This window comes from Nycticebus coucang, chromosome 2 (genome assembly GCF_027406575.1).
Source record: "Nycticebus coucang isolate mNycCou1 chromosome 2, mNycCou1.pri, whole genome shotgun sequence".
NCBI lineage: Eukaryota > Metazoa > Chordata > Mammalia > Primates > Lorisidae > Nycticebus > Nycticebus coucang.
Window position 1 is genome coordinate 165,766,892 of NC_069781.1, and position 140,656 is coordinate 165,907,547.

The 140,656-nt window shown below is 49.9% G+C and overlaps 4 protein-coding genes across 7 annotated transcripts; 2 read left to right on the forward strand and 2 right to left on the reverse strand.

Moving 5' to 3' along the window:
• The first annotated feature begins 6,355 nt into the window (after nucleotides 1–6,355).
• Nucleotides 6,356–11,370, forward strand: HSD11B2 (hydroxysteroid 11-beta dehydrogenase 2). Its single transcript, XM_053604074.1, has 5 exons — nucleotides 6,356–6,721; nucleotides 9,431–9,643; nucleotides 9,760–9,945; nucleotides 10,097–10,234; nucleotides 10,425–11,370. The coding sequence occupies exons 1-5, from the start codon at nucleotides 6,457–6,459 to the stop codon at nucleotides 10,826–10,828; spliced, it is 1,206 nt and encodes a 401-aa protein (XP_053460049.1). The 5' UTR covers nucleotides 6,356–6,456; the 3' UTR covers nucleotides 10,829–11,370.
• A 514-nt stretch (nucleotides 11,371–11,884) lies between these two features.
• ATP6V0D1 (ATPase H+ transporting V0 subunit d1) lies at nucleotides 11,885–58,520 on the reverse strand. The gene is made up of 8 exons (XM_053604087.1): nucleotides 58,259–58,520; nucleotides 28,289–28,460; nucleotides 18,603–18,781; nucleotides 17,237–17,316; nucleotides 13,090–13,167; nucleotides 12,786–12,962; nucleotides 12,596–12,673; nucleotides 11,885–12,483 (listed from the first exon to the last, which is right to left on the reverse strand). Exons 1-8 carry the CDS (start codon nucleotides 58,386–58,388, stop codon nucleotides 12,322–12,324), a joined length of 1,056 nt encoding a protein of 351 aa, XP_053460062.1. The 5' UTR covers nucleotides 58,389–58,520; the 3' UTR covers nucleotides 11,885–12,321.
• A 661-nt stretch (nucleotides 58,521–59,181) lies between these two features.
• Nucleotides 59,182–60,194, reverse strand: AGRP (agouti related neuropeptide). Its single transcript, XM_053604204.1, has 4 exons — nucleotides 60,147–60,194; nucleotides 59,896–60,028; nucleotides 59,636–59,721; nucleotides 59,182–59,417 (listed from the first exon to the last, which is right to left on the reverse strand). The coding sequence occupies exons 2-4, from the start codon at nucleotides 60,023–60,025 to the stop codon at nucleotides 59,235–59,237; spliced, it is 399 nt and encodes a 132-aa protein (XP_053460179.1). The 5' UTR covers nucleotides 60,026–60,028; nucleotides 60,147–60,194; the 3' UTR covers nucleotides 59,182–59,234.
• A 54,754-nt stretch (nucleotides 60,195–114,948) lies between these two features.
• RIPOR1 (RHO family interacting cell polarization regulator 1) lies at nucleotides 114,949–132,638 on the forward strand. Of its 4 annotated transcripts, none has more exons than XM_053604009.1 (22): nucleotides 114,949–115,081; nucleotides 124,680–124,806; nucleotides 124,919–125,071; nucleotides 125,241–125,319; nucleotides 126,000–126,023; nucleotides 126,119–126,172; nucleotides 126,306–126,458; nucleotides 126,555–126,618; nucleotides 126,709–126,752; nucleotides 126,831–126,956; nucleotides 127,349–127,497; nucleotides 127,573–127,702; nucleotides 127,780–128,940; nucleotides 129,034–129,149; nucleotides 130,008–130,140; nucleotides 130,565–130,700; nucleotides 130,819–130,980; nucleotides 131,248–131,406; nucleotides 131,538–131,734; nucleotides 131,823–131,906; nucleotides 132,015–132,105; nucleotides 132,219–132,638. In XM_053604009.1, the coding sequence occupies exons 2-22, from the start codon at nucleotides 124,703–124,705 to the stop codon at nucleotides 132,314–132,316; spliced, it is 3,417 nt and encodes a 1,138-aa protein (XP_053459984.1). In that variant the 5' UTR covers nucleotides 114,949–115,081; nucleotides 124,680–124,702; the 3' UTR covers nucleotides 132,317–132,638. The 4 variants fall into 4 exon arrangements, with proteins under 4 accessions (XP_053459984.1, XP_053460001.1, XP_053459978.1 ...); XM_053604003.1 differs by lacking the exon at nucleotides 114,949–115,081 and adding an exon at nucleotides 121,765–123,834; XM_053604017.1 differs by lacking the exons at nucleotides 114,949–115,081; nucleotides 124,680–124,806; nucleotides 124,919–125,071; nucleotides 125,241–125,319 and having other exon boundaries at nucleotides 125,999–126,023; nucleotides 126,123–126,172.
• The last annotated feature ends 8,018 nt before the right edge of the window (nucleotides 132,639–140,656 follow it).

Consider the following 140,656-nt stretch of genomic DNA (forward strand, 5'->3'; position numbering starts at 1 on the left):
ATGGTACATACATGCAGAGTTGTTCTTGCTTTATTTCAAAAACGTGCAGGGCTGAGACACCTAAATTTTTCCTCGAATACTTTAAAGCAAACTATGTAACGGAACCTCCCAGACCTGCTCTCAGCGGAATTTCCTTTGAGTGTTTATACCTCAATACCTTATGTAACCTGACACAATTATCTGAAAAAGCTGGGAATCCAAAAGAAAGATGTTCTGTGCCAGGAATGAAGGTCGGATCTGGGAAAGAAGTGCTCTCGCCTCCCTGGGGACTGGGGCATATTTCACTATGACAATGCCTAATTCACGTTCCAAAGAAAAAATACAAAGCCCCTGGCATGATGACCAGTGGGTGCACTTGCCTCATCTCTCTGAACAAGGAATCGCTAATCTAGGGGCATTACAAAGACCTGGACCTGGCTGGTGATTAAAAGTATTTCAATAACCACCTCCAGTGTCTGGTCCTCCCAGGACGGGAGCAAGAGTGGTTTGGGCCCCCTTAGGGGTATAACCCGTCCACTGACTGCAAAAATTGACCCACCTGGAGAGCTGGCATCTCATGCCAGAGGTTAACACCACAAATGGTGTACGGGTGGAGGGCTGGAATTCATCATTCTGTCAAGTGTTGGTCCAGGTGATTCTGACTCAAGCCCAGCCCCAGGCTCCCCCAACCTGACCCCAACCTACCCTCAACACAGGAAGGTAGGGAGAGAGGACACTACTGGAAGTGCAGATATGAAAATTGGCTTCACCAGGAGACAACCCGCATTCTGGAAAACTCTCAGTCCAAGAAGCTCTTTTTCTTCTTTTATTTTCACTTCTGCAAATATAAACCTTGCTGGCTGTTTGCATACCAGTGGCAAGGGACCTCCAGGGAGAAGCGGCACCACTCATAGGTGGTTAACTTTTCAAGGAATTTGCTGGAGAAAATTGTAGGCGAGTCTGTGAACAAACCCCACTCCATCTGGTTTCAGTTTATTTTTTAAAAAAGCCCAACATACACAAGCCTCTCCACGAGCAATCAGAAAATAGCCGCAGCTTCCCCAGCGGGGTATTAGCCACCAGGGGTGGGGCTGAATTATGTATATGCAAATAAATTAAACCAGTCAGCCAACAGCAACTAATTTTTGTAGCTTTTGCAGTTGTTCTGCCAAGAAAAGGCCCGAATTGGGGTGATGGAAGCTAGTTTTGGAATTAGTCTTTAACAATCAAATTGCCTTAATTCTGCCATTGGGAGATTATGTTTCTAATCCAGAAGCAAATAAAATGAAGTTGCCCATGGAATAATGCCAACCCCGTAAGCTCAAGGCCAGAGGACAATGTGGCCTGATGATTAGGAGCATAGGGTTTAGATGGCTGTGTGACCTAGAGCATGGCATGTAACCTCTCCGAGCCTGTTTCCTTATTTATAGGAAGGGGATAATGATAGTACCTGCTGCCTAGTGATGATGTGATAATGGTAAATAAAATGAAATACAAGTAAGCTGAGCACAAGGACTGGCACACGGCAAAGACACAGTGAATGTGGAAGAGGATTATCAATAGCTCAGAGCCAGGGCAGTTCCTGTGGCTCAAAGGAGTAGGGCACTGGCCTCATATGCCAGAGGTGGCGGGTTCGAACCCAGCCCCTGCCAAAAACTGCAAAAAAATAAAAATAAAAATATATTATTTAAAAAAATAAATAACTCAGAGCCACACTGAGGGTCCAAGACTCTAACGGGGTTTCATATGGTGTTGGCTGAGCTCTCTCTCCCCTCAGTAGGGGCTTGTTTTCCCCCCTAGGACTGGTCCAGAAACCCCTGCAGAGCATATTCTTTCAGTGTTTCCCAATCCTGAGAACCGTAATCCCCAAACATCTGTCTTCCTGGAGATGGTAAAAGAAGTTCAGAGGAGGATGTCCCACACAGTTTGAAACCACAAGTGATGCTCCTGGCTTCCTGCATCTTACTGTCCCCTCTTCCTGGCCACTGAAGGGAAGATGTCCTTTAGTTCAGTAACTGAAGGGCCTTATTTCAAGAGGCCCAGCCTAGATGGGACACCTCTGAAAAATGGGGGATTTTGGTTCATGCTAGGGCATGCAGAGGTGAGCTGCAAATCTCCAGGGCTCCCATGCTACATGAGTGATGTACTTGGACCATGAGCATCCAGCTGCCTCTGGACTCAGCCCTTGCACATCCACCAGCACCTCCCACTCAGTTTGTTTAAACAGACCTCTGCTCTGTCCCTCATCTGGATGCAGTAACAAGACTCCCAGCCTCCCCTCATCCCCAAATCTAATTCCTTGCCAACTGGGACAGGAGTCTCATTTGCTCAGACCATCCCAAGCTTTCCTTTGCCTTCAGAATAAAGTGTAAAAGGCCACATGCAACAAACATGGCTCTGCCTTAACACAGAGTTTGGGTTCACGTACACCTCTGAGTTTGAATCTTGGGGCTGGTCCAAGTGTACTTGAATTTGAGACCTTAAGCAATTTTCTCAGCCTCTGGAAGCCTCAGTTCCCTTGAGTAGAAAATAGTGATAATTTCATCTTCCATGAAAGACTATCATGAAGCACCAACACCAAACCCAGGGCTTGAGACAGAGCAGAAATTCGGGGGCCAGTGTGTGGAATGAAGATTGAGGATATGGTGGGGACCAGGTGGCTGCCAGCCAGGGAAGGTTAGGAGACCAGCTTTGGACATGCTGAATGTGAGGGACCTCTGTGTGTCCAAGGGAGGTGTCCAGGGGCAGCTGGACATGAGGCCTGGAGTCATCAGGGAGGCCTTGGCTAGAAAGCCAGTGGGGGACTGGCCAGTATGTGAACAGGAAGATGAGCTCATGGGGGAGGAGGGTCCGCATGTGAGGCCTTCTCAGTGAGGTTCACTCACAAGCAGAGAAGTTCTAGAAGGAGGCTGGGCAGGGGAGGCAGTGAGGTAGGAAAGCCAGCAGCAGTAGCTTCACAGGCACCAAAGGGAGAAAGGGCCTAGGGCAGGAAAGAGAGGCCAGCACAGGGCAGAAGTTGCAAGGCAGCCAAGTTAGCTGAAGGCAGAGATGGGCCAAGGGGATTTAGGTTCTAGGAGGTCATTTACTGGTTACATTTGTTGAGGTCAGGAAAGGAGCCTGAGTAGGGGAGGGGAGAATGGTGATGGTGATTACAGAAATGTGGCTGTGACTAGAGGAACACCAAAAGAACAATGGTTTAAGCAAAGATATAGGATTGAGGCTACCAATGCCTGAGGCCAGAGCCCATGCACTCGCTGCTGGGAAGGGACAAGCAGTTAGCTGTTAACATTTGCTGAGCCCAGCACAAGTCCTGGCCTGCAGTAGGGACCCAATACAAGTTTGCTTTCTTTGATGGAGAATAATGGAGGTCAAGGGCCTCGGTGGAGGAACTGACCATTGGCAGCAAGAGGGACCCTCTGTCATTTTGCTGGAGGAAGAGGGGTAGGGTGCAAGGTGGGAAGCAGAGCTCAAGGCAGGGCCTCCTTGGGACTCTGCAGCTGCTAAGCTGGACCACGGAAGGAGGAAGAGGTAGTGAGTGTGTGCTTCGTTCCAAGACCCCAGTAGTCAGAAGACAGAGTGTGAGGGCTCTCAATCTTGGCACACCCACCCTGGACTTCTCTCTCCCTCATCCACAGATCCAGCGGTGACCTGCCTAGTCTTTATCCCCTTCAGAGCCGCATCCTCCCCAAAATGCCAGCAGATGGTGCCAGTGAGCTGATGGACTGCCCAGAGGAGCCTGGAGCCAGCCTGCCCGCCTCCCACCTACCCCTGGTCCTCCAGAGCCTGGGGCATGCTAAGGTTTGGCTAACCAAGTTTCTGACCAAGAGGTCTGAGGAGTGGGACAAAGGACTAAAGGAGACTGTGGGCTGAGGGCTTAGGGGCGGGGTGGCTCAGGGGCTCTGCTCCTTCTGGTTGCCCTTCATTCTTCTGCCCTGCCAGGCCCCACCTTATCTGCTGGGGCTCCCACCCTCTACCCGGCTTCCCTCCTCTTCCCTGGAGGCCTCTGCTAACCCAGACTCCTGGTTCTTGCAGAGGCTGGTTCTCTGCCCCTAGGCAGGCACAACCTGGCACCAGGCCTCAGACAGGGCTGGGCCAGCCCCTCCCAGCCATGACTGCCCAAACCACCTTCTATTTCTAAAACGTCTCCACCTAATGAGGGCTAAAGGGTCGGCAGCATAGATCCTGGGGAAGAGGATGCATGGCCTGCTGGCCTAGGAAGTGGGATGAGTAGGAGAATGGGTAGTTTCTATAAAATTATGGTGGACTGTCCAGTCCCACCCAGACCCAAATCCCACAAGACTGATGACTCTGCCCAAGGTGGCACAGTGTCCCAGAAGCTAAGTTGCAAACACCCCCTTCCCTGGTGCTCTGAAGACAGTGGCGATTGCCTACACCCCCTCTTGGCAAGTCTCTCTCTCCATTGTGGGCTTCCTGACCAGTCAGGATCCTTCCTGCTTCTTTCACAGGACGTGGGAACCCCGCTTCCCAGTCTTCACCTTGCCTTCCTGCCCCCATCACCCTACCCTTCAACTCTTACTCTCCTTTTACTTCGAAGGCTCCCCAGGACCCCCACTCTCTCTTCTACCTCCTCCCCAGCCCCAAGGGAAAGCCTGAAATGAGCCAGTGTTCACTGGCTAGAGCTGGGGGTGTGGTGTCCATCCATTCTAGGCTCTTGAGTCCAAGTCAGGAAGCCAAGCCAAGGGCACTGTGCCTACCCTTAAGCTTGGGTCATACATTGGGGGTGACAGGAATCTATGAATTTGGAAAAGAATTGTTTCCCTGAGTTTCTAGAGGCAGGATGACCCAGACTTCATGAAAGAGAGAACTACCAGAAACACACACAGATGTACTCACATGCACACACAGGGTCATGGCATAGGGAACACAGCTAAATGGTGTAGCCAAACCATGAAGCCCCATGCACATGAGTGCATACAAACACAGGCACACAAGGTCATGTACTCAAGGTCAGGCATGCACATCCTCCTCAGGCAAGTCCTGCTTTCCAGGGCGGAGACCAGCCTGTCATCTGTACTTACAGGAGGGGGGTGTAGGTGGAGGCACAGGAGTGGCTCTAGGCAGGAGATGGGCCCTCCACCCAGTCTTTCTCCTTAAGTAGGTTCGGCTCCCAGCTCTGCTCCCTGAGATTTCCCTGGTCCACCAAGGTGCCAAACCTGGGTGGCAGAGAAGGCTTTGAAGGAGGCATTGCCATGTAGCTCTGGCAGAGAATGGGCACCTAAGAAAGAGAATGGGTAGTTTCTATAGGGCTGGGAGGTGTGACAAAGAGCCAGGGCCTGCCATGACATAGAAAGGGCAGAGGTGAGGTGCTGGGGCAAGAAGTGAACACTTCCCCACCCCACCCCCCGCCATGGCTGTACCTACTCCCCTCAGCACAGAGTCTGGCAGTCAGGTACTGGCAGCAATTCCCAATGCCTGGCAGAGCCATGGCATGGATGCTAGACACAGGGTGCCAGACACGGGGGTGGGCAGGGTGCGGAGCTACTGGGCCACACACACATGTGGACCTTCACAGGCAGAAAAATGCATCCACACTCAAACTACTTATTTTATCCCCTGAGGATTCAGGGGAGCAAGGCCTTTGAGGCTGCCTTCCCTGATTTCTAGGTGTCCCCATTGACCTGGCTCTTGGGGTGAGAGGTTGGCCAGAGGTAATGGGAGATCTGGCCGACTCCCTGCTCCGACCCCACACACATACATTTGTATGGCAGGAGGTGGGGTTGTATACATCATTCCCAGGGCTAAGGGAGCAGAGACTCTCAAGAACCCAGGAGGTCACCAGGCAGCCTCCTGCCTCTGCCCCAGGCGGATTTCTTGGCCAAGAGCTGCTCAGAGGTGAGCGCGCCTTAGGGTGTGTATGCCAGGGCCCTGCGGCCGCGCACCGCGTGGGAGTGCGGCGCTCGTGCGGGCGGCGGCGGCAGCGGCGACAGAGCGAGGGCGGGCTGCTTTCCTGCGGTGTTCCGGTAGTGTAGGGCGCCCGGATGCAGGTTGTATGTGTCCTCAGGTGTCCCGAGCAAGTGTGAGCTACATGTGCTCACTTAAGAGCTGCAGCCCTGGGCGCATGGGCGGGGGCGCAAGGGTGAGCGGAGGCAGGGCACTGGGGCTGGATCGACCGGCCCTTTCCCCAGCGCGATTGGCTTCTCCTAGCGCAGCAACTTTGGGACTTTGTTCCGGCTTCTTCCCGAGCGGATCTGGCTCAGGACGAGGGGCGGGCGAGAGGGGCCACCTGCCCAGCTGGGGGTGCCCAGAGAGAAATGGAGTCAGACCACGCCCCCACCACGCCCTCGCCCCCGCCCCCCAGGCGTTCTTTATAAGCTCTGCCCCAGGGCGAGCAGAGAAAGGGAATATCCTTCCCGTCCCAGGCTGGTGTTCCCCTGCACCCCGCATCCCGGCCCCGAGTCTCTTTCCACTCCCCAGCCCGGCCCCCGCCCCGCCCCGCCCCAGACCGGCCCAGCCGCCATGGAGCGCTGGCCTTGGCCGTCGGGCGGCGCCTGGCTGCTCGTGGCTGCCCGCGCGCTGCTGCAGCTGCTTCGGGCAGACCTGCGTCTGGGCCGCCCGCTGCTGGCGGCGCTGGCGTTGCTGGCCGCGCTCGACTGGCTGTGCCAGCGCCTGCTGCCCCCTCCGGCTGCACTCGCCGTGCTGGCTGCCGCCGGTTGGATCGCGTTGTCCCGCCTGGCGCGCCCGTCGCGCCTGCCGGTGGCCACTCGCGCGGTGCTCATCACCGGTGAGTGCGCAGGGCGCGGAGCGCGGGGGCTCCAGGCTCGCGGGCGGTATTGGACACTCAGAGGACTCCCCATGGGCACTGCCAAGGCGGGTTCCCCAGCCTAGGAATGGGAGATTTTCCCTCCCCCGGGTGCAGGGAGCGAGCCAAGTAAGGAGCGCCGGGCACCTTCCCAAGTCCGGGTTAACAACCTGCCGCTGCTAGGAGTGTTGGAGGGAAAGTAAAGCAGGGATTGGGCAGGTGTGCAAAGGAAAGGTAGCTGAGAAAGGGGGAGCCTCCTGGAGTTGGGAGTTAATGCAATGTTCCTCCCCAAGAAAGCAGTCTTGGGGCGGGGGCAGTGCTCTAAAGGACTTCATAGGGCTTGAGAAGGGAGGATAGTCACCCCTTGAACTCTATTTGACATCTCCACGTGGGACATCCCATCTCTTATTCCTTGGGCCAGAGGAAAAAACTTAGATGGGGAGCTGCTGCCTGTTGGCTGCGATTCTCTGAGTCCAGAAAAGCTTGAGGTTACCATACAGAGCAGCTGGACATTCAGCTGCTTCCCAGGTCCAGCCACCCACCACCAGACTGCTGAGATAGCAGTACAGAGTCTGCACCCGGCATCCCATCCCCCATCTCTCCTGGTCCTCAGTGCCCAGGAAGGAGATCTTGGAGAGCTGGCCTCAGGTGCCTTGGATGCCTGGCTGAGCTCCTTTGTCTAACACAGGGAATAAATCTGTCACCAGAGTGAGGGAAGGGAGACTGGAGGCCCAGCTGGAAGCGGGGAGAGGGAGAAAAGCTAGGGTGCATTGATTCTATTGCATGGGGGGAGGGTCAGCCTAGTCTCTTCCCCAACCACCCTGGCTTTAGACAGGTACTCTGGGCTCTGTCCTTACATTGGGCCTGGGCTGGAGACAGCCATAAAGCTGGCTTCTCAGAGACCTTGGTCCAGTGGGGGGCCCTGCATGATCAGATTGGCCCCTGGGAGAACTCAGCAGAGAAAATCTTTGATCTGGGCCTCAGAAGATAAGTGGAGATAGATGGAGTATGAAAGGTATCTTGGATCAGAGAAAGATTATGGGACAAAGGCTTAAAGCAGAAATATGCATGGCCTGGGTAGGGTACACTCAGTGTGCTGTGGGGGGTGTGGTAGGATATGAGGTTGAGTGTTTGGGAAGGGCTTTGAATGTCAGGTAAGAAGCCAGACCAATAAGGCAGGGCAGGGTAGGGTGGGGGTGGCACAAGGGGTTCGGGCTGCGAGGCTAGGTGCCTGTGTGCATGCCTGTGTACATCTGCGCACTGACCGATGACAGGAATTGAGCCTCTGAAAGAACATCCATGCAGGTTAGAGGTATATACAGGTATCTGAGTGTGTGCAGGTGAGGAAGAGGGCATGCAAACTGTGGGTGACTGTGTTGGGATCACAGAGCTGAGGTTCTGGGAGGCCTTAGATTCCCTTGGGAGGGCCTGTCTGGTCTGGAAAGCAGGAGGGGCAAATGCACACACAGGAGCTCACTCTTCTCCAGCCAGGCTAGCCAGGACAGGACCCCTTGGCCTGGCTGGCAGCCCCCAGCACACAAAACCCAGCTCGAACCCCCTTGCCCCATAGCTTTGTTCTCTGCCTTGATAGAGGGGCAGGGCTGGGGTGGGAAGGTGGTGCTGAGCCCTTTAGGAGTGGGGAAGCAAAGCCACTTCGAGCTTCTGTTGGGCAGGACCACCAGGGATGTGGGGGTGAGGGCAAGCTTCTGAGAGCCTCCTTCCTCACTGGCTCTCCCTCCAAGTGGAAACAATCTAGGAAACAGGGTCTCCTAGTACCACAGACTCCCACACTGGCTTTTCCTCCTGGTGGTTCTTCTCTCTGCACACCAAAGACAGGAAATTAAGCCTCCAAGAGTGATAACCAACCTCAGATCGCACTTGGAGAGTGTGGGAAGGGATTCAAATGCAGGTCTTCTCCACTCATCATGGTCCCTCTCCTGGTGGCAAGTGGATTGGGGCTCAGAAAACACCCTACTGTTGCCTCTGATTGGAATGCCAAAGGTGAAGGATCAGGGGGGAGGTGGAGAGGGCTTCCAGCTTGCCTACACCCTGGAACAAGAGTAGTGGGTGTTGAGCATGGGAAAGGAGGGACTCATGCTGTATAGACTACACAGTGCTGTACCAGAAAGCTTGGGCTTCATCCTGAGGACGGGATGCCTTGGAAAGATTTTCAGCCACAGAGTGATATTGTCATTTTTTGGAAAGATCCTTCTGGCTGCTTAAGTAGAGAATGGATTCAAGGGGGTAAGAAGGGACAGGACTGGAAAGTGGGCTGCTTCAGTGTCCACCAGAAAGGGAGAGAGACTGTGCACTAATAGCTGTGAGCTCTCGATATCAGTGCTTGGAGTTCACATAATGCTGGTCTGGGATAGTCCTGACCTTATTCTGTGCTGGCTGGGTGATTTTCGCAAGCAACTTAGCATTACCAGACCTCAGTTTCCTCTTCTGTAAAGTGGGGGGTCATAGGCCATATTTGATGGGATAGCTATGGGGAATCAGGAAGATGACACAGAGTTGCTGCTCAGGTTCAGGTAGAGGGGCAAAGCTAGCCAGAGATGGACCTAGAGAAGATGGAGTTAGGGCTGTTGACTGTTGGTAGAGTGTGCATCCAGGGGACTAGATCCCATCCAGATCCTAGTAATTCTAGGGTTTTCTCAGGGTAGAGTTTACTGACTTCCCTGGCCTGGCCAGGTTGTGACTCTGGTTTTGGCAAGGAGACAGCCAAGAAACTGGACTCCATGGGCTTCACGGTGCTGGCCACTGTGTTGGAGTTGAATGGCCCCGGTGCCCTAGAGCTGCGCGCCTGCTGTTCCCCTCGCCTAAAGTTGCTGCAGATGGACCTGACCAAGCCAGCAGACATTAGCCGTGTGCTGGAGCTCACCAAGGCCCACACCACCAGTACGGGTCAGTGTCAAGTCTCCATCAAGCAAGGGTATGGCCAGGCAGATGGAAGGGGTGAGGGACTGGAGTTTTGCTGCTGGGCTGACCTGAGGCTTCCTTTTCCTGCTGTGTGACCCCAGGTCTATGGGGCCTGGTCAACAATGCAGGTCACAATGAAGTGGTGGCCGATGTGGAGCTGTCGCCAGTGGCCACATTCCGCAACTGTATGGAGGTGAACTTCTTTGGTGCACTGGAGCTGACCAAGGGCCTCCTACCCCTGCTGCGCTGCTCGAGGGGTCGCATTGTGACTATAGGCAGCCCAGCAGGTATGTACCCTCCCCCACTTGGAAAAGGAGCTGCTATGCAGCAAAGGAGGGTTAGGGAAGCCCCTGTTCCTGTGGCAGAGGAGGGTGGTGGAGGATTGCTCGGGGAGCCCCTTGCCAAAGCTGAGCTACACTGCCCCTAATGTATCCCCAGGAGATATGCCTTATCCGTGCTTGGCAGCCTATGGGACCTCTAAGGCAGCCATAGCGCTGCTCATGGACACATTCAGCTGTGAACTCCTTCCCTGGGGGGTCAAGGTCAGCGTCATCCAGCCTGGCTGCTTCAAGACAGGTGAGAGTCTGGGCTAGGGGTAGGGCATTCATGGAGCTTGGGGCTAAGAAATGAGGGGTTAGCATAGTCTTACGAGGGCAGGGGCAGGGCTAAGGAATGGGCATGGCTTTGGCTAGGTGTGTGGCTTTGACTGGAGGCATACATAGTTCTCTCAGTTGACCCCGGTCTGACCTTGCCACCCCTTCTCCAGAGTCTGTGACAAACGTGGGCCACTGGGAGCAGCGCAAGCAATTGCTGCTGGCCAGCCTGCCCCAAGAGTTGCTGCAGGCCTATGGCAAGGACTACGTTGAGCACTTGCACAGGCAGTTCCTGAACTCACTACGCATGGCAGTGCCTGACCTCAGCCCGGTTGTAGATGCCATCACAGATGCGCTGCTGGCGGCTCAGCCGCGCCTCCGATATTACCCAGGCCGCGGCACCGGGCTCATGTACTTCATCCACTACTACCTGCCTGAGAGCCTGCGGCGCCGCTTCCTGCAGACCTTCTTCATCAGCCACTGTCTGCCTAGGGCACTGCAGCCTGGCCAACCTGGCCCTATCTCTGCCCAGGACCCAAACCCAAGCTCGGGCTCTTCCCCAACATTGGCTCAGTGAGCCGTGTGCACATATGGCCCAGCCACTTGAGCATAGGAGGCTCCAGGAGTCCCTGGTCCTCCACTGGGCATTGACTCCCATGTCTGCCCTAGAGCTTGGCCTAAAGAACCCCAGCACCCCATTGCCGATGCCTAGTCCAGGCCCAGTGAGGATGAGGTTTCCCTGTGAGCCTTGGGACCTGTCCACTGCTTCGTGAGCCCACACAGACCCTCCTGGGCACAGTGCTCTACCCTACAGCTTGGAGAACTCAGCTGGAAGGGCAGTTTAGTGCAAGACTTCACTGTAGCCTGTGACAAGACCCTGCAGATAGCACATCTGCAAACTAAGGAGTGATTACATGGGTTGGGGACCCCCTTAGGATTGTTTTTTGGCACTAGTGCATCAGTGCTGCAATTGAAGAGTGAATCCCAACTGTCTCTTGGCTGGCTCAAGAATTCAGGCCCCAACTACCCACTCCCAAGCCCCTCAAGCCACAGGGAAGCTATATACCCTCCATTTCCCAATTGCCATTTTTTAAATAAAGACAAACTTTATTTCTCCTAGGGTGGTACAGATGCTGTACTTGGAGAGGGTAACTGCTAGGTTGGCTGAGTGATAGGGTGTGGCTGTATGGACAGAGGTTGGGAACTCCGGGTTCAGCATGGAGGTTGGGGCACTGGGCACTGACCTAACTGGGCCCCTCCAGTAGCCTTTGTGATTCATACCCCCCCCTACTGACATTAGACAAAGCATTTATCCCAGGATGAGTTTCTCATGGAGAAAAGGGGGTAATGACCCTGATCTCCAGGAGTTGTAAGGCTCAATGAAACATCTAGGGAGATAGAGAGACCTCCAAGGCCAGGACCCAACTCCCCAGGCCTGTGTCTGTGTCTGAGCCTCCAGCAGAAGGGGCTATCTTACAGTGACACCCCCAACTCCCCTACCCCTGCCAAAGGAATCTGAGCTGCTGACGGCAAGGAGAAGGCTTCAACAGGGGTGGCTCGGTAAGGGCAGGGTTATAGGGGGAAGTCAGGAGTCTGAGAGGGGTGTTAGGGCCCAAAGGAGGCAGCGGATAGCCAGGCTTAGAGAGGGAAGTTTTATTGTCTCAGAGGGGCAGAGCTACTTCTGTCTAGCCCAAGGACACACACACTCTATCCTTCCCATGGGCCTAGCTCTGAGAGTGACCCACAGAGACATGAGGAGGCTCATACTGGCCCCAGGGATTCTCAGGTTAGGTAGGGATGTAAAAGTGACCACATGCTTCTCAGACATGTCAGCAGCTGTAAACATAGGGCTGAGAGGGGCCTCCTTGCTCTGGAGAAGATCTTGGTCCATCCTTGGTGGGGGGAACAGGTGCCCAGCTCCTTTTCAGGCCTAAGAGCAGTCTCAGGGTCAGGGAAGCTGGGCAGTCACTAGGACAGTGTGCTACCCCTCAGGGCAAGCAGGTGAGCCATGGGCTTCTTCACAGACCACACAGACACACACAGTACACTTGGGAGCCTCAGGACAGAATGCTAGAAGATAGGGATGTAGTTGTCAATCTTGGCGCGGTGGCGCTGGGCAATACACTCAGCAATCCACACGATGTTGCGACACTCCTGTTCCTTGAGCTTCACAAAGGCATAGAAGACACCAAAGTGGAACTGGTTCAGGAAGGCCAATTTGTTCAGCTTCACCTGCAGGGGACAGACACAGATGTGATGTACTAGTGGCCAGGGCCACAGGGTTGGGCCTAAACTACCAACTCCTCCGTTTGATGAACAGGCCCTGCAAGAACCACGTACTAACCTCGTGCTCAAAGAATCGGTCCTCCAGGGTCTTGTCTCCAGGGTTGCTGCCTGCACCCTCAAAGAGCAGCTTGTACTCCTAGCCAGGGAAATGGTGGGATGCATGAGCAAGCAGGTGCTATAGGGTGCTGGGTGGGGGGTTGCGTGACGCCAACTTGCTCACCCACCATCCTGCCAGCTAGGGCACTCACCGGGTAGTAATCAGCCACGTTCTTGACCTGCTCATAGTCATCCGCCCGAGCCAGCTGAGCCAGGCCCTCAGGGTAGAGCCGCCCGCAGTGAGGAAAGAGCTTGGCACGGTCCTCCTTGGAAAGTTCTGTGCCGAAAGAGTTGATGGTGATGATGAAGGCGCGGCGGTCTGCTTCAAACTGTGAGGCCGGTACACAGGCAAGGAAAGAAGGAGGATGAGGGAGGCAGTAGCCAGTCAGTTGGCAGGGCTTCCCCCAGGCCAGGGCTAACAAGCACCAGCAGGCAGGGCGGTGGGCAGGCACTCACCTCCAGGATGGGGCACATGGCGTCGGCTGTGGTCCCACCCAGTAGGGAGCAGAATTTGTAGAAGGACTCCAGGTAGGCCTATGCAGAGCATGGAGTCTGTTCAGTACAGGCAGGGAAACTTAGGAGGGCTTGCTAGGCCTCCCCCTCACAGGGGACCTCCTTCCCTTCCCAGCCCCTTTCCTGGTGGGGACAAATAGCACACCCATGGGTGGTCCAGGGCAGCCCTAATGGCAGAGCCCCTGAAACACCACAAATTCCCACTGTTTCTCAGCCACGCAGCAGTTGCCTGCTCCCTTCTACCCAGGAGTGACAGAGTAAGGTCCAGCTGACTGTCTGCTTTAGGGTGTAGTGTCCCACTCATCCCACAAAGGACAGGCTCAGAGGGAACTTCTGTCTTTCCCCTGCTGTCCTACCTTCTTTTCTCCCAAATCTTCCCCAAACTCTCCTTCCTCAACCTTAGAAAGCCAGGTATCCATGTGCTAAGAGTTCACAGAGATGGCCTGGAGAGGGTGCCCCCAGCCCTTTCTAGCCTACCTTACAGAACACCACTTCCTCCCATCTCCCATGCAGGCCCTAGGCATCACACAGCAGGAGCCAAATTGTCAGGCCAGTTCCTGCTGAGGGATGGTTATTGCCTACACAGACGTCAGTGTCACAGTACAGTGGTGGGGCACATGGGCTGGCGGTGGGAACAAGCACTTCCTGCCCAGGAAAATTGGATCTGCTGGGCATGAGGAAAGGACAGGTCAGCCTAGACCCCAGGTCCCCCACAACACTCACAAAACCAGCCTTCCTTCCCCACACCCTCACCTCTCCATGCCAAGGAAGGTGAATGGTCTTTTTTTTTTTTTTTTTTTTTCGAGACAGAGCCTCAAGCTGTCTGTGGCATCACAGCTCACAGCAACCTCAAACCCCGTGGCATCACAGCTCACAGCAACCTCAAACTCCTAGGCTTAAGTGATTCTTTTACCTCAACCTCCCAAGTAGCTGGGAGCACAGGCACCTGCAACAATGCCCGGCTATTTTTTTGGTTGCTGTTGTCATTGTTGTTTGGCAGGCCTGGGCTGGATTCGAACCCACCAGCTCTGGTGTATGTAGCTGGCACCTTAGCTGCTTGAGCCAGAGGCGCCAAGCCAAAGGTGAATGGTCTTATATGACCTGAGGGTAGCCTTTCACTTAGACCCCGCAGATCCCATCTGGTGGCACACAGAGACTGGCTCCACAAGCTAGAGACTATTCTTCTGAGTTGGGGGCAAGGGCTGGGAGTAATAGCTTTCCATGCTGAGGTCACCTCCAATGTGTGAAGATCTTTTCATCACCCACCAGCTCACTTGGACTCTTAGGCTCTGCTGTTCTAATAGAGGTGAGTTCCAGGAGTCCAAGCCCAGCTTGCTCAGTGTTCCAGCAACAATGAGCAAGCTGGGCTCAGGGTGAGGCCTAAGGGTGACCACTGGGATCACAGGAAACAAAAATCTAAGACAGGTCAGGGAGTAAGAAGCCTGGGACGGGGGGTGGACCCCAGCACAGAAGATTCCAGGAATCAGAAGGCCTGGGTGGCAGAGACAGACTGGTGGTACCTTTTAGACCCTCTAGGAGTCTGTCCATAGCCACCTGTTCTATGTGGCCAGATGACCTGGCTGTGCCAAAATCCGGAGGCTGGCCCTGGTGGGCCTACAGTTTCTATCTGTGGAGGAAGCCATTAGCCAGGTCTTGGGCTCCATGCCCTGCTGCCCAGCCATTTGCTTAGTCAAGTGTAGCCATTTTTGGGGCAGCTGACCCCAGGGTCAGGGAGGCTTCTGGGACAGGCCCAGACTCTTCTCTGGAGGCTAGGGGCAGTGAAAGAAAAGTGAGGTCTCTAGCAAGACCTCAAAAGCCCAGGTATCAAGGTCACCTCCCCACCCCCATCCTGTCCCCTGCAGTCTGCCAGGCCATGGCTGCTGCACCAGCTGCCTATAGTTCCGACCTACAGGGCAGCTGAGGGTCCACCTAATCTCCTATCTGTGGCCACCGGGCTGGGACATTGCCTGACAGGTGGGCGGTCCTGGCACAGGGCCCATAGCATTTGGCCTGGTGTTTATGAGCTGGTGCCCAGGCAGCCCTCACCAGTGACTCCAGCTAGAACCAGTCAGGCCCGGTGAGGGTGTGGGTGAGGCTGGGGGGACAGCCCCACCCCTCATCCAGTCTCAGGGCAGGGAACCCGGCAATGGGCCAGCTAGGCAGGCAGGAATACTAGGAGTCGCATATACACACCACACACACACAAACACACACTCCCTCTCTCTCTTCTGACTGACTGGCTGGCCTGCTTCCCATTAGTGGGGTAGCTGAGAACACTTGCTTTAGCAAACAGGCTGAGCCAGGTGTGATCCTTGATGCTCCTTGTGACTACTAACCAGCCTTAGGCAACACACCTACTTATCTGAGCCCTCAGTTTCCTTGTTTTCAAATGGAGATGATGCCTACCCTAGCTGCTAGGGTGATTCTGAGGATTAAAGAAGTTGACAAATCTCCTACCTGTGGTCTTATCCCCCCTAATCTGCCCTCCACATTACGGCCAGAAGGAGCTTTCTGCACATACTCTGCAGGAAACCTCTGTTGACTGACCCTGCCCACAGGTTAAAGTTCAAACTTCCAGCCACCATTCAAGGCCCTGGGCAACTTGATCCTCTGCTGGCCTCTTCTTCCAGACCGCTCTCCTACTGTCCATCTAGAACCATCAATTTCACAGCAAACTGCCTGCCACTTGGCCCATACTCTATGATTTCCTTGTGCCTCTGCTGGTCCCCTGCCTACACCATTGCAATTTCAGGCAGGCCCCTCATCTACCACCAGACCCTCACTGTGCCCTGGCCTAGGCCCCTGCAGAAAGAACAGAGGACCTGGGCGCAGCCTGCAACCAAGTGTCAGCCTCCTAGCTCTAAGCAGAGCTGGTGAGGACTTTTATTAAGGGTTAGGTTGGCAAGTCCCTTGGCCACTGTCATCCTCAGCCCCCACTTTGGGCCTGATACTCCATGTTCCTGATGACAGCCCAACGGGGTCCTGACACCACAGCCCAGTACCCCCACTGCAGCCAGAGCTCAGTCTGTCCCAAATGTCACTATCTGGTCCCTGGCTCTTGATCTCTTTGGGCCAGGGCAGTGTTGACCCAGAAATCCCCAGCCCACTCTCTATTCTCAGGGGTTACACCCCGTGAGAAGCAGAAGGTGGGGGCTTGGTGCCTATAGCTCAGTGGCTAGGACACCAGCCACATACACTGGGAGTGGCGGGTTCGAACCCACATCTGCCAAACAATGTAGTCCCAACTACTTGGGAGGCTGAGGCAAGAGAATCGCTTAAGGGACAATTAATGACAATTAAGGTTATGGGGGGGGAGGAAAAGCAGAAAGAGGGATGGAGGAAGGGGGGTGGGTCCTTGGTGTGTATCACACTTTCTGGGGGCAAGACATGATTGCAAGAGGGACTTTACCTAACAATTGCAATCAGTGTAACCTGGCTTATTGTACCCTCAATGAATCCCCAACAATAAAAAAAAAAAAAAAGAGAATCGCTTAAGCCCAAGAGTTTGAGGTTGCTGTGAGTTGTGATGCCACAGCACTCTATCAAGGGTGACAAAGTGAGACTCTGTCTCAAAAAAAAATTAAAAAAGCAAAAAGCAGAAGGTGGGTAGGAGAACATGGTGGGAAATGGCACTGGTTCTAAGTGTGGGGACTTGAAAAGGATATGAGGACCTTGCGATGCCTGGCTGAGTCCCTCCCACCACAACTGAACACACTGTTGCCTTTGCCCAAGTGCCTGTCCTTATTGGCAACAGCCCAGATAAGGTGGGCCCCAGGCTATGGCCTGGGTGGTGGCACATGACCCTTCTGGATGGTGGGGGAGCAGCAGACCAGGAGTCAGCTCGGACAAGCGGTGGAGCACCAGCCACTCCTGCTGATCTTATCTAAGCCTGCTGCAGGCACTGTGGGATGCAGAACCTGTTCCATGCAGCCTCACACACATCACAGGACCAGAGAGGGAACAGATAAGCCCTTGAGACAGGAGCCTGGTGTAGCTGCATCCTGACCCACACCTCACACAGATCACCGTCCCACCTTACCCAACAGCCCAGCCGCTGGCAGACAACCCCCAAGCTTGCATAGGGCAATACCTTGTAGAGTGTGTTGCGGATAATCTCAATGTTCATCTCATCAAGGTCCTGCTCCGAAATGCAATCCTGGAAAAAAGCCGCTGGGGAGGAAAGACACGGGTGTGAGGGGTGGGCGAATGACCTCGGCGAGAGCTCTGCTGATGTTCAACTGCCTTACAGGGCACAGAGGACCCCTGCCAGAAGGCCCATTGGGCTATGTTCTGGGGGTCCCCAACCCAGTCTGGGCTGTTGCCTTGGAAGTGGCAGAAGCAATACTCTGGACAACGAACACTGACCTGAGCTTCTCCTGCCTCCTTGCTCCTAAAATTGATTTATAAAGGAGGCAGCTAGCCATAACATGATCTAATTGTTGCTGGGGCAGACCCAACCTCAGATCATGCCAAAGACAGGCTTGCATAAGAGGCCATTACATCCTCCCTTCTCAAGGGGCAGCTGTGGATTCAGGGCCTGACGCCTACTCCTCTGCATTCCCCAGGAAGGCCTGGCGCCCACACTTGGAAAACCAACCTCCTTCTCCTTAGGACAAGTATGAGTTTAACAACTCGGTGGGCATGGACCAGTGACCCAGGGGGCTGGAGGCCAGAGCAGGACAGAGCATGCCCATCCTCCCCCAGGAGAGCCTGAAGACTCATTGGTCTGTCTCATTTTTAAAGATCAGAAACTGAAAAAGCCACCAATAGTCCAAAACTAGCTCCAAGTTGTTGGGAAAGTCTATGGCAGACAAGGTCAGCAAGTAGGGCTCAGTCCTCTCAGCTCAGAACCTAATGTAGCTTTGCACCCTGTGGTTCAACCATGGTGGCTTTCTGGAGGTGGTGCTCCAGGGCCCAAGACTCCTGCCATAAGGACATTAGCTAGTTATGGCCTTACTGCCTTCTCCACCTCCTAGGCAGAGCCCTGCAGGAAGCTCCTGATTCCTCTCTCTCCTTGACCTCTGATATGGCCCCTGCTTGGCGGAGGCAAGTGAAGCTGTTTGCTTCCCTCCTCTGCCTCATAGGCAAGCTAAGCTCTGCTTAGGCTCTAGCTTGGGGCCACAGTCTGTCCGAGCTTCCAGGACTCCAAGGGACTTGGGCCTCTTTCTCTCTCCACTACATGAGCTCAGCCCTCCTTTGCATTCTGAGAAATCAGATTGTCTCAAAGTTAGATGGTCCGAGTCAGGCTGCGGGGTAGCCTGCCTGGCCAGCAAAAACAACAGGAAAAGAGCAAAATAAGGGAGAGAGAATGGCAGGAGGAAGTAGAGAAGACAAAGGTAAGGAGCAGTAGGCAGGTCTTACTTTCTGATTCAGCGTCACCCCCACTTCCAGGGGCCCACAAACCCCTGCACTGATGCTGATACCAATTTCCATCTCCCATGACCACAGCAGCTCACCCAAGGGCGTGTCCACCAAAATGGCATTGTAGAGCTCGGCAGGTGTCTGAGCAATGTTCACGGCCTCCATCTGCTCAAAGCTGCCTAGTGGGTGGCATTTGGGCACGAGTTCAGCGATGGAGCGCTGGTGTAGTGTGCCCGTGATGAGCAGGATCACATTGTCGATCATGTAGCTGTAACTACAAGAAGCAGACAACAGCAGGGTAGCCCATCAGGGCAAGGGGCTTTGGAGTCCTGGCACAGCACCCTGCTTTTGCCCTTTCACCCCTGCACAGGCCACTGGCCCCTTCACTATGTGCAGTGACTCATGGGTGCCACAGATAAGCACCAATGTCTCGTCTCTCTGCCCAAGTTGCTTACAACCCCCACCTGCAAGATCACAGGATAGACACGGCCCCTCCCTTGGGAGATTCATGCCCTATGAGAGATCAAGACACAGGTAACCACTTAGTAGCGTGAATGGTGTCCTAATAGGACACAGGGGCCAGGTATGGTGGCTCACGTCTGTAATCCTACCATTCTGGGAGGCTGAGACGCGAGGATCACTTGAGCTCAGGAGTTTGAGATGAGCCTCAGCAAGAGCAAGACCCTAAAACAGAAAAACTAGCTAGGCGTTGCAGCAGGCGCCTGCAGTCCCAGCTACTTGGGAGGCTGAGGCAGGAGGATCACTTGAGCCCAAGAGTTTGAGGTTGCTGTGAGCTATGACACCATAGCACTCTACCCAGGGTGACAGAGTGAGACTTTTTGACTCTTTTGGGTCTCACTCTGTCGCCCTGGGTAGAGTGCTGTGGCATCATCATAGCTCACAGCAACCTCAAACTCCTGGGCTCCAGTGATCCTCTTGCCTCAGCCTCCCAAGTAGCTGGGACTCCAAGTGCCTGCCACAATGCTCAGCTAATTTTTCTTTTTAGAGATGAGGTCTCACTCTGACTCAAGCTGGTCTCAAACTTGTAAACTCGATCCACCTGCCTCGGCCTCACAAGTGCTGGGATTACAGGTATGAGCCACCTCACCCAGCATGAGACTCTGTTTTAAAAAAGGAAAATAGGACACAGGAATGGTGGGCACAGGAGGTGGGATATGCAGCCCAGTAGGGGGTAAGGATGGCCAGGAGCCCAGAGATAAAAGGGCTATGAGATGAAAGTATGTTCTGGGAAGAGGGAATAGAGTGTGAAAAGACCTGGAGGCATTGAGTGACGGTTGCATTCGAGGAACTGTGCCGTCAGGATTGGCAGAGGGAGAAAAAGGTGCAGCAATGGGCAGGGCAGGGCTGCCAGCAGGCTGGGGCCTGGAGGCTAAGGGCCTTGACTTCATTTTGAGCATTAGAATTCCATGAGCAGGAGGTAAGAGAGTAAGTGATCCCCTAGGGTCACTCTGGCTCCTGGATGGGGACAAAAGGAGAGGGGAGAAGGGAAAGGCTGAGGAGTGGGGTGGAGAGAAGATCCAGCGGGAGGCCTACTCTGGAATGAAGGCCCAGGTCAGGCAGACCCACAGCCCCGCTCTGAAGAGAGAACCACCCTTCTCCTTCAGGGCCTGAGGCCAGGGCCAGGCATCGACCCAGGACAGCCTGGATGAGACCCGAACACCTGATAGGAGGCTGGGCTCAGGTCGACCCTGGGGTGAGGCTCCTCAAGGATCTGTCCTGCAGAAGGCCAGCTGGTATGTGGGCAACAGAGGGGGCTATGAAGCAGGGGGAAGGGTGGGACTGTCTAGTTCAGACTTAGCAAGAAACAAGGCTCTGCCTCCAAACAGCAAGATATTGCCACAAAGGGGCTTCTGTATAGTAACCTATGCACAGTTGGAGTGAAGAAGGCTAAGACTCCAGGCACAGTCAGGCTGCAGTGGCCACAACTGTCCTTCAGTCTGTCACCGGTCATGAACTCAGGGTACAGGGAGCTGAATGAGACCCAGAGGAATGTCCTACAAGGCCAGGGTGGAGCACCCATGGAAGGATAAGAGCTGGGGTGGAGGCTGCTGTTCTGAGTTGGGCACTGAGCGCAGATCCTGTCGTAGCTTCTGGGTGGGCCAGAGAAAGAGCCCTGCCCTGTGACAGGACCTTGAGCACCCAGTGCTGAAACTGTCCAGAGAAGACCTAGTAGGAGATAGCCCCTAATACCAAGGGAAGAAAAGGAGGGAGGTAGCAGTTCAGAGCCCCAGCCTCATCTCAGAGGGCTAGCCCTCCAGGAAAGCAGCAGAAGGCTCTGCTCCTGTCCTGGCATGACCCCCCACTCTCTGCTTGTTACATACTCCCCCAGCTCCCACTCAGCTTGGTGCCCTGCTACGGCCTCTGCTCTCCTTGGCCCAGGGCCAGTCAGCTACCCTCTTCCTACCCCCCAGTCTGGCTAGGTCAGCCACAGGATGTGTATTGAGAAGAAATAGATCCCCCTTTGCAAACTGAGGGCCTCAGGCAGGGCCCATTTGCAGTTGTAAGCCAAGAGGCCCAATGGACAGCCTCCTGTCCCCAACCCTACAGTCGTGGCAGAGTGGAGGGACCTCAGAGAGAACCTGCCAGAACTTGGAGCCTTGTCTTCAGCCCCAGCATACATCTTTTACACACCAGACAGCACATGCCCCCTGCCCCTGATGCCTTTACTTTTTTTTTGGAGACAGAGTCTCAAGCTGTCGCCGTGGGTAGAGTGCCATGGCATCATAGCTCACAGCAACCTCCAACTCTTGGGCTCAAGTGATGTTGCCTCCATTTTTTTTTTTTTTTTTCTATTTTTAGTAGAGATGGGGTATCGCTTTTGCTCAGACTGGTCTCAAACTCATGAGCTCAAGCTATCTACCTGCCTCAGCCTCCCAGAGTGTTAAGATTACTGGCGTGAGCCACCGCACCAAGCCCCTGATGCCTCTAGAATCTACCATACCCCAGAACTCATGCTACACACATACCACCTGGCAACACTCCAACTGTGCCCCAATCAGCTCCACTATAGCCACAGTGCTCCCTGAGACAAGCCATAAAGACTCTAACCCCAAAATGAAGGATGCCCTTTTATACTCTCAGGCCCTTCTGCACAGAGGGAGAAAAGCACATCCCTTAGGCCCATATTATGCAAGTGATCCCATAAGCCCCAGCATCACCAGCCCCATTGTAAGAGCAGGCAAGGCTCAGAGGATCAGCACCAACCCTGCACACCAGAAGGCAGAGGCTCTCCACAGCCCCTCAGCCAGTGTCCATACATTCTCCATGGCCAGCACCCCCATGCCTGGCTTTATACTCCCCACCTAGTCTTGTCTTCTCAGAGGGACCCCCTACAAATTCAATTTATTTAATGGGGGTACATACAATTAGGTTACATAGTTTGCTTTTGTAAGGTTAAAGTCCAGGTTGTAGTGTCCTTCACCCAGGAAGTGTGCAATATACCCATGCAATGTACCTGTTGGGTCAGTTTCCTCTTTCTAAACCTCCCCTACCTCACACCCACGACTCAAAATAGCGGTTTATGTTGGGGGCAGGGCTCAAATCAGGCCCAAGGCAGGTGCCTCATAGAAGAGCTCTGTGGAAGACACTGAGGTCTGGCTTTACTGCTGTTCCTCCAGTGATGGGAACAATTCAGCTGCAACTCACTTTTCAGAGCCAACAGCAGATATGGAGAGTGGTGGTCACACCCCCTGGATCCCCCAACCTTTCCTGCCACAAGTCCTAGCTGGACCCTGAGGGAAATGCTGAGCCAAGTAAGGGCTACTCCCAATCATTCTACCCTAGCCCCTTCCCAGGCCCTCTCTGAATCCAAGCTAGGCCAATCTCAAGCCATCTTGTGCCAGGCCCAGCACATCCCTCCTCCTGAACTTACTAGAAGGTTGCTGCAGCAGCAGCCCCTGCCTCTATCTGCTCCTCAGTGAGGTTCAGAATTTTCTTTCCAAGGAGATGGGAGGCAGAACAAGCCTGGCTGAGATGATGCTGGCCAGCCATCTGCCTTCCTCCCAAGGCCAAGGCAGGGAAATCCTCCTCCTCCTTGCCTGGCTTCAGCAGCTGCCTCCCTACCCCCAGAAAGCCATCCTACCGTTCCTCCCCTCATTTGGCCTCAATAGGAGGGAATGAGGTTCCAGCTGGTCAGCGTCTCCCTCCAAGGGAAGACAGCTGGGGAGTGGAAGGCCGGCTGCCAGCCAGGCCAAAGAGGCCCTTATGAGGTGGGGGTGGGACAAGCTGTCTTCCTCTGCCCAGAGGCCCTCCCTTGCCCTGTGCCTTCAAAATTCAGCTCTGGCCCACAGAATTCTTGGGTTGGAGTTTAGAAAGCCACTTCCTCCAAGAAGCCTTCAGAATCTCTAGCCATCCCTGCCCTTCTGCTGTGCACTTTGGTGCCACCTGCTGGAAGAACATGGTTTCTCAGCCCTGGGGGCTAGTCTGGTGCTGGTGAGGAGGCCACCATGAGCTGCTAGTGACAGTATCTGTACTCAGTCACATTTGAGTCCTGCAGAGCCCTGCCCAAGGTAGAAAATGAACAGAAATATCAGCCATGGCCCCAGCATACCACTTCTCAAGCCTCAGTTTCCCCCTGTATCTCAGTTCATAATCACCAAAGCTTTGTGTGGTTCTTTTAAAAAGCGTACATATCCCATCCAAACGCCATGATAAAATAGCTAATTTTGCCTGTGACATTGTCATTATAAGAACAAAGATAAAATTCCAAATTGTTGATGAACTAAATGCATTAATTTCTATGAAGATCTTGTAAAAAAAGAAATATTCCCCCGTTAAATATTTATTTACTGACGTAAACAAACGAAATACTTTCCACCAAATTCTATAATACATATTTGTCACAATCAGTGATGAGGATGAGGGAAATATGGCTCACAGCAGAGCTAATGAGCTCTGATATTCTCATTAAGATCTTGACCCTCCCCAGAGGCCCAGCTGGCTCCTCCCACCCTGATCTGAGCCTTCTGAGCATCAAGGAGGTCCTCTGTGTTCTCCCTCAGGCAGGAGCCAGGTCCAGCCCAGGGCCCAGAAACCACAGCAGACCTTGAGCCCCAGGTTGCAGGGACTTCTTTGGACTCTGAAACTGTGATTATGGACAGCAAGATCAGGAAGGCCAGGGTAGGGAGACCCAGGGAAACCTGATGCCTCTCTGTAACCAAGGAGAGCTCAAGGTTGGGGTGACATGTACTGGACAGAATGGCAGATATGCTGACAGGCCCATTAGGCACTTGAAACCACTGTCCAGGGACCAAGCCTCTTTCTGGTTGCACACTCCAGGCTGGTGGCACTGAGGCCCCTGACACAAAAGAAATATGAGTCTCAGCTCTTCCAGGTTACCCATGCTTAGGCTCTGCCAGTGGGTACCTAGAATATGCCCTCTCCAGGGAGGCTCACCCATCCAAGGACAAGAGCCTTTAGGACCCACCTTGAGTGAGACCAGGCTCACTCCTCCCATAAGAATTCTCTCGGCTTATCTTCTAGGGCTGACTCTCCTACAGGAAAATATTACAGAATGCCCTAGATGAAGGTCCCCACCAAGGCCAATAATCCCTAATAGAGGCTCTATCCCAAGACACATAGCCAGTTAATAGTCAGGACTTGGTAAAACGACATGTTAGGATGTTAGCACAGGAAATTGAGCCGGATCCTCTCAAGACCACATTACAAAGTCTGCTTCAGGTGACCTACCTCACTCAGGCTGTCTGCCCCACTCCAGGCAGCTGGTTCTGTTCTGGCAATCTGCCCCCTCAAGTTGCCTATCCACACCTGACCCTTGAGTCCTCAGGATGCTGCAAAACCACCTGTGACCCCAGTTCCATTTGCTGAAGCTACCTACAGACCTCTCCAAGTGCTGTCTACACCACCATTCCCATTACATCCAGGCATCCTCCTCCTGGTACTGGGCTTGGCCCAGAACAGGCACTAGTCATGTGTGTTGGCTGAACACTGGACATTATCTCACACAGAAGGACAGAGGAGGCCTTGCATACCTTTAGTAATAGGGAACTCATCACCTCTTGGCAGAAGCCTGTTCCAGACATCCTGGGGCAGCTCTGGAGGCAACTAAAAGGCTCTCTGAGGAAGAGAGCTAAGGTGGTAGTCTCAATCTCTATGCCCAGCTGGGCTAATTTAGTAGGTTCGGCACTGTCTTCTCAAGTCTTCACAACCAGGATAGGGTCTCTAGCTGAGGTTTCTAATACCTGGTAGACTGCACTTTCCTCTCTGGGTACATTCCTTTGGGCATTTCTAGGGTAGCTTCCTTCTTTCTAGAGTGGGCACCATACCTGGCTACTATTAGAGGGGGCACAGAGCCTGGTCTCCATGCTTGATACTCAAGACATGCGTAGTTCCCTCACGGTAGAGCCCCCACCCCCATGTCTTCCTTTAAGTGTCTTTCTTGTCAGCCAAATAGCCACTTCCTCCAGGAAGCCAGCCTGAGTCCAGAACCCGTGTCCAGCGAAATAGCCAGTAATGAGACCCCAGTAATGAGTCTCCAGCCTGGGGGCGCTTCCCTGGTGCAGTCCCTTACGGAAAGCTTCGCCCCTCTCTGCAATACTCCACATACTGCAGATGATGAGTTGGGGCAGAGTGGGGGAGGAATAGTGACCAGAGAGGTAAAAGTTAAACAGAGAGAGGATGGCTCAAGCCCAACAGTTTGAAGTTGCTGTGAGGTATGATGATACCACTGCACTCCACCCAGGGCAACAGAGTGAGACTTTGTCTCAAAAAAAAAAAAAAAAAAAGTTAAACAGAGATATGAGAAATGGCTGGAGGGGAGGGACTGGACACTACAGAGTGGTCAGGCCTGGGGACATTGGCTGCATGAAGGTCAAAGGAGACCTCAGCCTGGGGCTTGTGGTGCAGTGATAATACTTACGGAAATTGACTGGAGGCTTGAGGGATGAGGGGGAGGTGAGAGAACAGACAGTGAATATAATAGTTTAGATCCCACAAATTGATTTTTTAATGGTGTAAGAGATCTGACCTTGTTTAGGAATTGAAAGGAAGAATCTGGAAGATTCTGCACACAGGAATACAGAGAATTGGCCATTCAGGGTCCAGGGAGTAAGGTGAGGGGATTCAGAACTTTGTAGAAGGATCCAAGAGAAAAGTGCCCTTCTGTCAGGGGGCAAGGTACAGATGTAGCACTGGAAGGCATATTGGCTTTGTTGTCTTTGTGGAGGAGGAGGTGAGCCATCTGCCCAGAGAGGAGGCTGAGGGAAGGGGGGTGGAGGGCATGTTTAAGATGGGAAGATGGTCTTCCCAGTTCTGGTGGGGGACTGCAAGGTGCTAAGCAGGTGGAGCAAGAGGCTGCTCAGCAGGGACAAGCTGAGGCTAGCTGAGTGGGCAGCAAGGATGACCCCCCAGGCCGATTTCCCCGCTCCCGGCAGTGAGGTGGGGGAGGGAGGCTCCAGGCTGGAGGCTGCTGGGATTCCTCCAGGGCTGGGGGGCTGCCAGCCGGGCGGGACCACAAGTCGGGCAGCCAAGGGAGCTGCGGATGTTGGCAAAAGAGTGCTTGAAGGATGGATCAGGGAACCTCAGCTGGGGAGGGCGGGAAATGAAGACAAAAGGGGCAGCAGGGGAGGAAGCAAGGCCCAGTGTCCTGCTGAGTCTGGAACCTATGTCCAGGGAGAGACTGAGACTGGGTTGGAGGGCCTGAGGGCAGTGGGTAGAGAGGATGCAGATTCAGCAATTTAAGGAGTGGAGCAGTTCCAGGTGGTGACATGGCCTTGGGCAGCCACTGGTGGGGGTGGCTAAAGTGGAAAGTAGAGGAGTAAAGGAGTAGGGTCCCTGGAGATGACAGGATCATGGACCAAGAAGCCACAGGCCCAGACGGCTGACACGTGTCTGCTGAGCTCTTCCTGAGTGAGGGCAGGAGTGAGTGCACAAGAGGACTGCAAGCCACAATCACCCATGAATGGAAGGGGCGGGGAAGGGGCGGATTCGGATGGCCTGCCACAGGACAGCACTTGGCTGGTTAAACACACTTGGTGCTTTTAGCCAAGCTCCAGTAAAGAGCTGGCAGCCATGCAGCCTCAGTCACGCTCACAGTCCTCTCCGGTTTCATAGCCTGGCAGACTACAAGCAAAGCTAGGCCAGGGGCTAGAGACACAGGCAGGTAGGCAGGTGGGCCAGTGGGCAGTGGGGTAGATGGCATCTACTCTCTGACCACTGGCAAAAGGTTAGGCCTCCTAGCTGGCAAGACCACAATATTCACCAGGAAGCTGAAAAAGCCTTGTGCAAACAAGTCACAGGCTGGGCTCTAGTAATAAATACACTGCTTCCTGGTATGTCCTCAGCTCTGGCCTTGGGACAGGGGAAACAGGGGCTCAGACCAGAGGATGGATGGACAGACAGGGGGCTGTGATACAGCAGCCCGTGAACTACCCCATCTCTGGCCTCTTGCCCCAGTAGGTCCATGTTGGCACACCTTGATGAGGACCAGGGCGATGTGAGCATGAGTGCAGCTAGGACAGCAGAGAGGTTTCCAGAGAAGGAGGCCTGTGGTCAGACAGAGTCTGCTTCCTAGCTTCGGCAGGTATCTTGGCCCTTCAGGTATCCCTGTGCCTCCTGAATGAGAATGAAACCCTCTGGCTGTAGCACCCACTTGAGCAAGTGAATCTTATAGAAGTGGCTGCTACCTGCTGAGGGTGGTAATCAGGCCAGGCAGGAAGCATCTAACCCTGTCCCTGCAGGAACAAGGAGGGCAGGTATCCCAGGTCCCAAGGACTGTGGAGGTGCCATCATCAGAAAATGATGGCACTCAAAAGAGTTCGAGAAATGCTTCCCCTCCACACACACCCATGCTCTGCCAATGCAGAGCACACTCACAGAAGCTAGCCACCAATCATGCTTCTGCAACCACCTGCATGGGGCAGCCACCTTGGCTGGGGTAATTTCTTTGTCCACCAGGCCTTGGTTCATGGCTCTTAAGCCATCTTGAAAAGGAGCCTTCTCTACCTCCCGAGACCCATAGGCACAGGCACACATGGCAAGTAGAGACTTTTCAGTCCAAGTGCTCTCACCTACCTCACAGGTACCAAGGTCCTTTCCTCAGCTCAGCTTCTCGAGGAGCTTAGTGTGGGCAGAGCTGCACCCAAGGCTGACATGATGGGAAAGCAGAAGCAGCTGAGCTCATAAGCATAGGGTGCGTCTATCTGAGCTCCTGAAGGCTTGGGCTAGAACTGAGAAAGGCAGCTAGATATTCAGCCTGTGCTCCAACCCTACCCTTACCAGCTCCCTGAGAGCCGTGGTCAGAGCAGATAGCAAATATGCCTCTGCCCAGGCACAGCCAGAGGGTCTGAATGGTCCCCTCCATGAATAGCCTCTTCAGAGCCCTGTCCATCCCCTGACACCTGACCCTGGCATGGGATGTGGGGCCTGGTGAGTATTCAGTAATGCCATAGGGTGAGAGGAAGAGCTCTATCTTCCCTGGTGCCCCCAAACCAATGTCTGAAATGCAGGGGTATACGGAGAGGGGGCTTCATCCAGCACTACTGCATGGAACAATCTTGCCTGCTCACCATAGCCAGCAGTGAAGTTGCTGGTCAGCCCACTTTATGAGTAGTAGCTTGGAGGTGCAGGGCTATTGAATGACCAGCCAAGTCACACGGCCTGGGAGGACCCAAGGTAGTGCCAGACCAGCTCTGACAGCTGACAGAGGCATGAAGGCAGCTGGCCTTTGCCATGCAGGAATCAGCTCTTGTAGGTGCAGCCATCCTGCCCAGGGAGAGGGGAAGACTGTGTGGGGCACACTCACGTAATGAAGTCCAGGAAGCTGGCGAGTGGCTCGTAGGCGTGGTTCCTCATGTGACGGAACTCCACCACCATCTTCTCCTTAAGACGGTCATCAATGACTGACACTGTCAGAGGTGAAGCCTCGTTGGCCAGGAAGTTGCCATAGTCAGTGCTCTGCAGGTGAAGTTTCAAGTCTGAAACACAAGGGTGCAGGGTGAGGGCTGGCCTTGTTGAGCCCCTGCGAGGGTTCCAAGTCCCTACCCCATCCTGACTCTGGGATCTAACCCAGTGATTTTTGGGCACACCTGTGTGTTCTGAGAGGATCTTAGGTGTGCTGCAAAACAAACTTCTTTAAAATTTTTATTCTATTTTATTTTATTTTTTATTAAATCATAGCTATGTACATTAATGCAATCATGGGGTACCATGCGCTGGTTTTATATACAATTTGAAGTATTTTCATCACACTGGTTAACACAGCCTTCCTGGCATTTTCTGAGTTCTTGTGTTAAGACATTATATTCTACATTTAGTAAGTTTCACATGTACCCTGCCGCAAACATTTTTAAAGCTCACTAATTAATTCTGAAAGAAGTTCAAAGCACAGTATTTTTTTTACGATCAACATAATTTAAGTGTGCTGTAGAAGTTTAACTATAGGTTCAAGTGTGCCATGAGATAAAAAAAGGTTGAGGAAAATGCACTAGCCTCTCCCCTGCCATTGTGTCCTACTACTACCCTGACTCCCACCTCCCTGTTGGCTCAGGGCCTACCACAGGGCAGCCAGGCTATGGCCCTGCAGATGCCCCAGATCCCTGGGCCACAAGCCAGCACACTGGGCCCCAGAGTGCAGGCATTAGTGGAACAGTTGTTCCCCAAGATGACATAGCCTGAGAAACTCCAACCAAGGCTCTATTCACAAGCCATAGCCTTTGAGGTCCTTCTGTGTGCTGGCTCTAGGATGGCCCTAACCTAGAGCAGAGTAAAACACAGGGCCTGCCCTCCAGGGCCCCAGGGTCAGAGAGGCGAGCCAAAGCAGCCCCAGACAGACACCAGGCATAGGAAATAAAGGAAGTGCCAAAAGTTGTGGGAGTAGAAAGGGCACCAAACTGGATGAGGTGAAGAAGGCCACACTAGGCTGGGCCACAGCAAAGGGCAGGGAAAGGAAGGTATAAAGGAAGCAGGCAGCAGGACAGTGTAAGTGAAAAGTGGCCTGGACGGTGAATGAGTGGTGTATGGGCAGATGAGGCTGGAAGGAAAGATGGGGCATCCCTTCAGGGTGGATGGAGGGCAATCCTAAGGGTTTTCCTGAGCCTTTAGGGACTGAGGTGAGGGAAAAGGGAGGACAAAGAGAAGAGGGCCTGGAGGAGGCATGATGGGACCATGGCAACAACCTAGCAGTCCCCCAGCTTTCATCCTTGCTCCCTGGGCTCCAGATTCTTCTGCACATAGCTGCCAGAGTGATCTTTTTCTTTTTTTTCAGACAGAATCTCATTATGTTATCCTCGGTAGAGTACCGTGGCATCACAGCTCACAGCAACCTCAAACTCTTGGGCTTAAGTGATTCCCAAGTAGCTGGAACTACAGGTGCCTACCACAATACCCGGCCATTTTTTTGTTGCAGCTGTTTAGCTGGCTGGGCTGGGTTCGAACCCGCCACCCTTGGTGCATGTGACTGGTGCCATAACCACTGTGCTACAGGCACCGAGCCTTTTTCTTTTTTCTCAAGAGATAGGGTCTCACCTTGTTACCCTGGCTGGACTTGAACTCCTGGGCTCAAGTAATCCTTCCATCTCAGCCTCCCAGGTAGCTGAGACAACCGATAGGTACTATGTTCAGCCACAGTGATCTTTTTAAAACACAAGACAGATCACATCTCTCCTCTCCTGCTCCTGTATCACTCAGGAGTCCCCTTCTTGGGCCTGTATGTGGTCACCCCCACCAACCCTGCCTTACCTCTGACTTACCCTTGCTGCTCCCCATACTCACTTGCCCTCACCTTGGGGCCTTGCCCTATTCCCTGTCCTGGAAAGTGGTGGCTGCCTCTGTCCCTTCCTTCAGACTGCCCCCCATGTCCCCTCTGCAGAGGATTCTCCTGCAGCCCACCACTCTGTCCCTTTACATATGCCATTCTTCTTTATAGCACTTATCCCACCCAATGCAGGACTCATAAGCTCCATGAAAACAGGGACTTTGTCTGGGTCATTGAGGTATCCTAGAGCTTAAAACAGAGTATGTTCATGCTCAGTAAGTAACTGAGGAACAAAGGAAAGATGGGAGAGGGTTGGTGCAGACAGCAGGAGGGTTTACTCCTCCATTTTGATGTGGGGGCCATTATGGTAGTGATGGTAATACCAAGGGCAGTGGCTGACAAGGGACCCATGTGTGTATGTTTGTGTGTCCACCAGCTGAGGTTGGCTTCTGCTGCCTGGGACTACATGCATATATGTCCTCTGGGGAGGCTGGCCAGGGCACGAGAAAAGGAGGTATACTTGTGACCACTCCTCCACACTCTTTTAACCAAGGCTTCCCCAGGTGTCCTGAGGCCCAGAGGACCATGCTATCCTGAGCTGTTTCAACAGGAAGGAAGGTGGGACATGCAACCTCTCTACAGGCTTAGGCAATCCCTGCGATGCCCCGCATTATGCCTCATCAAAAGAAGACTTCCCCTAGCCTGGAGTTAGATGTGCTACAGCAGAAACAGAAGAGAGCATGTGGGGAGGGGTAAAGTGGGGAGACAGCTGCTGGAGTGGGTGCTTCCCATCATAATCTCTGAGTGGGCTGGAAACAGGTAGCATACATGTCCCCTGGGGCTCCTGAGCACTCATGGAGTGGACCACTTCAGCCTCTGGAGGCCAGGAGGAGGGACTGGCCTCCATTCATGACTACTTTTCTCCCATGGCCACCCAAAATGGCATAAAAGAGAGGGCAAGGCAGGGTAGGCAGAAGCCACCAGCCCATTCTGCCCCATGGACCCCATCGGTACCCCAGACCTTTTGCAATGAGCCCCTGCCCTGTACTCTATTCTCCCCTACCCTCGCCTGACCAAGCCCCAGCTCCTCCTGGAATAGAGCCTCCATAAGAAAAGGTGCTTTGCTCAGTAATACTTGCATTGTTGCAGTATGTGATTATTCATTTGGTTGTTACCAAAAACTTGTAACTATAATTGGTGGTTGTTACCATAATATAATAGTATATATAATAGTGTTGCCTGTATTTCTACCTCTAGAAATAGGCTTTATGTGCTAGATTTTAATATCCTTGAGCTTGGGCAAGTGCAAGAGTCTTTTAAAAACAAATACGGAAAAAAAAAAAAAAGAAAGAAAGAAACACACAGGGAGATCCCATTTCTACTAAAAATAGAAAAATTAGCCAGGCATAGTATAGTAGCACACGCCTACGGTCCCAGCTACTAAGAAGTCTGAGGCAAGAGGATTGCTTGAGCCTAGAAGTTTGAGGTTGCTATGAGCTACGATCACATCACTGCAACTCTAGCCTGAGTGACAGAGCAAGACTCTGTCTCAAAAAAAAAAAAAAAAGAAAGAAACATGATTTACTTGCACAATTGATCAGTTCTGAGATCGTTAATGTCCCTTAAAGCAGTTTTTATGGGTTTAAAACAAATGATGAGAACATTAATTGGTCCCTCTTACTATAATGTTGGGTGAAACCTCCTTAATCTATCAAGTCATATTCACTCTCTGGTTTTATATACTTATAACTATCAATAAACATTGGGGTTCTGGCCCAGGCCCAGCAAGTGCTAAAATCTCCACTAGGGGAAGCTGCAGAGCAGATGGCAGCTGGGAACCAGGACTGGAATACGGTGTTCTGGGTCAGACGGAGGCACCAGTGAGGCAGCTGCCAGACCAAACCTGTCCACTTACCCATGCAGCCACTGCAGCCAGCTGAGAGCCCTTTCCAGGCCAGGAAAAGCCTGGGCCTAGACACCAAGCCAGATGCACAAGGAGAGCCCTAGGGCAAAAGCTCATTCTCTGGGTGGGGCCTTCTACCCAGTGGCCCCACTATTTCTGGGGACAAAGAACCTGGATTCCAGTCCAGCTTTCTCATCCCTCCCCTCCAAAGCGTCTAGGGGCCAAGCCTCCACCAGGCATCTGTACACACACTGCTTTTCCAAGCCCTGGCACATGCTACTGGTAGGCTTCCCCGAGCAAGCTGTCACCTCCCACTCAAGATCCTCATGAGCTCTCAAAGCAGTGTGAAACTTCCTCTGCCCCAGCCTACGCCTTCGCTCCACATGGCTTCTCTCCCTGGAAAGCTAGCTCAGCAACTTCCCCACTGCCAAATACCTTTCTTCTCCAGCCCTCAGGGACTCTCCATCCAACACCTGGCACTGGTCAGGTAAGAGCCCTCACCCCAATGCAAGGAGGGGCAACATAGATCCACTCTAACTGGAAACACACGGGCCATGCAGTGTACTCAGTGCCATTCCAGAAGCAACTTGCATGCCGGACCTCCCAGCCACCACACCCGTTTCATGGCCTTGGGAAGAGAAATTAGACAGAACACGAAACTTGTCCAGAGTCCCATAGTCAGGGTGTACAGAGGCTGGGGAGCAAGTCAGGATGGTGGATTCTATCCATCCTCAATCTGGTCTCCTCTCTTCCCCCACTCTACACCTCCTTCACCACATTCTTCCACAGCCTTGGCCCGGGACAGGGCTTTCAGATGTGGACTCCACTGTCCAGAAGGACTTTAGTCTCAGAGCTCACAGGTAGCAAAGAGGTAAGAGAGGGCAGGGCATGCTCTCCCCTTGACCTCAGAGACAGCTCGGATGCTCATTGCCCACCTGACAGTCATGGATCTGGACTGCCATGACTGAGTAATAGGTTCTTCTGGAACCTAATGCCTTGTGGCACTAGCCATTCCTTGAGAAGCTAAGAAGGTTGCATGTGAATGAGGGGACAAAGCCAAATGGTGGACTCTTCTTTTGCATGTCCCCCACCTATGCTGTTTAGCATGGGCCTCAGAGCAAACACCCCTGTGACTTGGCTGCTGCATTCTGCTGACACTACATCTAAGGAAGCCATGGATCTAAGCACTGCTGGAACACAGGCAGCCGGGTGGTTTCTGCTGGCGTTTGTCAGATCAGAGCAAACCCCGGAGACTCTACTGAGAATCCTGCCCAAGGCCTGAGGAGTCCTCCTTACCAGGAAACTCATTTTAAAACCCCCAAGGGATGATGTCAAAGGGCCATTCCAGACCACTTTCCCTGGCCAAACCTCACGTCTCCCTGCGACCCAGGGAAAAGGGACAGCCTGCCAGCCAAGAAGGCGACTTGAGCTCCCAACTTGCCCATGAGGGGACCACACAGGGTTTCCAAACCAGCTCCAGGCTCTGTTGGAGGAACCTAGCACTCAGGCCCAGCGGCTGACAGCCTCAAGCCCTTAACACAGTCCTGACCAGAGCAAGGACAAGGCCAATTAGGATGCCCCCTCCTCCCCATCTTCCTGCTCAGAGGGATGCGGAGGAGGGGATATGACTGGGAGGGAATGGGACTGGAGGAAGGATATGAGCACAGGAGGAGAAGCCTGGAACATGTAGAATGCTTCGTGGGAGACCTGGCCAGCCAGTCCCAGCCCAGCCCCTGAGTGCAGCCAAGGACGTTAGGGACTCTGAGAAGCAGAGACTTGTTCCACTGTGGGCCATGGGCTCAGCAGCCTGACAGCCTCAGTGTTGGCCCAAAGAGGCCCAGACGTGCCCAGCTGAGACATGAGCAGAGTTCTGGTTAATAGAGACTCAGGGGACAGCTCTGGTCTACCCACAAGCCCAGCTGTCTACCCCAAATCCTCCCATCCATGGCCCAGGACCAGGAATGTCTGGCCAGCTTGGGATCTCTCACAGCAAAAGACTTCCTTAGAGTCTGATTTCTCATGTGCAAGAAGATGCTGTTATCAGAAAGTTCTTTCGACAGTCTGACCTAAACATCACCTCAGAGGCCGACAACTTAAATTTCCCAGCGTCTCTGGACTTCCCTCAGGGCCTTAGGCTTGCTCCCAGCACCCAACACTCCCAAGACCTTCCCATATCTCTTCTTCCCATATTCTTGTCCCCATGTTCTGGTGATTCCCCCCAAATTCCATCTCCTGATGCCACCCAGATATCCTGCCCTACATCTTGGCTCCTTGCCCCCAAATCCTCTCCACAACATGATGAGTAAAGTCCTCCATGTCCAACATGTCATCACCCTCACTCAGCAACCGCCATGGCCTAGAGCAAGAGTTCTGCCCACTCCCCACAGCCTATGAGGCCCTGTGCCCTCAGTCATGCATTGCCTTGGCCCTTGATTCATCTATCAGTGATCTCTGCTCCCAGCCAGTGCTCCAGGAAAGTCCACAGGCTGTCCTAGAGAGAAGCCCTTAAAGGGCAAGGAACAGGGTTGCTTCCTCAGGCCCAGCAGAGAGACTGGGTTGGGGAGACACTCCCCTACTGTGGAAAGTGAGTCCCTGCCCTTCCTCCTCCACAGGGCAGTCCTGTCTATCTTGAGGTTGCCTGTGTCAAAGACCATTGCTCTGACTCCTGCAGGGGCCCGCTGAGCTTTCTGGGAGGGCTGTAGCCCAATACCCACCTGGCATGGCTATTCCTCCCAGAGCTCATCAGACTGGACCAGACTCAAGCTGGCCCACAGCTTCCATCTGCCCTATTTCCACCCCCAACCCCTAATCTGCAATCTCCCAGGCCAAGGCACCTCAGCAGCAGGGTCCTGGCCCCAGCGAAATCTGCTCTCTTTGGGACAAAGTATGGACTTGGCAGCCAGCCCCAGACAGGCCTTGAGAGGTGGCAGCTGGGCCGTCCTGCCTCCCCTCTCCCTGCCCACTTCCTGAAACTGTTCCCAGATCCTGTCAACCCTGAAGGGGATCTTTTAGCCCTCCTAGGGGCCCAAGGACAGGTAGCAACAGCCTTTCTATCTCCCAGGCCTCTGCAGCTCCTCCCCAAGATCCCTAGGGAGGCAGGAAGGGAAGGTCCTAGCCCATGCTAGTGGAGTGGTCCCACATGCCCCAGGGCCAAGCAGGCACAGAGTAGCCCCTCGTCCAGCACAGTAGGTGGGGCAGCCCCTGCTCTCAACTCACCCATGGCCTCATGGCCCACAGAGGGGTCCTGCTGGCCAGCTGGCCACCATAGAGTGTCAGAGGACAGTGTGTTCCCAGATTTCACTTCTGCTTTTCCAGAGGTCACTCAACAACACTCTCCTGGGGAGCTCCGGGGTTTTCAGGAATTGGAGCCCGTTGAATGAAATCAGATGTGAGAACATGCTTCCCGGAGCCCCGTGTGCCCACCTTGCCATTCCCTAAAAGTGAGCCATGTCCTTAGAGGCTTTTCTACCTCTTCCCTGGGCTCAGATGAGAAGTCTGCTTTGCAGGGACTAGACCTGGGCTTGACCTCCATGCTATGACTTCTAGCAGGTCAAAGCAAGAAAACCTAGGCAGAGAAATGTGGACAGATGACCAGGCCAGCGGCCCAAAAGAGCCAGAACCACTCAGCCTCTCCTCAGTAAATGTGCTGTGCCTAATCCTCCTTGCTAGGCTGGGGGAGCAGGAGATCGTCTCTTTTTCACATCAGCTCCAAAGCAGATGTGTGCACTAGATGGCTAGATCTGCAGGATCAGAGTGCTAGATCAGGAACTCAGTGCAGGAGCCACAACATAGAAACCATTAACCCTGGGTTTACCTGGAGCCTGTGGCACAGACTAAAGTGACCTCTTCAGTCCTTGGATCTCTGCCAGGGCCCATCACTGGTTCCCTGCAAACCTCATCTAACAACCTGACTTTCAACTCTTCCTATCAAACGCCAGATATTTCTGCCTTCCCCTACATGCCACTGGAGGCTTGGCAGCTCCCACCCCCAACTGGTGCTGTCCATGGCATCTTTCCCTGGCCAGTGCAGGCCCACCCACCATCCATCAGCAGGTCCATGCCATAGCCCTGGCCCCCTCTGCAGACCCATTTTGCTAGCTCACTGGTTTTAAGACATCCTTAGGCAGCTGAGTGGAGAAGGAAAAAGAAAAATTGGACTTTGGAGCCACAAGGACCCGGGTTTGAATCCTGTCCACAGCTTGCCCCTAAGCAAAATCTCTCTGGACCCAGGATCCTGGCCAGTTGCCTGGTGAAAGACTCTGCACTTCCAGACTCCCAGGGCACCCACACAAACACTGAGCAGAGATGGTGTGTATAGAGAGAGCTGGACACAGCACCCCACAGCCCATCGCTTTTGGCAGACGAAAGCTCACCAAACAACACAGCTCAGTGCTCTGTGTCCTCAGCTCCAGGCTGTTGCTTAGGCTGTCCTACTCAGTCTTGCACAGAATGCCCCTGAACCTTCTCTCCAGGGTCTGTCTCCCCCCCACCCCCAGGGCTCTAGTATACCTTTCCCTTGTTATAAAGCCTTTAGGGGCCCTTGTGCAGCATGAGCACACAAACCCAGGTCCCACTCTGCTATCTCCTAGAGAAAGAAGAATAGAGCTGGCTCAAGATCTAGACTCCTGGATCTCAAACCCACATCTCACCTTAACTACTAGCAAGATCATACAGATCTTGCAAGGTGGACAGACAGAAGTTAAGACCCAACTTTGTACCACCCACCATACACTAAGCTGCCCTGAGCTGCAGCCCTAAGGTCTCGGGAGCAGGCAGGAGGTGGTGTGGCCAAGGGAAGCTCTTGCTACATGGGAAGCCCCTGGGCTGGTCAGCCAGCAGGCGAGCAATCTTGGGAAGAACCTGGAGTCTACTGTTGGCACAGCCACATGCAAATTACTGGGTTTCAGCTGGCACAGGCATAGGCAGAACTCCTGTGGAGAAAGGACAGTAAGTTCTTCCGCTATCCTTAGATCTGCATTTTATTTCATGTTAGAGGCCTTTGAATGAGGTGAGGCACTCACAGCAGGGTAAGGGGCTGATCCACAGAGGTGGCCCAGCTGCCCTTAAGAGCCACTGGCACTGCCCACCAATAAAGTCAGACACAGGGATCAAATGGTAAGAGCCACTGGCACTGCCCACCAATAAAGTCAGACACAGGGATCAAATGGAAGGGTCACCTAGGAAGCAACAGGATGTCTGCTCTGGGTTCACCTCCCCACTCCCTGCTCCAGGACAGGTGGCAGGTGGCAGTGGAGACACATTTAATTACTCTCATGTTCTCAGGAACACCTTGTCCCTCCAGCTGGGAGAATGAAAGCATCTCTCATATCCTAGGAGGAAGTCAACTTGTTTGACAGTGAGGAGGGTGCCAGGCAGGCGACAGTCCCATTTGCCAAAGGGAAGAGCAGAACTGGTTACTGCTGCACCCAGGGCAAGTTCCAAGAAGCTCTTCTCTGACTGAGCAGAGATCCACCTGGACAGCCTCTCACCAGGCCATCCCCACCCTAAGGCTCCACGGGACTGGCATGTCCCAGGAGACACAGGGTTTGCAGGGCAGCCTCCCTATGTTCCCTGGCCACAGCCCAGCCTGAAAATCAGACAACCCAGCCTCACCCTGGGAGGTAGGGGCCGCACCCTTCTCTGCTACTACCCTGCACTTTGACCTAAGCAAGCTCTTTCCTCTCCAGGCTGGCCACCACAGTTAGAGAACCTGCAGGTTGGAATGGATCAGGGCTGTGAGGAAGAGCTTCTTTTCATTTTCCCAAAGATGTAAGTTTGCCGGGGTGTAAGAGAGGTAAAGTGATTTGGCATGGCCAGGTGCCAGGCAGCCCAGGGAAGGTGAGCTGTGGTGGCACTGAGCTATGCTTAAAAAGTGGCCCATGTCCTGTCTTGCGACTGGGTCTGCAGCCAGCAATCCTTCCAGTCCTTGATACTGGACTCCTGCTGTGTGTGCATAGGCCTCTGGAGAAAGGACATGAAGGAAAGCTGGGCTCACTCACATGGGGGTGGAGGGGATTTCTAGGGCTCTATAGAGTTGGCTGTTCTCAGGAAGTACAAGCAAGCCAGGCTAGATCCTGGCTGAGCATTCTGCCAGTTCCACAGTGCCTAGAGCCAGCCCAAAGAAGAGAAGTAGGAAATACTCATTTTGCTTTGACCTAGGGGCTGAAATTGGGCTCACAGATCAAGCCTTATTTGGGGCTGTGAGGTCATGCTATTCTCAACATGATGTCCCATTCCCTATGCTCATGGAAATTAAACATAGCAGCCCAGCAGTTGAGTTGATTTACACTCTTGCCTGGCAGAGTCAAGAGGCTTGGGCCAAGAAAGAAGGTGGCAGGAGCAGTAACCATCCGGGCTGGTTGTGTATGGCACACTCAGTCCCCAACCCACCCTGCCTTTCAGCCCTCCTCCAGCTGCCCTGCTCAAGGGCTTGAGAGGACATCAGGACATGTACAGGGATAGCAGTAATGTGCTAGAGTTAGCATGACCAGAGCTGTGGACCTGGGCTGACCCCTGGGAGGGAGGTGGTCACATGTGTGGCGAGTCTCACAGCAGAAGCTAGGTCCAAATGGAAGGGGGAAAGGGGGGAATAGAGCCTGGCCTGAAGAATAAAACCCCAGGCTTTGCAATATGGCATCTAGTTTGAAGCTTTAAGGGGTGGGGGTAAATAGGCGAGATGCCATCCATGACCGGGCAGCCTCAGGGCCCTGTGTGCCCAGTCATGAGTTGCAGCTCACTTGTATCCCTCAACTCCCAACCTTTTAGGCTTCAAGCTAGATCCCATGTGGCAAGGCCAGAAGCAATGGCAAGGTCCGAAGCATGGCAAGGTCCGTAGAAACAGAGCCTCATTTCCCAGACCACTCCTCCCTGAGTTGGAAGCCAGTATATGGGCTTAGTCCAGGCATGAAAAAAACAAAAGAATGAAGGGGGAAAAAAAAAATCAAAGAATGCAGAGTGATTAGACAAGAAAAACTAAGACATGTGGTAGGAGACCGTAAGTAAGCCCTTAGGCCTCACCTGGGACCCAATTTCCCAGATAAAATAATAAGGCTGAGTAAGGTTACCTTCAGGGGCCTGTCTAGCTCTGACACTGTTCTAGACCAGTCAGGCCCAGATCGCATTGACTCACTCTGCAACCCAGCTCTGAGAGCCACTCAGGAGCTCAGGATGAAACCAGTGGTCTTCCAAGGAGCAGTACTGGCAGAACTGGTGGCAGGTCTGGGAAGGCCCTGCGGCTCTGGCGCCTATGAGTAGCCATCAGAGCAGAAATAGGGGTAGGTGGTAAAGGCTGAGTTGCAGTGGCAAAGACACCACAGATGACTCCTCAGAGGGGAAAGCCCCAGCTACTATGAAGCCTCTGCTGAGGTCAAGGCCTGAAAACCATTGCCTGAATATCCAAGGGTGGACAAAGCCAGGGCAAGTGCCCAGGGCCCCGCCAGAGCTGGCCAGGAAAGCAGTGTCCAACTCAGAGCTGTTTCCTCACATACCCCTTTCCCTGCCATATACCTGCCTGGTGGCCTCAGGAGTAGCCACACTAACACAGCCAGTCCCATCCCTGCCCCTAGAGCGCTACTCCAGGGCCCTTCTGAGGAACCGCAGAGCGCTGGGTGTGGACAAGCAGAGAAGGCATCCAGGCTATGCAAAAGCAACCTAGCCTACTGTGTGGTTCTTCAGGGCCTTCATCTTCCTGCCTCTGAAAGAGGAGGAAAGCCAACATCCCAGTGCAAAATAGATTAAAAAAAAAAAAAAATCAGCCCAAGGAATAGATGTTAGATGAGGCAGAAGCCAGTGAGGCCAATGGAAAGGTCCCCAAGTTAGGGTGTAGAGTGGAGGAGAAGAGCTGTTGATCACATGATAACAACCCCTCACCCAGTATGACTGTGTGGACCTATAGTGGTTATATGGAGTTTGGGTACCTGGTTTGGGCCTCTCCTACGGTCACCCTGCACACATGTACGTGAATGCCACACACTCCTTTATGTCCCTCAGCGTGCCAAAAGAGGCTGAGAAGAGAGGAAAATTCATCCTCTGTCCTCAGGAGCAGGACCAGGGTATCAGGCCAAGAGTGGTGACCACCTGTAGAAGGGTACGGTTCTGGGAGCCTGAGAAGCATGGCCCTGACCCCTGGGCAGCCAGCCACAAGCTCCTACATAGAGGCCTCAAGACCCTGAGGTTCAAAGCTATAGACACTGTGCTGTCTGTAGCTGTAGCTCAACTCTTGAGAGCTGTCGGCATGACCCGGGCAGGGGTAAACGAGGACACCTTGGTGGCCAATGCTGAAGCAGCGTGTATCAGAGCAGAGAGCATCAGGGAATATCCCCTGGACTTCCCCTGACCAACTAAGGAAGCTGGGGGCCAAAAGAGATGGACAAACAGGAGACACTGAGCCACAGCCCTATCTAATCTTAGAAGGCCAACTGGAACTTGAGTAAGGGAAGTAGGACTCTGGGCAGAGTCCTAAGGGACAGTGGCTCTGGGCAGGTGCCCCATGGAGGAGCAGAAAGGCGGCTGTGGGTACTCACTGCTCCAGCCACACCACCTTGCCCAGGCTCCCTGGCAGCCAAGTGATCCTGGTGCACCCCCTTGTGGCTGAAAGGAGGATGGCATTGCCAACAGTGAGGGCTCCAGTTCCCTGTCAGTGTCCCCCCATCTTAACCTGTGCCTCAGATTCCTAGTCTAGATCTCCCCCAGCTACTGATCCCTGAGGGAGTGGGACTTCAGGTACCCACAAAGCCATGCAGGAATGTGTCATAAAAAAAGGAGTAGGCCTGACCATGCATACGAGCCTGGTCTTGTGCCCCTGGTCACAAAGAGCTGGCCTGACTTGCACCAGTGAAGAGCCTTCTTCAGGGCAAGGTTGAAGAGGATGTGAAAGAAGCTTGGGCATCCTTAGCCCTCTACAATCTTTTTCTCCAGCTCAGCCAGAACTTCCCTCTCAACTGCCTAGTGCATACCAAATAAAAGCAGGTGCTTAATAACTCAGAAACAGGACAACCTGTGACATGGATGTGCCCCCTAAGGCCAGGGCCTTCAGCTTCCTCCCTAATAACACAGAGGCTAGTACCCCTACAAGTTGTTATTCATCTGATCATGCAAGTATCTATTGAGCATCCAAGCTTGGACCATGCTTTTGAACCCTAGCAATGTGCCAGTCAGTGATTTCTACTTCATTATACAGGTGAACAAACTCATGCTTGACATCATGCAGCTTGACTCATGCAGCTGGCCAGAAAGGGAACTATGGTCTGCCTAATGCCTGACCTCATGAAGAACTCAAGAAAGCTCCTGGCAACCCAGACAGGCTCTGTGATACTGAACTTGAGCAGGTGCAGATGACTTACAAGAGGGACAATCATATTATGTCCTTGCACCTGTTCATTCTCAATGCAGACCGTCTGAACAAGCTGGATTGTGTCTGCTGAACCCAAGGCATAAGAGCAACTAAAGGTTAGAACGCAGGCCTGAGGTGCTGTAGCAGGGACCCTGATCACAGCAGGAAGGGGGGATGAATGGCTAGCTTGACAGGACACCAGAAGCAAAACTACTGGAGGCAGACCTGGGCCCTCAGGGACAATGGTTCTGTTCCACCTCATTTCAAGTCTAACAGCTCTAATTCAGGAAAGACCCTATGTTCAGTATGTGCCACTTAAGAAAGCAGACTAATATATTCCAGAAGGATTTGAAGCAAAATTTTTAAAATAATGTGTTGAGATGTTTCTCTCTCTGCCATCCAGGAACCCTGGTCATCCAGAAAGCCTTATCCTTCAGGGGTCCTGAATGACCAGCAATTGCCTATGCTGAAGCCCCCTCAAATGGCCTCAGGAACGCATTCAGGCACTGGCTCCACCTCAGAAACTAGACCCAAGAAATTACTGAGTAAATCCAAGAAAAAGCATATGTTATCACCCACCAGAGCAAGTTCTGACATGACCTCCCAGGGTAGGGCTTGTGAAACAGGGATTATTTGTTCCTTTTTGGACTGTTATTGACTTGACCATAAACAGCTCCCCAGATAAAATCAAGCTAAAGTATATACAGTGCAAGATGTAATCAGCAAAAGAAAAGCAGGAGTGGGGGTGAGGAGAAAGAGGCAAAGAGAAAAATAGCCAGGTGGAAGGTGACCTGCCCAGGGGGGTGGAGAGGAGGGCAGGCATACCCTAACAGGAGCCCTTGGCTCTGGCCTGGACCCCCAAGTACCCCCAGACTCAGAGTCTTCAGGTATAGAGAGAAGGGGTATGATGGGGGTTCCCTAAGACTCAGACCAGCGCTACAATGCTGTGAACCAAAATTTGGCCCACAAATAAATGCCTCAGACTCACCAGCATAGGTCTTGACTTAGATGGCTACTGGGTGTGGGTATCTTCTCCTTTTTTACCTATATATTCTAATTTTCTTTCTTTCTTTCTTTCTTTTTTTTTTTTTTGAGACAGAGCCTCAAGCTGTCACCCTGGGTAGAGTGCCATGGCTTCATAGCTCACAGCAACCTCCAACTCCTGGGCTTAAGCGATTCTCTTGCCTCAGCCTCCCAAGTAGCTGGGACAGCAGGCACCCGCAACAACGCCTGGCTATTTTTTGGTTGCAGCTGTCATTGTTGTATGGTAGGCCCTGGGATGGATTCAAACCCACCAGCTCAGGTGTATGTGGCTGGCGCCTTAGCTGCTTGAGCCACAGGCACCGAGCGTATATATTCTAATTTTCCTTATTTTACTTTATTGTTTATTTATTTTTATTTTTTTGAGACAGAGTATCATTGTCACCCTCGGTAGAGTGCCATGACATCACAGCTCACAGCAACCTCAAACTCTTGGGTTCAAGCGATTCTCTTGCCTCAGCCTCCCAAGTAGCTGGGACTACAAGTGCCTGCCACAATGCCTGGCTATTTTTTTGTTGTAGTTGTCATTGTTTTTTAGCAGGCCCCAGCCAGGTTCGAACCCACTAGCCCTGCTGTATGTGGCTGACACTCTAACCACTAAGCTATGGGTACCAAGGCTTATTTTCCTTATTTTAAATAGCTTTATTCAATGTTTTAAATTATAAAATACAGTAGAACCTCTGCAAGTTGACCACCCAAAGGACTATAACAAACTTGTCAACATACGAAGGTGGTCAATATAAGGAACTAGGCCTACTGTGCTGACACATACATGTGGGGCATGCCCAGGCTGTGAAAATTAGGTCAACTTGGCTGGGTGCCTGTAGCTCAAGCAGCTAAGGCGCCAGCCACATACACCAGAGCTGGCAGGTTCAAATCCAGCCTGGGCCGACCAAACAACAATGATGGCTGCAACCAAAAAATAGCCGGGCATTGTGGCGGGCGCCTGTAGTCCCTGCAACTTGGGAGACTGAGACAAGAGAATCACTTAAGCCCAGGAGTTTGAGGTTGCTGTGAGCTGTGACACCATGGCACTCTACCCAGGGCAACAGCTTGAGGCTCTGTCCCCACCCCCCCAAAAAAAAGAAAGAATGAAAATTAGGTCAAATTAAGGAAGTGGTCAACTATGTTCTACTGTATTTGTTCACTGCAATACAGTCAAACAATGAAAGAGTGTATAATTTTAATAAACATTGAGATGCTCCCTCCTCCTAGCACCTCCAATTCCTCTTCCCAGAAGTTGTCACTATGCTTCCCTAAACTTGTCTGTGTGCATGTCATCTGGTATTCTACTAAAATGGGATTATATTATTGGCAATGCTTTGTGACTTTTCACCTAACAATACATTTATTTTTTTTTTGTAGAGACAAAGTCTCACTCTTTTGCCTTCGGTAGAGTGCTGTGGCATCAAACAGCTCACAGCAACCTCCCACTCCTAGGCTTAGGCGATTCTCTTGCCTCAGCCTCCTGAGTAGCTGTGCCCGCCACAATGCCCGGCTATTTTTTTTGTTGTTGTTGCAGTTTGGCCAGGGCTGGGTTTGAACCTGCCACCCTCAGTACATGGGGCAGGCACCCTACCCACTGAGCCACAGGTGCCGCCCACCTAATAATACATTTCTAAATCAGCCTTTATAGAACTTCATGCTTTTGAACACTTTCTAGTAAGTAGTCTTCCACGGCGAGAATATACCATAGTTTAAAAAAAAAAAAAGAACATACCATGGTTTATTTAACCAAACCAAATAGTAGATACTGCATTAGTTCTGATTTGCTGTTACCAACAATGCCGGCACAAACACCTCTGTAAATGCTACCCCATACTAATCTATGAGATATAATCCTGCAAGTGGGGTACAGGGTCACACAGTACATGCACATGCAATGTTTTGACAAAGGAGTGAAAACTTGTCCCCCAAAGAGTCTACACTAAGTCATCCTTCTACCAACTTTATTTTTGGAATTAAAAAACCTCCAGGCCCCACAGTCATACAGGAAGAGACACGGCAGAGATCTGGAGGGAAATCCCTGCTCCACTTGCCAAATTAGGCTCCCTGCCAGGTGTCCTCATTAGGCCTCACTTGTATCCATTTGGCCTGCAGTTAAGGCTGCTCTCTAGACTCCTGGCAGGACCCGTGGGGAGGGCTATGCTTCTAAGGCAGGCTTGCCCTGGCAGAAAGCCAACAGATGGCCTGGCATGGGCCTAACTGCTGCCAGCCAGTGTGCTAATGATTTCCAGATTGGTATCTTTAGTGCTACTTCCTCACACAGCCACCTGCCTACTGGACCCCTCCTGCAAACATCCGAGACAGAACACCTCCTTGCCCACCACCCCATCCATGCCTCAAAACTTCTTCTCTGGCAACCCCCATCTCGGAAACAGCTCCAGCAACCATTTGGTCACTTCTACAAAGCCAACAGCCTGACTTCCACTGCCTCTCATTCCATATCTAATAAAAACTGGCCAATTTTGTGGCTTTCATCCTCTAAGTTATCTCTGACCTAGTCCCTCATCCCCACTCATTCCATTACTCCCCTGGGTGAGCCCACACTCACTCACCTGGCTCCTCCTGAATCCATCCTCCACAGCCTCAGAGCAAGCTGTTTTTTTTTTTTTTACATCACTGACACGTAATAATTGTACATATTTATGGGGTACAGAGTGATATTTAGATACTTGTATATAATGTATAATGATCAATAATTAGCATGTTCATCACCACAAACATTTATCATTTCTTTTTTTTTGAGACAGAGCCTCAAGCTGTCGCCCTGGCTATTTTTTGGTTGCAGCTGTCGTTGTTTGGAGGGCCCGGGCTGGATTTGAACCCGCCAGCTCAGGTGTATGTGACTGGCACCTTAGCCACTTGAGCCACAGGCGCCAAGCCTATCATTTCTTTATGTTGGGAACACTGAAAATCCTCTCTTCTGTTTGAAAATATACGATAGGGCCGCACCTGTGGCTCAGTGAGTAGGGCGCCAGCCCCATATACCGAGGGTGGTGGGTTCAAACCTGGCTCCAGCCAAACTGCAACAAAAAAATAGTGGGGCGTTGTGGCGGGCGCCTGTAGTCCCAGCTACTTGGGAGGCTGAGGTAAGAGAATCGCCTAAGCCTAAGAGCTGGAGATTGCTGTGAGCTGTGACGCCATAGCACTCTACCGAGGGTGACAAAGTGAGACTTTGTCTCGCCAAAAAAAACAAAAGAAAATATACAATAAATTATTGGGGGGGGGGTGTTTGTTTTTGAGACACAGTCTTACTCTGCTGCCATAGGCTAGAGTGCCTTGGCGTCAGCTAGAGTGCCCAGCTCACAGCAACCTCCAATTCCTAGGTTCAAATGATCCTTCTGCCTCAGCCTCCCAAGTAGCTGGGACACAGGTGCCCACCCTAACACCCAGCTTATTTTTTTTCTATTTTTCGTAGAGATGGGGTTTCACTCTTGCTTAAGCTGGCCTCGAACTCCTGAGCTCAAGAGATCCTCCCACCTTGGCCTCCCAGAGTACCAGAATTATAGGGGTGGCCACCTCGCCCAGCCTTACAATAAACTATTGTTAACTACAGTCAAGCTACAATATAGAACACTAGAACTTATTCCTCCCACTTAGCTGTAATTATTTTTCCGTTTTAATCAGCTGAATTTAAGATTTATTAGCTCTAATTTTTTTTCTTTTTTTTTTTTTTTTTTATTGTTGGGGATTCATTGTGGGTACAATAAGCCAAGTTACACTGATTGCATTTGTTAGGTAAAGTCCTTCTTGCAATCATGTCTTGCCCCCGGAAGGTGTGGAGCTCTAATTTTATATTCATTAACCATCCTGTCCCTCAGAGCCAGTTTCTAATTGTATCACACCACCTACCCCCACCCCTCCACAATGCCCTCCTCCTTCGATCCAGTGAGAAATCAGATCCAAGCAGGCTCATGGTAGCAAGGTGCCAGCCCCACTCCTGCCTATCCCTGGCCTCCATTCCCACCCACTCTGGGAGCATAGCATGCAGGAAGGAAGCATTAAGACAGCAGGTGGTCACAGTCCACACCAATAATCCATCTCAACTCACCAATCAAGGAGTAGTGGGGTTTCTTCATGTGGTGATATCACTGTCCAGGACAGGTAGGATGACATGGATCCTCAAACACCCAGAAAAAACTTCAGGCATACATGGGGCCCTGCCTGGCATAACTCAAAGACTCAATGTCTTCCTTCCACAGTGAAAATTCTCCTTGGGTTATCGCCTTCTGCACACCCTTCTCCCAATGTCCCCTGGGCTCCTCTCTCTTGCTAGTGGTCACTAAATTGTCAGGACTACATTACCTCTCCCTTTGGATCACATCTGACTCAGAAATTTAAGATTGGGCTAAGCTTGTCTTGCTGTCTAACCTGTGGTCATCTAATTTCACCAATTCAAAATAGTTCCTTTGACAAACAAAATGGAACACACAAAATATTTCCAAGTGAGACCATCAATAGGAACTCTTAAGACACTTCCCATACACTGACCTTGATTAAAGAATCTTTTTTTTTGCAGTTTTTGGGCAGGGCTGGGTTTGAACCCGCCACCTCCGGCATATGGGGCCGGGGCCCTACTCCTTTGAGCCACAGGCACCGTCCCTAAAGAATCTTTTTAAAAAAACTTTTTACCATAACCTTCATCCCTCCTGAGCCACATTTCCTTCCAAGGCACCCATGGCCTACTATGCACCAGTCCAATGCACCTGTCCATACTCAGACCCTGAACATCCTTGACACATGCACTCCTTTACTCCATTACATGTTCCTGAGGCTCCTCTGATAATCTATGCAGTCTCACGTTTCTGAGACTACTAATGTCATTCCTTCTCCCTGTGATGCTCTTCCCACCTCTTATGTCTAGCTGATTGTTTTTTTCTTTTTCTGTTTAGAGACAGAGTCTCACTCTATAGTCCAGGTTGGAATGCAGTGGCTTGGTCACCCTTAATTGCAATCTCAAACTCCTGGCCTCAAGTGATTATCCCCCCCTTAGCCTCCCAAAGTGCTAGGATCACAGGCATGAGCCACCACACCTAGCCCTTGATTTTTCTTTTTGGTAACATCTTTGAGATGTGATTCACTTGCCATACAAGTTGCCCATTTAAAGTGTACAATTCATGGTCTTTAGTATACTCACAGAGTTGTGCAACCATCTTGCTGTTCAAGTTGTGGTCATCTAACCACAATCAATTTTTTTTTTGTTTTTTTTTAAAACAGAGCCTCAAGCTGTCACCCTGGGTAGAGTGCCATGGCATCACAGCTCACAGCAACCTCCAACTCCTGGGCTCAAGCGATTCTCCTGCCTCCGTCTCCCAAGTAGCTGAGACCACGGGCACCCACCACAACACCCGGCTATGTTTTGGTTGCAGCCGGGCTGGATTTGAACCCACCAGCTCAGGTGTACGTGGCTGGCGCCTTAACCACTTGAGCCACAGGCACCGAGCCACCACAATCAATTTTTATCACCCGAAAAAGGAAATGGTACCTTTAACTGTCACCCACCAAATGCTCCATCCCATCCCCAGAGTATCCTGTGCCTGCTGTGCACTCAATGCTGCTGTGACATCCATTGGTCTTCCCATTAGACAGACAGGCACACTTGCCCCAAGTGAGGCCTGTGTGATATATTTCACTACTCACTTGAGGCCCAGTATGGTGCCTGTCTCCTTGGAGTGACAGGAGGGAATGACTCCAGTGGAAAAGATGGCTTCTCTGATTTCGCTTGGTGCCAGGCCATGTGCTTACACGTCACAAACATCTCAGAGATATTGTGTTGGTTATTATTCAATTTTATAGCTGAGGATAAATGACTGTGACTTGCCCAAGGTTACAAAGCTAGTAAGTGGCTGAGCTTAGTACATGAATGAGGTCTACTTTAACTTTAGTCTAGAAATTGTCTCTACCCATCCACTGCCCTCAGCTTCTAGCCCCACCTTCCCTTCTTCTCACGGTCACCCATGAATTCTAAATGGTAAAACCACACAGAAGCTTATCTGACTTTATGTCAATCTTATGGTCACATTTAGCATTCACTACCCCTACTCCTTTACTTTTCAGGCTCTCCTTTAGAGCTACCCACCTTTCAGGGGATGCTTTTGGCCTTTTGGGCAGGACCACCTTCTCCCCTCTGTCTCTTGCCTCCCACTGTCCCTTACTTAGCTGAAGCCCTTCTTGAGGGTGGCTGGAGTATGCAATTGTGCAATTATAGCTCACTGCAACCGTGAATTCCTAGGCTCAAGCAATCCTCCTGCCTCAGCCTCTGGATTGGCTATAGGCACACACTATTATGCCTGGATAATTTTCTTATTATTTTTTTTTTTTGTAGGGATGAGGTCTCATTATGTTGTCCAAGCTGGTCTTGAACTTTTCACCTCAAGTGATCCTCCCACCTCTGCCTCCCACAGTGCTGGGATTACAGGCATGAGCCACTACCCCCTGCCTACTCTTCTGATTCTATGCCCTCTCTTGGAGACCTTGGTCACACTTTTCCCTCAATTCCCAAGCTAGAACTTTACATCTGAGTACCAAAAATAGCCTCCATATCTCCACTCAGATAGCTCACAGATCCCTCAATCTCATCTTCTCACTCCTGCTCCAATCTCTTCCTTTTCCTACATGACACCATCATTTCACTCGCCACCTACACAGTTGCCTAAGCCAGAGATGAGGACATCAGCCTTGACTCTTCATTCATCCTCAATCTTCTTACCCAACCTTCAAGTGCTATCGATTCCTCTTCCTAAATCTCCCTACAATATTCCTAGCCAAAGCCTGAGGAGAAACTGCCATCCTTTCTGCCCTGGATTACTGTAAGAACCTGTACACTGTCCTTCCCACCTCTGCTGGTGGCTCCTATCTCCAACCCACTTTCAAACTGCATGTATCTTCTAAAGTACAAGTTCAACGTTTTTTTTTCAGTTTTTGACCAGGGCTGTGTTTGAACCTGCCACCTCTGGTATATGGGGTTGGTGCCCTACTCCTTGAGCCACAGGCACTGCCCAAGTTCAACATTTTTATTCTCCCATCCCTTGCACTCAGACCTTCCTATAGATTTGGCAATCCTTTAAGAGCTAATCTCTGCTTAATTTTCCAGACACACTCTTAGCCATCCCCCAATAAGTCTGTACTAGATGATTTGCCATTCTTGGAAGACGTCGTCAACATTTGCACCTACAATTTCATGTGATATGTTGACTAATGATTGCCCAAGCCCAGCCTGGAATCTTTTTTCTTCCCATATGAGACTATCTCTTGTGAAATAACATTGAAATGTACAAGGAAATGTTATAATGAACAAAAGAGGAATCAAGGCAGAGATGGGTAAGACTGTTCTAGAAGACAGCCAGCATATCACACATGACTGTTCAACTATGGCCCCCAAGTATCTAACACACTGGCTGAGAAAAATGATCATTATCTTCAGGACCATCTAGCTCACATGGAAGTTGAGAAGATAACAGGATTTCTTTTTTTTTTTTTTTTGCAGAGACAGAGTCTTACCTTATGGCCCTCGGTAGAGTGCCGTGGCCTCACACAGCTCACAGCAACCTCCAACTCCTGGCCTTAAGCGATTCTCTTGCCTCAGCCTCCCGAGTAGCTGGGACTACAGGCGCCCGCCACAACGCCCGGCTATTTTTTGGTTGCAGTTTGGCCGGGGCTGGGCTTGAACCCGCCACCCTTGGTATATGGGGCCGGCGCCCTACCGACTGAACCACAGGCGCCGCACGATCACAGGATTCTTGATCTGAGTGTTAATTATGTTCTTAACAAAGGGAGGGAGATGTTCTGACTGGCCCAAGTGTCAGGTAAAGCCCCCATTTCAAATTAGAAAACTAGCATTCTGGTATTCATCAGCTGATGTGGTACTGCATAATCCAGCAAGCCATTTGCTTTTTTGTATTTTCCAAGTTTCTCAATAAGAGAAGAGCTAAAGTATCCATGGAAAAAACTCAGAACAATGACCAATCTGGTAGCAATGGGAACCCCTAGGACTCAGATTATGGTCTCTAAATGTCATTGTCCAAAAAAAAAAACCAGGTCTCAGCTCCGTGCCTATAGCTCAGTGGCTAAGGCACCAGCCACATACACCGGAGCCGGCAGGTTTGAATCCAGCCTGGGCCTGCCAAACAACAATGACAACTGCAACCAAAAGGCTGAGGCAAGAGAATCATGTAAGCCCAAGAGTTTGAGGTTGCTGTGAGCTGTGACGCCACAGCACTCTACTCAGGGTGACAGCTTGAGACTTTGTCTAAAAAAAAAAAAAAAAACACCCAGGTCTCTTAAGAGAAGTAATGACTCTAGGTCTGGGTCACGAAATGTTCAAGATAAGATTAGGACACATGAGCATCCTAGAATATTAGGAAGCTCTCAAAGGGTACAGGGTTGTCCAGCACTTAGGGTGCCAACGTGAGTAGACTGCCTGGTCTGAGACCAGCCTGAGCCAGAGCAAGGCCCCATTTCTATAAAATACCCAGGCGTTGTGGCAGGAGCCTGGGAGCTCAGGGGTGTCCCACCCTCTTGGGAGGCTGAGGCAAGAGGATCACTTGAACCCCATGAGTTTGAGGTTGCTGTGAGCTCAGATGCCACAGCACTCTACCAAGGGCGACCAAGTGAGACTCTATCTCCAAAAAGAAAGGCTACAGGGTTGCATCAAAAGACTTGGCAGCCAACTGAGTAAGCTCCCATTAGCCAAGAGACAATTTAAATATTAATGAGGTTAATCAATTGGAACATGACAAACACATTAAGCTCCAACAGTGTGTTATGATACTAAACAAACAAAAGTTAGTCATCTTTGGAGGATGTTAGAGAACAAACTCACTGTTTTGAAAGCTGGTAAATATTGGAAAGAATCGAGCATTTATCCTAACCTATCCTATATAGACTACATCTCAGGGTAACCAAGTAGTTGATTTCTAAAAGTTTCCAGGTATGGACGTATTCAAGCTAGCAACTACAGAAGGAAACAAAAAATTAAAATAACACCATTATGCAATCCCTAACGAAATAGTGGTTCTAGTCAATGTAATGATTCCTTATATTGCAAAAAGAAAAGAAAAACAACTAGGGAGGCTTTTCTTCGTTTTGCTTTTTGAAGACAAGAGTCTTGCTCTGTTGCCTCAGGTAGAGTGCAGTGGTGTCATCACAGCTCACTGCAACCTCCACAACTAGGTATTACACGTATATGCCTCCCAATCTAAGTATGAACATCACCTGTTAAGTTTTAAAAATTAAAAAAAAGAATCTGAAACAGAATCTAATCAAGCCTCTAGATCTAACTACCAATTTACAGGGAAAACAGGGGACAGAGGAACATGTTAAACTACATGGCAGGGATATAGTCAATAAAATTGAATTTCTTCAATAACTAAATTAAAAGGAAAATAGACACAGAGAACCTATATATTAACATACTTGAGAGAGTATCAACCAGTTTACATGCATACATATTTGAAATGAAATGAATCTGGATACTAATTGAAACAAATCAATTTAAAAATTTGAAGGCCAGCGTGGTGGCTCACGCCTGTAAATCCTAGCACTCTGGGAGGCTGAGGCGGGTGGACTGTCTGAACCCACAAGTTTGAGACCTGCTTGAGCTAGAACTCATCTCTTTAAAAAAAAGAAAAATAGCTGAGCATTGTGGTGGGCACCTGTAGTCTCAGCTACTTGGGAGGCTGAGGCAAGAGAATTGCTTAAGCCCAAGAGCTTGAGGTTGCTGTGAACTATGACACCACACCACTCTACTGGGGGCAACACAGTGAGACTCTGTCTCAAAAAGATTTGAGACAGAGAAATGTGAATACTAAATGGTATTTGATTGAATTAAATCAGTTTTTTTTTTTTTTTTTGAGACAGAGCCTCACTGTGTTGCCCCAGGCTAGGGTGCCATGGCATCAGCCTAACTCACAGCAAACTTCAACTCCTGGGTTCAAGCGATCCTCCTGTCTCAGCCTCCCAGGTTGCTGCAACAACAGGTGACCACCACAACACTTAGCTAGTTTTTCTATTTTTAGTAGAGATGGTGTCTCACTCTTGCTCAAGCTGGTCTCCAACTCCTGAGCTCAAGCAATCCTCCCACCTTGGCCTCTCAAGAGTCCTAGGATTATAGGTGTGAGCCCCTTTGCCTGGCCATTACTGCAGTTTTTTTAAATAATAATAATATTACTTTTTTTTTTCAAAATAATCATAACCTTTTTCAGACATGCTGAAATATTTACAACTGTGCAGTACTATTACTGGGATTTACTTCTAAGTAATTTGGAAATAGGGAGATAAGTAGAGCTTTTTTTTTACTTTTTTTTTTTTTTTTTGAGATGGAATCTCACTTTATTGCCCCAGTAGAGTGTCATGGAGTCACAGCTCACAGCAACCTCAAGTTCTTGGGCTCAAGCAATTCTCTTGCCTCAGCCTCTCAAGTAGCTGGGACTACAGGCACCCGCCACAACACCTGGCTACTTGGCTATTCTTTCTTGTTGCAGTTGTCATTGTTGTTTAGCTGGCCCAGGCTGGGTTCGAACCCTCCAGCCTCGGTGCATGTGGCCAGTGCCATAACCACTGTGCTATGGGCGCTGAGCCAGTAGAGCTGTTATTAAAATAAGATTATTAATTATTATATCAACAAGAATTGTAACTGTTGTAATTAGATAATTATTACTTATGGGTTCATTACATAATACTATTCTTTCTAATTTGTATATGTTTGATAATATGCATAATAAATAGTTTCAAAGAGAAAAGAGGAAGAGGAAATTCTGGAGGGTGGAGCTAGAGCCTGACTCATATCTGAATTCCCAGCATGCAGTCAGGCAAATTACTAGCAATGCTTTTGGACTGATCTCAGGGTAAGAGTTGAGAGTACAGGCTCAGAACTGTAGTAATGCCTGAAATACTTGCCTGGCTCTTGTAGGAGGCCATGCCCATAAGCCTTCAGGAGAGGTTTCTTGAATGAATATCATTCATAGGGAAGCAGCATAATATGTGACCCTCATGGTCTGAAATACATTCACCTAGTCACATCCAACAACCTCAGATCCAACAAGCCTCTGTGAAGGTGGTATTCCATACCTTTAACTATCTCTGCCCCTACCTCCAGTGCTGAAGAGCCAGGGGCTTCCCCCTCTGGGTTTGGCCTGATTTAAAAACAAACAAACAAACAAAGGTCTGAGGCAGGGTGGGATGGCTCACACCTGCAATCCTAGCACTCTGAGAGGCGGAGGCAGGGAGATTGCCTGAGCCAGACCAAAATCCCATCTCTAAGTCTCTAAAAATAGCTGGGCCTGTGGCAGGTGCCTGTAGTCCCAGCTACTTGGGAGGCTAAGGCAAGAGAATTGCTTAAGCCCAAGAGTTTGAGGTTGCTGTGAGCTGTGACGCTACAGCACTCTACCAAGGGCAACAAAGTGAGACTCTGTCTTAAAAACAAATAAACAAACAAACAAAGGTCTGGCTCAGCGCCCACAGCTCAGTGGTTAAGAGGGCCAGCCACATACACCTGGGGTGGCAGGTTCAAACCCGGCCTGGGCCTGCTAAACAACAATGACAACTGCAACAACTGGTCATTGTAGTAGGCACCTATAGTCCCAGCTAATTGGGAGGCTGAGGCAAGAGAATTGCTTAAGCCCAAAAGTTAGAGGTTGCTGTGAGCTGTGACGCCATGGCACTCTACCAAGGGCGACATAGTGAAACTCTGTCTCAAACCAAAAAAAATAAACGGTCTAACAGAAAATTTGCATTCTTATCCCCCAGATCCTGCTACTTGGAGCTCTTTTTGGTCCCTCTAATTGGCCCAGCTATTTCTGCCTTTGCATGTTGGTCTCTTTCTGAAATGCGTGTTCACCCTAGCTCTCTGCATGGCTGGCTCCTTCTCATTCAAATATCCCTTCCTTAGTGATGTCTTCACTTGTCATGCTCTAAAGAAGGTATTTTTTTTTTTTATCACTTTTCCTCTGCCCTTTCACAGGTATCACCCTTAATATGTGATTACTATGTATTTTATTTACTTAACCTTAACAAATAGCTAACACATTTACTGAGCACTGGCCATGTGCCAAATTAGATCTAAGCATTTTATGTGAATTACCTTGCTTAGCCGTCATAACCATCTCCATGACGTAGGTCCTATTGTTAATATCATATACAGATGATGAAACTCAGGAGAGAAAGGTTACATACCTTGCTCTTGGCCACAGAGCCATGAACTAGCAAGCCTGCATTTGTAATCACTATTCTACACTGCTCTCTTAGTCTTTTTCCCTGCCCCACTGACCTCCACCCCATACTTTGAGGGTCAAAGTATCTCAGCCCCTATCACAATGCCTGGCATAAAATGGTGCCCATATGGATGGTGAATGAATGAAAACATTCAAAATAATACAGTGATTTTTTTTCACACCGTTATTATTTTGAATATTAAAACAATTCAACATTCAATGGGGGGGGGGACAAAGTCCCATTCTGTCACCCTGGATAGAGTGCTATGACATTATAGCTCATAGCAACCTCAAGAGATCCTCCCACCTCAGGCTCCCAAGGGACTACAGGTGCCCACCACAATGCCTGGCTATTTTTAGAGATGAGGTCTTGCTCTTGCTCAGGCTGGTCTCAAACTCCTGAGCTCAGGCAATCCACCCACCTCAGCCTCCCAGAATGCTAGGATTACAGGTATGATCCACCATGCCCGGCCCATATGATTTCTCTTTATATAACTTTGACCCACCTCCTCTTCCTCCCAAGCCCCTAGCACAGTACCCAGCTCCCAGAAGGTTCTCAATATATCCATACAAACTTAAAAGCTGGAAAGAGCTTTTGTGACCACTCATCTCTATACCCTCAATAGACCAAAGGGAGACAACCTCTGTTGAAAGTAGGGTTCTTTCTCCTACTCCTAAGAGACAATTGAGCAGGGTGAACAATGGAGGATGCATGGGCTTCAAAGGTCCTAAGAGACTGAGTTATAGCAGAAGAGAGAGATCTGCAGTGGATGCCCCACTGGAGTGGAACCCAGGAGGAAGGCTAGGGTACAAGAGAGGGGTTATACTTGTCCTATGTTACAAAACAAATAAACATCCTCTACCAGATGCCTGGAGCTTTCTGGGAACTGTCCAACACTTGAAATATATTCCTTGGAAATCTCATCACCTCAGGATATACCTACAGATCTAGGTGACTAGGGACTACAGGCTTCCTTGGTCTCCCATTCCCATCTCCCTCCTCCTTCCCCTGGAGATGGGAGGCAAAAATGCCCAGCAGCAGTATCTTGGAGACTAGGCTTCTGTGTCACCTTTGGAAGCACAGAAGGCCTTAATGTAGAGTACAACTGTGGTTTCCTATCACTCCTTCCTGCTTCTAATTATCCCCAGGCCTCTGAGTATCTCTAGAGTTTAAGTTCCAAGAACCTAAACTTGGTCAGGCACAAGGGCTCATACCTGTAATCCCAGCACTCTGAGAGGCCAACGTGGGAGGCCTGATTGAGCTCAGGAGTTTGAGACCAGCTTGAACAAACTGGGACCCCGTCTCTACTAAAAATAGAAAAACTAGCCAGGCATTGTGGCAGGCATCTGTAGTCCCAGGTACTTGGGTGGCTGAGGCAGGAGGATAGTTTGAGCCCAGGAGTTTGAGATTGCAGTGAGCTATGATGATGCCACTGCAGTCTAGCCTGGGTGACAGAGGGAGACCCTGTCTCAAAGAAAAAAGAAAATAAAAGAATCCTAAACTCTATGTCAAGAAACTTCCAAGAATGCAGCACAGACAAATGACACAGGAGTTGTGAATAAGTGGAGGGGACAACATTCTAGCTGACCATGGCCACAGAGTTTCTAAGAATAGGTGGTACGAGGGCTGGGTCTTGAAGGGCAGAAATCACAGTACTTCATGGGGACAAGAAAGAAAAAGAGGGTAGGCAAGTAACACTGAAAACAAGAGCTAACATGTACCTTGTGCTTACTCTGTCCTCTGGGTGAGTACTTTATATACTAGCTTGTTGATGTCTCACACTCTTCCAGGGTTGGTAATGTTAACATACAAGATGAAAAACCAAGACCCAGAGGTGTTAAATAACTTGTCTAAGGTAACCCAGTAAGGCAAGGGTGGGATTTGAATTCAAGTTTGACTAACTCCAAAGTCCACTACATTATTCGCACCCAGTGCTGGAGGGATGACTTGCATGATGGACAGAAATACGTATGAAAGACCAAGGGATCCCTTGAATGACACACCAAATGTCTGGATGGTATTCCACAGGGGGCCCATTTGCTGAGGAGCATCGCAGGAAGAATAGCCTAGCATGTTTATGGAGGATGATGGAGGGTCCTCTGGGAAAACAGGAACCTTGTGCCCTTCAAAAGTTCTACAGGGGGTTAGGCAGCAGCAGGAGGAAAGTCAAGAAGAGAAACAAGCCAACAGAAGGCCAACTTATTATCATTGGTATCCATATTACATTTAAGTAAATAAAGATCATCAACAAAAACTTACATTAAGTGCCAAACTGTGTGTTAGGCCCAGGCCCCATCCCTGGCAGCTTCCCTCTCTGTTCCCTTTTCCCACCATGTGGTCAGGTTGCTGGCAGACTCCAACAACCCAGCACCTAAAGTGTTTTGTCCTTCCCCACCTCCACTTCTGTAAGAGAGGTAAACAACTTTTCTTGCAGATTTATGTTTAAAAAAATCATAAAATCTACAATTACTGCATATCAACTTCAATGAGTTTTATATTTTAAAGGTATTTATTTTCATCTTACTGGTCTAGTTTGCAAGGTAAATAATAACTATTTTTTTCCTCTGAGTTCATTTTTAATCTCAAGAAGTTTTTGATGAGAAAATTTTCTCCAGTGGGTGAATCATCTGGCCATCTTCCCCCTTACCTACCAACCATAAGGCTATGGGTTCCTCTGCTCAAGGGTATTATTTGGGCATCAGGAATGGGAACTGACATCCTAGTCACTCTGCCTTTCACTATCACCCAGTGTAGGGGTAGGCAAAGACTGGAATTAAGGACATCTCTAACTCAGTACATTTGTTGCAGCTGTGCCTCAGGAAGTCAACCCACTTTGGAGCTGTGTGTTTAGAGAAAAGGGGAACTCAGATTTTCACCACTCTTCTGCTAAGAATTCCTATCCCAATAGGCATTCCTCCCCACCCCCCTTGCTGAGGGGGTAGGATTTATCGGCTAAATACTGGTGTATGAACTCTTACACTTGCAGGGCTACCCTTGCTCTCCCAAACACTGCCTTCAGGAGACACTACTCAGCCAGTGATTCAGAGTTAGGAGGCAATCCTTGCTCAGCTGGCTCGGCAATTCCCCAGGAACGCTCAGCCCGCAGCCCAACGCGAAGACACAATGATCGCAAAGGCCCTGCTGTCTATGTAGGGAGGGGAGGGGGAGCTTTTCTTCTTAGCTTCCGTAATCGTTGCCACAGGACAGTCTCTGACTGCATCAGGATAAAGAGGCTAGTACGGGAACACCTAGCACCCGCCAAGCACCCCGGAGAGACCTCTCCCTTCCAAACTACATGGCGAGCACAACTGGGGAAGAGGCAACCCTAACAGCCCGCGCTGAGCCGCAAATAGAACTAGATCACCTCCTGGTGCGCCCGCCATTGGCCCCTGGGTTCCCAAACAGGCCTCTCAGGCCCTTCAAGACCCCGGCTTCCAGCTTCCAGCTTCCGGGCCCAGACTTCAGAACCCTCAGGCTGAGGCCGGCCTCCAACCCGGCCTTCCAAGGCCCTTCAGTCTGGCCCGCGGCTCACCCTCGAGCGTCTCGCACTGCACCAGGTTGAGGTAGTCTGCCTGGCTGAGCACCCCAGCCTTCAGACCGCGCACCAGTCCCTCCAAGTAGCCATTGTCCACGTTGAAGTAAAGCTCCGGGAAGAACGACATGGCTGCGGCGGAGACTGCGGGACAGTGGAACCCCCACCGGCCCGCACGCAAAGCGACTCCGCGATCAGCTGACGCCGCGCCCGCAGCGGACTGTCAAGTGCGTCAGGTGATGCGCCAGCGCCTCACGTGACCTCAACAGGGCGGAACCCTGAGAGGCGCCCCACTTCCGGGTGGTTTCGCGTGAAAGCGTTGCGCAGCTGTGGGCTGCAACTGGCCCTCTCGCGCCTGCGCACTGAAGGGAGGAGCGCCTCCTGAGCTCTGGCTCGGGTGCTGGTGGCGCCCGTAGCCGCAGGAATTCTTTTGGGTCCTTTTTCTACATTTCCCGAGTTTAAAGCACCTGGCGCTGCAGGGGCTGGTGAGATAAAGATGGGAGTGGGCTTTGCTTCTCTTACGTGGAGCGATTCCAGACTGCTGAATCAGCCCCTTGCCCCGGAGCAGAACTGAGGTGCGGCGAGAGGCGGACTTTGCTGAAGGTCACGCGTAGAAATAGCCTAGCCGCAAGCAGGCCCTGAAGCCTAATGTTTATTCGCTAGCTCAGAGTTACAGCACCCTCCTGCCGTGCTATGCGACCCTCACCCCTTTCTTCCCCGCCTTTATACCGAATTCTAAAGGGCTGAGTGCGGCTCTCAGCCTGGCGCTCTGAAAGCACATGTGCCTCTGATGGTGGAGATGTGGAGTAACCCAGGCTTTGGAGTAAGGGTGTTTATGGTTTCTCGGCTTGGTGACACTCCTATCCTGCCCTGAGCCCTCCCCCACTTTGACGGCAACATTGGAAATAACCACAGCATTGGGATTGGTCTCATCCTTTATTCACATCTCCCTAACCCCGACCCTGACGTCGGCCAACTAGGTGCGGCTGCAGGGGTTCATAGCTGTACCCAGCTTGCGGCAGTAGCAGAAGGCGTTGAAGAAGCGGCAGTAGCACGTGGCGCACGGGTCACAGCAGGGTACCTGCTGTCCCAGGCAGGACTCGTTCAGCCTTACGCAACGACGTGGGGAGCGGGGCTCGCGGTCCTGTGGGTCTAGCACCTGTAGGAATGGGGAAGCAGGAATGTGGACACTGGCCTCTAGAGACAGGTCCAGGGACCTCAGCTACACCAATCTGTGCAGAATGGCAATGGAGCTTAGGAGGGGTGGTCTGCAGTGTCACTGGTGCATGGTGAGGGGCTCTGGAGCTAAGGAGAGGGGATAGTACTTGAAGTCCCTTCCCAAGCCCTGCCACTCTATCCCTTTCCCTAGGCAGTTACCTCTGCCAGGGCCTCGGCCTCCTGCAGCAGAGCCTCTTCTGCTTGTTCTGCAGTTGTCTTCTTCAGCTGGGACCGCAGGCCCAGGCCTGGAGCAAAGGGTGTCAGGGCAGGACTCCCCCTCCCCATCCCACCCATGCACAAAGCACCTACCTCACAGGTCTGGGATTGGGAAGGGAGAAGGAAGGCTTATACCAGGTGGAACAAGTTTCCAGCAAGAGAGTATCTAGGCCCCATCCAGCCCTACCCCTGTCCACACTGACCTGGGAGCTCTGGAAACAGGACCGGCTCAGTCCTTCTGATGCCCTCCAGGGGGGCCAAGGCCATTTGGGCCCCCTGTATGGTGGGCAATGTCAGCAGCAGGGCACAGCTTAGCAGCACTGCATTCAGCATGGCCTGGCTCAGCAGGAAGACCCATCACTTAGTCCCTCTTCATCCTTGGAGTATCCTCTAGGTGCCCAGCTAGAGAGTCCCCCACAGGGAGTAGGATTCCCTCTCTAACCTGAGGACTTACCTCTGCTTGCTGAATCCTTGGCTAGAACATTCCTGACCACCTGTGCTCTCAGCTTATATGGAAGAGTCTAATGAAGGGCCCACACGTGACTGTTCCCTGCAGCCAGGGCAAGAGGGGCCCTCCCTGGAGGGTGGGGACTCAGTTTAGGCCTCACTCCCTGGAACCTGAGCTTTTGTTGCTCTGTAAGAGGTATGCCCATCTCCAATTTGAAGTGAGGACTCCAGGAGCCAATTAAAGTTTGGGAACAAGATAAGGTGCACAGGGCCCCCAAATTTCCACAGGACACAGACCTAGGGGGTATGCCAGGGTAGAGCCATTAGTAATAACACAGGCGGCCCTGGAAGCTTAATCTAATTTGTGGCCCAGGAGATGCTTACTCAGCCCCTCTGTGGCTTGTTGTTTCCTTTGCTTCCAGGAACTAGGATCAAGGGTATTAAAGAAGGTGATGGGCCATTGTGGGGCAGGGGTGGAGATACAGAAGCAGACCCTTCGTTTCTTTGTGGGGAAAAAAGAGAGGGAGAAGCCCACCTAAGCAATAGCAATCCCTCCAGACTGCATTTCTGGTCCTGCCTCCCCTCCCCTTCTCCCTTCAGTCTTCTCCAAGACTCCCCACCCCTGCTCTTGTCCCCAGACCATTTTCCACCTAGGGTTCCTGGAAGCCAAGGAAGCAGAACGGACTGTTCCCTAGGTGGGCGGGCAAGCGGCTTCAGAGTAAAAAGCTTTCAGGCTGCCTGCCTCATTAATGCTAATATCTGCTCCCTTCCGCCCTGCGTTGTCAGGCCTCTGTGCCTGCCTGGTCTCAACAGCACATGACTAGAGTGAGAACTGCCCTTTTGAGGAGATGGCAGGACACACAAGACCCCACCTGCCTTTCCTTCCCTCACCCCTCTGGGAGGCTTTTTATAAAAGAGACCTGGTCTTTCAATGTTGCCCAAGCTGATTTCAAACTCCCGAGTTCAAGTGAGCCTCAGACTTCGAGTAGTTGGCTAAGGGTTACAGTCCTGGAAGGTAAGAGGGCCATTTCCTACTGCCCAGGGAGGAGGGAGCAGGGGAATCAGGAGAGCCTCTCTGAAGAGGTAGTCCCTGAACTGGACCCTTAGGTCAACCAGCAAAGGACCAGCCCCCTTTCCTGAGAGTGGTGTTGGCTGTTTTGGTATCTTTGTCATAGCCCAGACTTGGAATACTATTCAACCATTAAAAAAGATGGAGACTTTACATCCTTTGTATTAACCTGGATGGAAGTGCTTAATAAAGCATGAATCCTGGGTGGCGCCTGTGGCTCAAGGAGTAGGGCTCCGGTCCCATATGCCAGAGGTGGCAGGTTCTAAACCTAGCCCCGGCCAAAAACCAAAATAAATAAATAAATAAATAAAGCATGAATCCTATGTACTCAATTTTGATATGAGGACAATTAATGACCTAGTACACGGTGGGGGGTTGGGGGAAGGAGAGAGCAGAGAGACAGAGAAGGAGGGAGGGGGTGGGGGAAAGGAACAGCAGAGAAAGGTAAGGTGGGAGGGGGTGGGAGAAGGAAGGGGCAGTGTCTCCGTATGTGACACACCTTTGGGGGGCAAGACACAAGTATAAGAGGGACTTTACCTAACAAATGCAATCAGTGTAACCTGATTTCTTGTACCCTCAATGAATCCCCAACAATAAAAAAAAATTAAAAAGGGCGGCGCCTGTGGCTCAGTGAGTAGGGCGCCGGCCCCATATACCGAGGGTGGTGGGTTCAAGCCCAGCCCCGGCCAAACTGCAACAAAAAAAATAGCCGGGCGTTGTGGCGGGCGCCTGTAGTCCCAGCTGCTCGGGAGGCTGAGGCAAGAGAATCGCGTAAGCCCAAGAGCTGGAGGTTGCTGTGAGCTGTGTGACGTCATGGCACTCTACCAATGGTGGTACAGTGAGACTCTGTCTCTACAAAAAAAAAAAATAGAAAGGGGGGGCGCCCATAGCTCTGTGGGTAGGGCACAGGCCACATACACCTAAGCTGGCGGGTTAGAATCTGGCTGGGCCAGCTAACAACAACAATGTCAACTGCAACAACAAAAATAGCCAGGTGTTGTGGCAGGCGCCTGTAGTCCCAGCTTTTTGGGAGATTGAGTTAAGAGAATTGCTTAAACCCAAGACTTTGAGGTTGCTGTGAGCTGTGACGCCATATCACTCTACCCAGAGTGACAGCGTGAGACTCTGTCTCAAAAAAAAAGGGAAAAAACAGAAAAACTAGCTGGGCATTGTGGCAGGTGCCTGTAGTCCCAGTTACTGGGGAGGTTGAGGCAAGAAAATCACTTGAGCCCAAGGGTTTGAGATTGCTGTGAGCTATGATGCCATGGCACTCTACCCAGGGTGACAGAGTGAGACTGTGTCTCAAAAAAAAAAAAAAAATGGGTTGGACAATGCCTGTGGCTCAGTGAGTAGGGCACTGGCCCCATATACAAGGGTGGCGGTTTCAAACATGGCCCCGGCCAAAACTGCAACAAAAAAATAGCCAGGTGTTGTGGCAGGCGCCTGTAGTCCCAGCTACTCGGGAGGCTGAGGCAGGAGAATCACCTAAGCCCAGGAGTTGGAGGTTGCTGTGAGCTGTGTGATGCCACAGCACTCTACGGAGGGCAATAAAGTGAGACTCTGTCTCTACCAAAAAAAAAAAAAAAAGGCTCGGAACCTGTAGCTCAATGAGTAGGGTGCTGGCCACATACACGGAGGCTGGCAAGTTCGAGCCCGGGCCCAGGCCTGCTAAACAATGACAGCTACAACCAAAAATAGCCAGGCTTTGTGGCAGGCACCTGTAGTAGTCCCAGCTACTGGGAAGGCTGAGACAAGAGAATCGCTTGAGCCCAAGAGTCTGAGGTTGCTGTGAGCTATGATGCCATAGTACTCTACAGAGGGTGACAAAGTGAGACTCTGTCTCAAAAAAAAAGAAAAGTAATGGGATAAGAGCTTTGATAGAAGAATGCCTGCAGGCAGGTGGGACCTTGTTGAGTACTTACTGCAGGTGAAGGGGCTGTAGGGAGTTGGCTAGGAAGGCTTCTTGGAGGAGGAGACATTTACTCAGTCATGAAACTTGAGTAGGAGTTCAGGAGTGCCAGGCAAGGGGAAGTGAAACTCCTTTGCTGCCTAGTTATACTGTTTAACACATGCTGCGCTGTGCCCTGAGCCAGTTGTTGTTGGTGGTTTTTTTCTATCTCTTAAAAAAAGAAAAAGAAAAAAAGATATGTATGGCATGTTCTGGGTGGAGGATGCAGAGTCAGCCTGCTTGGTGAGACAGAGAGTGGAGAGGCCCTGAACACAGGAACTCTGACTCCAGGGAGGAGAAAGTGGAACAGGTAAATGCTCTACCAGAGACCAAGTGAGGACAGAAAGAGCACTTGAACCCTGCCCCCTTCACTTATTTTCCTCCAAGGACAGAAGAACATGCATGGATTTCCCAATCCAGCTTGATTCCAAACCCCAGATCTCCACCCAGCTCACTGCCCCTGCTTCAGGCTGCACAGCTGTGGGTTTCCTGTGGATCAAGATGCAGAGGTTGCCCAGAGAGTCATGGGGTTCCCTTAGTTACTCAGGGAGGGGAGCAGGATGGGTAGGGATTATCTTGGGCTGGAGTCTTGAGTCCTGGATAAAGAGGGTCTGAGATGGTTAATTTATTTTTATTTTATTTTATTTTATTTTATTTTATTTATTTATTTTGCAGTTTTTGGCCGGGGCTGGGTTTGAACCCGCCACCTCTGGCATATGGGGCTGGCGCCTTACTCCTTTGAGCCACAGGCGCTGCCCTATTTTTATTTTTTGAGACAGAGTCTCACTATGTCGCCCTCAGTAAAGTGTTGTGGCATCACACAGCTCACAGCAACCTCCAACTCCTGGGCTTAGGTGATTCTCTTGTCTCAGCCTCCCAAGTAGCTGGGACTAGAAGCCCCCTGCCAGAATGCCCGGCTATTTTTTTTTTGTCATTGTTTGGCTGGCCCGGGCTGGATTCAAACCCTCCAGCCATGGTGTATGTAGCCGGCACCATAACCACTGTGCTACAGGCGCCAAGCCAGTGATGGTTAATTTTGTATAGCAACTTGACTGGGCCACAGAATGCCCAGATAACTGGTTAAAATTTTTTTCTGGGTGTGTCTGTGAGGGAAGAGACTAGCACTGGAATTGATGACTGAGTAAACCAGCCTTCCTCAGTGTGGGTGGGCACCATCCAATCTATCAGGGGCCTCAATGAAACAAAAGACAAGTGGATAAGCGGGTTCTCTGTTTAAGCACCTGAGCAGAGACATTGGCCTGTTCCTGCCCTCAGTGCTCCTAGTTCTCTGGTCATCAGACTCTGACTGGGATCAAAACCATCAATTCTTGGTCTCTAAGGCCTTCAAATGACACCACCAACCTTCCTGGCTCTCCAGCTTGCAAATAGCAGACTGTGGGCCTTCTTAGCTGCCATAATTGCATAAGCCAATACCTTATAATAAATTCCTCTCTCATTCAATAGGAGAGAAAAAGAGAGTGTGTGTGTGTGTATTTGTGTGTGTGTGTGTGTGTGTGTACGTATGTAGTATTCCTCCTATTGGTTCTGTTTCTCTGAAAAACCCTCACTTTCCCACTGTGATCGAGAACTCCAAAGTAGGTAGAGTCATATTAGTTGCATGAATGCTAACTCTTGCCATTCTTCCCTTCCTTTAAGAGCCGTTTACTGAGTGCATGCTACATGACCAGCACCATGCTAAGGCTTCTAGACTTTGAGGCTAGGCAGAGGACATGGTAACCTGAAGCTCCAGATTCTAGGGTCACCTAGACTTCATGGGATTGCTTATTGCCAAAGAAAACATAGGTTGAAGTCAAGCAAGGGAGAGTGGAGCAAGGTTCAGGTCCAGCTGGTGGACAGAATACCCTTTGCCCAGACTGTAAGGGGCTGAGGCCAGAGACAGTCTTTCTCGTCCGGACTCACTCTGACTTGTACCCTCCCTCTGCCTGCCAGATCTCACTTCTGAGTATAATCTTTTGTTTCTGGGGCTATCACATGTGAGGTCTCACCATCAACATTGTGAAACAGGACATTAGCCCACACATTCGCAGGAAACCCACACAAAGTATGAGGAGCTATTTCCATTCTAGGCAGTGAGAGGACCCCTGAGCATAAGAGGATTTCTGGGGAAGTGCATTCTGAGTCCCCTGAAATCCCCCAGAGAGGAGGCATGGCACTGTTGGGTGAAGGTTGGGAAGGGTCCTTGGGGTGTCCCCAGTCCTGTTCCTGACCCAGCTCCATAGGTGGGAGCAACCTGTTCTCCGAAGGTGTTTAATGGCCGAGCTAAAGCCCTACAAACAAAGATATCTTCACAGCAGGAACCATAGGAACTACCCAGAAATGATTCTCAACCCAGAAATTGCTCTTTCTGCTAAAGACCCAGGAGTTCTCTAACCTGCTCCTTTGCCACTTGGGTTTGGTGCAGGTAAGAACAGGTTGTGGGAACTTTGGACATAGGCAGGGAGTTGCTGCCTAGAGTGCTAGGCACAGGTGCAGCAGCCTCAGGGTTGCTGGGATGCAATCTGAGAATCAGAGAGGTGGATGTCCCATTTTGGCCCAGTTCACAGACATGAGAAGAAGGAGCTCCAGAGCATTCTGGGGCAGGGGCTTTCCTTTGGCCAGACTCCAAGTAAGGAGGTACTGCTCCATTCCAATGGCAGCGCTGGTCATGGTAAAGTCCCCTAGTTTTCTCAAGAACACTTCTCCAAACGTTCATGGAGCCCTTCATGTGTGAAGCCAAAGGACACTTTCTCCTGACCCGCAACTCTATTGAACATGCATTCTCATGCCCCAAGTGGCCTTGTTGTGACCATTTACCTGACTTACAATGACCAACGTTCACGAAGAAATAAAGTGGTAACCACTTGTTGGATGTATTAATTTGTTAGAGTGGCCATAAAAAATTACCACCAGAAATTTATTTTCTGACAATTTCGGAGTTTAGAAATTCAAGATCACGGCATCAGCAGGTTTGGTTTCTTCTAAAGCCCCCTCTTTGGCTTGCAAATGGTGGCCTTTTCATTATGTCTTCACGTGGCTTGTCTTCTCTGAGTGTGAATCCTGGTGTTTCTTTGAGTAAGGGCCCACCTTAACAGCTTCATTTTAACTCAATCACCTCTTTGAAGGCCCTATCTCTTAATAATGTCATGTACTGAAGTACTGAGGATTATGACTTCAACAAATGAATTTGAGGGGGACATGATTCAGCCCATGACATTGGGGAAATATAAAGAACTCAGGTCTTGGACTTCCCTCATGAGCTTCCAACTCCCTTTTCCCAGCCACACTCCCCTCACACACCAAGCTGCTATGTCAGCTTGGTTACTTCCTTATCTGCTCATTAAGTATGTGTTCATTCTTGGACACACACGTCATTCGCTCATCTTGCTAATTTCTGCAGTCAGCACATGTTTACCACATACTCACTCTGCCCACTTACTTCTGGGGAATGGAAGTGAGTCACGCCTGTCCCTCCATTCAGCCCCCTCCTTATCTCTTCCCCACTCAGAAGCCAGAAGCTTCTGCCTCAGTGGATCCTGTCACACCTCTGCCCATCCACGCATGTTACTCTCCACCCCAACCCTCAGGAAATTGATTCCAGCCTGGTATGTAGTAGGTGCTGAATATATAAGAGTTGTTACTTTGGTAATGTTTATATGCTTTGATCCAGGATCCTCTCTCCTAAGAATTTTTCTTTTTCAAGACAGAGTCTCACTCTGTTGCCCTGGTTAGAATCCTGTGGTGTCATAGCTCACAGCAACCTCAAATGCTTGGGTTTGAACAATCCTCTTGCCTCAGCCTCCCAAGTAGCTGGGACTACAAGTGCCCACCAACACACGTGGCTAGTTTTTGTATTTTTATTAAAGACAGAATCTAACTCCTGTTCAAGCTGGTCTTGAACTCCTGAGCTCAAGCAGTCCACCTGCCTCAGCCTCCCTAAGTGCTAGGATTATAGGCATAAGCCATGGTGCCGGCTTCTCCTAAGAATTTTTTTTTAGAGACAGAGTCTCACTTTATTGCCCTCAGTAGAGTGCTCTGGCATCACAGCTCACAGCAACCTCCAGCTCTTTGGCTTAGGCAATACTCTTGCTTCAGCCTCCCAAGTAGCTGGGACTACAGGCGCCTGCCACAATGCCTGGCTATTTTTTGTTGCAGTTTGCTGGGGCCAGGTTCAAACCTGCAGTATATGGGGCCTACTCACTCAGCCACAGGCGCCATCTTCCTAAGAATTTTTCTATGGCAAACATTCAAATGCAAAAAAAAGAGAAAGAAGCAAGTTAAGATGTCTGTGACAGTGTTGTATAATTTGTGTTCAAGGCTCAGAGCCTGTGGCTCAAGCGGCTAAGGCACCAGCCATGTACACCTGAGCTGGCAGGTTCAAATACAGCCCAGGCCCACCAAACAATGATGGCTGCAACCAAAAAATAGCCGGGCACTGTGGCAGGTGCCTATAGTCCCAGCTACTTGGGAGGTGGAGGCAGGAGACTCGCTTGAGCCCAGGAGTTGGAGGTTGCTGTGAGCTGTGACACCATAGCACTCTACCCAGAGCGACAGCTTGAGGCTCTGTCTCAAAAAAAAAAATTTGTGTTCAAGAAGAGGGGAATGGGCTGGGCACAGTGGCTCATGCCTATAATCCCAGCACTCTGGGAGGCCGAGGTGGGTGAATCACCTGAGCTCAAGACCAGCCTGAGCTAGAGAGAGACCCCCATCTCTAAAAATAGCTTGGCATTGTGGCGGGCATCTGTAGTCCGCTGAGGCAAGAGAATCACTTGAGCCCAAGAGCCTGAGGTTGCTGGGAGTTATGATGCCATGGCACTCTGCCGGAGGGGTGACAAAGTGAGACTTCGAGTCAATGTTTTATAGTTGATCAGTAGTTTATTTTCAGTGTGACCATGATTGTGGCATTTTTTTTTTTTTTTGAGACAGAGACTCAAGCTGTTGCCCTGGGTAGAGTACCAAGGCATCATAGCTCACAGCAATCTCCAACTCCTGGGCTCAAGCGATTCTCCTGCCTCTGCCTCCCAAGTAGCTGGTACTACAGGCGCCCGCCACAACACCCGGCTATTTTTTGGTTGCAGCAGTCATTGTTGTTTGGCGAGCCCAGGTTGAATTCGAACCCGCCAGCTCAGGTGTATGTGGCTGGCTCCTTACCCTCTTGAGCCACAGGCACCGAACCGATTGTAGCATTTATCTTGTATCTCCATCTGTGTCCACATTTGAGAATGTTTTCTACCTCAGAAAAAAACACCCCCTTTTTTTTTAAGCACATTGATCTTCTACATTTCTTTGGTGGAAGTAGAATTTGATTTCAGGATATGTGCTTGATGAAGCCAAGAGCTACAATACACTTGAAATAATTTATCAGACAGTATTACACTTTTATAACTAAAAAAACAAAAGGGGGCTCGGCGCCTGTGGCTCAAGCGGCTAAGGCACCAGCCACATACACCTGAGCTGATGGGTTCAAATCCAACCCGGGCCCGCCAAACAACAATGATGGCTGCAACCAAAAAATAGCCGGGCACTGTGGCAGGTGCCTGTAGTCCCAGCTACTTGGGAGGCTGAGGCAGGAGAATCGCTTAAGCCCAGGAGTTGGAGGTTGCTGTGAGCTGTGATGCCACGGCACTCTACCCAGGGCAACAGCTTGAGGCTCTGTCTCAGAAAAAAAAAAAAAAAAGGAAGAGGGGAATGGTATTGCCACCACTGAGGTGGTCTATGTTATAAATGAATTTTTTATAAAACAAGTGGAGGCCACGCAGGAACATCCCTGCCCATCAGTGTACAAGCACAGAGAAAAGCAAGTGGTTGTGTTTGGGAGTCTTGTGGCAGCAGGACTCAGATCCTGAGAGATGTCTGACCTCTCATGTAGCACGGATGGTGGTGATAGGGATGAGCCTAAGCGGGGTGCTAGGCCTGTGTGGAGTAACTGGGCCCACAGCAGACTTTGGAATCCAGCTTCTCTGCAGATGGTTTTTCATGGGAAGCGCCTACATGCGCCTCACTTAAGGCAAGTGGACAGGTGGGTACAGAGGCTGATTTCTGGCCTACCTCTCAACTGGCTTGTTATGGAAGTGATGGAGAGGACGGCACCTGTGGCTCAGTGGGTAGGGCGCTGGCCCCCCATATACAGAGGGTGGTGGGTTTGAACCCGTCCCCAGCCAAACTGCAACAAAAAAATAGCCGGGCGTTGAGGTGGGCACCTGTAGTCTCAGCTACGCGGGAGGCTGAGGCAAGAGAATCGCCTAAGCCCAGGAGTTGGAGGTTGCTGTGAGTTGTGATGCCACTGCACTCTACTGAGGGCAATAAAGTGAGACTTTGTCTCTGAAAAAAAAAAAAAGAAAGAAGTGATGGAGCTGGAAGAACTGTGACTGCCTGCCTGCCTGCCTGCCTGCCTTGACAGGTTCCGGGAGAGCCCAGGGTCAGCTGTGGTGGTTCCCAGGAAAATTCTCTGGGGGAGGTGACATTTGAATTCTCTCCTTTCTGCTTTTAGCCTTTCCTATCCTCTATATCTCCAGCCAAAAAGAAAGGGCCTGGGAGTGGAGGTATGAAAGGAGGGAGGGGATGGAATCCCAGAGAGGAAGTGATTTTATTCATAATAGCTACGAACTGGAAACAATCCAAATACCCACCCACAGGAAAAAGGATAATGATACTAGGACACTACATAACAATAACAAAAGACTAAACCACTGTTACCTACAGCAACAAGAATCTTATAGACAAGGTTGAAAGAAAGAAGCCCTCTGCAGAAGAGAGTAAATATAGTGTGTTCCAGTTATAGGATATTCAAAACCAAACAAAACCATAATTAATGGTTATAAAATTGAGACTAGTGGTTAACTCTGGGAGCCATTATTGACTGAGGGGGGAATTGAGGAAAACTTGAGGGATTCTGGAAATGTTCTATATCCTGATCTGGGTGGTGGTTACACAAGTATTTGCATGAGTAAAAAAAAAAATTCTTTTTTAGACAGAGTCTCACTTTGTCACCCTCAGTAGAGTGCCATAGTGTCATAGGTCACAGCAACCTCAAACTCTTGGGCTCAAGCAATCCTCTTGCCTCAGCCTCTCAAGTAGCTGGGACTACAGGTGCCCACCACAACACCCGGCTATTTTTAGAGTCAGGGTCTTGATGTTGCTCAGGCTGGTCTCAAACTCCTGAGCTTAAGCAACTCCTAACACCTCACCTTCCAGATTGCTAGGATTACAGGTACGAGCCACGGAGCCTGGCCCACGATTTTGGTAAGCTGTACATTTAAGACTTGTGCATTTTCCAATATGTTATACCTCAATAAGGAGCATTTTTCTTTTCCTTTATTAGCAGTTTATAAAACAGTTGTCTGGTCGGGAATGGCAGCTCACATCTGTCCAAGACAGGTGGATCACTTGGGATCAGGAATTTGAAACGAGACTGAGCAAGAGCAAGATTCCATCTCTACTAAAAATAGAAAAATTACCCAGGCCCAGTGGCACTCAGCTCCAGAGGCTGAGACAGGAGGGTCACTTAAGCTCAGGAGTTGGAGTTGGAGTGAGTTATGAGGATGCACTCTAAGCTGGGCAACAGCAAGACCCTGTTTCAAAAACTAACTAACTAAACAACTGAGGGTATAACAATAAAAAGCCTCTTAACTTTTATTAACTAGGGTACAGTAAAGCACCCCATTTCCCAAAGATGGATGCTCTTTAATTTGTCCATTAGGGGAATTCTGAGCCTGTTCTGTTTCCCACCTGTAGATTTAAAGAGAATCCCTTCTAGAGGGTTCAAAGACTGTGGTTAGTCTGTTGGGAAAACAAACAGTACCAGTGAAATGACATCAGCCACGATGGACTGAAAGCTTGATTCAATCTGTCTTAAACTATAAAAATAATGTTTTGGCTCATGTAACTGAGAAATACAGAAGTAGGGCTAGTTTCAGATGAGGTTTGTTCTAATACCTCTTGATTTTATAAGCAATTAGTGTGGCAGACACAGTTGGTTGCCTTACCAATGCCCCTTTCCCCTTCCTCTGAAGAGAAACCTACATTTGTTTGGGGAAGGGCCTAAACACACTGACTACATCAGAGTCTCTAAAAGTCTGTGGTGTCCCTGGTATATATTTGTGACCCAAAGAGTTATGCTGAGGCCTTCTCAGAAAACCTTTTTTCCCCTTCATGCTTCTTTCTCTTTTTACTTCCTGCCTGGAATGTGAATATAATGCTTGGAGCTGTAGAGCTGCCAACTTGTGGCTACAAGCATAAAAATGGACTAACTTGGTAAAGATGCTGAACAAGAAATGTAGATTATGCCTTGATGGCATTGGAAAGCAGTTGCACCAACCCTGGCCTGCCAACTTCCTTATCTCTTTTTGCATGAGACAAATGTTTGTTCAAGTCACTGTTGGGTTTTCTCTTGCTTGCAGCCAAACACTTTCCCAAATGCTAACCTTGGTTTCTTTTTTTTTTTTTTTGTAGAGACAGAGTCTCACTTTATTGCCCTTGGTAGAGTGCTGTGGTGTCACACAGCTCACAGCAACCTCCAACTCCTGGGCTTAGGCAATTCTCTTGCCTCAGCCTCCCGAGTAGTTGGGACTACAGGCGCCCGCCACAACGCCCGGCTATTTTTTTGTTGTTGTTGTTGTTGCAGTTTGGCCTTTTTGTTGCAGTTTGGCCGGGGCCAGGTTTGAACCCGCCACCCTTGGCATATGGGGCCGGCGCCCTACCCGCTGAGCCACAGGTGCCGCCCTAACCTTGGTTTCTTTATATTGCCCTTTTTTTTTTTGGAGCACTCTATCACTCATAGAGTGCCATAGTCATCACAGCTCACAGCAGCCTCAAACTCTTGGGTTCAAGAGATCCTCTGCCTCAGCCTCCTGAGTAGCTGGGACTACAGGTGCCACCACAATACCTGGCTAGTTTTTCTTTTTTTTTTTTTTGAGACAGAGCCTCAAGCTGTCACCCTGGGTAGAGTGCTGTGGCATCATAGCTCACAGCAACCTCAAACTCCTGGGCTCAAGTGATTCTCCTGCCTCTGCCTCCCAAGTAGCTGGGACTACAGGTGCCTGCCACAATGCCCGGTTATTTTTTTGGTTGCAGCTATCATTGTTGTTTGGTGGGCCCGGACTGGATTCGAAATTGCCAGCTCAGGTGTATGTGGCTGCTGCATTAGCCGCTTGAGCCACAGGCACTGAGCTGCAAATGCTTCTTTCTAAGAGTTTTTTTTCTTTTATGGACCCAAACTGACTGTGCTAGTAATCTCTGGAGCTTTCTCCTTCCTCACTCCGTAGCTCAGTGGGTAGGGTGCCGGCTACATACACTGAGGTTGGCAGTTCAAACCTGACCTGGGCCAGCTAAAACGACATGACAACTGCAGCAACAACAACAACAAGAAGCATGAAGGGGAAAAAAGGTTTTCTGAGAAGGCCTCAGCATAACTCTTGGGGTCACAAATATATACCAGGGACACCACACTGCTGCAACAACAACAACAACAACAAAACAACACTACAGGCATTGGGGCAGGCGCCTGTAGTCCCAGCTACTTGGGAGACTGAGGCAAGAGAATCAGTTGAGCAAGAGAGTTTGAGGTTGCTGTGAACTGTGCTGCCACGGCACTCGACCCAAGGGTGCCATAGTGAGACTCTGTCTTAAAACAACAACAAAAAGGCTCGGCACCTATGGCTCAAGCAGCTAAGGTGCCAGCCACATACACCTGAGCTGGTGGGTTCGAATCCAGCTTGGGCCCGCCAAACGACAATGAGGGCTGCAACCAAAAAATAGCTGGGCGTTGTGGCGGGCACCTGTAGTTCCAAGCTACTTGGGAGGCTGAGGCAGGAGAATTGCTTGAGCCCAGGAGTTTGAGGTTGCTGTGAGCTATGATGCCACAGCACTCTACTCAGGGCAACAGCTTGAGGCTCTGTCTCAAAAAAATAAAAAAAGAAAAAACAAGGTGAGCGTCGGACACCTAATGGTGCTATAATTACATAGAGCAAGGTTTCTCAACCTCTGCTATTGACATCGTGGGCCTGATAATTCTTTTCTTGTCCGATGTTTAGCAGCATTTCTGGCTTCCAACCACTAGGTGTCAGTAGCGCCATACCCCTTCTATTGCATCAATAAAAAATGTCAGAAAATGTTTTTGAATGAGGTAGTGGTGATGATTGCATAACATTGTGACTATACAAAAAATCATTGGGCTGCCCACTTTAAACTAGTTAAAATAGGGCGGCGCCCGTGGCTCAGTCGGTAAGGCGCCGGCCCCATATACCGAGGGTGGCGGGTTCAAACCCCAAACCCGGCCCCGGCCAAACTGCAACCAAAATATAGCTGGGCGTTGTGGCGGGCGCCTCTAGTCCCAGCTGCTCAGGAGGCTGAGACAGGAGAATCGCTTAAGCCCAGGAGTTGGAGGTTGCTGTGAGCTGTGTGAGGTCACGACACTCTACCAAGGGCCATAAAGTGAGACTCTTGTCTCTACAAAAAAAAGAAAAAAAGAAATAAACTAGTTAAAATAATAAACTTTTATGTTATGTAATTTTTTCTCAATAATGTAATTTTAAAATGTTTTCAGATATTCTCTAATATCTCCCTGGAGGGCAAAATCACCCCTAGTTGAGAACCACTGCAGAGAGTACACTGATTCTGAGGGGTGCAGGCAGAAAGATTTGGGAATGGAATGTTTTGTTTCCTTTCAAAGAGCAAATGCGGTAAAATGTTAACCATTGGTGAAACCAGGTGTCAGGTATGTGGGTTGTTCATTTACTATTCTGTCAACTTACTGTAGATTTAAAATTTTTCAAAACCAACGGAAAATATTTCAATTTCAAAATATCTGTGTTTGTCACATTCGAAGGATCTATGACAACCACCTCCTTTCAGATTCCATTAACCTAAGTACCTACATTGGTTGAGTGTGTGGGTCCTTCATCTTTTAAGGTAGAACTCTTTTTCTGTGTCTCTCTGTCTCTCTCTCCCCACTTATCCCACCCCAAGGCTGACCTGAACGTGTTGATCCCATGCTACCTCCTAGCCTGTGGTGAGAATGGCATCCTATACACCAGTGGTTCTCAACCTTCCTAATGTTGCTGCCCTTTAATACAGTTCTTGTGGTCGCGACCCACAAGTTGAGAACCCCTGCTATATACAGTCATCCACTTAGACTGGGTGCAGATGATGGGCCATGGTGAGCTCCTTGGTGGTAAGTATTCTCCCCTCTTGTGGCTTTAAAACATGGCCACAAAATTCTTTTGTGTTTGTGCCATCAAGAGATGGGGTTCTGCATCCCCTCTCCTTGAATATGCACTCTGTAAGTGCCTAATTGATAGAACATGATGGAAGCGACACTTTCCGTTTCTAGATTTAGACCTTCAAAAACTGGCGTCTGCCACTTCCTGTCTCTTGTAGGATGCATGTCCTTGGAACCTAGCCACCACGCTGTGAGGAAGCCCAAGCTACCCAATGGAGAGGCATATTTAGAGAGGAAGCAACATGCAGTACCAACTTGAAAGCCACTTGAGTGAGTCATCTTGGAAGTGGTTTCTCCAGCCGCAGCTGACACTGCATGGAGCAGAGATAAGCTGTCCTTACTGAGCTCTGCCTATTTTGCAAGTTTGTGAGCAAACTAAATGATTGTTGTGGTTTTAAGCCACTAACTTTTAGAGTGGTTTATTTGCAGTGATAGATAACTAATGTTTCTGCCCCAGTCTGGGGTCCCAGACTTGGAAGGCAAAGAGTGGGCCATCTCCTTAGGCCCTGCATCTAGGACCAAGGTCAGTAATGACAGGACTATAGCCTCAACCCCAGGAAAGGGGAAAGGAAAACTTTCTTCCTGGAGAAGGTCATTTCTAAGCTGAGAGCTTACTTACTCCAGTAAAGGAGTCAGCCATGTGAAAAATCATGTAAAGGTCAGGTGGAACACCACATGTTCCTTCTGGATAAGGTTGCCAGATTTAGCAAATAAAAATGGACACTCAGTTAAATTTGAATTTCAGATAATCACCAAATACTTTTCAGTATGTACACGTCTCCCATGCAATATTGGGGACATACTTATACTAAAAAATTATTTGTTATTTATCTAAAATTCAAGTTTAAATGAGAGTCCTATATTTTATCTAGGAATCCAAGTTCTAGGGCAAAAAAGAGGGGAAAAAAACCCTCATGACTTCAATGGATGGTTTGGGAAGCTGGATATAGCACAGAGGCAAATAGGACATGAGAAGTAAAGATGAGCAGGAGCAATGTCACAAAAGGCCAGCTCACCAAGGTTCACTTTGGATTTTCACCCTGAAGTACTGGGGAGTCATAGAAGGGTTTGGAGCAGGGGACTAGCACAATCAGATTTGTGATTTAGGAAGATATTCCTGAATTCACATATATTGTTATTCAAGACTAGCAACAGTTATAAGTCATTACTATCCCAGGCCTGAAAGGGCCATAGGAACGGTGATAGTTTTAAAATATGTCCACACATTTTTGGGTACTCCTCTTTCTGTGAGGAAGTGGAATTTAAGTCTTCTCTGCTTTAGTGTGGGTTAGCTTTAGTGTCTCTCTTCTAATGGACAGAAAATGGCTAAAGTGATGTTGTGTGTGACTTCTGAGACTAAAAAGCACATGGCCTCCTCCTTGTTTTCTCTTTCAAATTTCTTGTTCCGGGGAAAGCCAGCTGCTGTTTTGCAGGATGCTCAACCCTACAGAGAGGCCCATAAGGTAAGGACCTGAGGTCTCCTGCCAACAACCTGTACTGTGAGTACAGTTGGAACCTGATCCTCCAGCCCCAGCCATGCCTTCAGATGATTGCAACCTCAGCTGACAACTTTTTTTTCTAAAAACAATTTCTTTTGTTTGAGGCAGAATCTCACTGTGTTACTCTCAGTAGACTGATGTGGCGTCATAGCTCACAGCAACCTCAAACTCTTGGGCTCCAGCGGTGCCTGTGGCTCAGTCCGTAAGGCGCCGGCCCCATATACCGAGGGTGGTGTGTTCAAACCCGACCCCGGCCAAACTGCAACCAAAAAATAGCCGGGCGTTGTGGCGGGTGCCTGTAGTCCCAGCTACTTGGGAGGCTGAGGCAACGGAATCGCTTAAGCCCAGCAGTTGGAGGTTGCTGTGAGCTGTGTGAGGCCACGGCACTCTACCAAGGGCCATAGAGTGAGACTCTGTCTCTACAAAAAAAAAAAAAAAAACTCTTGGGCTCAAGTGATTCTTTTGTCTCAGCCTCCCGAGAAGCTGGAACTACAGGCACCTACCACAGTGCCCAGGTATTTTTAGAGATGGGGGGGTCTCACTCTGGTTTAGGCTGGTCTCGAACTCATGAGCTCAGGCGATCCACCCATTTCGACCTCCCAGAGTGCTAGGATTACAGGCGTGAGCTACCATGCCTCTAATTTTTTTTTTTAAATTTCACATTAATATGAGAGTATAAATGATTAGGTCACATAGTTTGCATTTGTTAGGTAAGTCCAAGTTGTTGAGCACTTCACCCAGGAGGTGTGCCACTTTGCACCTGTTAAGTGAGAGTATGTCAATCCTCCTCCCTCCCTCCTCCCCTAACAGCCTGACTACAGTTTCATTAGAGACCTGAGACAGAACCACCCATCCAAACCACTCCGATATTTCGACCCTCAGAAACTGTGTGAGATGATAAATGTTCCTTTTCAAAAAAGGAACAAACAACAATTAAAAAAACTAAAAAACAAACTAAAGAAAAAAGCAAGCAAGCAAAAGATATTCTAGGAAGAAGCTCTCTCTGATGAGTAATTTCTGCCTCCAAAAGGCCAGCTCTAAATGCTCATCTCTGAAATGAATTCTCTCCTTCATGCTCTCAGAGCCTCCCCAGTCCTCAACGCCCCCATTCATAGCATTTTTGTTTGTTTGTTTGTTGTTTTTATTTTTATTTTTTTGAGACAGAGTCTCACTCTGTCATGCTGGGTAGAGTGCCATGGCGTCATAGCTCACAGCAGCCTCAAACTCTTGGGCTGAAGCAATTCTCTTGCCACAGCCTCCCAAGTAGCTGGGACTATAGGCACCTTCCACAAGGCCTGGCTAATTTTTTACTTTTTAACAGAGGCAGACAGGGTCTTGATTTTGTTCAGGCTTATCTTGAATGCCTGAGCTCAAGCAATCCACCTGCCTTGGCCTCCCAGAGTGCTAGGATTACAGTCATGAGCCACCTCACCCAGCCTCCTTCATAGCATTATTACCACAAGTCAACAAGAATGTTGGTGGACTTCTCCCCACTTTATAGAAGAACAAACTGAGGCCCAGAACAGTGGCATGTATGTGACTGTAGTGATAGAAAAATAAGAGGCAGAGACAGTGTCTTAGGTTTAGGTCCCCACTGCAGAAGACCCTGAGACAACGTTGTAACACAGGACATTTATTAGAGGGTACACAGAGCAATAGGAGGAGGATGTAGAGGATACAGGGAGGGAAGACAGCCAGTATAAAGTGGGTTATCAAGCAGGGTTCCACTGGGTGCCTACTCCCCCCTAGGGTGCAGGTGGGGAACTCTAGGGTATAGTGCAGAATAGAAGTCTCAAAAGGAGTTCTATCTGAGGCAGGATGAGGTCAGACTAGATATACAGCAACCCCCTCAGTCCTTCCTAAAGGGCTCCTGGGGGGTGTTAATTCCTGGCACTTCTGTTTTTGTTTTGAGAGACAGAGTCTCACTCTGTCACCCTGGGTAGAGTGTCATGGCATCATCCTAGCTCACAGCATCCTCAACATCCTGGGCTCAAGCGAACCTCTTGCCTCAGCCTCTCAAGTAGCTAGGACTATAGGCACCCTCCATGGCACCCAGCTAGGTTTTCTATTTTTAGTAGAAGTAGGGCTTTGTCCTTGTGCGGCTGGTCTCAAACTCCTAAGCTCAAGCAATCCACTTGCCTTGGCCTCCCTGAGTGCTAGGATTACAGGCCCAGCAATTCCTGGCACTTCTGACCAACATCTAGAGTGAACTTGAAAAGCCCCCAGACACATCAGAGGTAGACACTAGCAGTGGATGCACTGTCAGAGAGCACTGGGGAGGTAAGGTGTGGACCAAGGCATGGGCTCAAGAGCCTCTGTTCCAGGAAGGTCTAAACATGTTGATCCCTCAAAATGTGGTGCCTATACCAGCAGCATCAGCCTAACTTAGGAACTTGCGAGAATATAAATGTGTCCCTGCCCAGACATAATGAGTAGTAGACTTCCTGGGGGGTGGGGCTCAGCTGCCAGAGTACTAACAGACCTTGCAGGTTGTGAACCCGGCTTTGAGAATCCCTGCTCCATCCCAGTGTTCCTAACTCCAAAGCCCAAGGCGTTTCTGGAGAATGCCAAGATTATGGCTGAGGCCTGGAGTCAATGGGTGGGGAAGGGGCTGCTCTTGGTGTCAGAGGCAGAAGAACAAGAGGCTGACACTCAGCCCTGGGGAAACCAAATAGATGCGGGCTCTTAGAACCCAATGAGGAGGCAGAGATAGTTCCTTCACTCATGAAGTATTATTATTTTATTTATTTATTTTTTATTTATTTTTTTTTTGTAGAGACAGAGTCTCACTTTATGGCCCTCGGTAGAGTGCCGTGGCGTCACACAGCTCACAGCAACCTCCAACTCCTGGGCTTAGGCGATTCTCCTGCCTCAGCCTCCCGAGTAGCTGGGACTACAGGCACCCGCCACAACGCCCAGCTATTTTTTTGTTGCAGTTTGGCCGGGGCTGGGTTTGAACCCGCCACCCTCGGTATATGGGGCCGGCACCCTGCTCACTGAGCCACAGGCGCCGCCCCCCATGAAGTATTATTTACTGAGTGCCTACTGCCATGGTTCATCTGCCAGAGCCTGGGGCAGATGCTAAGTATTTATCGGGAGTGGAAGAAGCAGGGTGCATGAGAATTGGGGACTGAACACAGAGAACTTGGGTCTCTTTGGGTTCTCATGGTTTGGTCCACTCCTTGGAGATACTAATCAGGAAATGACTTAGCCTTCCCAATCCAGGGAGGCCCCTGCCTCTTTCTCTGTGAGCGAAGCAATTGCTGTTAGCATTCCCAGAATGCTAACTGGCCGGCAGAACACACATGGTTCAGCTGAGACCACAGGCCAGCCCATATAGCCAGACTTGCATAGTGAACCAAAGTCAGGGAGGGGCCCAGAGAAGCTGGACCCCTTCAGTGGTCCGAATTGCGCTCACCTCTTGCCTATGCTCAGGAGATGACACCATGTGGACACCCCAGGGATTCCTGTGGATTTCTTCAACCCATCTCTTCTCCTGGAGCATCTCTCCTCTTTCCATGACCTCCAGCACTGGCTTCCCAAGTTCCACTATGCTCACCCTTCACCTTCAGGCTTGAGCCCAGGACTCAACCCTCCAAGCTTCCTGTAGGCAACTATCCTGGGCAGCTTTGCCCAATGACACCATGTGTCTCTCCTACCATTGACAGCCCTGGGAAAATGGAGTTCAAGGGCAAAGGCCTCATTGGACCTGACATCTTTGAGCAACACTGTCCTCAGATTCCAGCTGGGTTAGATTGTTGGGGGTCAGGCCAGGCGTGGTGGCTCACACCTATAATCCTAGCACACTGTGAGGCCAAGAAGGATGGATCGTCTGAGTTCACATGTTCGAAACCAGCCTGAGCAAGATTGAGACCCAGTCTCTAAAAATAGTCGGGGATTGTGGCAGATGCCTATAGTCCCAGCTACTTGAGAGGCTGAGGCAAGAGAATCGCTTGAGCCCAAGAGTTTGAGGTTACTGTGAGGTATGATGCCATAGATTCTACTGAGGATAACAAAGTGAAACTATCTCAAAAAAAAATAGAATGTTAGGGGTGGCTCAGTGCCCGTAGCACAGTGATTACACCGAGGGTGGCGGGTTCAAACCTGACCCAGGTTAGCTAAACAACAATGACAACTGCAACAAAAAATAGCCCGGCTCATTGGTGGGCGCTTGAGTCCAGCTACTTGTGAGGTTGAGGCAAGAGAATCACTTAAGCCCTACAGTTTGACGTTGCTGCGAGCTGTGATGCCACAGCACTCTACTATGGGCAACATAGTGAGACTCTGTCTCAATGACAACAAAAAAGAATGTTGGGGGTGAGAAAACTGTCACTCACAATGTCCAAATTGAAATAGCCCATCCTAATAGTCACCCAGCCAGGGAGGATGACAGCACACAAGATGCCTTCCTCACTTGGCCAGGGCCGGCACTGGGTCAACACATTAGGGCAGCCTGAAGAGGAATGAGATGGGAAGGGCCTTGGCCAACCCAGAGAGGCAACTATCATAGGCAGCTTTGGGACCTGAAGCCCAGGTCCTCCCACTCTTGTCACTTTACTATAGTGGTAAAACATATTATGTCTGCAGTCCTAGCTCAGAATTTCTGTCATGAAGCCCACCCATGCTGCCAAAATTAAAGATGGTGGCTTGCACTTAGCACAGTTCTTCCTGGGTATAGATCTAGAAAACCTTCCCCAGAAGCGACCCAAATGCCTAGGACAGGGAAGGGGATGCCAACAAGAAGGAACATGGCCTCCATCCTCTGTTCTTGATAAATCTAAACCTGGCAAGAGGCTGATAAAATTCTCATTCTGCACAGAAGTCTACATGACTCAGCAGGAGAGCAGGTATGTCAGGGGTATGAGAGCCAGACTCCTTCCCCAGCCTGGGCCTGCTCATGTCACTTCCCCTGCCTGAGGACCCTGGGGGTGGATGAAGAGCATCAGCCCAGAAGCAAGGTCTAGTATGGGCCAGCAGGTGGTGAGGTGGGTCACCTGGCCAGGGAGCTGTTCAGGAATGAGAGCCATGTATTGGAAGTGTCCTATGTCTCCAGAGATGAAGCCATAATGCACCCCATGTTGTTGACCTCTCAGCTCACACACGTGCCATTGTATAGGGTTCCTGGTAAAAAGCTAACAGAGTAGAAGAAAGTCCAAGCTTGGTTTAAGGATAAGTTGCCTTTGTTCAAAGGGGACAAACAGAATATGAACTGCTCTTGCTCTGTCCTCCCAGTGGTGAGGGAAAATTCTTACCAATGGGGTGGTAAGTTTTCCACCATAGTTCAGTGAGTAGGGCGTTGGCCACATACACCGGGGCCGTCGGGTTTGAACCCAGCCCCAGCCTGCTAAAACTACAATGACAACTGCAACAGTAAAAATAGCTGGGTGTTGTGGTGGGCACCTGTAGACCCGGCTACTTGGGAGGCTGAGGCGAGAGTATCGCTTAAGCCCAAGAGTTTGAGGTTGCTGTGAGCTTACGGCACTCTACCGAAGGCAACATAATGAGACTGTCTCCAAAAAAAAAAAATTTTTTTTTTTAAATCTTCCCAATGGACAAAAGTTTGGGTAGTACACCTGGTCATCTGCTCTGTGCAGAAAGAGAAGTAACCCAAAGTAAATATATATATGTATTCATTGAAGTGGTAAGGGTCTTAGCTAACTGGTCAGGGCTGCAGAAGGAGTAAGATTTGAAGATTGAGGAAAAAGAGATCTAAAAGAGAAGCATGTTATTGGATCCATGGGTCTGGACACAAAGAGCGAGGATTTTGTTTTTTTTTTGAGACAGAGCCTCAAGCGGTCACCCTGGGTAGAGTGCTATGGCATTACAGCTCATAGCAATCTCCAACTCCTGGGCTTAAGCGATTCTCTTGCCTCTGCCTCCCAAGTAGCTGGGACTACAGGCACCTGCCACAGCACCTGGCTATTTTTTGGTTGTAGCCATCATTGTTGTTTGGTGGGCCCAGGCTGGATTTGAACCTGCCAGCTCAGGTGTATGTGGCTGGCGCCTTAGCTGCTTGAGCCACAGGCACTGAGCCAATAGTGAGGATTATTGATCTCAGATTAATGCCTACCAGAGAGCATCTGCACAGAATAATCCTAAACAAACAAGAAAATAAGATAAGCTCAGCGCCCGTAGCACAGTGGTTATGATGCTAGCCACATACACCAAGGCTAGTGGGTTCGAACCCTGCCAGGTCCAGCTAAACAACAATGACAACTGCAACAAAAAATAGCCAGGCATTGTGGCGGACACCTGTAGTCCCAGCTACTTGGGAGGCTGAGGCAAAAGGATCACTTAAGCCCAAGAGTTTGAGGTTGCTGTGAGCTGTGATGCCATAGCACTCTATTGAGGGTGACATAGTGAGACTCTGTCTCAAAAATAAAATAAAATAATAAATATAAAGGGAGGTGGAGCAAGATGGCGGCCCAGTAACAGCTTCCCTGCAACTGGGCATGGTGAGTCTGGGGAGATAAGACTCCAGGCATCTCTGGCCGGTGGTATCTGCCTATAATCATCCCTTTGAGGATACAGGGAGTCAGCAAGGGACTTCTGGACCCCAAGAGGAGGACAAAAGCGGTGGAAAACTGGCAAGTGGTTGCATGTGTTCGATCGACCTAATCCTGCTGGCAGCTGTAAGTACAAGCAGCAGTGAGACTGCACACCGGAAAGTCCTTACCTGTGAACTGTTTCAGTGCTTTTGGACTTGGCACTCAGTTGAACCACCTTGGGGAGAGCTTGAGCAGGAGTGCGGAGAACTTTGGGCATTATCTAGGGCCCCAGACTGAGCCACTGAGCTGGGTGGAGCTAATAGTGTTCGGCTGTGGGCTGAAGGGAGCCATTGTGAGAGAACTGCCCTGGCAAGCTCCGCCCTCAGGGTCACAGAGCAAAGATCGGGTGGGAGCTAGTAACTTAGTGAGCAGCCTAAAGGCGGGGACTAAGCTGCCTTACAGCCTTAACCCTCAGGGGGAGAGCAAGACCAGTTTTGGCACTCTGGAGCCTCAGGCTGTTGCCTCAAACTCCTGGGCTTGGCGCCACCTGGACCTCTATAAGAGCTGCACTGCAACCCCCGACCCCCAACCCACATCTGCCAGGCCTCTGCATGCCCTGACCAGGAACTGCAGGAGATGTGCAACCCTGCATCCTCCCTCCAGTACCCTCCCTGCCTCCACACCAACCGCTCATCTGGCCAGGGACTCTGGTAGCTGCGTGCCCTCCGGAGCCCTCCCTTCCTCTGCACAGAGCCCTTCTCCTGGCCAGAGACTGCCGGAACCTTGGGCTCTTTGTGCCAAAATCACTGGGTGCCAGGCACTCCCAGAACCATGTGCACCACCTCCCACCCTGTTGCTGAATTCGGGTGTGCCACACTCCAGAGCTGCTTCCACAGCCAGAACTCCCTGGCTGGGGCAGCCCCAGAGGAACTACACAGGGTCACTCCCTACAAAGATCCGGCAACAATAGAGTGATCCCACTGGGGTCTTGGAGAGACACCTCCCCAACTCTGAGGACGGCCAGAGACAACAGTGAAAAACAATCATGAGGCAAAATCAACAGAAAAACTCTGGCAATATGAATAATCAGAGTAGATCAACTCCCCCAAGGATCAATGGGGCAGACACAGCACAAGATCCCATGCACAAACAAATAGCTGAGATGTCAGAAATCGAATTCAGAATCTGGATAGCAAATAAGATCGAATTAGAATTCCAAGCAGTAGCCCAAAAAATATCTCAAGAATTCAACAAATTCAAAGACCAAATGACCAAAGATTTTGACACATTGAGACAAGAAGTTGCAGCCCTGAAAGATCTGAGAAACACAGTAGAATCCCTCAGTAACAGAATGGAGCAAGCAGAAGAAAGGATTTTTGACATTGAAGATAAAGCTTTCAAACACTCCCAAACTCTCAAAAAGGAAGAGAAATGGAGGGCAAAAACAGATCACTCTCTCAGAGAGCTCTGGGATAATTTGAAGGAAACTAATATTCATTTTATAGGGATCCCTGAAAGCGACGAAGTGGCTTCACAAGGCACAGAGTCTCTTCTCCATGAGATTATGAAGGAGAACTTTCCAAACATGCCAAGAGATTCTGAAATTCAGATAGCAGATAGTTTCAGAACTCCAGCACAACTCAACCCAAATAAGACATCCCCCAGACACATCATAATTAATTTCACTAAAGTTAATATGAAGGAGAAAATTCTGAAAGCAGCCAGACGAAAGAAAACCATCACCTACAAGGGCAATAATATTAGAATAACTGCAGATCTCTCTGCTGAAACCTTTCAAGCTAGAAGAGGATGGTCATTGACTTTTAATATCCTAAAACAAAATAACTTTCAACCCAGGATCCTGTACCCAGCTAAACTGAGTTTCATTTATGACGGAAAAATTAAATATTTTAATGACATTCACATGTTGAAGAAATTTGCCATAACTAAACCAGCCCTCCAGGATATTCTCAGACCTATCCTCCATAAAGACCAGCGTAATCCTCCACCACAAAAGTAAACCCACCCAGAAAATTTTGATTAAATTCCAACTTCCACAGTCACAAAAGGATTAAAAATGTCCACCAGACTCTCAAAAGGCTTATCAATATTCTCAACTAATGTGAATGGTTTAAATTGTCCTCTAAAGAGGCACAGGTTGGTTGACTGGATACAAAAACTCAAGCCAGACATCTGCTGCATACAAGAATCGCATCTTACATTAAAAAACAAATTTAGACTCAAGGTGAAAGGATGGTCATCTATACTCCAGGCAAATGGAAAGCAGAAAAAAGCAGGTGTTGCAATCCTATTCACAGATGCAATAGGCTTTAAACCAACCAAAATAAGGAAGGATAAGGACGGACACTTCATATTTGTTAAAGGTAATACTCAATATGATGAGATTTCAATTATTAATATTTATGCACCCAACCAGAACGCACCTCAATTTATAAGAAAAACTCTAACAGACACAAGCAACTTGATTTCCTCCAGTTCCATAGTAGTTGGAGATTTTAACAACCCTTTAGCAGTGCTGGATAGATCTTCCAAAAAGAAGCTAAGCAAAGAAATTTTAGATTTAAACTTAACCATTCAACATCTGGACTTAACAGACATCTACAGAATATTTCATCCCAACAAAATTGAATACACATTCTTCTCATCAGCCCACAGAACATACTCCAAAATTGACCACATCCTAGGCCACAAATCTAACCTCAGCAAATTAAAAAAAAATAGAAATTATTCCTTGCATCTTCTCAGACCATCATGGAATAAAAGTTGAACACAATAACAACAGGAACCTGCATACCCATACAAAAACATGGAAGCTAAACAACCTTATGCTGAAGGATAGATGGGTTATAGATGATATTAAGAAGGAAATCACCAAATTTTTGGAACAAAACAACAATCAACACATGAATTACCAGAACCTATGGGATACTGCAAAGGCAGTCCTAAGAGGGAAATTTATAGCCCTGCAAGCCTTCCTCAAGAAAATGGAAAGAGAGGAAGTTAATAACTTAATGGGACATCTCAAGCAACTGGAGAAGGAAGAACACTCCAACCCCAAACCCAGCAGAAGAAAAGAAATAACCAAAATCAGAGCAGAATTAAATGAAATTGAAAACAAAAGAATTATACAACAGATCAATAAATCCAAAAGTTGGTTTTTTGAAAAGATCAATAAAATAGATAAACCTTTGGCCAGCCTAACCAGGAAAAAAAGAGTAAAATCTCTAATTTCATCAATCAGAAATGATAACAATGAAATAACAACTGACCCCTCAGAAATTCAAAAAATCCTTAATGAATACTACAAGAAACTCTACTCTCAGAAATATGAAAATCTGAAAGAAATCGACCAATACCTGGAAGTACACCACCTACCGAGACTTAGCCAGAATGAAGTGGAAATGTTGAACAGGCCTATATCAAGTTCTGAAATAACATCAACTATAAAAAAATCTCCCTAAAAAGAAAAGCCCAGGACCAGATGGCTTTATGTCAGAATTCTACCAAACCTTTAAAGAAGAACTAGTACCTATATTACTAAATCTCTTCCAAAATATAGAAAAAGAAGGAATATTACCCAACACATTCTACGAAGCAAACATCACCTTGATCTCCAAACCAGGGAAAGACCCAACAAGAAAAGAGAATTATAGACCAATATCACTAATGAATATTGATGCTAAAATACTCAATAAGATTCTAACAAACAGAATCCAACAACACATCAAAAAAATTATACACCACGACCAAGTGGGTTTTATCCCAGGGTCTCAAGGCTGGTTCAATATACGTAAATCTATAAATGTAATTCAGCACATAAACAAACTAAAAAATAAGGACCATATGATTCTTTCAATTGATGCAGAAAAAGCTTTTGATAATATCCAGCATCCCTTCATGATCAGAACACTTAAGAAAATTGGTATGGAAGAGACATTTCTTAAACTAATAGAGGCCATCTACAGCAAACCCACAGCCAATATTGTATTGAATGGAGTTAAATTGAAATAATTTCCACTTAGATCAGGAACCAGGCAAGGTTGCACATTGTCTCCATTGCTCTTTAACATTGTAATGGAAGTTTTAGCCATTGCAATTAGGGAAGAAAAGGCGATCAAGAGTATCCACATAGTGTCAGAAGAGATCAAACTTTCACTCTTCACAGATGATATGATCATATATCTGGAAAACACTAGGGATTCTACTACAAAACTTTTAGAAGTGATCAAGGAATACAGCAATGTCTCAGGCTACAAAATCAACACCCATAAATCTGTAGTCTTTATATATACCAACAATAACCAAGCCAAAAAAACAGTCAAGGACTCTATTCCTTTCACAGTAGTGCCAAAGAAGATGAAATATTTGGGAGTATACCTAACAAAGGACATAAAAGATCTCTACAAAGAGAACTATGAAACTTTAAGAAAAGAAATAGCTGAAGATGTTAACAAATGGAAAAACATACCATGCTCATGGCTGGGAAGAATCAACATTGTTAAAATGTCTATACTACCTAAAGCAATATATAATTTTAATGCAATTCCTATTAAAGCTCCATTGTCATATTTTAAAGATCTTGAAAAAATAATACTTCATTTTATATGGAAGCAGAAAAAACCTCGAATAGCCAAAACATTACTCAGCAATAAAAACAAAGCAGGAGGAATCACGCTACCAGACCTGAGACTGTACTATAAATTGATAGTGATCAAAACACCATGGTACTGGCACAAAAACAGAGAAGTAGATGTCTGGAACAGAATAGAGAACCAAGAGATGAATCCAGCTACTTACCGTTATTTGATCTTTGACAAGCCAATTAAAAACATTCAGTGGAGAAAATATTCCCTATTTAACAAATGGTGCTGGGTGAACTGGCTGGCAACCTGTAGAAGATTGAAACTGGACCCACACCTCTCACCATTAACTAAGATAGACTCTCACTGGATAAAAGATTTAAACTTAAGACATGAAACTATAAAAATACTTGAAGAAAGTGCAGGGAAAACTCTTAAAGGAATTGGCCTAAGTGAATATTTTATGAGGAGGACTCCCCAGGCAATTGAAGCAGTATCAAAAATACACTACTGGGACCTGTTCAAACTAAAAAGCTTCTGCACAGCCAAGAACATACTAAGTAAAGCAAGCAGACAGCCCTCAGAATGGAAGAAAATATTTGCAGGTTGTACCTCCAATAAAGGTCTAATAACCAGAATCCACAGAGAACTGAAACATATTAGCAAGAAAAGAACACATGATCCCATCTCAGGGTGGGCAAGGGACTTAAAGAGAAACTTCTCTAAAGAAGACAGACGCACAATCTACAAACACATGAAAAAAAGCTCATCATCCTTAATCATCAGAGAAATGCAAATCAAAACTACTTTGAAATATCACCTAACCCAGTAAGAGTAGCCCACATAACAAAATCCCAAAACCAGAGATGTTGGCGTGGATGTGGAGAAAGGGGCACACTTCTACACTGCTGGTGGGAATGCACACTAATATGTTCCTTCTGGAAGGATGTTTGGAGAATACTTAGAGACCTAAAAATAGAGCTGCCATTCGATCCTATAATTCCTTTACTAGGTTTATACCCAGACGACCAAAAGTCACAACATAACAAAGACATCTGTACCAGAATGTTTATTGCAGCCCAATTCATAATTGCTAAGTCATGGAAGAAGCCCAAGTGCCCATCGACCCATGAATGGACTAGCAAATTGTGGTACATGTATACCATGGAATATTATGCAGCCTTAAAGAAAGATGGAGACTTTACCTCTTTCATGTTTACATGGATGGAGCTGGAATATATTCTTCTTAGCAAAGTATCTCAGGAATGGAAGAAAAAATATCTAACATACTCAGCCCTACTATGAAGCTAAATTATAGCTTTCACATGAAGGCTATAACCCAATAGCACAAGACTATGAAGAAAGGGCCAAGGAAGGGGAAGGGAGGGGGGAGGTTAAAGTGGAGGGAGAGGAATGGGTGGGGCCACACCTATGGTGCATTTTAGAATGGGTACAGGCGAAACTTACTAAAGGCAGAATACAAATGTCTACATACAATAACTAAGAAAATGCCATGAAGGCTACGTTGAGCAGTTTGATGAGAATATTTCAAATTGTATATGAAACCAGCACATAGTACCCCTTGATTGCACTAATGTACACAGCTATGATTTAACAATAAAAAATAAATAAATAAATAAATAACAAGAAAACAAGATGATGCTTCCAGTCAGTGTCATTGGCCTTTGCCCTCAGCCACTCCAGTGCTTAGCAACAGGCTCATGAATATAGGAGCCAAGATGGCAGATCTAGGGGACATGCCTGAGCCCAGTATCATAGCTTCTTTTCTTACAGATGTCAACCCAGCTACTGATACTACTGAGTTCCACATTCTAGCAACAGACACTAAAAATAATCCCCAGGTACTTGTTCCTCAGTGAGACCAACCAGCCTCTTGGTGGCTGGTCAATTATATCAAAGGACATTTACCCTGGAAAGAGCAGTGTTTCATCCTGCATAGGATTGATGCTTACTTTGGGTATAAAATGCCTTCCTGCTCACAGAGCCTCAGCAGTCCCCAGTCTCTGTGGATTTACATAGGGCATCCAACCTACTAACGGGAGTCCCATGTAGCATCACCTTAGGATAAAGGAGGCATTTATGGCAAAGGACATGGAGCACAAGACATATGATATGGAAATCACTAAATACCGTGCAATCCAGATGCTACTGGCCTGAGAGAGGACCAGCTGGGCCACCTCACCTTAGAATACAGTTCTGCTTTGTGGTCTATAAGGAAACCTTCATCACCCCATGCTCAAGCCCAGACTGAAGGCTGAGGGTATACAAATCAGTCGATGTCACAGGGTGATGAGGTACAAAGACACTGATACTTACTCTCTGGCACTTCATTCTTTCCATAATTGAGTATGAGTGAGAATGGGACATGGGGTGGACCCTGATCAGGTGTGTCACAGATAGAAGGGACACAGGCTATTTGTGGGGGATGGTACCCTACCGAAGTAATGACCCAGAGGGAGGTTGTAGGTTTGGCTTTGTAGGTTGCTGGGGAAGGCAAGAAAGAAAAGAGAGGGGGAAAGAGTAGAAATGAGGAAAGAGGGGCAAGGAAGAATGTGCTGTTTTATTTTGTCATTTGTTATTGCTTGTAATAAGGAATGTGCTGTTTTAAAGCAGGGGTCCTCAAACTGCGGCCCACAGGCCACATGAGGCAGTGTGATTGTATTTGTTCCCGTTTTGTTTTTTTACTTCAAAATAAGATATGTGCAGTGTACATAGGAATTTGTTCATAGTTGTTGTTTTTTTATTCTAAGTATAACTTTTATTAATAAAAAGATTAACCATGACCATATAAAATGAGTGGCTGGGCTTGATAGTTTGCTACACCAAAGAAATTAAAAAATTAGTATTAACATTCCTTGATAGAAGCATTTTAATTTTAGCAATTATGTTTCTCTTAAATATATAAAACTAACCCTTAGTGTCATGGATGAGAACCATCACAGCTACTGATGAATCAAAAAAGAATTTCCAAAAACTGTTTGGTGGTGTTATCTCAAGACATACAACCAAGCTGCAATGAAACAATGTTCATAGTTTTTTTTTAAACTATGGTCCGGCCCTCCAATGGTCTGAGGGACAGTGAACTGGCCCCCTGTTTAAAAAGTTTGAGGACCCCTGTAAAACAAATAGAGGGATGTAAGTTCTAGAACTGGTGGTTATTTGAAAGAGTATGAAACCCTTCGTTACAGGTAGCTGATTTCCTGGAGGGTTTTCATTCCTTCCGCAACAGAGATGAAGTGGAGAGTGGCATTGTGACTCCAGCTTGTGGGTGACTGGCTGCTTTAGAGCACCACCATGACTTCAGATCAGCACTGCAAGTCACATGCTCTGCAGTCCTCACTGATGATGACAAGAGTCTATTCAGTCTATTCAGTGCATACTTAGGTTCTGGGGTGACTGAAGGAAGATGAATGTCATGGACTAGGAGGACCATGTGGTGCCCCAGGGATCTTCTCCAAGGAACTGACCAGGCCTGGAAGTGCCTGTGTCTAGAGCTCTGGGAGCAGCTCAGTTAATCCTTTCTCATTCTAGCTTGGCACCTGTAGCTCAGCAGCTAGGGCGCCAGCCACATACACCAAAGCTGGCAGGTTCAAATCCAGCCTCGACCTGCCAAACAACAATGACAACTACAGTCAAAAAATAGCTGAGTATTGCGGCAGGCACCTGTAGTCCCAGCTACTTGGGAGGCTAAGGCAAAAGAATCGCTAGAGCCCAGGAGTTCGAGGTTGCTGTGAGCTGTGACGCCACGGTACTCTACCCAGTGTGACATAGTGAGACTCTGTCTCAAAAAAAAAAATCCTTTCTCATTCCCTTAGGCCTCTTCCTATTCACTTGGACCCTTCTTTGCCTTCAGCACACTGTGTCTCATCCCTGAGAGATCAGGATAGCCCTAATCACCTCTAGGCTCTAGCATAAGGCAGTCCTCAGTAAAATTACCAACTTTTCTCTTCCTTTATTCTTTTCACATGATGGCTGTTCACTAGTAATGGAATAAAATAAAATAAAATAAATTGTCACCATATGGCGATACACTTGGCACTCAACACTGTCGCGTTGTAACTGCAGAACTGCAATTTGTAGCATACCGAGCAGCAGAGCCAAGTGATAAGAGCACCGCTTACGCTCTCTGTCCCAACTACTCAGCTCTGCCGCTGGAGCCCGAAAGCAGCCATAGGCACCATGTAACGGGTGAACCTGGCTACGTTCCAATAAAACTGTATTTCTGCCCACTGAAGTTGGAATTTTAGATAACTTTCATGTGTCACAAAATAGTCTTGATTTGATTTTTCTTTTTTTAGCCATCTAAAAATGTAAAAACCATTCTGGGTTCATGGGTTGCTCAAAACCTGGTAGGGTTCCACTCTTGTTTTTGTTTTGTTTTGTTTGAGACAGAGTCTCACTTTGTCCCCCCTGGTAGAGTGCCATGGCATCACAGCTTATAGCAATCTCTGACTCTTGGGCTCAAGCAATTCTCTTGCCTCAGCCTCCAGAGTACCGGGGACTACAAGTGCCTGCCACAATGCCTGGATATTTTTATTTTTAATTTTTATTTTATTTTATTTCTTTTTTGAGACAAGAGTCTCACTATGTTACTCTTGGTAGAGTGCAGTGGTGTCACAGCTCACAGCAACCTCAAACTCTCGGGCTTAAGCAATTCTCTTGCTTCAGCCTCTCAAGTAGCTGGGACTACAGACGCCTGCCACAATACCTGGCTATTTTTTTTTTTGTTATAGTTGTCATTGTTGTTTAGCTGTGTTTAAACCCGGGCTGGGTTCAAACCCGCCAGCCCCAGTGTATGTGGCCAGCACCCTAACTACTGAGCTACGGGTGTTGAGCTAGCCCGGGTATTTTTAGAGACTGAGTCTCGCTCTAGCTCAGGCTGGTCTTGAACTTGTAAGCTCAGGCGATCTGCCTGCCTCAGACTCCCAGAGTGCTGGGATTAGAGGCATGAGCCACCGCGCCCAGCCTAGGGATCCACTCTTGTAAGTAGGTTTATCTTTCTTCGCTCTGTCCAGGATCCTGCCACAAGAGGAGAAGTTCTGATGACCACTGAGAAGGCCACCATGCCTGGCCATCATGACCTCAGGCCCAGCAACTTGCTGAAGCCCCTGCAATGCTGAGGACCCCAGTGTCTTTGTGGGGCTGTCCATACCCTTACTGCTTAGGGAGATTGGACAGTCTGTTTGGGGATCAGCTGCCTCCCCTGCATGCTGCCTAGAGGCTGGGCCTCAGTATGTTCTGTAGCCATGGCCACCCACTTCTATTTTTCTCTTCAGACAGAGGGAGCCCTCAGTTCATCTGGAGGGGTTACCTACCTTCCGTCTTCTTCTGTATGTCAGTTTGTCTATACTCACAAGTCCCTCCTTTATGATTTATAGAACAGTATACATAATATGATCTCAACTGTATTCCAAAAATAGATGTACATATAGGCTTATATAAGCAAAGAAATTTTCTGAAAGAATTGGCTGTGCTTTCCTCTGGTGGTGACACAAGTTTAGGGAGGTTCTGCAGGAAAAAATTTTTACTTTCTCTTTACCCCTCTGATCACTGCAAAATGTTCTGTGTTTCTGAAATGTGTTGCTTTTATAATTAAAATAGAAAAACTAATTTAAAAACAGACAGATGGGTAGTGCCTGTGGCTCAGTGGGTAGGGTGCTGGCCCCATATACCGAGGGTGGTAGGTTCAAACCCAGCTCCGGCCAAACTGCAACAAAAAATAAATAAATAAATAAAATAAAAACAGACAGATGCAGTTGGGCACGGTGGCTCATGCCTATAATCCTAGCACTGGGGGGGAGGGGAGAATATATATATATATAGCCGGCATTGTGGCAGGCGCCTGTAGTCCCAGTTACTTGGGAGGCTGAGGTAAGAGAATCGCCTAAGCCTAAGAGCTGGAGGTTGCTGTGAGCTGTGACACCACAGCCCTCTACCGAGGGTGACAAAATGAGACTCTGTCTCAAAAAAAAATAATAATAATTAATTAATTAATTTAAAAAATAATAAGAAAGAAAGAAAAAAAATCCTAGCACTCAGGGAGACCAAGGCAGGCGAATTGCTTGAATTTGGGAGTTTGAGACTAACGTGAGCAAGAGCAAGACTCTGTCTCTCCCTAAAAAAAAAAAAATCAGCCAGGTGTTGTGGCGGGCACCTGTAGTCCCAGCTACTCTGGAGATTGAGGCATGAGGATCACCTGAGCCCAAGAATTTGAGGTTTCTGTGAGCTAAGATGACGCCATGGCACTTAACCACAGGACAACAGAGTGAGACTCTCTCTCAAAACAAAGACAAAACAGGCTTAGAGCCTGTAGCTAAGCGGCTAGGGCGCTGGCCACATGCATCGGGGCTGAAGGGTTCAAACCCGTCCCAGGCCTGCCAAACAACAATGACAACAACAACAAAATAGCCGGGCATTGTGGTGGGCACCTGTAGTCCCAGCTACTACAGGAGGCTGAGGCAAGAGAATTGCTTGAGTCTAAGACTTGGAGGCTGCTGTGAGCTATGATGCCATGGCACTCTACCGAGGGTGACAAAGTAAGACCCTGTTGCAAAAAAAAAAAAAGAAAAAGAAAAGAAAACTGCAGAAACATGGAAAGTGTTCATAAGTGGCCCTGTGAAGGCTTCTGGTCACAGGATCATGTGAGTGGCACAGCTACTCAAGGGATGACACACATGCTAAGTTTTCACCACACCCAGCTCTCTTTCTGAACACACAGGAAGATGACATTTTGCAGGCTGCTTGCAGTTAAACTAAGGTCCAGTGACGGAGTTCTGGACAATAAATACCGACAGAAGAAACATATCCTGCTTTCAGGCCCTGCCCTTAAAATCATCCCATTTGATTCACCAGCCCTTTCCTCCTCTCATTTACCAAACTTGGAAACCACACATTCCAGATGGTACAATTTATAGCACGATGAAAAAAACTGGCTCTCCAAGGAAAGCTGGCCAGTGTGCATTGCAGTACATTTTCATTGCATGAAACCAGTGAGGCTTGAACATTAGCAGAAGCATATGTGGTTTAATTCGGTGGTTTTCAAAGTCTGGTCCTTTCAGAGTATTCATGAAGTCTATATTAGTTTCACAATAATAGTAAGATTCTATTTGTCTTTCATGAGTGTACTTTGGGGTCTTCCAGAGGCTACATGGTATGTGATACAGAAACAGGTTGAATGCAGAAGCAGATATGAGAAACAACTCTTCCATTAAGCCAGACATTAAGGAGATTTGCGGAAATACAAAACAATGCAACACTTTTCACCTTTTTTTGGTTTGGAAAAATATAGTTACTTTTCATTAAAAGTATATATTTTTTGTCTTAGTGTAATGGGTTTGTTATACAATTTTAAATGAACTAATAAATGTGTCAACTTCTCCATTTTAATTTATCACATGGTAAATATTGGTAGCTATAACTTACATGACCAAAATTCGTTGGAGCCCTCAATAATATTGAAGAGTGGGACCTGGCACCCTAGGAAACTGAGGCAGGGGCATTGCTGGAGGTTAGGAGTTCGGGACCAACCTAAGCAAGAGCAAGATCCCTGTCACTACTAAAAACAGGAAAAATTGGGCGGTGCCCATAGCTCAGTGGGTAGGGACCCAGCCACATACACTGAGGCTGGCGGGTTCGAACCCGGCCCAGGCCAGCTAAAACACCAATGACACCTGATTGGGAGCAGTGAACATTGAACAGAGCTTGTTCATAGTCTCAAAGTAGTATGAGCTGAGTGGTCATTTCTTTAGGAATCTCCTTCCCCTCTCTGCTCAATGTCACTATGTTAGGTCTTTCTCTTGAGGTCTCTGCCAGTATCTTGCTTGCAGGTATATGCTGGCTATTGGCATTCTAGATCATTCCTAGGGAACAAGAGGGCATCTATATATTCAGTATATAAACTTCTTCTTCTTCTTCTTTTTTTTTTTTTTGAGACAGAGTTTCACTTTGTTGCCCTAGGTAGAGTGCTATGGCGTCATAGCTCACAGCAACTTCAAACTCCTAGCCTCAAGAGAGCCTCTTGCCAAGTAGCTGGGACTACAGGCATGTGCCACCATGCCCAGCTAATTTTTCTATTTTTAGTAGAGATGGGTCTTGCTCAGGCTGGTCTCAAACACCTCAGCCTCCCAGAGTGCTGGGATTACATGCGTGACGCACTGCCCCTTGGGTAGTATGTACATTTCTTTTTTTTTTTTTTTTTGTAGAGACAGAGTTTCACTTTATGGCCCTCGGTAGAGTGCTGTGGCCTCACACAGCTCACAGCAACCTCCAACTCCTGGGCTTAAGTGATTCTCTTGCCTCAGCCTCCCAAGTAGCTGGGACTACAGGCGCCTACCACAACGCCAGGCTATTTTTTGGTTTTTTTGCAGTTTGGCCGGGGCCGGGTTTGAACCCGCCACCCTCGGTATATGGGGCCGGTGCCTTACCGACTGAGCCACAGGCGCCGCCCAGTATGTACATTTCTTGATCTTTCAGCTTTTGGGATGATAATCTGAACATTAACTGCTTGATGTCCCTCTGTCTAGAGATACTCTCTTCTCTATCATCTGCTGAGGCACGGGAAGGACTGTTCCATATGAGTTGAATTGAAGAAAGTATGTGGGGTTCAAGTGCATCTTCTTTTCTTTTTTGAATAATCATTTATTGTGGTTTATTTATTTATTTATTTATTGAGACAGAGTCTCACTTTGTTGCCCTTGGTAGAGTGCTGGCGTCACAGCTCACAGCAACCTCCAACTCTTGGGCCTAAGTGATTCTCTTGCCTCAACTACAATGCCTGGCTATTTTTTTGTTGTTGCTGTAGTTGTCATTGCTGTTCAGCAGGCTGGGGCTGGAGGCTCGGTTCGCACTCACCAGCCCCAGCAAGTATATGCGGCCAGTGCAGAGCCTTTATTGTGGTTTAAAAATATATAATATAACCAGGCACAGTGGTTCATGTGTATAATCCTAGCACTTTGCAGGAAATGTTTCATCATTCTTTTTCTTTTTTTTTTTTTTTTTTTGAGACAGAGGCTTAAGCTGTCACCCTGGGGAGAGTGCCATGGTATCACAGGTCACAGCAACCTCCAACTCCCGAGCTTAAGCGATTCTCTTGCCTCAGCCTCCCAAGTAGTTGGGACTACCAGCGCCCGCCCGCCTGGCTATTTTTTGGTTGTAGTTGTCATTGTTGTTCGGCAAGCCCAAGCTGGATTCGAACCTGCCAGCTCTGGTGTATGTGGCTGGCACCTTAGCCGCTTGAGCTACAGGTGCCGAGCCTGTTTCACCATTCTTATATTAGTCTTCTCAAGCTGCATTAAAAATACCACATACTGGCATCTTAAACAACACACGTTTATCTTTCACAGTTCTGGAGGATGGAAGTCGGAGATCAGGGTGACAGCAGAGCTGGTTTCTGGTGAGAGCTCTCTTGTGGCTTACAGGTGGCTGCCTTTTCACTGCGTCCTCACATAGCACAGACAGCATGCCCTCATGCTCTCTGGTGTCTCTTCTTCTTTCTTGTTTTTTTTTTTTGTTGTTGTTGTTCTTATTCAAGGCAGAGTCTCACTCTGTTGCCCAGGCTAGGATGCTGGGACATCAGTCTAGGTCACAGCAACATCAGACTTCTGGGTTTAAGCGATTTCCTGCCTCAGCCTGCCAAGTAGCTGGGACTACAGATGCCTGCCACAATGCTTGTCTCATTTTTCTGTTTTTAGTAGAGACAGAGTCTTCCTCTTGCTCAGTCTGGTCTCTAACTCCTGAGTTCAAGCAATTGTCCCGCCTCCGCCTCCCAAGGTGCTAAGATTACAGGCATGATCCACCATGCTGGGCCCAAGTCTCTTCTTTTTTTTTTTTTTTTTTAGTAGAGACAAAGTCTCACTTTATTGCCTTTGGTAGAGTGCCGCAGCTCACAGCAACCTGCAACTCCTGGGCTTAGGCGATTCTCTTGCCTCAGCCTCCTGAGTAGCTGGGACTATAGGCACCTGCCACAACGCCCAGTATTGTTTTTTTGTAGTTTGGCTGGGGCTAGGTTTGAACCCGCCACCCTTAGTATATGGGGCCGGCGCCCTACCCACTGAGCCACAGGCACTGCCCCCAAGTCTCTTCTTAAAAGACATGATCTGGGCTCAGCACCTGTAGCTCAAGCGGCTAAGGTGCCAGCCACATACACCAGAGCTGGTGGGTTTGAATCCATCCTGGGCCTGCCTAACAACAATGACAACTTACAACCAAAAAAATAGCCAGGCATTGTGGTAAGCGCCTGCAGTCCCAGCTACTTAGGAGTCTGAGGCAAGAATCGCTTAAGCCCAGGAGTTGGAGGTTGCTGTGAGCTGTGATGTCATAGTACTCTACCCAGGGTGACAGCTTGAGGTTCTGTCTCAAAAAAAAAAAGACATGATCCCAGTGTAACCTGGCTTATTGTACCCTCAATGAATCTGCAACAATAAAAAAAAAAAAGACATGATCCACATAAAGGCCCCAGCCTTATGACCTTACCTAAACCTAAGTATCTCTCAAAGACCACATCTCCACGTACTATCACATTGGGGACAGGGCTTCAATATATGAACTTTGGGGGACACAATTCAGTCCATAGCAATCTCAAATGGAAACTCTGTACCCACTAAACAATAACTCCCCATTTCTCCCTCTCCCCAGTCCCTGGTAAACTCTATTCTACTTTCTGTCTTTATGAATTTCCCTTTTCTAGAGGTCTCATATCAGTGGAATCATAAAATATTTCTCTTTTCGCATTTGGCTTATTTCATTTGACAGAATGTTTTTAAGATTCACACATGTTCCAGCCTGAGCAAAAGTGAGACCCCATCTATACTAAAAATAGAAAAACTAGCCGGGCATTGTGTCTAGCAGTGAGCTAGACTTCACCATAAGCCATAGTTGACCAACACCTACCCTAGACTATTGGCAAAGGTCAAGAAGTATGCTAATCAGGTGATGCCCGTAGCTCAGCGGGCAGGGCGCCGGCTAGATAAACCGAGGCTGGCAGGTTCGAACCCAGCCTAGTTCAGTTAAAACAACAATGACAACTGTAACAAAAAAAATAGCAGGCATTGTGGCAGGCACCTGTAGTCCCAGCTACTTGGAAGGCTGAGGCAAGAGAATTACTTAAGCCCAGGAGTTTGAGGTTGCTGTGAGCTGTGACACCACAGCACTCTACCCAGGGTGATAGTTTGAGACTCTTGTCTCAAAAGAAAAAAAAAAAGTATGCTAATCAGGGAGAAACATATGCTTGCATTCCTTTTGGCAGAATGGTCACTGCCACAACAAGTAGTGGATAAGAAAAAAATTGTTTTTCTTTTTGTTTTTTCGAGACAGAGTCTCCCTCAGTCATCCTGGGTAGAGTGCTATAGTATCATAATAGTTCACAACCTGGAACTCTTGGGTTCAAGAGAGTCTCTTGCCTCAGCCTCCTTAGTAGCTGAGATTATAGGCATCTATCACAATGCCCAGCAAGTTTTTCTATTTTTAGTATAGACGGGGTCTTGCTATTGCTCAGGCTGGTATATAATTCCTGAGCTCAGGATCTGCCTGCCTCAGTCTCCTAGAGTACTAGGATTACAGGCATGAGCCACCACACCTGGCCTGTTCGTGTTTTCTAATTGACAGAAAGTTAATGCCTATCCCCCCTTGTGGTTTCATGTTCACGAAAATTCCCCAGAGCCTCTTACTTGGTCTTCCTTGTTCACAGCTATGATCCCACAGCTCTGCCCTCCTCTCTGGCCTACTGCTCAGAGTCCCAAAAAACCCCAGCCTTGTACAGAACTTGTCCAAGTTGGGTTTCTAGTTCTGCCTCCTAGAGTTGGACCTGATTGCAATAAAAGAGATTCCTCCACAGGTGGTCAACATCAATCAGAAACATCTATACCTAGAAGCCATGACAGTAATCACACACACACACAAAGGATGGTTGATGAACAGCAGTCACACTGCACAGGGAGAGCCCACGATGGGTGCCTAGCTGACTTCCAGAAGGGCAGACCACTCCCTGGGACAAGTATGTAGAATCCTTGCAGTTAAGATCTCATTAGTTATCTGGGTATAATTTATTTATTTATTTATTTTTTTTGCAGTTTTTGGCTGGGGCTGGGTTTGAACCCACCACCTCCAGCATATGGGGCCGGCACCCTACCCCTTTGAGCTACAGGCGCCACCCTGGGTATAATTTAGTGATGAAAGGAGAATAGGTTTCATGGGCCTGAGATCTGTCTAGTCGCACAGGGCTCAAAAGAGCACCTGATCATTCTTATACTCTGCTGTTGCCATCTTGAAATTTATACAATTTTGGACAAGCCACTCTGCATTTTCATTTTGCACTGAGTCCCACAATTTATGTCCTGCATAAAGACCAGGGCAGAGCAGAGGACCCTCAGGAGATGAGTCAGCTGCAACATGCAGGTCCTTTAATTCTCAAGTGTGTGTGTGTGAGATAGCTGTGTCTGACACATATTAAATCCTCAAAAATGGCCGGGGAAGGTAGCTTATACCTATAATCCTAGCACTCTAGGAGGCCGAATTAGGGGGGATTGCCTGAACTCACAAGTTTGAGACCAGCCTAAAGCCAGAGCGAGACCCTGTCTCTAAAAAAGAGCCAGACGTTGTGGTGGGCACCTATAGTCCCAGCTATTTGGGAGACTGAGGCAAGAGAATCACTTGAGCCCAGGAGTCTGAGGTTGCTGTGAGCTATGATGCCACGGCACTGTACCCAGAGTGACAAAATTAGACTCTGTCTCAAAAAAAAAAAAAATGATGACAATTATTGCTGGGTGTTGATAAGAGTTAGTGAACTCTGGCCAGGCGCATTGGTTCACATCTATAATACTAACACTCTGGAAGGCCAACTCGGGAGGATCACTTGAGGTCAGGAGTTCAAGACCAGCCCAAGCAAGGTTGAGACCCAGTCTCTATCAAAAATAGAAAGATATCAACTGGGCACAATGAAAGGTATAAACAGCGGTGCCCAGAGATAAGACTGGGAGTAGAGAAGTTTAGGTCAGGTTTATCAAAAGGGACAGTGCCCCCGCCTGGGCAGTGCAAATATGGCATCTCTACCTGGGGGCAGTCAGAAACCCCATTCCTCCTGGGTAGAGTGCCATGGCATCATCATAGCTCACGGCAACCTTAGACTCCTGTGTACAAGCCATCCTCTCCCCTCAGCATCCCAAGTAGGTGGGAATACAGGCATGCACCACCACACCCGGCTAATTTTTTTTTTAATTGAGACAAAAATCTCACTTTTTTGCCCTCCGTAGAGTGCCATGGTGTCACAGCTCACAACAACCTTAAACTCTTGGGCTCAAGCAATTCTCTTGCCTCAGCTTCCCAAGTATCTGGGACTACAGGCGCCTGCCACAACGCCCAGCTTTTTTTTTTTTTAAGCAGGCCCGGGCTGGGTTCAAACCCACCAGCCACTGGTGCATGTGGCTGGCACCCTATCTACTGAGCTACAGGTGCCGCTCTAATTTTTCTAGTTCTTTTAGTAGAGGCAGGGTCTCATTCTTGCTCAGGGTGGTCTCAAACTTCTGACCTCAAGCAATCCACTCGCCTCAGCCTTCCAGAGTCCTAGGATTACAGGTGTGACTCACTGTGCCCAGCCTAGACATCCCTTTTATATCGGACCGTAGTGGGTGGGTAAATTCCACAGCTTGCCCAAGGGCTTTGGTGAGTTAGGGTCCTTTGGTGCATATTTCCAGGGTGGAGTTAGTTCCTTTATCTTAGGAGGGGGTGGGTTCCCCTATTGCCCCGTTAGGCCTCCCAACACGTTATGGTGCATGCCTGTAGTCCCAACTACTCAGGAGGCTGAAGCAGAAGGATCACTTGAGCCCAGAAGTTTGAGGTTGCGATAAAGTACAATGACACCACTGCACTCTACCCAGGATGACAAGAGACTCTGTCTCAAAAAGAAAAAAAAAAAGAAAAATGAGTTAGTCAACTCCTCCAAAGTTGTTAATCCATCTTCATTGAAGCCTGGTTAATTTCATAATCCACATGCCATCATTCTGCTTTGTTTCATTGACGCATTTGCAAAACATTTTTTATTCAAGCAATGCCTTTGACAACGCTCAGGAACTCAACACAAATACACACTCAGCCTTTCAGACACCCACTAAAATGTTGCCCACCCTCAATGAGATTGTACTCCCCCCATTCATCAGGTACATCAATAGTCCCTAAAACCTCCCCATCTCCCACTCAGCTGCCACAGGTTCTCTTAAAGTTCACGCAGACACACACACACACACCTCTCAGGCCATCTGGCTGAGTGTGCATGATTCCCTCTCTTTTAAAAGGGAATGGAGGCTGATATGGAGGCTGATATGTGCAGACTTCAGACTATAATTTACATTTAAAAATTATTAGAGCCTGGACACAGTGATGCATGCCTGTAATTCTAGCACTCTGGGAGGCTGAGGCAGTGGATTGCTTGAGCTCAGGAGTTCAAGACCAGTTCAAGACCCTGTCTGTACTAAAAATGGAAAAACTAGCTGAGCATTGTGGCAGGTGCCAAGAGTCCCAGCTACTCGGGAGGCTGAGACAAGAGGATTGCTTGAGCTCAGGAATTTGAGGTTGCCGTGATCTATGACACCACAGCACTCTACCCAGGGTGACAGAGTGAGACTCTGTTTCAAAAAGTTTTTAAAAAGCCAGGCTGGGGCAGCGCCTGTGGCTCAGTGAGTAGGGCGCTGGCCCCATATGCCAAGGGTGGCGGGTTCAGACCCAGCCCCGACCAAACTGCAACAAAAAAATAGCCCGGCGTTGTGGCGGGCGCCTGTAGTCCCAGCTGCTCGGGAGGCTGAGGCAAGAGAATCGCGTAAGCCCGAGAGCTGGAGGTTGTTGTGAGCCGTGTGACGCCATGGCACTCTACCCGAGGGCGGTACAGTGAGACTCTGTCTCTACAAAAAAAAAAAAAAAAATGCCAGGCTGGGCGCAATGGCTCACATCTGTAATCCTAGCACTCTGGGAAGCTGAGGCAGGCAGATTTCTTGAGTTCACAGGTTCAAGACCAGCCTGAGCAAGAGCAAGACCTGACCTTTAAAAATAGCCAGGCATTGTGGCAGGCACCTATAGCTCTAGCTACACGGGAGGCTGAGGCAAGAAGACTGTTTGAGTCCAAAAGTTTGAGAATGCTGTGAGCTATGGTGCCATATCACTCTAATGAGGGTGACAAAGTGAGACTCTGTCTCCAAATATAAAATAAAATAAAATAAAAATTATTGGAGATTAGAAATTTTGGCAGCACCCATAGCTCAGTGGGTGGGGCGCCAGCTACATATACCAAAGCAGGAAGGTTTGAACCCGGCCTGGGCCTGCTAAACAACAATGACATCTACAACAACAAAAAATAGTGAGCGCTTGTAGTCCCAGCTACTCAGGAGGCTGAGGCTTAAGCCCAAGAGTTAGAGGTTGCTGTGAGCTGTGACGCCCCAATACTCTACCGAGGGTGACAAAAGCGAGACTCTGTCTCAAAAAAAAAAAAATGTTTTGTATGTGTGTGCAAGTGATTTCTGTGTAGTTAGCAAGGATGAGAAGGCTTGGCATCTTGAAAGTACATTAGAAACATTCTGGGGGCAGCGCCTGTGGCTCAGTGGGTAGGGTACCGGCCCCATATACTGAGGGTGGCATATTCGAACCCAGCTCCGGCCAAACTTCACCAAAAAAATAGCTGGGGGTTGTGGTGGGCACCTATAGTCCCAGCTATTTGGGAGGCTGAGGCAACAGAATCGGCTAAGCCCAGGAGTTGGAGGTTGCTGTGAGCTGTGATGCCACAGCACTCTACTGAGGATGATAAAGTGAGACTCTGTCTCTAAAAAAAATAATGGAAACATTCTGGGCTGGGCTCAGTGGCTTACACCTGTAATCCTAGCAATCTGGGAGGCCAATGAGGGAGGAGGATTGCTTGAGCACAGGAGTTCCAGACCAGCCTAAGCAAGGGGAAGACCCTATCTCTACTAAAAAAAAAAAAAAAAAAAAAGAGGGCGGCGCCTGTGGCTCAAAGGAGTAGGGTGCAGGCCCCATATACTGGAGGTGGCAGGTTCAAACTCAGCCCTGGCCAAAAAAGAAAAATTAGACAGGTGTTGTGGCAGGCACTTATAGTTCCAGCTACTCAGGAGGCTGAGGCAGGAGGATCCCTTGAACCTAGTAGTCTGAGGTTGCTGTGAGCTAGGCTGATACCACAGCACTCTAGCCTTGGCAACAGAGTGAGACTTTGTCTCAAAAAAAAAAATAATAATTCCTACTGTTTTCTAGATTTCCAGAGAAAGCCAGATAATGTCGCCCTGTGGAAACAAAGGGGATTTTGTGTCTTTGCAGGATTTGGAGATTGGTAGCCTTGGAAGCTCTGCAAAGGCCCTGGGGTGACCCCTGAGGGGTGGGCCTATAGTTTAATGAGGGCTGCCCAAATCAAAGGAAAAACTAACAAGCCTCTGCCTCTCTCCATGCAACAAATCTGAGGTTTTAGATAAGGAAGGCCAGGAACAAGGTGGGGTGGTGGTGGTGGTGGTGAAAAACGATGTCACTTGCTGCTCTCAGGTTTCCTGTAAGAAATCCCAGGGGAGAAGAGACTCCTGGCTCAGTAAATGAGTCACTGGCTTTACAAGCCAAGAGAGATGGAAAACAGATTCCAGAAATATGCAAGGAAGAATCTTGTGGAAATCTTTCAGTTTTAGTGTGAAATTGTCAAGTTGCTATTCTCTTGTGGAAACTCAAGAAGAAAAACAACAGTGAGAAAGTCTAGCGAAACAGAAAGGAACCAGACAGCTCAAGTGAAAGGGAATGAGCCTGTGTCTTCAGGCAATTTAGACTGATATGACACTCACTGGGCAAGACAACCGGGCAGCTTCAGAGAGGGAAGACATACACCAAGGCCTCCAGTCATCCATAATCTAAATACATATTCATTGAGCACCCATCCAGTTCCTGTGGAAGGCACTGGACATGGAGTGGAGAATGAGGCACCATGGTCCATGGCCCCCCAGAGCTCACAGCCATGGAGCAATAATCCTGTGTTTAGTGAAAAAGAAGGCTCAGGAGTGTGGGGCCACTGTCGGGGTCCTGGAGGGCCTCTCTGGAGAGCATTGTCCAACCTAGGAGAGCATTGTCCAGATACAAAGAAGGTCAGGATGAATTTTGGGCTGAGGCCTAGAATAGAGAGAGCAATGCTATTCTCAAGAACTGGAAGGAGAGAAGTTTGGGGAACAGAAGCACAAGAAAAGACTGGAGGGGTTCTTTCTATTTTATTTTGGGTTGTTTGCTTAGCCAGTTTGGTAGGGTGAAAGGGAGCCATCTCCTAAGTGCCAGGCAGCCTCTTTGGCGCTTTTTGGTGTGACAAACGGTACACCAAGAGCAATCGTCCAGAGGTGGAACCTGAAAAGCAGTCTCAGAGAAGAAGGAGCCCCTCAGAGCTGGAGCTGAGGCCTAAAGGAATACTGGGTTGAACTTCAGACTTCAGTCTGGTGGGGCCAGTATGAGTCCTGGAGAGATCTGTGCTCTGGAAGCAGAAGCAGAGTGGGGGAGGTCCTACCTCAGCACATTTTCTTCTGTGTGACGTTGGTGATAATTAACTCAGGGACCCTAACGGCTGCTACCACCACCCTTCAGGAATTCGGGCCCTCCCTGAATGACATGTAGACAGGCACTCCCACTGTGCAGCCCCGTGGGGGAGAGAGTATCAAGTCCACTCCCCAGATGTGCTGACCTGGGGTCACCTGCATGCCAGCCTCTTGGTTTCTTGGGAGAGCCCCTACCAGCACCCTGGGCTCTTGAGAACCTGGACTGGTGGCTGCCTTGCCCCCAGGACAAGAGCCCACCCATTCCCTTCTGATTAAGATCCTTAAGGATCATGATTCAGCTCACAATGACATCTGAGGAAGCAAGGGAGCCCTTACAGGGAAGGTAAGAATCTCGGGTCCTATCCCAGCCTGGCCACCGGTTCATATGGTGACATTCAGGCCTGCCTTGCTCTCCGGAACACAGTGGTTTTGAGATTTGGGATCTCTGAGTCTGGGACTTGGGCAGAGTCAGGTGACACCATTCAGAACTAGGCCTTGATGCGTGGAGCTCTGGGCAGAAGCCGGTGGCCCTTTTGGAAGGGGAGGCAGACAAGGGCAGTGATAGGGGAAGCACAGGGTATTGTAAGAGGGAAGAAGAGGCTTCTGACTCAGCCTGGGGTCCAGGGAAGCTATCCGAAAGGAGTGGTTTCTGAGCTGAGGCCAGGAGGGTAAGCAAGAGTTAGCCAGGTAAAGGAAAGAAGAAATGGCCTTCAGATACACAGACAAGCCTGTGCAAAGACTGGAAGGATGGGGAAGCAAGGTGTATTCAGAGGACATACACATGTTTGGGCCAGCTGGAGCTAGACCCTTCTAGGGAGGAACTGGTTGGAAATGAGGGGCCAGCAGGGAAATGAAAAGGAACAGGGTACTATAGGCAGAGGCCATCCACTGCCCTGTGGACAATGGACCAGGCAAGGTGAAACTGAGGACACTAAGGCCAGGCAGGAGGTGTGGCAATAGTCCAGTGAAAGGCAGGACAGTGAGGATGGTGAGGAGAAACCTACTACCCTGTTTCCCCGAAAATAAGACATCCTCTGAAAATAAGACCTACTTACAGGAAAGATAAGACGTCTCCTGAAAATAAGACCTAGCGCATCTTTGGGAGCACACCTTAAAATAAGACACTGTCTTATTTCGGGGAAACAGGGTAGGTGGTTGTTGGGTGTTAGGGGAAGGTCTTGGGGAAAGTCACATGAAGATGTAGGAGAGGGGTTGGGGTCGGCTTTACACATCAAGCTTGGGGTGTCCAAGGGTCATTCTAAGGTGGGAAATGAAGTGAGAGATGTGGAGATTGAGACTGAAAGCAGCTAGAAATCCAGGAAGAGCAGTGGGGTGGAGGATCAGCTGTGTCCAACACACCTGGAACAGGTCAAAGGAGAGGACTGAAAGGTGGGGGGATAGTGAGCCTTTGCACCCTCACCCCAGTCAAAGAGGCTCTGGGTGTTGGGGAGGTTTGAATGATGGTGGTGGGTTCCCAGGGTCCATGATCTGTGATCAGAGACTGTCCCTTCAGGAAAATAGGAGTTGGGTTGGGGAGGCTCAGTGCCTGTAGCTCCAGCGGCTAAGGCTCCAGCCACATACACCAGAGCTGGCGGTTCAAATCCAGCCCAGGCCTGCCAAACAACAATGACAACTACAACCAAAAAATAGCCGGGCATTGTGGCAGGTGCCTGTAGTCACAACTACTTGGGAGGCTGAGGCAAGAGAATGGCTTAAGTCCAAGAGTTTGAGGTTGCTGTGAGCTGTGATGCCACGACACTCTACCGAGGACAACACAGTAAGACTCTGTCCCAAAAAAAAAAAAAGGAGTTGGGGGCAATCCACACCGCCTAGAGATGGTGGTGTCTTGTGAAGTCTGTAATTGCAGTGTGCACATTCATGTCCCACACGGTGGCGCCAAAGACCACCTCTGTACTCGGATTCCGCAGAGGAGTTAAGTTTGGGGATCTTCAGCTCTAGGTCATGGTCGGATGGGAAGAGGGGACTGTCAAGTGCCTAGTAGCCCTGCACAGTCCTTACCACAATGCCTTCTATGTCTCTATCAGAACAGCAGTAGGAACTCACAAAAATAAACTACACACCACACATTGTTGCTTTTGTCAGGGGGCCTGGCCTGAAAGAGTCCCAGGGGAGCAACTCATCTCATGACTTGGGAAAGACAAGGACGTCCTTCCCATTTGTCCCTTAGGAGAAGGGAGCCAGGAAGGAAGGAAGGACGCCCAGCCCAGCCTGTGGGACACACAGTCACCCCACCCCTTGCCAGCCAGACACGGCCCTACTCACAGCTACCCCTGGAGGCTGAAGCTGGACCAGCGGGAACGGTGACAGGCACAGCCCAGCCTCAGACTGCAGTGTGACTAACAAGCTTAGAAACTTACACCTCCCAGGTGCAGAGGCTAGCCTGGAGATGGCCCTGTAAGTAATGGCCATGTTGCCTTTGAAAGCAGTGCTGTGTTTGTTCCAAACATTGTTCATATGTAAATACAAAGAAGAAAATAAAACCAAGTGATTTTTTTTTTTTTTGCAGTTTTTGGCCAGGGCTGGGTTTGAACCCACCACCTCTGGTATATGGGGCCAGCGCCCTACTCCTTTGAGGCGCTGCCCAAAACAAGTGAAATTACAATGCCCAGACATGATAGTCACTGGTGTTGCAGGGGTGGTACCCTGAGGGCCATGGGATCAGGTCTGACTCCTGCTACACAGGCTGTTCTCCACTCCACCTTGCTTGCTGTTGATCACTTTTCCCTTTTCAGAGATATAAATCCCTCACTACCTCCCTTGACCTCACACTGCTCACCTCTCAGACCTACGTCCTTTCCTCTCCTGAAGCCTACTTGACTCAAGTACAGCAAGCTCACTCTCACCTCCCTCCTAGCCATCATTTTTGCTGTTTCCTCTGCCTGAAACCCTCTTCTGGGTTGTTGTGTGACCGTTTCCCTTTTTTCACTCAGGTCTCAGCTCCAGTGTCAATGCCTCAAAGAGTGACACTGACCTTCTCAGCGCCATCACTCCAAACTTCATCACACTGGTTTGTCTTACTCATATCTCTCCTTTCTCCCTCTTTCTGAAATAGTCGTATTTATATGTTAAATCATTTATTGTCTGTCTTTTTTGGCTACAATGAAGAACCTTGAGAGCAGGAACCTTGCCAACCTGGTCTGCTGCTCTGTCCCCAGCATCTAGAATGGTCCCAGGCACAGAGTAGGTACTCAGCCCCCACCTGATGTCCATTGCCATGGCCATGGAGTACCTCAGGCCCACATGAACCTCCTTCAGCCCTCTGTGCCCACTGATATACTATATTGTCCCTCCATTTCTGATCAAATAAGCCAATAATCAATAACTTCAGGCACAGAGCTTTTATTCTGTCCCTGAAGATACTTCTTTGGGATAAATTTCTTTCTTTTTTTCTAAGACAATCTCACTTTGTTACCCTGTAGAGTGCTGTGGTCTCGAACTTGCGAGCTCAGGCAATCCACACACCTCGGCCTCCCAAGTGCTGGGATTATAGGTGTGAGCCACTGTGCCCGGCCTGAAATAAATTTCTTAAAGTGGAATGGCAAGGTGAAAGAGAGGTTTGCACTTGGCATCCTGATAAATGCTAGAAAAACTACTTTTAAACACACAAACCAATTCCTACCCTCTTGAGAGCATCTACTTGTATATCACGCTCATCACTGCCCACCTCAGAGGCAAAGCAAAAGTGTCTCTTGTTATTTCCACGTGCCTTGTGTTGATTATTCACAAGATGGAGCCCTCTTCAAATTGCAGCTTTAGTAAGTGAGTGAATAAGTACAGTTAAAGCATCAGAAAGGAGAAGCAGCTCCAGGAACCACGTGGTAAGAGTGGTAAAGCCAGGACTTGGCAGCTTTGGCACATCCCTGGTCCCTGCCCTTGGACAAACATGATGGATCCAGGCTGGAGTGGAGGGCTGTGGAGGTTGGTGGCAGGTCAGGCATACCCACAAGCCTCACACTTACTCCCTCTCAAGCCTGCCTCTGCCCCATCATGCTCTGGAGTGCTCTAGCAGGCTGTGGCACTGTCAGCCTTTCAGGACTTAACCTCTTGGTGATACAGTTGATCGCTGTCCACTCCAAAAGGTGTCTCCAGCCTAGATCACTCTGTCCTCTACTTACATGTTCAGCTGCCTATTTATTCATTTTGGAAACAGTGTATCACTCTGTCTATGCTGGGTAGAATGCCCTGGTGTCATAGTTCACAGCAACCTCAAACTTCTGGGCTCAAATGATCCTCTTGCCTTAGCCTCCTGAGTATCTGGGACTATAGCCATGCACCACCAGACCCAGCTAATTTGTCTATTTTTTTCATAGAGACAGAGTCTCACTCTTGCTCAGGATGGTCTTGAACTCCTGAGCTCAGGCGATTTGCCTGCCTCAGCCTCCCAGAGTTCTAGAATTACAGGCATGAGCCACGCTGCCCGGCCTCCAGCTGCCCTTTAGACACCTATTTCTGTATGGTCTGCAGAACCCTCAGATGTCACCTGCCCAAACTAACTATGTCACCTTCCCCCAACCTGATTCTCCAAGCCTCCCAACCATCCACCCATCACACCCAGACTCAAAGCCCCTGCATCATGTTGGAGGCTCCTGCCATCCCGCCCCCAGACTATCAGTTACAAAGTCTGCTTTCTACCTCCTAAGCATCTCTTAAATGTCTTATCTCCATCCCTTTGCCTCTATTCTGGCCCAGGGCACTGTCAACTCAGCTAGAAATGGCACCAGCCTCCCTGCTGCCTCTTGCCCCCACCATACACACACAAACACACATGCACCAACATGCATTACTGGAGAGATCTTTGTAAAGTGCAGATCTGACCACAGAATCCCTCAGCTGAAAGCTCGGGCTCTCCATCACCTAGAGGGTAAAATCCATGCTCCTCAGCCAGTGCCCAAGGCCTCTGATGACTGGCACCTTCCCAAAATATACATGTAATTTTGTAGCCACATGAAGCTTTTGCTCCTGTCTGGCAAAGGAGGCCCTTCTCTTTCCTGTGCCTTGAACTCTGCTGCTCTTACTGCCTCAGATGCTCCTCCAAGGACCTGCCTTCTGCCCACCCAGAGAGGAGCCCCAACAACTAGCCATGGTAAGGGCCTCTTTCCTGCAAAGCTCTTCCTAACCAGCACACACTCTCATGCAAACATGCACACAGACATGGTCACACATACACTCTCAGAAGATGCAGACTTGGGGACATACTTGTTCTGCTTGACTGTGAACCCCATGGGCAAGGACTAGGGAGTCCTCATCTCTGGTACTCCCAGGGCTGGCCAGGTACACAGCAGACATTCCACGAATGCTTGTTATGTATCTGGCAACCGAATGAATGACTTGGCCATGGGCAAAGTACAGGGAAGGCTTCTATTCCATCTCTTCACAGAAAGCTAGGAGACAGGGGGAAGTTGCATACCAGAGAGATGTAACCCATGAGGCTGGGTGGGGAGAAGTGAAGGAAGATTTCCTTGGTTTTTTGGTTTTTGAACTTGAAGTGCATTTGATTCCAAAAGTGGAACTGGCACTTTTGAGAGTGGACCCAGGGTTCACTATGGCTCCATCACCCTCTGCTGTCTGTTCAAAGGATGTGTCTCAGGCCTGAGTCCACTCCCCTGAGAACATAACCAACTCCCAAGGTTAGAAGTGCTTTGATTCCTTGCTATGCCCCAGCCTGGGCCAGAGGACCCACTCTGGGAATGATGCTTGACTCAAACAGGGAAGCATTGACTATAACCGAGGGAACTAAGCTGGAGCTCAGAGTCTGCCCTTCCTAATTCTGTAACCATGCAAAATTCCTCCCTTTCTTATTTCTCCTCTGGGAAGTGGCTTTTGTCCAGCACAATGGTTGTTAGGGAGAGGCCTGGGGGGCCTCCACTACCCTGTGGCCCTCAGGGCCCTTCCCTCAAGGCCGCTGGACAGAGGTAGAGAGCCAGATGAACTCCTAGGTTCATCTGCTCACTGCAGTCCCACCCATTCCTGGTCTGGTGGTCACAGGCCTGGCTATAGACAACAGTCAGTGATGGGTACGCAGAGGGGTAAGTGAGAAGCCAGAGGGCACAGGCCCCTGGAGAAGGGAATATTTGGGCTGTTTTCCAAGTGGATGATAGAAGGAGCATCCCAGGCGGAAGGGAGGCAGAGGTAGGGAGGGGGGTGCATGTCCAGGGAGGGTAGTTGGTGTAGAGGAAGCGAGAGGACACAGGCCATGAATAGGTGGGAAATAAGGTGGTAAGATCACCTTAGGCCAGACCTGGCCCTTGGAGACTATACCACAGAATCTGGATTACCCTGAAGGCAATGGGGAACTGTTGAAGCTTCTGTTTTTTTTTTTTTTTTTTTTTTTTTTGAGACATAGCCTCAAGCTATTACTCTGGGTAGAGTACCATGGCGTCACAGCTCACAGCAACCTCCAACTCCTGGGCTTAAGCAATTCTCTTGCCTCAGCCTCCTGAGTAGCTGGGACTACAAGTACCTGCCACAACGCCCCGCTATTTTTTGGTTCTAGTTGTGACTGTTTGGCAGGCCTGGGCTGGATTCAAACCCACCAGCTCTGGTGTATGTGGCTGGCGCCTTAGCTGCTTGAGCTACAGGCGCTAAGCCTGTTGAAGCTTCTTAAGCAGAGGAACAATATGATCTGATTTATGACTTTAAAGATCACTTGTGCTGTTGGGTGGAGAACTGTAGGGGACAAAGGTGGAGGTAGGGAAGCCAGAAAAGATGGTAGCTCGGGCTAGGGTATGAGCTGTGCCACGGAGAGATGTGGCCAGATAGAAGACAGAGTGGCTGACTGACAATGAATAGTGTTGGAATCATTCAGTAAAAGGGAATTTTCGGGCCAGGTGCAGTGGCTCTCATGCCTGTAATCTCAGCACTCTGGGAGGCCAAGGCAGGTGGATCACCTGAATTCAGAAGTCCAGGATCAGCCTGAGCAAGAGCAAGACCCGTCTCTCCTAAAAATAGAAAAATTGAGGCAAGAGGATCGCTTGAGCCCACAACTGTAATCCCAGCACTGTGGGAGGCTGAAGTGGGTGGGTTGTCTGAGTTCAGGAGTTCGAGACCAGCCTGAGCAAGAGCAAGACCCTGTCTCTACTAAAAATAGAAAAACTAGCCAGGTATAGTGGTGGGGCACCTATAGTCCCAGCCACTCAGGAGACTGAAGCAAGAGGATCACTTAAGCCCAAGAGTTTGAGGTTGCTGTGAGCTATGTTGCCATGGCACTCTACTCAGGGTGACTGAGTGAGACAAAGAAAGAAGGAAGGATAGAAGGGAGGGAGGGAATTTTTTTTTTTAATAAAATAAAAGTAGGAGGCTTGGCGCCTGTAGCTCAGCAGCTAGGGTGCCAGCCACATACACCAAGGCTGGTAGGTTTGAACCCAGCCTGGGCCTGCCAAACAACAATGACAACTACAACCCCAAAATGGCCAGGCGTTATGGCGGATGCCTGTAGTCCCAAGTATTTAGGAGGCTGAGACAAGAGAATCACTTGAGCCCAGGAGTTTGAAGTTGCTGTGAGCTATGACACCCTGGCACTGTACCCAGAGTGACAAAGTGAGATTCTGCCTCAAAAAAAAAAAAAAAAAAAAAGGCTCAGCGCCTGTAGCTCAGCAGTTAGGGTGCTGGCCACATGCACCAGGGCTGGTGGGTTTGAACTCAGCCCGGGCCTGCTAAACAGCAATGACAACAACAACAACAACAAAAATAGCCAGGCATTGTGGCAGGCACCTGTAGTCCCAGCTACTTGGGAGGCTGAGGCAAGGAAATCGCTGAAGCCCAAGACTTTGAGGTTGCTGTGAGCTGTGATGCCACAGCACTCTACCAAGGGTGACAAACTAAGGCTCTGTCTCTGGAAAAAAATAAAAAATAAAAAGTGGGAATTGTTTGGAAGAGGAAATACAGATAATTCCAGAAAAATCTCAGACAGTTACCTGGTAAGCCCCCAAAATCAGAGTCCTGAGCAATGGCACAGAGAGAGTTCTGTGCCTCTGCCACTCCAGGACCAGCATGCTGCCCAGCCCTGAATGCTCAGTGAATGTGTGCTGAAATGAATTAATAAAAGGCAGAGTACTGGTAGTGGGTGACATGTTGGCAGGGGAGGATGAATTAAAAAGGATTTAAGAAGGAGGAATCAGGCTCGGTGCCTGTAGCTCAGTGAGTAGGGCGCCAGCCACATACACTGAGGCTGGCCGGTTCAAGCCCGACCCGGGCCTGCTAAACAACAACGACAACTGCAACCAAAAAATAGCCAGGTGTTGTGGCAGGTGCCTGTAGTCCTAGCTACTTAGGAAGCTGAGGCAAGAAAATTGCTTAAGCCCAAGAGTTTAAGATTGCTGTGAGTTATGATGACACGGCACTCTACCTAGGGCGACAAAGTGAGACAAAACAAATTTTTAAAAAAGGAGGAATCGGGTGGCGCCTCTGGCTCAGTGAGTAGGGCGCCAGCCCCATATACTGAGGGTGGCGGGTTCAAACTGCAACAAAAAATAGCGGGCATTGTGGCAGGCGCCTATAGTCCCAGCTGCTCGGGAGACTGAGGCAAGACAATCACCTAAGCCCAAGAGCTGGAGGTTGCTGTGAGCTGTGATGGCACAGCACACTACCAAGGGCGGTAAAGTGAGACTCTGTCTCTACAAAAAAAAAAAAAGAAGAAGAGGGAGGAATCAAGAGGGCTCAGAGGGTTCAGGCACTGCCTAAAGGTAGGGGTATAGAGAAGATGCCAAGAGTTTGTGCATTTACTGGTTCATTTACTTGCTCATTCAACAAATATTTTTTGAACTCCCACTATGAGCCAGAGACTGTGGTGACAAGGATTTCTGTGGTTCCTGCCCCCACATTGCTTAGAGACCCATAATCAGGCAGGCTCAGGCACGTGAGCACACACGGGCATGCATGCTGGCTGCCTGGCCATGGTGAACCACATAAAGGGAGTTGATAGGAGGCTGGAACAGAGAGTAAAAAGGGGAAACTCTTTCAAAGAAGGTGCTCAGAGGACATCTTGCTGAGGCGGTCACTTTAGGGATGGACAGGAGCCAATTGGTGCCAGTTTTAAGAGTTCCAGAGAAACTCAACTTCTGGCTCAGGTAAGTGCCTGGGTATCCTGTGCTTTGCAAGGATAATGACAAAGGAAGAGGAATAAGTACATCTTGGGATAATCAGGAGGATTAGTGGGTCATCTGGAGAGAGCATTCAAGGGCTCTGGACACAGAGGGAAGCTTGAGGTGGGCAGCAGTAAATGGACAGGTGCCTTGAGGCTGGATGGTATTTTAGAGTTGGGGGAATAAAGAGAAGTAGCCCCAGAAGTAATGCCCACGTTTAAGGACTACAGAGAAAAGGGCCCTCCAAAGGAAGATAAAGAAGAAGGGCTGGAGAGCTAGAGAACTGGGAGAAACTGAGGTGAGTCTCCAGTAAGACCCCAGGAGGAGAGGATATAAGCGCTCCTAACTGACACACCTTCCCACAGGTTGTCAAGACCAGCCCTCAAGGACTTGGGTGGGACAGATATTTAGGGAATCCTACAGCCCCTTAACCCACTCTGGGTCTCTCTGACCTACCTTTCAAAAAGGAGGGGCTGCAGAAGTGCAGGGGCTGGAGAAACTGGCAGGCAGGGGCTCAGAGCATCCAGGGTTGGAAGGGACCAGTGGTGTCTTACAGATGAGAGGTGGGAGAGTGTAGCTAGCCTTTTGACCCCAGTGTGTTGTCAGTTCTCAGCTCCTCCTCAACCCCCACCCAAGGAGGGCCAGAACTTCAGTTTGGCTTTGCAAAGGACTGGGTTGGTCAACGTGTACCCCATGCCCTGACTGCCAGAGTCCCCACCTATACTCAGAACAAGGCCTGAGACTCCTCTGAAACCAGTGCCCAATGAGTGGGGAAGGCATGGTCCTGCTATGATTCTGCAATTACCAGCCAGACCAGGCCGCGGAGGGCAGCCTGCTCCTATAGCACAGAAACTGCGGCTGACTGAAAAGGAAGGGCTGAGGGTCAGCGTCTGGATCCAGAAGGTGTCGGATGGTGAGGAGTTTGTCCTCCCTACCGCCTTCCCGGAGAAATAGGCCGGGATCCCTTCCTCCAACCAACCTAGGCAAGCAGTGGCCGCTCCAAGACCTGTTTCAGGTGGTCACAGAATACTAAGGATCTGGGGAAGGGGCAAGCAGGCGGGGTTCCCTGGAGCTCCTGGTTTTAAGATCTGTGTGCGGTTCCCAGAAAGCCTCTTCATTCCCAGGGATCTTGAGTGCCGAACCCTGCCACTGCGTCTTCGAGTCCCCCAAAGTCTCCACCCCACAAGCTGGTGGACCCCGTGGGCCACCAGACTGCCCCGTTACCCTAGAGGTCGGAGGGAGCCGTGGGCGTCTCCAGGGGTTCCGGAGCCGCGGTAGCGCAGGGGGTGGGGCCCTACGGGCCAGGGGAGGGGCGGGGCGGCGGGGCGGCGGGACGGCGGGGCGCCCGGGCGGAGGGAGGGGCCGGCGCCGGCGGCGGCTACAGCGGCAGCTGCGGCGGGACCTGGCCGGGTAGTCCAGCGCACCGAGAGCGCGAGGTCCGCGCAGCCCAGCGCAGCCATGTGAGTGTCCGCGCCGTTTCCGGGGGCCGAGGGCCGGTGCAGGGCGGGCGGGGCGATTCCGGTGCTTCCCCCGCCGGCGCCGCCCCGTGGGTCCCGGATCTGCGGCCCCGGTTGCGGCCCTGCCCTATCTTACCCCATGCCCGGGACCCCGGCCGCACAGTGTCTTTTCTCCCCTCCCCCCGGGCGCAGAGGACACAGTTTCGCCCCACAATAGCAGCCGCCTCCGGGCCTTCAGCGCCTGGTGCTGCCGCCTTTCCTCCTTCCCTCCCACGGCAAGGCCCTAGCGGCCGTGCCCCGGGGCTCTGGGGTGGGCCAGGCCAGAGGGCGGACTCAAAGCGCCAGCCTGGGCCCTGGCACAGGCGATCTCCAGGAACACCCCATCCCCGACCCCCTGGCTTCCCACTCAGCAGAAGAAACTGAGCTGGAAATGGGGAGGGGGCGACAGGGGTGCAGGCCGGCCCCTGAGCTGTGCTAATCTTACTGGCCCCATAGGCCGGCGTAAGCCGCTTTGGGGGCCGGACTTGAGGTGACTGAGCCTGGCCTGAGGCCGTGCTCTTCGCCTAAAACTGGCGTAGCTCAGGAGAGAGAGGATTGCTCTGGCGCGGTGGGAGAGCAGAGCCTGTCCCTGGAAATGGAGGCTGATGTGGGTCTCCGCAAGCAGCCAGGCCTGAGCACTCTGCGGAACTGGTTTAGGGAAGGGGCTACTCACCAGGGCTAAAGGTCAGACTAGGTTCTGCCTCAGTACGCTCTGCTCTCCTCTCCCGAGTGAGGCCTGAGTCTGACCCTTCCCAACCAGTTCTAATGTGTGTCCAAGCTGGCAGACCGAGCACCTACTGTGTGCAGTCTAATACAATAATAACGGTGACCTGGTTGCCATCTGTGTGAGGCGGCAGCCTAAGCCTGCCACATTGAACTAAGGCTGAGCCTTCTGAGGAGGGTTATGACCATCTGGTAAATGCAGAAACAAGCCCAGAGAGGGAAGTAATACTCTCAAGGTCACACAGCTGGTTTGAGAGAAGCGAGAATTAGATCTGCCTGCAACATCCACCTCCGTAGTACAGAGGTGGATGCGAATTGAGGATTGAGATGGGACAAGGAGGACTGGCATAGCTCCTTCTTCCACCCCCCTCCCTGAGAGTCCTGTGGGCAGGGGACAGAGAGGGGAGCAAGGTGAGCCATCTCAGGGGTGTGGGTGCGTGGGGGACAAGGCGCCTGGTTGGGTGCTGCCTAGGAGGAAAAGCAGGCGGGGAAGACGCGGTGAGTCACTGCAGCCCCTCTCAGCCGCTGCAGCAGCTCTAGCCAAGCCAGGCCCGGCCCTGGGGAGGCCGCCCGGCTCCCTGAGCGCACTGGCCGGGGAATGTGACCAGCTGACCAGGGAGGGGGCCGGCAGGAAGTGAGGCCACCCGGCTGCCTCCGCCCGGTTCCGGGGTGGGGGGTCCCTGGCTGAGCCGCCCCTTCTCCTTCCCTGCACGCTTGGGCAGCTGCGAGATGACGTCAGCAGCCCGGTTTGGGGCAGTTGCTATGGAGACTGGACAGGCTCAGGAGGGACCCCTTTCTCGCTTGCAGCCGCCTCTTGCCCTGTTTATTTTTAGCATGTGTTTACCTCGGTCGGGGGCGGCCCCGAGCGGGGCGGGGCGGGGCTGGCCTTGGGGATACCCAGAGCAGCGGCTAGCCCAGCGTACCACTGAGCTGGGCAGTGCAGGTGGAGGGATCCTCTGTCCCACACGGGTGCGCCCGTGTATAGCTGAGCCGAGCCGCAGGCTCTGGGGCCACGCAGACAGGTCGTTTATAGCTGCCCTGAGTAGCCGTGCTGCAAGCCACTTAAACTTTGGAACCTGGGGCCTGCGCTCTTTTCTATGTCCAGAACAGACTGCAGGGCCTGGCTTTTGTTAGCCAGCCTCCACCAGTTGGGGTAGCCCTCTCCCCTTAGCTCATGGAATTCACTTCTTCCCCCCCATCCCACCCCCACCAGCAAGGGAGATCCTGCCCACTCAACCCTTGAAGTGGTCACTCAGATGGTCATTTGTGCCAACAGTTAGACATCCTGGTTCTGTGCGTTGTGGTAGCAAAGTCCCAGACAGTGAAAGAAAATTGATGGAACAGTCAGCCTACTGAGTCTAGAATCCCAGGGGACCCCACCCTGCCCCATCCTCAGAGAACAGAGCCCTACTTGCTTATAGTATATGATGTGACTAGCAAGTGGGAAGGGAGACTAGTATGTGGGGAGTTAGGGGGAGACAGACTTGAAATCTCCCAGTCTAATAGCTTAGGACCTGCCTGTGTCCAGGCAGCCCAGCTCCCCTACTCTGCTCCCTCCCTCCTTCATCTCTCAGGTGTTCAGACCCTGGTGTAGGACCCAAAGGGTACAGTAGTGAGCCAAATGGACAGGCCACAGCTCCCACATGGTTCAGTCTGGTGGGAAGACAGATTCAAAGGGAGAACTGACAACTGAATTATGTGGCCTGAATCAGAAGGAGGAAGCCACCCAGAGGCCAAAAGGGGAACTAGCCCAAGGCTGGCTTCCTGGAGAAAGAAGTGATAGGGTAAGATTTGAAGGAGGAGAGGATGTTAATCAACTGAGAGTAGTGAGGAGAAGGTGGGGCATTGAGGGTTGCTGTTTAGATGCAGAAGAACCTTGCAGGTATTGAGAAAAGGTTGCAGTTGCTGGAGCAACTCTATGGGTGGAGCAAGGGACTGCAGGCAAGGAAAGACTAAAGGAATGTGAGAGAGGGACAAACCCTGAAGGCTTTGTAGGTCCTGATAGAGAATCCCAGCTTTCTCCTTAGGGCAGGGTATGGCTGTGGATATTTCACTTGAGTCTGAATAGAGGGATGTTAAGGATTTAGAGTTATGGGTTCACAAAGCCCAGCCATACCATCAGCTATGTAATCTTGGGCAGATTAATAAGTATTAATTGTCTGGACACTGTGGCTCACACCTGTAGTCCTAGCACTTTGGGAGGCCAAGGCAGGAGGATTGCTTAAGCTCAAGAGTTCAAGATTGACCCTGTCTCTACTAAAAATAGAAAAATTAGCTGGGTGTTCTGGTACATGCCTATAGTCCCAACAGTTTGGGAGGCTGAGGCAAGAGGGTCACTTGAGCCCAGGAATTTGAGGTTGCAATGAGCTATGCTAACACCTGAGACAACAGAGCAAGACATTCTCCAAAAAAGGAAAAAATTATTAGCCAGGCATGCTTGTATTCTCAGCCACTCAGGAGGCTGAAAAAGGAGGATTGCTTGAGGCCAGGAATTCAAGGTTGCAGTAAGCTGTAATCACACCACTGTACCTCAGCCTGGGCAACGGAGCAAGACCCTATCTCTAACAACAACAACAAAAATTATTAATAACAGCAGTTAATATTTGTGCGCTATATATAATATTAAAAATTATATTAATAAATATAAAAACATTAATATATAAATATTAATATGTTACATATAAAAAGAAAAATGCAAAAATATAATATAATTATAATTAATATAAATATTAATATATTATAAAATTATGTTGAATATTAATATATTAAATATTTTAAAATTAATACAAATATTAATATATTAAATATAAAAAAGAAAAATGCAAAAATACAAAAAAAACACAAAAGAAAAAAATTTATTTTTGAGACAGTCTTACTATGTTGCCCTTGGTAGAGTGGCTGGCACCCTAACCACTGAGCACGGGTGCTGAGCCTTTTTTTTTCTTTGAACAGAGTCTTACTTTGTTGCCCTCTGTAGAGTACCATGGTGTCATAGTTAATGGCAATCTCAAGCTCTTGAACTCCAGCGATTCTCTTGCCTTAGCCTCCTGAGTATCTGGGACTAAACAGGCACCCGCCACACCGCCTGCTATTTTTAGAGACAAGGTCTTGCTCTGGCTCAGGCTGGTCTTGAACCTGTGAGCTCTGGCAATCCACCTGCTTTGGCCTCCCAAGTGCTGGGATTACATGAAAAAAAAAATTTTTTTTTTTGAGACAGAGTCTCAAGCTGTCACCCTGAGTAGAGTGCCCTGGCGTCACAACGCATAGCAACTTCAAACTCTGGGCCTAAGCAATTCTCTTGCCTCAGCCTCCCAAGTAGCTGGGACTATAGGCGCCCACCATAACGCCCAGCTATCTTTTGGTTGTAGTTGTCATTGTTGTTTGGCCGCCCAGGCTGGATTCAAACCTGCCAGCTCTGGTATATGTGGCTGGCCCCCTAGCTGTCTGAGCTACAGGCACCGAGCCAAAAAAAAATGTTTTAAACATAGAAAGAAATATTTGTTGTGTGATAACAGTGAGGTATATGGTGACCCCCAACTTTCCCCCCCATATACAATTCTCCCTTCCTCAAACATTTCCAATAAAGGAAGGTAACTCATTTTGTCCTCCTAGGTAGCCCTGTGAGATAGTTGTCATTGTTGTTATCATTATTATTATTATTGCCTTCATTTTACTGATGGGCATCTGAAACCCAAATGCTTAAGAATTGTCTTGCCCAAGGTTACACAGTTAGTTAGCCTCAGGTTTCTCATCTGTGAAGAGGGGCTAATAGGACTTACCCCATAGGGTTATTGCCAGAATTAAATAAGATGATGTTTTTTAAGCTTGGTGCCTGAAAGCATACAGAAAGCCCACAATAAAAGACAGTTTCTGGCATTGTTGGGTCATTGGAGTTTTGAGATGACTGTTATTACTGAATTACTGAATAATGAATAGATCATTGGAGGTTAGAGTGGAGTCAGGAATCCCATTAGGAGGCTGCTGTTGAGTTCTAGAGGAGAGTTGGTGATGGCTTGTACCTAAATTCTAGTTATGAGGATGGAGGGGAAGAGGCAAATTGCAGTTATTTAAGAGCTAGCGTGGCAGGAGTTACCTAATTAACTGACGCATCCAGGATAATTCCCAGTTTCTTATCTGGGTACATAGATGGTGAGGCTGTCGCAGAGAGAAAAAGACTAGGGAGAGGCTCGGCGCCTGTAGTACAGTGGTTACGGCACCAGCCATAAGCACCAAGGCTGGTGGGTTCGAACCCGGCCCAGGCCAGCTAAACAACAATAACTGCAACAACAACAACAACAAAAAATAGCCGGGTGTTGTGGTGGGCACCTGAAGTCCCAGCTACTCGGGAGGCTGGGGCAAGAAAATCGCTTAAGGCCAAGAGTTGAAGGTTGCTGTGAGCTGTGACACCACGGCACTCTACTGAGGGCTACATAGTGAGACTCTATCTCAAAAAAAAAAAAGACTAGGGAGAGTCAGGTTGGAGGGGAAAGTGGTGAATTCAGTTTGGGAACCTCAAACTCAGCACATGTCCTAGTAGTTCACTGTGCCTCACTGTGCACTGTCGCTCAGCTTCTGGGGAGGTATCAAGCAGGCAGTAACAGAAAAGTGGTGAGGGCTAGCAAGAGATAAGGAAGCTGGCAACATTTAGATGGCATTGAGCTGTGGGAGATGTACACAGTCCAAGGATGAGGAGGATAAGGCCCATCAGGGATGGGGAGAGAGACAGCCTCTGTGTGAAAATTAGATATATGTTAGAGAGGCGGGTAGTAAACCAAGAACATATTGCTCTTGAAATTCACGAGAAGGAAAAGTTTAAAAAAGAGGAAGAGAGCCACAAAGTCAAAAGCTTTACTGAGATCAAGCAAGATAAGGATAAATATTGGACACTGGATTCAGCAAACAGGGAGGTCACTGGCGACCTTGTCCACAGTAGTCAGGGGAGTGGTGGGTACAGAAACTTGGCCAGGATGGGAGGAGTGGGGTGGCTGTGTGAGGAGATAGAGATAGAACTTTGGCTCTGAAGGGAAAGGAGAGAGATAGGGTGAGAAGTGGGATAGTTGGGAGAGAGACACGGGGTACAAGAGGGGTCATTTCTTTTTGTAGTTATTATAGGCAATGTTATATTGAAATATGCAGAAAGTATAAGTCCTAAGTGTACAGTTCGATACTATTTTTTTTTTGGCCAGGCTGGGTTTGAACCCACCACGTCTGGTATATGGGGCTGGTGCCCTACTCCTTTGAGCCACAGGCGCCACCCCTATTGTTTTTTGTTGTTTTTTTTTAGACAGAATCTCACTTTGTCACCCTTGGTAGAGTGCCATGGTGTCACAGCTCACAGCAACCTCCAGCTCTTGGGCTTAGGCGATTCTCTTGCCTCAGCCTCCCAAGTAGCTGGGACCACAGGCGCCTGCCATAACGCGCTCGCCACAACGCCTGGCTATTTCTTTGTTGCAGTTTGGCCGGGGTCGGGTTTGAACCTGGTATATGGGGCCAGCGCCCTACTCACTGAGCCACTCCAATTTAGATACATTTTTGCAAGGGAACACACCCATATAGGATCAGGAAATTGAACCCAGAGCAGGGAACAGAACATTACCAGCACCCTGGAAGACCCGTCACAACATCTCAAGGGTAACTACTAGTTTGACTTCTATCACCATAGGTTAGTTCTTCCTGCTTTTCAAGTTTTCTATCAAGGGAATCATACATATGTCCTCTTTTGTGTATTGCTTTCACTCAACCTTATGTCTATTAAAGTCTTCCATTTTGTTGAGTGTAGTCTATTTTTCAGGGTTTTTTTGTTTTTGCTGTTTAGTAATTCTATTATTCATTGATACACATTTGAACAATTTCCAGGGTTTTCATTTTCTTTCTTTCTTTTTTATTTTTGAGACAAGAGTCTCACTTTGTTGCCCTCAGTAGAGTGTTGTGGCGTCACAGCTCACAGCAAACTCAAACTCTTGGGCTAGATATTCTCTTGCCTCAGCCTCCTAAGTAGCTGGGACTACAGGTGCCCACCACAACGCCCGGATATTTTTTGTTGCAGTTGTCATTGTTGTTTAGCTGGCCCAGGCTGGGTTCGAACCTGCCAGCCTCGGCATGTGTGGCTGGCGCTGTAACCACTGTGCTATGGGCACTGAGCCAGGAGGTTTTCATTTTCTATGTGGGAGTGACTTTGAGCTTGTTGGAGACTTGAGAAAGTCTAAAACACCCAGAAAGGAGAGAGATGACTAGGGTCACCTACAAGGACGTACCAGGTGGGAAGTAAGGGCCTGGCTGAGGTTGAGAATTTCTCTGTGGTACCAGTCAGGCTACTATGCCAAGATCTCTGGCAGCTCCCGCCAGCCTGTGTGCAGGTGCAGAGAAGACAGGGAGTTGGTGTCAGCCAGGAAGGAGAGAGGTGGAGAATGCTGAGGACACTAGCAGCAGACAGGTGATGGGTTGGTGGCTGTGGATCCAGGCTAGGGAGGAGGGTGTGCAGGGAAGAGAAGGGAAGAGGTTGCTGGCAGAAAAAAAGAAAGTAGAGGCAGACTATAAGCTCTGTACAGGGTGGTGTCTGTGAAATTCTAGGCTGTGTCTCTAGTGACTGGCACTTGTTTGGGATAGGGTTGTCACTCAATGAATAGTTAAATAAATGAGCTGAGAGCTCAAGGAAGGAGAGGTTTCAGGTAAAAGGCAGGTGAGGTGGAGATAAGGGAGAGAGCTTCAGTACTATGGTCACAGTGGTTGTGATTTAGGGAAGGGGTATACCAGGGGCAGGTGATAAGGCTGGTGTATTCTTGTGGTGGGATGGCTAAAAGAACAGAGGGGCCAGTGTTGGGCAGGCAACCCATGGGAAACCATAGGTCGCCAATGTAGGTTGCACAGGTGACCTTTGAGGAAGTAAAGAAGTAGCATTTCCCAAACTGGGATCCTTAGACCTCTTACATCTGAATCTGTAGGGGGTCCAGGAGTTTATTGGAAATGCAGACCTCTGGGCCCACTTCAGCTTCTTGGGGAAAAAGTAAGCATAATGTGACAGAATTAAACCTCAAGTGTTTATGGGATGGGGGAGTATCTAATCCCTCCAAGGTCAGGGGATGGGGTACCCAGTGGACATAGATGGTGGCCCCTACCATCCATGGAGGACACCGGATATTCAAGTTAGAGATATCAGGGCCTGACAGGCCTATGTGAGCAGGAGGCCAGAAGGTCCTTAGACTAAGGACCTCAGTCTAAGATACAGCTTCTGCTAGAAAGGAGGCCCTGGCTGAGCAGTGGGACCTGATCCTTTTTCCTTGGGCCTGGGAAGAGGGGGAGTGCTCACACTGAGCACCCTGTCTTTGGGAGTAGGAGTGGGGGTGATGCGTGGGACTGTGGGACTCTCTGTATCCAGTTCCTTCTCTGTGTGCCTCTTGGAACAACAAAACATAATCTCATACCTTCAGCCCCTCTCTCTTCTCAGCCTCCCACTGATTATCAGTGCCCTGTCTCTGCGCTCCTTTGGCACAGTCCACTCCTCAGCTGCCCACTCTCCAGGTTTAGCACTTAGAACCCGACTCTCAGCCCTCCTTGGGTTCACCCCTCTCGACCACTCCTCAAGGGCTATTCTACGAGACCCATACTCCACTGTCTCCAATACAGCCACCTCTGCTCAGCCCCTCATTCTGGTCCTCCATATGCATCACCATGCCCACGTCCCTTTACACACACACTGACCCCAGGCGAGAAGACCCCTGTCAGCCCCAAGGGGAATCCCCAGTCACCCCTCCCGGAGGTCAGGGAGCCAAGGCCCTGTAGCCCCCTAGTCTGGCAGTCCCGCCCCATCCAGGCAGGCTGAGTCAGGCTGCAGGAACTGGGCGGGGGGCAGTGTCGGGAGGAGCCAAAGGTGGAGCCAGAGCCGCTGGGAGCGAGCGCAGCCCAGCTGGCCTGCACCAAGTGGCCCTGGGCCGGCGGGACGCTCGGGGCGAGCAAGGGGGGCTGTCTGGGACCTACCATGAACGCCAAGAAGAGAGGTAGGACCTAGCCCGGGGCTGCGAAGCCTCTGAGGCACGTCCCAGAAGGTGCAGGCCGGATTCTGGGATGTTGGGTGCTTGTTTCTCCGGAGCGGGATGGGGGGGTCTGCCTAGGATCTCTTCCCACCAAGGGCAGGAGCGAAGGCGTGCATCTGTGACTCAGTTTCCAAGTCAGAGCCGCAGGAAAGAGAGGGTGGGGCCCTTCTCGGCATTGCGCCCCACTCCGGGAATCCCCCGGCTGGCGGGCGCCGGGAGGGCTCTGGCGTCCTAAAGCCTGAGAGTTGGGAGGGCTGGGGAGCAGTTTACGCTGGGCTGGCGGATGGCGGGCCTGTCGGGCAACTCTATAGGGCTTAGAGTGTGTACCATACCCGCCTCGCCGTGACTTCCTGCGGCCTCCCAGGGTGCGGGCACCCCAGCTCCTGACCCACTTGGGGGGGGCGGGAATGTCAGGGGCAGGGCTGGAGAGGCCGCCCCGCCCCCGGGTAAACTGGCGCTTCCGCACATTCTTCCCGCGCCCCGCCCCTTTCCTGCCCCTTCCCAGCCAGAGGAGGGTCCCCGCGAGACCCCCCCTTCCTGCTCTCAGGACCAGGCGGAGCCCGCACCTCGGCAGGAAGTGGGGGCTGAGCTGAGGCCACGCTGAGTCCGAGTCCGAGTCTGAGACGCTCGCTGCTGCCCTGTCATTAGCCCCGGGCTCGTGGGTCTAACAGTACGAGGCCAGAGCCCACTGGGGCCGCTGTACCTGGTGACCAGGAGAGACGACCTCCAGCCCTGGAACCACCGGGCTGCGGGGAGTGGGCTTCAGGGACTCGACTGGTGCTGTACACTATTCCCCCTGCCATCCTTAGGGAGCCCCTCGCGGACTCATTCCATGATGTCCTTGTCAGTACGGCCGCAGCGCCGCCTGCTCAGCGCTCGGGTCAGTAGGAGCCAGTCGTTCGCAGGCGTCCTCGGCAGCCACGAGCGGGGGCCCAGGTATGCTGAGCGGCGGGGTTAATAGGGTTAAGAGAGCCTATGGGACTGGGTGTATAGTAAGGGTTTTGGGGGACTCCTACTGGTCTCTTTCTGAGGACAGCCTCTTCTTCAGGAATTTACCGGTCTTCAGCCCGCCAGGGCCCCCACGGAAGCCCCCTGCGCTCTCCCGAGTGTCCAGGATGTTTTCCGTGGCTCACCCAGCCTCTAAGGTGCCACAGCCTGAGCGGCTAGACCTGGTATATGCTGCACTTAAGCAGGGCCTAACGTAAGCAACTCCCTCCCCATCCCTTGCCCTAGGATCTCTCCCCAAACCCCCATCTCCTTTCTGTTAATAGGGACCTTCTGCAGCCCTCACTCCTTTTCTCTGCTGCTTGTTCCTGTGCATCTTGAGTCTGGAAAGGTAAGTTAATTCTTGTTGTCACCTCTTTCCTCAGAGCCTACTTGGAAGTGCACCAGCAGGAGCAGGAGAAGCTCCAGGTGCAGATAAGGGAGTCCAAGAGGAATTCCCGCCTGGTGAGTGATGGGTGGTAGGGATGCCCGGCTAAGGCCCCCCACTGACACTCCACTCACCTTCCCAGGTTGATGAGCTGTATTTGTGGGGTGGGGGAACTGGGTCAGGCCAGCTTTGGGTGATCCCTGGGCTATTTTCTGGGGGAGACTTAGTTCAGGTGTGAGTAGGAAAGGGGATATCAGGAAAGCCTTATTTGCTGTGCATGCTTTCTGCTTGGGATCCAGTGCCTGCTTGTGGCATCTTTCAGTGGCATAGATCTGACCCCACAGATGTGAATGACAGGAGATTATATTGTAATTGTACTGAGGAGAGAGCCATGGTTCTTCTTGAGGAAGAGGTTAGGGCTCCTAGAGGTGGATGAAGGATGAATGGGAGTTTCCTGGCAGAGAGAACCATGCATGAGGAGGCCCAGAGCTTCCTCCCCAGGGGCTGCTGGAAAAGGGATACCAGGGAAGAGGTTGGAGTGGGGTCATAAAGAGGTCTAAGGGACAACTAGATCTGTGTTACCAGCATGTACCATGCAAGCATCCAGGAAAGCAGTCAGTCCCTGCCATACCTGGAGTGACTGTGGGCTGTGATGAGGAAGGTTGTGGGGAAGGGGAGCTATAATGGGCCTGGGCAGGCTAGTGCCTCTGCTGGTCCTCTTCTTACCTCCTAAGTGCCCTTCTCATCCCCCCTGCAGGGCTTCCTGTATGACTTGGACAAGGTGAGTGTATATAGCATTGTGTTGAAAGGGATTGATTCATGGGGAGGGTAGAGGGCCCTTGACTTTAGGCCCCTCCTGACCCACCTCTCTCCCAGCAAGTCAAGTCCATTGAACGTTTCCTGCGACGACTGGAGTTCCATGCCAGCAAGGTATGTGTGCAGCATGCATGCAAAGTGGGGTGGGGGATTTGAGATCATAAAGAGACTGGGGGGTGGTAGGCCCAGGGTGCGCAACCCCAGTGGTGAATCTGTCCCCCCACTGCCACCCCATTTACCTTCCCAGATTGATGAGTTGTATGAGGCATACTGTGTCCAGCGGCGACTCCGGGATGGTGCCTACAACATGGTCCGTGCCTATAGCACTGGGTCCCCAGGGAGCAGAGAGGCCCGGGACAGCTTAGCTGAGGCCACTCGGGGACATCGCGAGTACACAGAGGTAAGGGATGGGTAGCCATGAAGCAGAGGCACAAGTTGTGGCAGGGCTGGTGAGAAGAGACTGGTTCTTGACTACCTTCTGTCCCTGCCCTCCCAGAGCATGTGTCTGCTGGAGAGCGAGCTAGAGGCACAGCTGGGCGAGTTTCATCTCCGGATGAAAGGTACTGAGTCATGGGAGCAGGTGGTGGGAGTGGAGGGAGAATGCTCAAGACCTCCCAACATGGCCTGTCTACTTCTTCCTCAATTCCTAGGGCTGGCTGGCTTCGCCAGGCTGTGTGTGGGCGATCAGTATGAGGTATGAAGTTGTGCAGGGAAGGGCTGGGGAGGCAGGATCATGGGACCACGGGCTGCCTCATCCCGCCTATTCCCCCAGATCTGCATGAAATATGGGCGTCAGCGCTGGAAACTACGTGGCCGCATTGAGGGTAGTGGGAAGCAGGTGTGGGACAGTGAAGAAACTGTCTTTCTTCCTCTGCTCACGGAATTCCTGTCTATCAAGGTGATGTCCCAACCAAGGACCACAGAACACCATGGTCCTATGAACTCCTTGTGACCCTCATGACCCTTACTCCTATGACCTTCTCAAGGCTCCATGGCCCTGTGAATGTGTGACCCATCACCTTCATGATCTCTGTGGCCTTGGAAACAATCTTTATGACCTTATAGCCTCTTGATCCTGTGAATATTTGACCCACTAACGCCTATGACGCTATAACCCTCATGACTTCAGTGACCCTCTGGGACATCTGTGATCTCTGGGCTCTCAGACAGCTTTAAGCCTCCATGGCTCGTGACAATCTCACAAGCTCTAGGCATAACCAGCCCTCTGATGGCACACGATCTCATGGCTCCTGCCCCCTGTTACCCTCTCCTGTATACTCTTGGCTGCAGGTGACAGAACTGAAGGGCTTGGCCAACCATGTTATTGTGGGCAGCGTCTCATGCGAGACCAAGGACCTGTTCGCTGCCCTGCCCCAGGTTGTGGCTGTGGACATCAATGACCTTGGCACTATTAAGCTTAGCCTGGAAGTCACATGGAGGTTGGTGGGACTGAGGGGTTTGGGGACAGTGCCAGGAGGGCTGTGGCACCTACCAACAGCTTCTTCCTTCCTCAGCCCCTTTGACAAAGATGACCAGCCTTCAGCTGCTTCTACTGTCAACAAGGCCTCCACAGTCACCAAGCGTTTCTCCACCTATAGCCAGAGCCCACCAGATACACCCTCACTTCGGGAGCAGGCTTTCTATGTGAGTTCAGGCCCAGGCATTACCATTTCCATGGGCTCCCCAGGCAGGGTCCTGAAATGCCCTTTCCTTTCACCCAGAACATGCTGCGGCGGCAGGAGGAGCTGGAGAATGGGACAGCATGGTCCGTGTCATCTGAATCTTCTGACGACTCATCCAGCCCACAGCTGTCAGGCACTGCCCGCCACTCATCAGCCCCTAGGCCTCTGGTGCAGCAACCTGAGCCCCTGCCCATCCAAGTTGCTTTTCGTAGGCCTGAGATGCCCAGCTCTAGGTCCTTGGATGAGGAGGGCACCATGGCCCCAGCCCTGGCAAATGGGCATGCGCCCTATAGCCGGACTCTGAGCCACATCAGTGAAGCCAGTGTGGATGCTGCCTTGGCTGAGGCTTCAGTGGAGGCTGTGGGCCCTGAAAGCCTAGTGCAGGGACCTAGCCCACCTATATACTTGGATCCCACCCACAGGGAGCACCCCAGTCCTATTCCTCCTGCCCTAGACCTTGGCCACTCTGCCACAAGCTCTTCCCTCAGTACATCAGGCCCTGCGTCTAAATTTACAGACCCTGCCACATCTACACTCCTAGACTCAGTTCAGGAGACCACAGACTCTGGCCCTTTAGAACTGCTAGGCCCTACCCACACCACTACAGATTCCACCTATAGTGCCATAAGCCCTACCCACAGTGGCCCAACCCTCACTAACACTACTGCAAGCTCCACCCACAAGCCCATGATCTCTACCCTCACTACTATAGGCCCTTCCCCTGCTATCACAGGTGCAGTCCAGACCACTGCAAGCCCCACCCACACCACTGCAAGCCCCACCCACACAACCAAAAGCCCCACTCTCACAACCACAAGCCTTATCCACACTATCACAAGCCCCACCCCAGCCTCTACTACCTGCATTCAGCCAACTCCCAGAGCCCTCAACACTTCTGACCAGAGTCCTTCCTGTTCCAGTTGGAAATCCCTCACAAACCCTGTGCCAGACCTCCCCAAGTCCATCATTCAGAGGCTAACCCCCCCTGCCTCCCCACTATCCCCTCTGCCCCAGCGTTCAGAACTCACTCTGGCTGTGGCTGCCCAGGCCCCAGTCTCAGGGAAAGCTGGAGAGGCTGGGGACAGGAGGCTGGAGGACGCATTGGGGGCCCTAACAGCTGCCCTGGATGACTATCGTGGTCAATTCCCTGAGTTACAGGGCCTAGAGCAAGAGGTGACCCGGCTGGAGAGTCTGCTTATGGTGAGGAGGACTGGACTGCTGGACTGGGCAGGGGCAACACAGGGAGGGAAGCCAGGCAGTGGCAGCAGCTCTCAACGCCTTTCACAACCTCAGCAGAGACAAGGCCTAACTCGCAGCCGGGCCTCCAGCCTTAGCATCACCGTGGAGCATGCCTTGGAGAGCTTCAGCTTCCTCAATGAAGATGAAGATAATGATGGTCCCAGTGACAGGTAAGTGGGCTAGGTGAAATGGGAACGGAACTAAGTGAGGGGGAGGACAGGCAGGGGAGGAGATGAGGCAGTGTCAGGTAAAGGAGGAATAGGTGAGGTGGAAGTAAGGCAAGATGCGGGAACAGGTGAGGTGGGGCCAGGTAGAGTACATGAGGATGGACTTGCTGGCAGTTGCACCGGTGCTCACCCCTTACATGTCCTTGATGCCTGTGTCTCCAAACCCATCTGTGTCCCCAGTGCTTCTGACCACCCTTCGCATCTCTACAATGTCTGCCTCCCCTGCTCGTCCCCATCAGCTTGTGAGCCTCCAGCCCCTCCTCGTCCCCTTCACCTCACCTTGGACCTACCCTATGAAGGAGCTCCTTCAGTATCTCCCCATGCACCCTGGGTTCCCCAGCACCAGCCCCCTCTGTCTGAACTATACCTCTCCTGGAGGCCTCGGGTCCTGAACTGTCAGTCCCAGGGTAACCTTCGCCAATTCCCAGTTGACAGTCCTGCCCAGTCCCTACTCCCTCTGCTGCTGCCCAGGTCACAGCCCAATGCCCTGGACCCCTTGCAGTCCACTTTTCATAGACCATCCTGCCTGCACCCCTATTCCCACCCATCCCAGCCCCAGGTGCCCTGGTGGTCCTAGCCAGAGCTGACACAAGGCATGCTGATTCCAGAGACCCCCTACTACTTCCTGCTGTTCCCAACCCCTTTCTCCTTCTGGAAGTCCTCTGTGAACTTACCCATTGTCTCTTTTCTGTGCATCGTCTATTCTTCCATTCTGGGAGGAGGGAAGTTTAATAAAAATAAATACTGTTGACCTGGTAGTGATGTGTGCTCTTGGGGCGGTTGGCCTCATTTTTCTCCCAGGCCCCCAAGCAGCCCAGAGGCTGGGGCGGAGGACAGCCTAGAGTCACCCAGTGCCCGCCCCCTCAGCACAGGGTGTCCAGCTCTGGATACTGCCTTAGTCCAGCACCTGTACCACTGCAGTCGCCTCCTGCTGGTGAGGCTAGTGGTATTCCTCCACCCTTCCCTTGTAACCCCTTATCCCAGGGAGCCTTTGCACTTCAATTCTGGCTTTTGCTGAATGGAGTACCTTCTAAATCAGTGGTTCTCAACCTGTGGGTCGTGATCCCTTTGTAACAATGAAAATACATCCTGCATATCGGATATTTACATTACTATTCGCAACAGTAGCAAAGTTACAGTTATGAAGCAGCAACGAAAATAATTTTATGGTTGGGGGGGTCACCACAACATGAGGAACTGTATTAAAGGGTCGCAGCATTAGGAAGGTTGAGAACCACTGTTCTAAACTCTGGCCCTTACCCCATCTCCAGTGCATGCTGGGATTTTTAGTCCCTGGGTTCCATCCCACTCAAGCCCTACCCTGAGGTCTGAGCTGGTTGGCCACCCCTGTTCTCCAGAAACTAGGCACATTTGGGCCCCTGCGCTGCCAGGAGGCATGGGCCCTGGAGCGGCTGCTTTGGGAAGTTCGAGTACTTGAGGCAGTATGCGAGCTCAGCAGGCTATGGGAGATTCCTGTCACCTCTGCCCAAGAAGGTAATGGCCCTGTAGGCTCTGGTTCTGGTATCTGCCCTAAAGCTCCTACCTCACCCACCTGCTGCCTATCTACCCACCTGCCTGCTCTGTTGCTGACAGTTTCCTGCAACCCTCACAGTGGTACAGTTCTCAGCTTCTCGGCCGGGCTTCCTGACTTTCTGGGACCAGTGCACACAGGGACTCAGCCCCTTCATCTGCCCTGTGGAACGGGTACTTCTCACCTTCTGCAACCAATACGGTGCTCGTCTATCCCTGCGCCAGCCAGGCTTAGCTGAGGCAGGTGAGTGGGCTGCCTACCTGCCCCTCCTTCCTTCCTTCCTTTCTTGAAACCCTAGAGACAGGGACCTCAGGGAAAGCAAGGTCAGCCACACAGACATACCAGCTAAGCACTGAGGGGAAACAGCAAAGGCTCATGCTTTGGAGCAAAAGACCCAGGTAGGGTTTGGACAGGGGGCCCCTGGACCTGAGCCTGGGATGAGAGCATTCTTCTTACTCTAAAAGTCTGAGTCCATCTAGACTCTGAGGCCTATGATATTGCCTCCTGTAGTCTGTGTGAAGTTTCTGGAGGATGCTTTGGGGCAGAAGCTGCCCAGGAGGCCCCAGCCAGGCCCTGGAGAGCACCTTACCATCTTCCAGTTCTGGAGTTATGTTGAAACCTTGGACAGCCCCTCCATGGAGGCCTACGTGACTGAGACAGCTGAGGAGGGTGAGGCAGTGGCCCTTATCACAAAGTTGCTTGACCATACGGGAGGGTCTGAGGACATGAGGATGAGCCTTCCCCAAACTGGGAGGGAAGAGGTTGCCCTATCACCTTGTCCCACTTCTACTTTCTTTCAGTGCTACTGGTACAAAATCTGAACTCAGATGACCAGGCTGTTGTGCTGAAGGCCCTGAGGTTGGCGCCCGAGGGGCGGCTGCAAAGGGATGGGCTTCGGGCCCTCAGCTCCCTGCTCGTCCATGGCAACAACAAGGTCATGGCTGCTGTCAGCACCCAGCTCCGAAGCCTGTCACTGGGCCCCACCTTCCGGGAGAGAGTAAGTTAGGCAAGGCTCTCTTGAGGGCAAGAGCTGGGGTCCCAGGCTCCCAGTGTCTGGCTAAGTCTGCCCTCCCACCCTTACCTAGGCCCTCCTGTGCTTCCTGGACCAGCTGGAAGATGAGGATGTACAGACTCGAGTGGCTGGCTGTTTGGCCCTGGGCTGCATCAAGGTGACCCCTGCCAGCCTACTCTCCCTCTCTCTCCCCTCCTAGTACCCACACCCCTGAGCTTCTCCTGTCTGCTTCCCTAGGCCCACTTAATGATCCTTCTTCCAATAGGCTCCTGAGGGCATTGAGCCCCTGGTGTACCTCTGCCAAACAGACACAGAAGCTGTGAGGGAAGCTGCCCGGCAGAGCCTGCAACAATGTGGTGAGCTGGGGATGGGAGAGAGGGGAGGTCAAGTGGAGTTCTGGGACATCTTAGCTGATGGGAGTAGGAGAGATGAGGCCAGAGCCAACCCTGACCCTATCCTCACATTATAGGTGAAGAGGGACAGTCTGCCCATCGACGGCTGGAAGAGTCACTGGACGCCCTGCCCCGCATCTTTGGGCCTGGCAGCATGGCCAGCACAGCTTTCTAAACCACCCGCCCACTGATTTCCAGCGCCCCTTCCCCCTACTTTCAGGGCTCACCAGGCACTGGCAGGGAGGGTGAGGGCTGGCTCCAGACACCCCTCCCCCACAGATTCTATCATTGAAAATCTAATATATTCTTTTTTTGCCCCTGGGGTTAGTAGATTCAGTGCTTGGAGTCAAGTGCCTCCCAGCCTCGGCTCAGCACATCCCTAGTCACAAATCAGTGTCTGGGGCCTGGCCACCCTGCCTGTACCCCACTACATCTTTTGGTTTTGTATTTTATTTACAGAGTTTTACAGAATATAAAGAAGCAAGTTGCCTTTCCTACATGGCCTCCACTCCTGATCTTCTGTTCCCATACCCTCTGGTTGATGTTGTTTTTGGCACTGGTGTATCCACATTCTAGCTATGATTATAGCATGTGCACTTGGCCTGGAAATCTGGGTAGTAGAAAGCATAGAGGCTAGAAGAGAGCAGGGGAAGGTGGTGGTGGGCATTGCTGGAGACCTAGCTTGCAGGCTGGGCCTGCTCTGGGCCTGTGAACTATAGACCCAAGGTAGAGCTGAATTGTGAAGTTGGACCAGAGAAGGTCCAAAGCAGTGGTTTTCAACCTTCCTAATGCCTTGACCCTTTAATTCAGTTCCTCATGTTGTGGTAACCCCCAACCATAAAATTATTTTCATTGCTACTTCATAACTGTAATTTTGCTACTGTTATGAATCATAATGTAAATATCTGATATGCAGGATGTATTTAGGCAACCCCTGTGAAAGGGTCATTCAACCCCAAAGGGGTCGTGACCCGAAGGTTGAGAACCTCTGGTCCAAAGAGTGCCAGTCCTGGGAATGGCTGTGGCTCCAGGGAATGAGGAGCCAACAGGAAAAGAAGGTGTGGTGTGGCTGCAGCTTCTGGCCAGCAGAGGGCAGCAAAACTGTGCCAGTTGATGCCAGGCTCTGGGTCTTCTCCCCCAACCCAAGGTAGCTTCCTACAGAGTGGGCTTAAGGAGTTCCTTGCATCTGGGTGACAAGAGAGAGGAGACCCTTGTAGAGGGGAAGAGCTGAGGCCTGGGAAGCAGAAGACCCGGATGGCTGCCCTGTGACCCAAGACAAGTCCCTTTCCTCCCCAGTCTCCTCCCTCTCTGTAATAACAAACCTGACTGATCCCTGTGCTCCCCCACAGCCGAAAGCCCCATGCTGATACAGGAAGTAGAAATCCCTGGAGAGAGGGGGCTCACCTCACCCCAGAGCTGCCTGGCACATGAATGTGTTAACCCCTCAAGGTTGGATCCTAAGTGAGGAACTTGAGGTTGGGGTAGGACTTCAGGATGGCAGCTCTATTCCATGGAGGGCCCAAGGGAGGCCCATACCCACAGCTAGAGAAACAAGCTCTCTACCCTTTCCCTCTCCCTCCAGAACTTCCATTATCCAAGGGCAAGGGAGATGGTGCATGGGCAGGGTGGCCCTACTCCTGGAGTCCACGTTGGTGTCCCAATGCTTGTAGGAGTAGCACAGCATCATGACAGTATGTGCTTGAAGGTGTTACATTGGAGAATGTGTGTGCCTGCACTCAGGAAGGGCCAATGAGGTACCAACAGTTGGGGGAAGGGTGACCCAGATCCCTGGGGAGCCCTCCCTCAGTGTTTTAGAGTTGTATATGAAAGGTTTGGCTGGGCCTTAACCACCTGCTGGGGAAGCCACACTGAGCAGAAAAAAGAAACACACACACACACACACACAAAAAAAAAAACCCGCAACAGGAAGGAGCACAGGAAACACCTGTGTGTGGATGCAGGTGGCTCATTCCAAACAGGCGGGCAGGGTGTGGGGTGGGGTGGGATGGGGGCAGGCCCTCAGCACACTGGCACAGTTCTATGCTCCTTCTGCAACTACAGAGAGTGGCATAGACAGGATGGTGCAACCCAGCTTTTTGTGTGGTCAAGTGGGGCAGCATGAGGCACTAAGGCCCAAAGCTGGCAAAGCCTTGTGGCTCAAGCCTATAATCCCAGCACTTTGGGAGGCCAAGCCAGGAGGACCACTTGAGACCAGGCATTGAAGACTAACTTGGGCAACATTGTGAGACCTTATCTCTACAAAAACTTTGGTAAAAATTAGCTGGGTCCAGTAGTCCTAATTGCTCAGGAGGCTGAGGCTGGAAGATTGCTGGAGCCTAGGAGTTAAAGTTTACAGTGAGCGGGCGGCGCCTGTGGCTCAGTCGGTAAGGCGCCGGCCCCCTATGCCAAGGGTGACGGGTTCAAACCCGACCCCGGCCAAACTGCAACCAAAAAATAGCCAGGCGTTGTGGTGGGTGCCTGTAGTCACAGCTACTCGGGAGGCTGAGGCAAGAGAATCACTTAAGCCCTGGAGTTGGAGGTTGCTGTGAGCTGTGTGAGGCCACGGCACTCTACCGAGGGCCATAAAGTGAGACTCTGTCTCTACAAAAAAAAAAATAAATAAAAATAAATAAATAAAGTTTACAGTGAGCTATGATCACACCACTGCACTTCAGCCTTGATGACAGAGCAAGACCCTGTCCAAAAAAAAAGCAAAGCTAGCCGCGGCTTAGCCTTGCCCCTTGGGCCCCTGCAGAAGGGTAGCAGCCTTACAACAACTGGGAGCTGCTCAGGCCTTAGGCCTTGCATAAGGCCCACTGATAGGGCAGGGCTGCCCATATGGTGGGGAAAGAGGAAGAAAACACTGACCAGGTCCTGGGAAAGTGCAGACCAGGGGGACTGGGTCAGCATGAGTTCACAACTCAATTCACAGGAGAGGGCAGGGCTTGGGCAAGAAATGGAGGATGGAAAAAATAACTTCATCCCACTTTGAGGGTCAACTGGGGCTGTCACTAAAAATCCCTGCTCTATAACGCTGTGATGAGATAGAACCCCTGAAGACTCTGGCTTCTGTAAGAAGAATCCTGAGGCCCAAGCACAGTATTCAGCTCTAGCCAAGGGAAAGAGTGACGGTCAGGGTAGGGGTGGGGCAGGAGCTAGAATTAGGGCACTGTAAGCATAGCTGAGGAAAGAACTAGGGCAAAAGTGTCTAGACCCTGAGGCCTTTGCCCATCTAGCCTACCTGGCTCAGAACAACACAGATCGACCCTAGGACAGCCACTCAATACTCTTTATCCATGGCTTAAAGTCAAGCTGGATGGTCGCCTACACCAGGCACAGCCCCATGTCTGGTGGTAGAAGGGACAACCCTAGTCTCCCACCTGTAGATCTTCCCCCTGTCTTATGTGCCTCACAGGTACCTCCAACAGGTCTTCACACAGGGCAAAAAGCCTCACAAGGCTCCCCCCCATCTCCTGCTCTATTGTCATGCAGGTTCAGGGAAACCCTTATTCCTGCTGCTTTGGCCTTAGGATAGTTGGGAGCCTGATGCCCCAGCTGTGGGAAGTTGATGACACTATCAGGAGTCAAAAGTACCAGGACAGGGAAAGCCTGTAGCCAGCTCTTCTGTGGAGCCTATGCCAGCCTCTGTGAGGGGACAGATAAAGTGGGCCTCCAAGGCCTGTGACACATAGAGTAATGCCCATCAGTTAAGTCCACTGAAGCCACAGCCATGTCTTGGCCACTGTCTGTGGGGCTCTGCCCAGAGGACACTGATAACCGCACTCATAGCAAAAAAAGGTCCAGGCAGATGTGGTCCGTGATAGAATTTATTGCGTTGCTGGTTGCTGGAACAACTCCCCTCTCCCCTCCTTTCCTCTTGCCCTCTTCCAACCTTACCTTTTTCCTCCTGTCTCACACTCTTCTTCCGCATGTATTGAAAGCTATAGAGAACCAATAAATACATAAATAAATAAATAATAAATAAAAGAAGGGAGAAAAGGCATGTTTCTGAAGACTAAGAAGCAGATGGGTTGACATGTGGGAAGAGTACTGCTGCTTTGTCTCGCCCACAGTGCGGGGGTGCCTTCCTTGTGTGCCTCTGTGCCTGTTGTGTGGGTACAATTTATTGAACCCCAGGCATATGACACGACCGCTCCTTTCCCTGCATCCACCCCCACCCCCCCACCCCCGCCCTGCCCCAGACAGCCCAGGAGTGACCTATTGAGTCCATCCATCCTCCACAGACAGAAGGCTCTTGGCTTGGCTACCAGGCTTGACTTTTCTGGGCCTGGGTGATACCAGAAAGTGAGCCTGGGAAGGACTCCAGCGCCTCATATAAACTGCTAAAGCAGCACAATATTGTTTAGAAAATAAGATTGCCATTGTGAGAAAGGGGCCTCTTGTTTCAGAAGGCTGCAACCAGGTGATGGCCACTAGTCTAATGTTAAGGGTCAAGTATCACTTGTCTCTGAACACACTACAGGGCACATGGACTCTCAGTAAGTATTGACTTAGAGCAGGTGAATAAGCAACTGAATTGCTATGGTTGACACCTACATTTCTAGCTATCGCCTCTGAATTTCCTTACAACCTTCTTCTCTTCCTCCCGCATCCTCTTAAACATTAACTGAACAGCACTCCATTCTAGGCCCTTCCTCCTCTCTCAAAACACACCCCTAGATCACCTCATTCATCCTCTGGCTTCTTCTACATGCTGAGGCTGTATGCTAACCATTCACACCACTCTCGCCTAACTGCCAGACCCCACATCCAACTGCTGACTGGACACTTCCTTTTGAATGTTCAGGGCACTTCAAACTCAACATGCTCAGAATCGAACTCCACATCTCAAAACCTGTTTCTCCTTCAGTGTTACCAACTACATATGTAACAAAGACATGCAACTGGGCCTTGTCCTTAACTCTTTCCTCTGTCAATCAGATGTCTTAAATAGGCTCGGTGCTCATAGCTCAGTGGTTAAGGCGCCGGCCACATGCACCGGAGCTAATGGGTTTGAACCCAGCCGGGGCTTGCTAAACAACAATGACCAAAAAAAAAAAAAAAGAAAAAAATCCAGGTGGGGTGGCGCCTGTGGCTCAAGGAGTAGGGCGCCAGTCCCATATGCCGGAGGTGGCAGGTTCAAACCTAGCCCCGGCCAAAAACCAAAAAAAAAAAAAAAAAAAACCGGGTGTTGTGGGGGACACCTGTAGTCCCAGCTACTTGGGAGGCTGAGGCAAAAGAATTGCTTAAGCCCAAGAGTTTGAGGTTGCTGTGAACTGTGACTCCATGGCACTCTACCAAGGGCGACACAATGAGACTGTCTCAAAAAAAAAAGACGTCTTAAATATTTTTAAACTATGTCTACATTTTTCTCTCTCTCTCTCTTTTTTTTGAGGTGACAGGGTCTTGCTCTGTCACCCAGCCTAGAGTACAATGGCATCATCATAGCTCACTACAACCTCAAACTCCTAGACTCAAGTAATTCTCCTGCCTTAGCTGCCCAAGTATCTGGAACTACAAGTGTATGCCACCATGCCCTGCTAATTTTTCTTTCTTTCTTTTCTTTTCTTTTTTTTTTTTTGTAGAGAAGGGGTTTTGCTCTTGCTCAGGCTGGTTTTGAACTTCTGGCTTCAACTCCTGCCTTGGCCTCCCAGAATGCTAGGATTATAGGTGTGAGCCACCATGCCCAGCCCCTTCTACATCTCTTTATCTCCCACTGACACCACGCAGGTGCAGGACAGACGCATTAACCTCTCTCCTAGGCCGGGCTTGGTGGCTCACACCTGTAATCCTAGCACTCTGGGAGGCTGAGGCAGGTGGATTGCTTGAGCTCACCAGTTCGAGACTAGCCTGAACAATAGCAAGACCCCCATCTCTACTAAAAATCCCAAGAGTTGGAGGTTGCTGTGAGCTATGATGCCACAGCACTCTACCCAGGGCAACAGCTTGAGACTCTGTCTCAAAACCAAACCAAACCAAACCAAACCTCTCTCCTAGACACTCAAAATGCCTCTTCATAGGCTCTTGCCCCTCTTCCATCCATTCTTCATGATGCAGTCAGAGTTATTTCTAAACATCAATCTACCACCACAGGCTCTTCTCTTAGGAGACGCTTAGCCCACTCCACCTGGCTCACAAAGCCCTTTGCGCCTGCTCCCCTCTCCAGCCCCCTAACTTCTCATTCTGCTTTAGACCACTTGCAGGGCTCTTTTGCTCCTGGGTCTGGTACCACTTCCTCCATGGTAGGATTCCTCCACTATCCTACCCCTCTGTTGGCTTGCTCCAGCCTGCTCTCCTGACAGCCATCGACCTAGACATCACAAATTTTTGTTTTGCTTTTTTGTTTTCTTTTTTTTTTTTTATTGTTGGGGATTCATTGAGGGCACAAAGAGGCATCACAAATTTTTAAAAGAAGTTGCTCCTGCACTTGCTTCTACCACAGGAAGCTGCACTTGCCCTGACATAATACTCATCCCATCTCATTGCAATTGTTTACTTACTTTGTACATTCTGGAATATACATCCATAACATTTGCTTTCATTAGGTAATGAGCACTACCCAGGTCTAGGGAAGATAATGAGTGCCTTCCCTATGGAACTTGGTCCAAATAGTTTTTTCTTTTTTGTAACACACCTTTATTGAGATTTAGTCCACATATCATGCAATTCAACCAGTTAAGGTATACAAGTCAATGGTTTTTAGTATATTCATAGAGTTGTACAATCATCACTGCCATTTTAGAATATTTTCATCAACTCAGGAAGAAACCCTCCACCTCTTAGCTATCATTTCCAGACTCCCACATTCTTCCCTCCACCTCCAGGCAACTATTAATCTACTTTCTGTCTCTATAGATTTGCCTACACTGGATATTTCCTATAAATGAAATCAGATTAGGTCTTTCCAACTTACCAGTTATAAGATTCACCTAAGAACTTTCCTGGAGCTTGAAATTCAGCTGGTCTGGTGTGAGGCCTGGCAATTCTCTATTTGATCAGGCCTTTATTCTCAGCACCCAAGGCCAGGCACGCAGTAAGTGGTGGAGAACTATCTTTCTCTTTTCTTTTTCTTTTTATGAGACAGGGTTTTGCTCCATTGCCTTGGCTAGAGTACAGTAGCATCATCACAGCTCCCTGCAACCTCAAACTCCTAGGCTCAAGTCATCATCCTGTCTTAGCCTCCCAAGTAGCTGGGACTACAGGAACATGCCACCATGCCTGGCTAAGTTTTCTATTTTTGTAGAGACAGGGTCTTACTATGTTGCTTCTGGTGGTCTTGAATTCATGGCCTTAGGTGACCTTCCCTCCTCTGCCTCCTAAAGTGCTAGAGTAACAGCCATGAGCCACCATGACCAGCCAAGAAATATCTTTTGATGAATACCTCTAAAAGCTGTCTCCAGCTCTGGGCTCCTTATAGCCAACTCCCCAACTGATGGTCCTAGTCTTTTTTTTTTTTTTTTTTTTTTTTGAGACAGAGCCTCAAGCTGTTGCCCTGGATAGAGTGCTGTGGCATCACAGCTCACAACAACCTGTAATTCCTGCCTCCGCCTCCCAAGTAGCTGGGACTACAGGCATCCAACACAACGCCCAGCTATTTTTTTGGTTACAGCCGTCATTGTTGTTTGGTGGGCCTGGGCTGGATTCGAACCCACCAGCTCAGGTGTATGTGGCTGGCACCTTAGCACTTGAGCCATAGGCACTGAGCCGATAGTCCTAGTCTTATCTCAAAAGCAACCTTAAAGCATTCTGAGTGTGAAATTATCATACATTTAACACAGAAAAGGCCTGCAGTGTCAAAGTACTATTTCCAGTTCCCTCACGGGGCATGGTTTTTTGAAATGCAATTTTTTTCTTTCTTTTTTTTTTTTTTTGTAGAGACAGAGTCTCACTTTATGGCCCTCAGTAGAGTGCCGTGGCATCACACAGCTCACAGCAACCTCCAACTCCTGGGCTTAAGCGATTCTCTTGCCTCAGCCTCCCAAGTAGCTGGGACTACAGGCGCACGCCACAACGCCCGGCTATTTTTTGGTTGCAGTTTGCCTGGGGCTGGGTTTGAACCCACCACCCTCCGTATATGGGGCTGACGCCTTACCGACTGAGCCACAGGCACCGCCCTGAAATGCAATTTTTTTCAAGACAGAGTCTCACTTTTTGCCCTCAGTAGAGTTCCATGGAGTTGTGGCTCAAAGCAACCTCAAACTTTTGGGCTCAAGTGATCCTCTTGCTTCAATTTTTCATTTTTAGTAGAGGTGGGGTCTCACTCTTGCTCAGGCTGGTCTTTTTTTAATTTTTAATTTATTTTATTTATTTTTGAGACAGAGTCTTACTGTGTCACCCTTGGTAGAATGCCATGGCATCACGCTCACAGCCACCTCGAACTCTTGGGCTTAAGTGATTCCCTTGCCTCCACCTCCCAAGTAGCTGGGACTAAAGGAGCCCACCACAATGCCCAGCTATTTTTTGTGTGTGTGTGTGCAGTTTTTGGCCAGGGCTGGGTTTGAACCCACCACCTCCA

Excerpts from the sequence above, each read along its gene's own strand:
- HSD11B2 (XM_053604074.1), top strand. The coding sequence starts at position 6,457 with ATGGAGCGCTGGCCTTGGCCGTCGGGCGGCGCCTGGCTGCTCGTGGCT. Across the intron at positions 6,722-9,430 it reads TCGCGCGGTGCTCATCACCG|GTTGTGACTCTGGTTTTGGC; the intron begins GTGAGTGCGCAG and ends TGGCCTGGCCAG. Across the intron at positions 9,946-10,096 it reads GACTATAGGCAGCCCAGCAG|GAGATATGCCTTATCCGTGC; the intron begins GTATGTACCCTC and ends ATGTATCCCCAG.
- ATP6V0D1 (XM_053604087.1), bottom strand. The coding sequence starts at position 58,388 with ATGTCGTTCTTCCCGGAGCTTTACTTCAACGTGGACAATGGCTACTTG. Across the intron at positions 12,963-13,089 it reads CCATGTGCCCCATCCTGGAG|TTTGAAGCAGACCGCCGCGC; the intron begins GTGAGTGCCTGC and ends CCGGCCTCACAG. Across the intron at positions 12,674-12,785 it reads ACGTGGCTGATTACTACCCG|GAGTACAAGCTGCTCTTTGA; the intron begins GTGAGTGCCCTA and ends TTCCCTGGCTAG.
- AGRP (XM_053604204.1), bottom strand. The coding sequence starts at position 60,025 with ATGCTGAATGCAGTGCTGCTAAGCTGTGCCCTGCTGCTGACATTGCCC. Across the intron at positions 59,722-59,895 it reads CCTGTTTCCAGAGCTCCCAG|GCCTGGGCCTGCGGTCCCAG; the intron begins GTCAGTGTGGAC and ends CCTTTGCTCCAG. Across the intron at positions 59,418-59,635 it reads AGGCCGAGGCCCTGGCAGAG|GTGCTAGACCCACAGGACCG; the intron begins GTAACTGCCTAG and ends CCATTCCTACAG.
- RIPOR1 (XM_053604003.1), top strand. Across the intron at positions 126,173-126,305 it reads TGGAGTTCCATGCCAGCAAG|ATTGATGAGTTGTATGAGGC; the intron begins GTATGTGTGCAG and ends TTACCTTCCCAG. Across the intron at positions 130,701-130,818 it reads TGTCACCTCTGCCCAAGAAG|TGGTACAGTTCTCAGCTTCT; the intron begins GTAATGGCCCTG and ends CAACCCTCACAG.